Genomic DNA, 144,179 nt, shown 5'->3' on the forward strand with positions numbered 1-144,179 from the left:
TAAAAATAGGTTGATTGGTGGATAGGAAGAAGAGAAATAACTATGTAAAGGGAAAGACCATGAAGGCTTTCAGGAAAGAGAAAGAGGAAATAGTGAGGGGAGAAAATGAGATGTTCCTCCACAAGTCCATGTGGGTCCCCTGCTAGTTGTTTTATAAAGCTGTAATCCTAGTCCTATTCTGGTTTTAATGTTTTATGCTATATGATTGAATTTTTAAAAAAGATTTTGTAATCCATCTTGAGTGTTAGCAAAAAAAGCCAGGTTGTAAACAGGAGGGGAGGGTTTGCAGCAAGTGGCAGTACATCTGCTTTGCATGCAGAAAATTCCTCACATTTCCATTTAATCAGATGATAGGTGACATGAAAGTCCTCCATCTATGACCCTGGATACCTGCTGCCAGCCTGAGTAGACAATACTGATTTTGAGGGACCATTGGTCTTATTTAGTATAATGTATGCATTTGAAATAAAAATTCTTGCTCCTGAAAGTGCACTTGTAGGAATAGCAAGGGGTTTTTTTCTGAGGAGGAATGCACAGGAATGCAGCTCTGGCTGACTTGGTGTCAGGGTGTGTGGCCTAATATGCAAATGAGTTCTACAAACAAAGCCCTGGGAATAGCCCACTGTTTTATTGCAAAGCCATTATAACAACTCAGCATTTAAGTTGTTTTCAGAAGTTTTGCTTTAGTACATTATGAATCCTATTCACAGAATTGTTCACACTGTAAGTCTGTGTATTTCTTTCCTGAATCCTCTGCACAGCCTACAAAAATAACTCAATATATCATTCCTCAGAAGAAATGTGGACCCTAAGCCTTTGGGAAAAGTGAAAGAAAGTGTGCATAATTATGTACAGTATGCTGTTCTGTTCTTAAAGTTTATTCCACATCCCAGTTAGTGTCCTTTTTGTGTGTGGAGTGATATGTATGTAGAATGTATTAAACAAACTTTTATGGGGGTTTTGTGGGGGGCATTTTCTGATTAGACCTGAGATGCATTGTTAGCCTTCCTTGCCCTGATTTTGTTAATATTTTTCATGATTGCGTAAGTCCTTGTACTTACAAAACTTACTTTAAAGTTTACTCCACATCCCAGTAAATTTCCAGTTTTTTATTGTGGAGTGATATAGATGTAGAATGTAACAAATAAACTTTTATTAAAAAGAAAGGTATGTATAATTACGGTATGTGCAATATGGTGTAATGGTTGCACTCACAGATAAAGACAATTGTATCTTTGTAACAAACACTCTGGGGCAGAGTCCACTATTTGCCGTTCTTCATGTAACAAGAAATACCCCAAATGATCCCCAGCATGAAAACCTCAACAGAGGTTGTATATTTCTTCCTTTCTGGCATGTGTTCCAGGGTCTTCAGTTATTTTAGCCATAATCTAGCAAATGTAGCAATTTTGCCACCTAGTGGTAGCTTTTTGTTTGTCGCTCCCTAGCAGTTTCTCTACAGAACATCCTTCATCATGCAAAGCTTACTGATTACCTCTGGTCTTCTTAAGGGCAGCATGCTGGGGAAACTCCAGATACTCATTGTGCCTACCTTGTGGATGCATCTAAGGTTTGTCCAACATTATCAAGGGTGGGAATAAGAATAGAAATATGCATGCATTATTCCAGCCTGGCTCAAAATGGTAAACCCATGTTTGGGCTGTGCTGCTTAGACCAATGAGTGGGTAGCTCATATGATTTAATTTCATTGGCAAGCAGCCATGTTGCACAGCTTGGCGTGTACCTGAGAAATGCTGGCAGATGAAGTCTCATATTCCATTGCCAAAACCAGTGAGGTCTAGAGGTAAGGGAGTGGAGGGAGAGAATAACCTACAGCTCAAACCCCACTGAAAGGAAAAAGCAAACACAGAGAGTAAGGGTGCACTACACAGACCTAAAATGGAGATGACAACAGATTCTGGAGTGAAATGGGATGCAGGCCTGTAGCAGTGCAAAGGGGGAGAATGTATAACAGAGTGTAAAGAAGAGAGCATTCATTATGGTGAAAGATAAGGAAGCTGGACTTAATGGCTTGGATCCTGCCCAGATTTTCACAGGTGCAGGAAGGCAGGTGATTTTCATCAGCATTTTCACTGAGCCTCCCCCTACCCCCCCCCCCCAAAAAAAACCTATTCCAAGATGTCTTCTATCTGCTTGGAGCAGCATTTCAGGCTATCACAAGAGGGAGGAATCAGCAAAAATTGCCCCCCATCCTTGTACCCATAGATAACTATGTGGAAACCAAGCCACTCTGTAAGCTCCCTTCTGATTACTACAAAGACATCAGGTAGAAAAGAAAGGGACTCCAAACTCAGAGGCAAAATTATCTTTATTCCTTGTAGGAGCAGAAACTCTGTGTGATCTCAGAGATAGATGAACCTACCCAACCACTCTGGCCATCTCTGGAGGCTCTGCCTTAGGTGCCCCTGCCATCTGAAGCTACACAGGTGGCAACTCAAGGAAGGACCTTGGGAGTCAAGATGCCAGAACTCCTGGGGATTCATCTGCTTTTCTTTATCATTGCCTTCTGCAGTGGGTGAAGACCAGTCTTGTCTGTGCTCACTCACTTTTATTACCCCTCCACACTGTTCGTGTATGTATGTTTATTTAAAATAAATTAGACTGCTAGGGGCTATGGCAAACGTGAGCCTTGCCTCCCCCCCCCCCCCCCGCCCCCATTAATGCCCAAGCTGGAGTCTCTTTTGGGGAGTGAGCTGTCTGCTGTCCTGGTACTCAAAATAAAGGAATTTAATGATAAATCCTATTTACTTTTGCTTAAGTCCAGGACAGCAGGTAGAAAATAATGTTCCCAGGCAGGAATGACTGGGTGCGGCTGTGGCTGAATAGTAGACCATTTGCTTGGCATGCAAAAGGTCTGGGGTTCAGTCCCCAGCATCTCCAGTTAAAGAATCAGGTAGTAGTAGATGTGAAAGACCCCACCTGAAACCCTGCAGGGCTGCTACTATTCTGAATGGACAGCACTGCCTCTGACAGAACAAAGGCCAGATTCAGTGTAAGGTAGCTTCATGTGTATATTGGGAGAAATTTAGATACCCTTTAAGCACCTTCTCAAAGGTGGCATCTACAGAAGTGAAACAGTCAGTTTTATAATGCCTGATAAACAGAGGAAAATGCTCACATCTATATCCTTTATGGGAGCTTTGGTGCATAAAGCAGCGGAGGAAGCTGAGCCCCTTGGGAAGTACATGGTCATACCTCCTTGCTCTGTCAGTCAGAAGTATGTTCTGCAAGTCACTGACAGAGAGTGAATCTCAAACCATTCAACCCCTTATTTTGCCTGAAACAAAGTGCTTCTGACTGATATGGGTGCAGTTCTAAGATATTATGTCAATATCCTTCTACCTTTCAGTTCCTGCCATCCATACTAAAAAAAAAAAAGGTAAAGGTATTCCCCTGTGCAAGCACCAGTCGTTTTCGACTCTGGGGTGATGTTGTTTTCACAGCAGACTTTTTATGGGGTGGTTTGCCATTGCCTTCCCCAGTCATCTACACTTTCCTCCCAGCAAGCTGGGTACTCGTTTTACTGACCTCGGAAGGATGGAAGGCTGAGTCAACCTGGAGCAGGCTACCTGAACCAGCTTCCGCTGGGATCGAACTCAGGTTGTGAGGAGAGGGCTCCGATTGCAGTACTGCAGCTTTACCACTCTGCACCATGGGGCTCTTCGCCATCCATACTAGGGGTGTGCAAAAGAAAAAAATCCAGAAAAAAATGGATTCAGTGGTATTCAGGGCTAAAAAAATTCAGGGAGCCATATATCACTGAATAGCAGATTCAGTAGCAGAATCTGATTCAGGAGATATTTGCTATTCCTGAATATACAGCCCCATTATACCCTATAGGTCATTGAAGTCCAAATAGGGTATAATGAATGGCAGCTGGGGGGAGGGGGCTTGAGGTAGAGGCTCCAAATTTGCAGGGCAACTGCAGGAGTCTCTACCCCACAGAACACCCACGTTTCAAAAAGATTGGACCAGGGGCTCCAATTCTAGGAGCACCCAAAGTAGGTGCCCTTATTCCCCATGCTTTCCTATGGCAGGGTGGAAATGTGTCAATTTCCCCATGGTGTGAAAATTGACATTGGGGAGGATGGAGTTTGAGGAAGAGGCAGCAAATTTGGAGTGGAGCTGCAGAAGCCTCTGTACCAAGGAACCCCCAAGCTCCAAAAAGACTTGGGAACTCCAAGTGGTTGTCCCCCCTTTCCCATTGTCTCTCATTATGGGAAAAATTTGCACACACAGGCAGCAGTCAGATTCTCCTAGACTAGAGAATCTCTGCAGTGAAAAGTCAACTGTGGTGAGGATGCTTGTTTGCAAGCAGCATAACAGTGCTATGTGCCCAGCAGAACAAGTGCCATTGTGGCAGTGCCAGGGCCATACACAGGACCTTAGTTCAAATCCGAGAATCTCTCTGAATTACAAACCTAGGGAGGTGCTTTCTGCAAGGACTGCAGCGCAGAAACAGTGCATTAAATGCACTGGTGCTAAGCAGCAGAGCCCTGTGCCAACCTAATAGTGACCAGCTCAGTGACACAACCCTACCAACTACTGCCCAGCTGCTGAACCCAGTGCCCTTGTGGCCTGGGTATACCAAAAGATGAAGGGACACAAATCTGAAATCAAGATTCACAAAGCTGAGCAACTTGCTTTACTGCATCATTTCAGAAACAGGCTGGAACAAGGTTAATAGAAGAGAGAAGATTCCAGCTTGTTTCTGAAACTATTTCAGGAACTTTCCTGGGATTTTTGTTACACTGATGAGCTTCAAGCAGACCAGTATTTTACTTCCTCCACTGTGTATCCTGAAGAATCCTTGAGGCTTTTAATTCATGCAGCCATCTTTTAAATCAACATGTACCTCTATGAAACATGATAATTGCTAGGAGCCTCACTGAACAAACCAACCCTTAAGCATATGAGACAGTCTATACCTCCTTGACAGAGGGGATGGTCAACCCAGCCTTGAAACAGGCTGTGGTGAGTTTACTTCTAAAAACCCAGGATATCTCAATAACTATTGGACCAAATGTTCTATTCTTGATCAAGGTGATGATATTGGATTTATATCCTGCCCTATACTCTGAATCTCAGAGTGGTCACGATCTCCTTTACCTTCCCCCCTCCCCCACAGACACCCTGTGAGGTAGGTGGAGCTGAGAGAGCTCTTACAGCAGCTGCCCTTTCAAGGACAACTCCTGTGAGAGCTATGGCTGACCCAAGGCTATTTCAGCAGTTGCAAGTGGAGGAGTGGGGAATCAAACCCAGTTCTTCCAGAAGAGTCCGCACACTTAACCACTACACCAAACTGGCTCTCCTCAAGGTGACTGAATGGGATGGTGGCTAAACAACTTCAGACTTTACTGAATGAACTGAATTGTTTAGATATTTTCAAACCTGGTTTTAAGCCTGGTTGTGGAACTGAAATACCCTTGGTCACCCTAGTGGATGACCTGTGCAAGAAGATGTACAGTGGGAGTGCAACGCTGTTGATTCTCCTGGACCTCTCAAAGGTTTTTGATACCACCAATCATGGTATCATTTTGGATCACCTTTCTGGGCAAGAATTGGGAGGCACCATTTTGCAGTGGTTCCAGTCCCACCTGGAGGATAGGTTTTAGGTGGCATTAGGGGACTGCTGCTCACACCCTTGGCTTGCATGGTCCACAAGGCTCCATCTTGTCTCTTCAACTCTTCAACATCTACATCCAGAGATTTGGGCTGGATCGTCACCAATATATGGATGCCACTCAGCTCTATCTCATGCTTCCAGCTGATCCCAGGGAGGCTGTAAAAATCCCAGATCAATGCCTGAAAGCATTGATGTGAGCCAATAAACTGAAACTTAATCCTGACAAAATGGAAGTGCTTTTGGTGAGTAGAAATTTGCTGACCTGGGATTTAAAGTGTTTCCCATTCTGGATGAGTTTGCATTTCCCTTGAAAGAACAGGTCTGTCGTCTAGGTGTGCTCACTGGGACCCTATCACTCCAGTCTTGGTCCATCTACACTATCTCCCATTCTGTTTCTGGGCACAATTCAAAGTACTGGCGTTGACCTTTAAGGCCCTATTCCATTTGGGAACAACATACCCAAAGGACTGCCTACTTCCTTATGAACCTACTCGACCACTGTTATCTTCTGAAGCCCTGTTTCCAGTGGCCCCAGATTGTAAGATAAGTGAGTGGCAACAAACCTCTGGAAACTCTCCCCAGGGAGACTTGTCTGTCCCATTATGTTGTCATATTCCATCAGAAGACGACGACATTGGATTTATATTCCGCCCTCCACTCAAGAGTCTCAGAGCGGCTCACAATCTCCTTTATCTCCCTCCCTCACAACAGACACCCTGTGAGGTGGGTAGGGCTGAGAGGATTCCCATAGCAGCTGCCCTTTCAAAGACAACCTCTGCCAGAGCTATGGCTGACCCAAGGCCATTCCAGCAGGTGCAAGTGGAGGAGTGGGGAATCAAACCTGGTTCTCCCAGATAAGAGTCCACACTTAACCACTACACCAAACTGGCTCTGGCGTTTGGCATTCTGTCTGTGATCTCTTCTTCCCATCAATGTTTTGTTATTGTTTGTGCATGTGTTTTAGCTTGTTTCAATTGTTTGAATTATTTGCTTATGTTTGATTTGTGTGGTTTAATATGTGATTTTACTGCAGTATGTTTGTAAACTGTTAGCCACCTTCACAGCTCTTACAAGGGCAGAAAGGTTGGTATAAATTTTGTAAAATAAACGGATGGATCCAAAAACATCTTCACCAGTGGGAAGAGTGTGATTTGCACCAATTTTTTCCCATCACAGGCGAACCCCAAGTTGTCTTCTACATTGTTTCCAGAGGTTCACAAACAACTAGGGCATGATTCTGAGCAGCACAGCACATTACAGCAGAAAAGGAGGAGAATATGGGGAATTTCACTTCTGTGAGCATGACTTTGCTTACACTTTAGGACCCATCCCAGTGACAGAAAGCAGGGCTCTTCTCAGGTTTGTGTATGGGAAATTTAACATTTATCCACCTCTCACTGTTCCCCTCATCTCTCACACAGGAGATACATGTAGGAAAGGAGACAACAAATTGGCTTGTGCCGAAATCTGGAATTATATACACTGGAAAGGATAATGTACTGACAACTTTGGAAACCATAAACAAGGGGAACTGTTTTAGACATTAAAAATAAATATGCACCACATATATATTAATCTAGCATATGCCTCTTAACAGTAAAGTATGGGCCAGACCATGAAACTCTATCTCTGTAAAGCTCAGCTTTGTAAAAGCCTAAATAATCCAGCCTTAATTATCACAAATGCAGAGGTACTGTATGACAATTACATTCCAGTAGTCATGCCCTGCCCCCATACAATATACACATTAGTACCAGGTCTGCCATTACCCGATTTATTACTGACCACCCATAACCTCCTTCAGTTCACCATCTGAATTCAGCCTAAATCCTGAGAAAGCAATTCCTTGTCAGAGAGGGATACAGCAAAGCCTAGAGGACAATCAAGTAGGCAGATCATCATTCTAAGTTATACATTCTCTAGGAAATGTGCAACTTTGCATCTGCAACCTTTGTAGAGTTACAGCACAAATGTAGCAAACATGAGACAGGGGCCAGCCAGCTTTTTTGCCCACTCTTGCCCATTCTTCTCCTTACTTGTGCCACATGGCTTTTTATCCATGCAGGTCTCATGATTCCCGCGCATAACCTTATGGGTAGTCAAAGGCATCCCTGTCCTCCCTTTTTAATCGGGGGGGGGGGGGGAAGCTGGTTGGAACCAACCCTTCCTTTGGGGAAGACAATAAAAACTTGACATGAGAAAAAAAAACATCAAGAGACAGCCCTATTTATTGCTTAGGTGAGCTTACAAGCAAAGCTTAAACATGAAAATTAGACTTCAAAGAGATTTGAAACAGATATTGAATTTATTGGTCAGCTATGAGTAGGAAAATACATTGGTAAAGAAAAAGACAACCCTGTATATAAATATAATACTAGCTAGTTAAAATTTGACCAAGGAGAAAGTTCCACTGAAGAGAACAGTAAAAGCCCTTGTTTACCATCAGACTATATTCCATTTCCCATTTATCTTTTTGAAGAGCTGCCTATAGACAAATGCAACATTCTTTGAGCTTAGTGCAGATGATGTGCTGGTTTTTTTTGTGTGTGTTACACATATGGTAAACAAGAGTTAGTCCAGTGCATTACACGTTATACAGAAGTACTGTGAATAAAGACTAGGTATTCTAAATTTTAGACACTACTTAAACATACCAAGATACCTACATTTTAAAAAAGCTTACACAACCAAAAAAGTATAGCAGAAGTTAACATACCCTAAAATACTGTGTCAGGCTGGATGGAGGAAAAAAAAGACTCACTACATAAGCAGTAATTTTGAGAAGCTGCAGCATTTGCAGTGCGATTAATTCCTTTGAAAATGATAGTGCAATTATTTTGTCTGAGTTCTTTGTCCCATGGATAAAGTGAGAACTTTGTGTTTGAATCTGCTATTCTACATTTAAGCCACAGAATTCATATAGTCTTATTCAGAGGCTGCACCAAGAGATGCGAGTCTGCATCATGAATAAAGTTTACAGCTGAGATTTGCTTAGTTTTTTAAACCCGCAGATAAGTGACAAAATAATTACACACATTTCCTAGAGATTTTTCTCTGCTACTATCTTAAAAATTCAGAATCCCTAATGTTTTATACTTAATTTCCCACTTAAATCCCACTGTAATTGAATTTATGCACATGTATATCTATGCATGAGAATTAGCCACTAGAAATATGGCAGACCGTCGTTCCAAGGGTTTTCACCATAGGATCATCCTTAGATACCTAGTTTGATTAAACTGTTAAGAATGGGGAGGGAACCTCATGCCCAGCAATGCTTTTTTTAAAAAAAAAAAAAATATGACATTACATTAATAAGAAACACTGAACATATATTATGGCAACATCCAAAGCCACTTTCAGTAAATAAAGTGATAGGGTTATTAGAATTTAGCATTTTATGAAGATAGTTTATTGCATTTGTTTATGAAATGTTTGAATTGGTTTGAAGTAGGAAATGTTTTTTTTTTAAACCAGTAGACTTTGATATTGATCTATCAGACATGTTTGGTTCAATTTGCATCATTTTGCAAAGATGCAGGAGTATCTTCTCAGAGTGAGTTTCAACTCTTTGCTGTAAAATCTGACAGAAGAACCACAAAAGTTTAAGGAAATCTATCAGCTTTCTGAGCTCTAACATATCAAGAATCTTATCATCCCAAAAGTGAGCTGCCCACAGATTGCAACATGTCCATGCAAGAACAGAGTCCTTGAGCACATGAATGAGCCATAACCTTTTTAATATGCTGCCATAAATCTGTATAGGTGAAAACATGTGTAAAGCTTAAACCTTTAGGATTTACCAAGTGCACTCAAGCTCCAGCTTAAAAATGAAAAAAATTTCTAAGAAATACAAAATGAATAAGTGCTTCCCTTCCATAAAGCTTTCTGGACATACTATTAAATCATCCAGATCATCAGGAAACAAAAATAGGTTGCTGAGTAATGACAAGCTAAATCGGCTCCATTGCCACTGAAAATTGTCATGATGCACATTATCAACACATTGTTAAGGAAACATGAGTAAAACACCTTTTTATTCACACTTTTACAAAATAACCCAAAAAACCCAAAAAACAAGAACAGAAAAAAGCAACACTATGCATTGAATCTACTACATCAATTATTACCAGCATTCCGATGTACTGATTATAAACTGGACATGTTTGGTGTTTGCACAACTAAAAAACAAGTAACAAAAGAAAAATCAGGTCCCAGACAAGGATTCAAGATCTGGACTTTTCCTACTGGAATTTTAAAACACTTTTTGCTTAACATGAACATTTGGAGAATTTATTGTTCTCTTTTTAAAACAAAACGGTAATGCACTTGTAAGTGCTGATAGTTTCTTCTTTTATAAAATTTTCAATCATTATTACTAAGATTCATTTATTTATTTTTTAAAATTTACTATATTCAGAATTTCTCAATTCAAGAGTGAGCTTTTGTTCCTCTGCCTGCAGTTGAAACAAAAGCAGTTTGACCAAGTTCTTTCTCTAAATATGAAATAGGCTTAGTGGAAGTAGTTTGCTAAGGATTACATAGAATCCCCCTTTTAGGACAGATTTTTATATACTTGGCTTTCATACACTAATGGCACTATAAGGGTATGTTATAACCTTAGTTTTTGCTTGACACTTTAGAACAGGACTTGGTCGCTTTAATGATTGATCTGAAGTGTTGTCTAGGGAACCTGTGCTGAAAATGCATCTCTAGTTACACTGCTTTATAAACTGAAGACGGTACACGTTGTCTTTAAGGAATGACGACTGAGGAATGACTGAGGAATACACTTAAACTGAAATAATTCACATGATGGTATTTAGTGGGGAAGGGACACAAACAGCATTGTGCAATGACACTGAAAGAAGCAGTGCACAGGTATCAGAAGCTTAGAATTTGTGTACCCACAATCTGAACATGTTCAAAAAGTGATATTCAATGTTTCACGAAGAAAAAAAATAGATGCCACAGCTTATACAAAAGTATCTTCATAAAATTTTCACAAAATGTTAACATTATTTAAAAAAATAAAAGAGGGTGCACAGGTTCTCTCTGCATGCACAGGCAGTGCTAACTGAGAACAAAATTAAGCAGGCACAGTGGATACAAGGAAAGGATGACAGAACAGAAATTAAGAAGCTGTACACAAGAGTCTGCAGTTCCACTCCTGAGAGAAAAGTGGTGTTAGAATGTACATGAATAACAGCTATCAATCCACAAAAGCCTAATCAGTCACTGCTTAGCTTATCTGTTCTGAGAACAAGTTTATGCTTTTGCTTCAAGTTAAAAAGAATAAAAAGGGGGGAAGTATGCTAACTAACTTGAAGAAATATGCGGTGGTTTTACTAATTTAGGCTTAAAAGCAATGTTCTCAATTTTAAAATAATGAAGTAGTACATAAGGGCTAAACACCCTAACAGTGCAAATCATTAGCAGAGAAAGCCTGATGCAACTTCTTTTACAAGCTGGCCTTTATAACACATGAAACAGATAAAAATTTAGCCTTAGTTTACAATACAATCATTTTCCAAATCTGATTTTTTTAAAGTACAAAATCTCATAAATCAGGTTTTCTGTTGTTCATATACAATCAATAAAGGCTAAATTCAAATTCTATATTTTACAAACAAACAAGTCTGAAAAAGAAGGGAGTGAAGTATGGAAGAATGGTCTTCTGATGTTTACTACTGGCCTCAAAAAAGTAGTGCTACAGATATCTGTGCAAAGAGAATTTATTATAGTAATTCCCTATTTTCAAGGCATGAAATTACATTGGATAGAACGAACAAGATTATTTGTAACAAATCTAAGAAAGGCGCAAATGCACCAATCCCTGTCTAACAGTATACAAAGCGTGTTGGGCTCAGAATTGTGTGTCTGATAGCACCTGGCTTTTACTATTTCTTTATCAAATAACTAGATTTAAAATTAAGATCATTAAGAAAGATCCCTGTTGGCCATACCTCACTCCTTTATATTCAGATTTTACAATTTTACAAATAAGTCTGAGGTTGCCCTCTAAAATGTACTTGACTACCTCCTGCTGGGCAGATGGATTCCATTTACTGGGGACAGGAAAGGCAGCACCAGCTCCAGTTGTGCAAAAAGTGAGAAGTGGTCAGAAGGTATGAGTGGATGCGGACAGCCACTTATATTGTTCTCTATTAACCAATGATGATCCAAAGGTCCCAAGATGCCAAGAATGTTCAGCTGAGGTTTAGAGTAGAAGATGTAGTCAATAATACCCTGGGAAAGAAAGTGGGAAAGGGATATTAAGTGCAACTACATTCAAATATCTTTACAAAAACAAGCTACAGCAGTAGAAATTGACTCCCAGCCCTTCATCAGCTGTGCTACTACAGATATCCGCACATGAGTTCTAAGGGAGACAGTACTGTCTCTTGGAATTTCTGTACAGAGGTCAGACATTTTTCACCACTGTGGCATCTTCAACTATAAGTCATCTGAGTGAGAACCTAGTTCTGTTTTTGTTTTGCACCCTACTGTTAAATATAAACTCAATTTCCTTTCTTCAGAGAGCCAGTAAGACCCATTGCTTGTAAGAACCACTGCAAAGACTGATCCTATGCCATCCTCACAATTCATCTTACAAATTATAAGGTTTGAGAAGGTACTGCACACTACATTGAATGAGTTTTCAGTAGTAACACTAATACTGTTAACACTATTAGCTAAAATGAGTTCCTACTTATAAAAACTCTCACCTTGAAATCAAATGTGTAATTTGTATAAGGCATTAGGCCATTCTCATAGGCACTCTTTAACTTGAAACCATGAGTAATCCTTCCATTGGTGGTTCCATTTTTCCCATTACAACTGAAGTTAGTGAGACTTTCATTGTATCTCAGTTCCTTAAAATCTTTATGGTTTGTTTCCACTCCACCAGTGCTCAAATATTCTACTACACCTGAAGAGAAGGGATAAAAGTGATTATCAGTAAACAGATGCATAGATAATACTGCTGTTAAGAACATAAGAGAAGCCATGTTGGATCAGGTCAATGGCCCATCAAGTCCAATACTCTGTGTCACACAGTGGCCCAAAAAACCAGGTGCCATCAGTGGGGCCAGGACACCAGAAGCCCTCCCACTGTGCCCCCCCTCAAGCACCGAGAATACAGAGCATCACTGCCCCAGATAGAGAGTTTCAACAATACCCTGTGGCTAATAGCCACTGATGGACCTCTGTTCCATATGTTTATCCAATCCCCTCTTGAAGCTGGCCATGCTTGCAGCCGCCACCACCTCCTGTGGCAGTGAATTCCATGTGGTAATCACCCTTTAGATGAATAAGTACCTCCTTTTATCAGTTCAATTTCATTGAATGTCCATGAATTCTCGTATTGTGAGAAAAGGAGAAAAGTACTTCTTTCTCTGCCTTCTCTAGCCCATGCATAATCTTGTAAACCTCTATCATGTCACCCCGCAGTCGACATTTCTCCAAGCTAAAGAGCCCCAAGCATTTTAACCTTTCTTCATAGGGAAAATGTTCCAACCCTTTAATCATTCTAGTTGCCCTTTTCTTCACTTTTTCCAATGCTATGTCTTTTTTGAGGTGCGACCAGAATTGTACACAGTATTCCAAATGAGGCCACACCATCGATTTATACAGGGGCATGATGATACTGGCTGATTTGTTTTCAATTCCCTTCCTAATAATTCCCAGCATAGCGCTGGTCTTTTTTATTGCAGTCGCACATTGTCTCGACATTTTCAGTGAGTTATCTACCACAACCCCAAGATCTCTCTTTTGGTCAGTCTCTGCCAGTTCACACCCCATCAACTTGTATTTACAGTTAGGATTTTTGGCCCCAGCATGCATTACTTTGCACTTGGTAACGTTAAATCTCATTTTCCATGTTGATGCCCACTCGCCCAGCCTCAACAGATCCCTTTGGAGTGCCTCATAATCCTCACTGGTTCTCACCACCCTGAACAATTTAGTGACATTTGCAAACTTAAGCCACTTTGCTGCTTACTCCCACCTCCAAATAATTAAGGAACAAGTTAAAAAGCATCTTGATCTTGACATCATAAGGCAGGACAAGGAAAACATCTCCCAGACGGCCCCCCCACGATACTCGGTCTTTCACCAGTCCCGGACTAGCGGGCGGGGGGGAGGAGTGGCATTGCTCATATGAGAGGCTTACTTCTTTAGGGCTCTCCCGGCCCCGGAGATTCCAAGCATGGAATGTGCCGGCCTGATGTGGGACGTTGGGGAGGGGTTGGCAATCTGGCTGGTGTACCGACCGCCTAACGCACCGGCTAACGCCTTACCATCCCTGATGGAGGCTGCGGCGGGCTGGGCGTTGGAGTACCCTAGGCTACTGGTCTTGGGTGACTTCAACGTTCATGCCGACGACGCGGCTTCCAGTCAGGCGTTGGACCTAGTGTCATCCATGGCGACACTGGGACTCTCCCAGGTTGTTACAACGCCCACTCATCAGGCGGGACACATGTTAGACCTGGTCTTCGTGACGGGAGTTTTAGTGGACGATATTGCTACTATAGCAGTGCCATGGTCGGATCACTATGCCCTCAAGGCTCGTGTGGATGAGTCACCCCAAGCCTGTTTAGGCGGAGAGCGTATTTTAGCTCGCCCGTGGAGCCTGATGGACCCAGAACGGTTCTTAACGGCTCTACAGGATTCCTGGCCCACTGGCGACTCCCTGGATGACCTGGTAGAGTCCTGGAATGATGGACTCTCTAGGGCCATTGAGGAGGTCGCACCTAGGTGTCCTCTACGTCCCCGTTTGAAGCCGACGCCTTGGTTTAACCAGGGGCTGTGGCAACAAAAACGTGGACTCAGACGACTAGAGAGACAATGGCGGCGTACTCGAGACGAAGCGATTCGAACATCCTATAGAGAGAGTTTGAAATCCTATGAGATGGCAATCAAAGCCGCAAAGAAAACATACTTTGTGACTAAGATTGCGTCCGCAACTTCGCGCCCGGCACAATTGTTTGATATAATTCGGAGTCTTACGATGCTGCCGCAAGGCAGACCAAATTCTATTGAATTGGAGATTGGCTGTGAGGCTTTTGCGAAATTTTTTGCGGACAAGATCGCGTCACTCCGCCTCGACCCCCCGGCCATATTTGAGGCAGCTAGTGAAACCAAGGCTCCGGGCCTGTCTTCGGATCGTGTTCTGGATGGCTTCGGTCCTCTCAGCCTGGAGGAAGTTGACAGGATTCTCTTATCTGCATGCCCAACAACCTGTAATTTGGACCCTTGCCCCTCCTGGCTTATTAAATCTTGCCAGAGGGAGCTTAGATATCCTGTACGGGATATCATAAATAGATCCCTGATGGAAGGGCATTTTCCAACACCGCTCAAAGAGGCAGTGGTCCGCCCCCTCTTGAAAAAAACAACCCTAGACCCGGCCCAATTGGCGCATTACTGGCCGGTCTCAAACTTGCCCTTTTTGGGCAAGCTTATCGAGAGGGCAGTGGCGATGCAGTTACAGACTTTCCTGGAGGACGCTTCCGTCCTCGACCCACTCCAGTCTGGCTTTCGCCCGGGCCATGGGACGGAGACGGTGTTGGTCGCCCTGGTAGATGACCTTCAACGGCATCTGGATCAGGGTGGCTCGGCGGTGCTGATGTTGTTGGACCTGTCGGCTGCGTTCGACACGGTCGACCATCGGTTACTGACCTGCCGCCTCGCCGACGCGGGGATTCAGGGGTTAGCTTTACAGTGGCTTTCCTCTTTCCTCAAAGGTCGGGGACAAAGGGTCGCGATTGGGGGTGAGCTATCCCGGAGGCGCACGCTTGATTGCGGAGTGCCTCAGGGGGCAGTTCTCTCCCCGATGTTATTTAAAATCTATATGCGTCCCCTTGCCCAGATTGCCCGAAGGTATGGGCTGGGTTGCCACCAGTATGCTGATGACACCCAGCTCTATCTGCTTATGGACGGCCGACCGGTCTCCGCCCCAGAAAATCTAGACCGGGCGTTACAGGAAGTGGCTGGGTGGCTCAGACTGAGCGGGCTGAGGCTAAATCCAGCGAAGACAGAGGTCCTTTGCTTGGGTCGTCGGGGTCCCGGGAGGGAAATCCCCCTACCAGCTTTTGACGGTGCGCCGCTGATAGCGGCGAACAGGGTCAAAAGCCTGGGGGTACTATTGGAGTCCTCCTTAACGATGGAGGCTCAGATAGCAGCCACTGCCAAGTCCGCGGGCAAGGCAGTTGGCCCCCTTCCTGGAGCGTGACGATCTAGCAACAGTGATCCATGCCACGGTCACCTCGAGGTTGGACTACTGCAATGCTCTCTATATGGGGCTGCCTTTGTGCCGAACTTGAAAGCTGCAGCTAGTGCAGAATGCCGCGGCCCGGCTGCTGCTAGGGCTCCCAAGAAGGGAGCACATCCGGCCGGGGCTCCGGGATGTGCACTGGCTGCCAATAACTTACCGAGTCCGGTACAAGGTGCTGGTTATTACCTTTAAAGCCCTATATGGCCTAGGACCTGCCTACCTGAAGGACTGTCTCTCCCCACATGTTCCCCAGAGAGTACTGAGAGCGGGAACTCAAAACCTCCTTGTTATCCCCGGGCCAAAAGAAGCCCGTTTAAAATCTACCCTGAACTGGGCCTTTTCTGTTATGGCCTCTTCCTGGTGGAACCAGCTGCGGGAAGAGGTGAGGGCCCTGCGGGACCTTGCTCAGTTCCGCAGGGCCTGTAAGACAACCCTCTTCCGGCTGGCCTATAACTAGCTGGCACAAGAAACTAAGTGTGGTTTTACTAGATTTCTGCTGTCCTTAATGTTTTAAATGGTTTAAATGTTTTAAATGTTTTAATTATTTTAACTGTTTATATGCTTAAACCTTATTTATGTGAGATTCTATGTTGTGAGCCGCCCTGAGCCACTTGCTGGGAAGGGCGGGATATAAATCATAAAATAAATAAATAAACATTCCACAGTTTTTGTACAACACACAGTGTGACAGACTGCACTTTTTAAAAGCTTACAAGTACTGTACAAACAGGCAAACGACTGTGCAGGGTTAATCCTTCACAGAGTCACAGAGGTCTGAGTGAAAGGCTGCTCCAAGAGATCTGATTGGTTAGCATCAGCTGAACAAAGCACAATCCTTACAACAAACTTCTAAGGTGACAGTGATCTCTCTCCACATAGTGTAATGAGCATGGGATCAGAAGCTGAGAAAACAGAGACTTGCTAAATAAGCTCATGACAGACATGACATTTGAACCGAGGACTTCAGATTTACCATTTGGTCCTAGCCGCTACACCCATCCTCTTCTATAAGGTCAAGACATTTCATCCATTCCACTTGTCCAATACTACCACAAATCAAGCAGAATTATCATATCCTTCATAACCAATCCTGATTTTCCTTATGCCTACCTGCATCCATAATGTACTTAAAGCATGTCTTTTTTTTCAGCATACCAAAAATTCTTTAAGTCAAACAGCCCTCATTTAGTCACAAACAGTATATGGCAGCACATACCAGAGTCTGGCAGAGAATTCAGGTCAGCACACAGTACAAGTGGAATAGTTGCATGTTCTCCTGAAACACCACTCTTGAGACTGCGAGAGGCTTTGTCAATGATGTTCTTCACTTCAGAAAGGAACATCATGGTCTGAACCAGCTTTACATCAGAATACTCTGGGTCCCAATGCATGTGTGCATTTGCTACAAGGACCAGCTGTTTGTCCATTCCAGGGTGTGGTTTGCCAGCTAGAACAAAAAATAATAATTGTTAAACCTGAGGTGACAGAAATGAATTTTTTCTACATGAACAAAAAAAAAAATGCCTTGAAGTAGTTTAAAAGACATCACAAAGTGAGTCACCAACAATTTGAGTTTAGCAATCCAAGTTTAAAAAATCAGCCAGCCATTTTATGCCTGAAAAAAATGACACTGGGCTCTGTGCTCCCTCTGGTGGATTTATTATATTAATATGATTAACAGAAATCAACTAGAGTCAAGTTACTATATGTAATTTTGTTGTGAATATTTTGACACACGGAATTTTAAATTATCTGCACTATTCGCCAGACACTGCCCCTCATCATAGAACATTAAATGTAAATAAAAATCCTGCAGACTTTACAAACTTGTAGAAAAAGATTTCATTCAACATTTTAAACACAATACTGGAGAGTAAAATAGCGCAAATGACTAGCAGTCTGTCCTGACTAGAGACTGGTACAATACTAGAACAGCAAAACAGAAAAAGAAGAGTAGAAAATCATGGACAACATGGAACTGTAAGCATATAAAAATTAGAGGAGAGAGATCAAGAACCTTCATACATTCCCAACACATGTGTCCCTCAGCCTTTAAAACATTTGTTTAAAATCACATGGACTTGGTTATCAATACTTGGTTTGGTTATTACAATCTACTATGCTAATATATTATTCCAAATAAGAAATAAAATAAGAGGACATATGGCCCTTCTGGGGATTGGGGAGAATACAGATGTAAGGGCTAATAAGGTGAGATAAGAAACAATATCCCTGTTAAGTACTCAGGATTCCATTGTTCTGAGTGTTGTAATAACTTGCAAGTCAGCAATTTCCCTTTCTGGTCTGTTCCTGAAGTTCCTTTCCAATAAAACAGCTACTTTGAGGTCATCCATTGAATGTTCTGAAAGGCTGAAGTGTTCTCCTACAGGTTTCTCAATTTTGTTATTCTTGATGTCAGATTTCTGTCCATTTATCCTTTGACAAAGGTTTGCCTATTTGCCCTATGCAGAGAACTGAAAGGCATAGTTGGCATTAACAGCATATTCAATGTTAGAAAATGAGCATGTAAATAAGCTTGAGATAGTGTAGTTGATGATGTCAGACCCAGTGATACTATTGTCTGGGTGTATGTGGCAGCAAAGTTGGCATCTGTGTTTACTGCAAGCTCTGGTACCAGTGTCCATGTTCAAATTAGATATATTATTGTGGGTGAGGAATTGTTTGAGATTGGGGGGCTGTCTCTGTGCAAGAAAAAGGTTTGCCTTCTAGTACTTGTAAAGAGAACTGTCAGAACTATCCAGCAGAAGTTGTAAGTTGCTGATGATGCATTGAACTGCTTTGAGTTGAGAACTGTATGCAATTACTAGTGATGTTCTGTTATAGTCTCTTTTAGGCCTGTCTTGCCACAGGTTCTCTCTGGGTACTATTCTGGCTTTGTGAATCTGTTTCTTGACTTTATCAGGTGGGTACTTAGTTCCAAAAAGGTTTGTTGTAGATCCCTCAGGTGAGAATCTGACTGTAGGACTGGAGAAGATGCAGCTATAACATAGAGCCTGGTTGTACTCAATGGATCATTTGGTATATGTTTAGGATGGTAGCTGGAGGCATGTAGGTATGTTTTATTGGTCAATAGGTTTCCATTGTAATGTGGTGTTTATGTGCCCACTGTGTATTTTTACAGTAGTGTCCACAAAATATATTTCTTGCATAGACTGGTTCACTGTCAGGTTGATGGTGGGGTGAAAGTCCAGGGCTTCTTTACAACTACTTCAACAATCAAAGGATTTATTTAAAACTCACAACTATATACAGGCATATCAGAAATGAATGGAAGAAACAAAACAATGCAGACAAAAATGCTTCATCTCTCTCCCTACTCTAAACTCATGTACTATCTAGGTGGTATGCAAAGCAGGAATCTTACTTCATTGCTCTGGGGTAAGCTGATCAAACATATCCCCAAAATGGCCACTGTTTTTGGCCCAGGAGTAGGGCTATATCTGCCTCTGTCTGTGGCAAGCTCCAAGTGATGACTGAATGGCTTCCTGCCAAAAAACCCCCTCAATAATATAAACAGCAGCTCCTGCCCAGGAACTGGCTGTTCCTCCTGCAGCATTCTGGAGCAGATCTACTCTGATGGATTTCCCGTCTTCTCTAGGAAGTTGCCCACAGATTACTGGTTGAAGACAGGAGGGGAGTAGGGAATGAGGAGATTAGGTCAAGGCCTACCTGAAGTTTGATAGTCTCCTCCCATCCAACCCACAGAAAGTTAACCACCCCCCCCCCACACACACAAGATGGTGTTTCTCCACAGGGTCCTAGGACAGAGTCCATATATCCAGATACCCTCACCGTGATAGTGCATATGCCTGAGACAATGGGGTGTTGTGGGTTTGTGTATTTTGGGTAGAAGACAAAAGGTACCTGGTCGAGGCTCCTGTGGTATGTCTGAAATTATTTGTTCCTGAATGTTCAGGGATAATTTCTATATAATCTTGTTTAGTTCTTTTTTGCATTACTGTGTGGGGTCTGAGTGCTACTATTTGTAAAAAGCAGTATTTGAGAGTTGTCTTTAAGCCTCCTGGATGTAATCTGAGCTATTCATGATGACAATGGCTCCACCTTTGTCTGCCTCTTTAGTTATAATATCTGGATTGCTCCCAGGATCCAGATACTGGTGGAGCCAAACTTCCAGGTTTTGCCACCTCGCAATTGGTGGCAGTCTGCAGACCTTGTCTTCAGTGGCCCCTCTGAATCGCACAGTAAAAAGGGTGCAATTGTGGTATCCCCAGGGGTACCCAGGCAAGGGCCCCTCGTTAGCAGGGAGCCTGACAGGGGCTCAGGAAATCGGTGGTGGCCGGTTCTTGAGCCCTCTGCCGTGACTATCGCCATTGCTGGCACCAAGAGGTGAATGTCCACTTGCTTTATTATCTCAGCAGCTTTTTAATGAGTTTTCTTTCGACTTCAACTAACAAAACTATACCCCGAAAGTAAGTCTATTTTGGAATGTTGCTGATCAGCTAAAATTTTACTATAAAACCAAATTTGACTGCTCAAAAGGAGGGGGGAGGAGGATAAAGACACCCCCCCCCCCAAGATCTGCTTACAAATGTAAAGGAACAAACTTATAATAACTTATTTCAAGTAACATGAATTAGACTGAGTACATATATTTGAACAGCTCTGGTTTAAAATTAAACAAGCAGTAATTGGACTATTAGCATACTATACTACAATTCGAATAAAGGCTGAATGTGACTTTATATGAGAGAAGCTTATTTGATGATTTATCTATTTTTTAAGTGGAAATTTGGAAGGATTTGTTAACTGGGACTTTGAGGTATTCCCCAGTTTTTGCAACAGACCAGATGCAAAAGTTCCTCAAGAAATGTAATATAGTTGAAAATATACAGGAGCAGATACATCAAGATGTTCACGATCTATTTGATGAGTGGGGAAAAGTGAATAGACAATTGTCTGAAAATGTCCTGTTTGAATTCAAACTGGAGGTGGGCTATGCACTTTTGCAGAAGAAATGGAAACCACAATCTAAGACAAAGAAAGGGGGGAGTGACTCCTACTTGGCTTTAATGCTTCCTGTAGAACTGATAACTGATACAAGAGGAAAGTCTGCAGATTCAACCAAAATCTACAGGTCAATGGCAAGATCTAAGAGAATTAAAACCTGGAAGGTTTTTAAGAGACCTTAAAACTCTATTTTGTATTTGGCTAGCATCAGCATAATACAGTGGAGCTAGTGTAATACTTTGGAATGGAAATTTTGATTTTTAGGGTTTTGTTTGTTATAAACAAAAATTTAAGCTTAAAACAAGGGATTTTTATTATTATGTGGATTGTAAATTTAAAACAAGGGATTTTTATTTTTATGTGGATTGTTATTGCTTAAATTGAATGTCAAATCTGCTTGGGTTTAGAGATTGGTGATTTAAAAGTTCCAGGGAAGGTTTAACAATTGTTCTTAAAAACAATTTGAATAATGTTTTAAATACATATTTTATTTCTATCAACTCATATTAACTCAGAGAATATACGAATTCCATACTTTGGATGATCTGTTTTTTATTTCTAACCTTGAAACTCCCTCCCATCAATTTAGTTGAGGCTGTGTTATAAGAAGTTTTCTTTTCTTTTTGGCAGTAAATAAGCTTATATGGCAGACTAGGATTTCTTGCTCATACTCCCCATTTTTTATATAACATGATATTTGGGTATATTATGTTTCTAATAATTTTTTAAACAATTTGTATAACTTTTTATTTTATTTATTTTTATTTACTTTCTATTTATATCCCGCCCATTCCAAACAGACACAGGGTGGCTAACAATCTAAACACATATCTTATTTCTATTAACATAATAACTTAGAGAATATATGAGCTTTATAATTTATATCTCTAATCTTGAAACTCCCTTCCATCAACTTAGACAAAGCAATTTAGCTGAGGCTGTGTTATAGTGTAGGCTTGTTTTTCTTTCGGTTGTAAATAAGTTTGTATGGCAGACTAAGATCTCCTGTTCATTTCCTTCCTTCATCTTTCTTTTAGGTTTTTCCCCCCTCTCTCTTTGTAGGTAGTAAGGATACATGGATCTAATTTGTAACATGATAGATACTAATTGAGAGCTTATTAGTAGGTATTTTTGCAAAGTAGTAGCATTATATAAAATCATAAAAGGTCAAAATGTTTGTAGAATTTAATTGTAATAAGTAAAATTTGGATGCTTGCAGATATAATGAACTCTGTACTTTCTTATATAGTAGAAACAATTGTAATCTAATATGTTTTTTCTTTTTCTTCTGTATCTTTCCCTCTATTCTCTCCCCTCCCTCATTTAAACTTAATAAAACATGTTAAAACAGGAAATGGAAAGAGGAGCAAAGCACTAGGTATGGACAAGTAGTCTGAACACGTAAGGGCAGTATATGTAAGGGCCTGTAAGGCAGATATGTTCTTCCAAGCCTCTCTTAGGGGAATCCCCCCACCCCTGATGTAATGACTGAATTAATAGCACTTTAAGGACGCCATCGGGGTTTGTAATCTTTTTAATGTAATTGATTTTATATATGCGTATTTATTTTAATGTTGTAAATCACCCAGAGCCTGGCACAAGCCGGGATAGGGTGATTCATCAAGTTAAATAAATAAATAAATATCACAGAAATTAAATCTCAGAATTGTCTGAGCCTGGAAACTGATGCTAAAGCAACTATAAGCGGTTTTTCCCCCCTAGGGAGGTTCAAAGGAAGGGAACAGCAAGCCAGCTGATCAGCAAACATGGTGAAGTGTTGTATTAACAGATGACAAATGAAAGGCACAATTGCTTAACTCCATTTTGCTCAACCTTTCCCACAAGGAAAACTGTGCAAACTTGCAAAAGTGGCATGAATTATGAGATGACAGGATTGCAGTTTGAGAAAGATAATGTGTTGGTCAGGGAATACCTAGCTATTCTAAATGAGTTCGCATGTTCAGGGCCCAATGGATTATGTCCAAGGTACTGAAGAACACCTTGATAATTATTCTCAGAATTTCCATAATCTTTGAAACACAGATAAAGAACTTAATCTGCAACCTTCCTGAAAACAATGCAGTGATTAGTAGAAGCCAGCATGGATTTATCCGGAATAAATCCGTCTAGACTAATCTTGTCTCTTTCTATTGGGTCACCAGCTTAGTGGACTATGGGAATGCTGTGGGTGTTAGCATATCTTGAAAGCGTTTGAAAGGTGCATCCATCTATTTGGAAAGTACCAGGGTGCTCAAGTTTTTTTGATTTCCTGCATCTAACAAGGCCCTTTAGTATTTCTACTAATTACCTGGATAAAGTAGAGAGAATCCTTATTAGATTTTCAGGTGACAGAAACCCAGGAGAGACAGCTAACATGCTAGAAGTAAACATAAAATTCAAAATGATCTTGATAGGTTGAAAAGTTACACAGAAATTAATAAAATGAAATGTCCTGGCCTGGCGGTAATAAATATTAAAAGAACCTTGAGATTGTTGTCATGTTTTCAAGGTTATTAGGAGTAACCATTGTCTTCTATCTGTGCAAAGCCAGATATCATCTGGAGTAAAGTGTCCAGATTTGAACGTTGCACTTCAGGTGTAGGCAAATTGGAATAGATTCAGAGAAGCGCAACAAAGATGGTCTCTGTGAGAATGACAGAACATAAATGAAATGACTAAGGGTCATATCTGGAAAAAAAATCCCTGGTTATTTAGGCCTTGAGAAGAAAGCATGGGGTGGGGGAAACGACAGCATTCGTTAAATGTGCAAAGTGGCACATGGAAGAGGCCACATACTTGCTCTCCATTGGTGTGGAGGGTGAGACTAATTCTAACAGTTTCAAATTGCATGGTAAAGATTTCGAGATGAACATGGGAAAAACTGGAGATAGCAGTTTGACATGAAAGCCAATTTCCCGGGGGAGGGGGGGTGATGGACTCTCCCATGCTGTAGATCAGGGGGTGGCCAAACTTGCTTAATGTAAGAGTCACATAGAATAGATGTCAGAGAACCGAGGGAGGGAGGGAAGGAAGGAAGGGGCCACATACTTGCTCTCCATTGGTGTAGAGGGTGAGACTAATTCTAACAGTGTCAAACAGGTGGCCAAAGTTGCTTAATGTAAGAGCCACATAGAACAGATGTCAGAGAACTGAGGGAGGGAGGGAGGGAGGAAAAGAAAGCAACTTTTAACTTTAAATGCATTTGCCAAGCCACTGGCTTGGAGAAGTTACTTAAAGAGAGAAATGCCTTCTTCAAGTTGGCTGACAGGGAGGTCAGGGCTTTGAGAGTCACACAATATATAAGAAGAAGAAGAAGATATTGGATTTATATCCCGCCCTCCACTCCGAAGAGTCTCAGAGCAGCTCACAATCTCCTTTACCTTCCTCCCCCACAACAGACACCCTGTGAGGTGGGTGGGGCTGGAGAGTGCTATCACAGCAGCTGCCCTTTCAAGGACAACCTCTGCCAGAGCTATGGCTGACCCAAGGCCATGCTAGCAGGTGCAAGTGGAGGAGTGGGGAATCAAACCCGGTTCTCCCAGATAAGAGTCTGCACACTTAAACACTACACCAAACTGGTGTAAAAGAGCCATGTGGCTCCCGAGATGCAGTCTGGCCAACTCTGCTGTAGATCTTCAAACAGAGACTGGATAGCTATGTCTTGGGGATGCTGCAGACAACCTGAACTGAGTGGGGGTTGAACTAGATAGTCTATAAGGTCCATTCCAACTCTCTGGTTCTCTATAGACCTTATACTCAGCATTTCTCACAGCTTCCTTTCAATTTTCATGTAAGGTGCCACTCCTGAAGAGTCAAAGATACATCAGAATATGCATTCAATTGCAGCAGATTCAGCATAAAAACTGGATGATTGCTTACATGACATTTCTATTAACTCCTTACGTAGCTCCAACAACACAGCAACTCCAATGTTGTCTTTTGTCATCACTCTGTTCAGCATTGCTTCAGATCCTTCTGAGTTTGCCATAGCCAACTGATTGAATTCAACAGTATGCTTCTGAACCAAGGTGAACCTTAAAACCATAGTTAAAGTCAGAATTGTATTCAATAATTGGTTTCATTAAAATAGGACAGATATTGTGGTGTCTGCACAACTGGAAGCTTAGAAACACAAAGAAAACAATCACCTACATTTTCCTCAGTGATCACAACCAAGTGATAATGTACCATGAAGTAAATGGAACTGTATAAGTTAAGACAATTTTTTGACCAAGTAAATCAAAAGTGTGCAAAATCCTCTCCCTTAAGTAGGGCATACAGACAACCCGTTAATTACCTCTGCATGATAACATGTCATAAGTGGTATTCTGCAGTCACTCTCAGTCTGTTATATTTGTTAACTGCAGTCCAGTTTTTAGAAATTTTTGAACATCTGCAAAAGGTTTGGTTTCATAGCCATCAAAAGCATGAAATACATGCAACACAAGAGAGCTGACATGCAGGCATTTCTTACACAGAAATAAATGACATGACTACTTTGCAACTGCACCAATCCCCTCAACCATTCTCTTGACAAGAACATGCATTATCCAATACTTATGTATTACCCAATGCTTTTAAACAGAAACACTTTGTAAGATCTAGACTACTACAATCACTTTGCATTTTTATAGCACTCCAGAGTGTTCAAAGCTCTTGATAAACATTAACTCAGTAATCCTTAAAACCCCTCTACAAAGTATGTTGGTATAACCCACATACTGCAGGGCAGGTGTTTGTATATGAGTGGGTGGATACATTACAGACAGATGCTTGCCTAAAGCTATGCAGGGTGTTCATGGCCAAGATGAGACTGAAACACAAGATCACCCAAGGGTGGGGAACAGTGGCTCTCCAGATGTTTTTGTCTACAACTCCCATCAGCCCCAGCCAGCATGGCCAATGGCTGGGGCTGATGGGAGTTGTAGGCAAAAAAACATCTGGAGAGCCACTGTTCCCCACCACTGACCTAGCTCATATACTCAGCCACAATAACTAAAATGTAATAAAAATAGAAATTCTCTTAAAAGTCCTTTAAAAAGGTATCTGAAGAGGTGAGCATACTTATTCTATGTATACTGCATTTCATTTTGCAATTAGAAGATGGTATAGTACTTTTAAAAGAGCAAGAGTCCAGTATCACCTTGAAGACAGACAAAATTTGTAGCAGGGGTTTCGTGAGTCACTGCTCACCTCTTCAGATACCTTTTTAAAGGACTTAAGAGAATTTCTATTTTTATTACATTTTAGTTATTATCAAGAAAGTAGAATATATTGAAGTTTCTACTTGTATCAGAATACAAATATCTCCAGTCATTGCATACTAAAAATTTTAAAACACTCTAAAGATTCCCAGCAATAATGGACATAATTAACAAAAGACAATAGCCCCCTCTTATTTCCCAAGCATTCTCCTTTTCTCATAAAAGGCAGTTTTGTGAGTGGATAATCTTGCCGCTCTAGTCTTGAATAGCTAGATTACTTGATCCTTGTTGCAAGAAGGTATCTGAAGACAAAATTATGTGAATACAGAGAAAATAAAATGTGAATGCAGAAGAAATAAAATAAAATAAAACAAATTACACAATTTCATTCATTGTAGTCAGAGAAAAAGAAGCAAGTTTTAGCTTACTTTTCTGTCTTGAAAAATATTGCACAGCCATCAACATGCTTTCTTTCTTGTTCTGACATTGTCCTAGCTCTAGATTTTGGACTGAAGAAGCCGTTATAACCACGCTCCTTCAGTTCTGCCAGGAAAAAACTGTAGTACTGTTCAGTTTCAACCTCCTGCAATGTAAGACAGAATGTACTGAATTCAGCATATAAACACAGTGCAACTTAAATGGAGTTCAGTCTTTAATGAAGAGACCATTCCTCCAAAGTATGGTTGTGATATATAGGTATTTTATATTGAATATGAATATGTCTAGAAAACATCCATGAAAAGACAAAAAAAAAATTCCCAGCCTGCCCCTTCTAAAAGCCACAATTACTATTATTGCTATAACGGTCTTCCTTTAGAAAGCTTAGGAGAACATATATAAGCCTGCTGGTAGCCTCTAGTCCAGAAAGATCAGTGATGAAACAGGAATAAAAATAATGCAGACCTTCCCTATATATCGTTTGTAGCCAAGGAATAAAACAGCACAGGGAATGCTGCAGGATCACGTGACACCTATCAGCACCTGAACAGAAGATCACTGAGGTCCAGGTTAGATGTTACATTTACCACATGACGGGCACTGGGACTTGCAGTCATATGATAGTTGCAAGTTCCCTATGAGAGAACTCAATTCAGAAGCAGGAAAGGGACACAAGCCATTTTCCCAACTCAAAATGGCCCCAGGAACATTGTTTGCCTTATGGAGGGAGCTGCATCTGCTAGCATTTAGTGCTTGACCCTATGGCCATTTCGGTTCTAAAAAACAGTATGACTGTGTACCCTCCCTGCACAACTGTCCCAATCTAAAATAAGTCCCTGAGGCACTTCAGAATTGAACACACAGCAAGTGAGTGGCAGATATGAAGTCTGGCCCTGAGTCCTTGAAATTCCTCTGAATTTTCTAAGGAAGTTACACCTAAATCTACCAGTAACCACATTAAATTAGTCTGAAATGGCTTGCCTCACATAACCCAGAATGCGTGCAGAGTACAATGCAGCAAAAACTGTTATACTGGAGATGCCTACAGGAGTTCCAGATGACTCAAACAACTGAGACTAGTGACAGAACATGAACTCAGGCCACTAACTGATCCAACAGGGAGTCCCCTCCCACCCCAATCCAAATATGACAAACAAGTGAAGGCAGTAATTTGCACAGTAATAATGACTGACTAAAACAAATTCATCAGCTACCAGTCTGAATTGGGTTTCATCAGTTCTGCTTCCTTTCATTTATACATCATCAACAGAAGCAGAAACCTGACCAACAATACTTAGAAGATAAGTAGATCCAACTGCCTCACTAACCTGGCCCTAAAGACTCCGGCTGTCCTCAACTAGGGCTAGGCCTTCTCAGTTGTAGCCCTGACCTGGTAGAACTCTCTGCCAAATTCCATCAGGGCCCTGAGGGACCTTATGCAGTTCCCCAGGGCCTGCAAGGCAGAGATGTTCCACCAAGCTTTTGGTTGAAGACAGTGACAGTTTCCATCTTGGCTGGCATCCTCCTGTTTTTCATGCTCACTTTGCCTGCTCCTCCCCACTAAGTGGCCAACAGTCCGTAGGTTTGGATAATTAATGCATCAGCAGTCACCATTTGCTTTTATAATGATTATTGTTTTTATCTGGTAAATGTTTTAATGTTATTGTACTTTGTCCAGAGCCCTGCAGTAGCAAGGAGTGGGCAATTCATCATCGTCATCATTTTTATTATTATTTTCCTGGAAAAATTAGCTTAAAATATGTCAAGGTACACTGTCTTCCAACAGAGCTGCTGGTTATTTTGCAACTGTTCTGATCTTTTGTCCTTTCAGCAATCAACATACTATGAAAACAATAGTACAGGAAATGTCAGAAAGTATTGAAATATACTCTATATATTATCAGTACTTTGGCAGTCAAGAACCTCGCAAAGGTCATCAGGATCCAAGGACAATTCTCTAGCAAACACCAGACCAGTTTGACAGGGGAAAAGGTTCCCATAACTAGGCAATATCTAGTAATAAAGTCAGAATGATCGATATTTCAGACATGAATGGAAAAGAGGTAGTGAAAATAACACAGGGAAAGAACTGACACAAAAAGGATACCTGAAAATTGATATTTTTCTTTAAACTGCATTTTAAAAGGGATACTTTAGATAGATAGATAGATAATTTATTTATACACAGTTTTAATCAACTGTTGCTCATCTCTAGCTATCAAGCAGTGACAGGCTGTAATATTACACACAGGAAACAGAATTGCCATGACTATCAAGATGTGTATCGGCTATCATGGTTGACCCCAATTGCAGCTTCCTGCAGCAAGGCCCTTGTAGTCTCTGGCAAAGAAACTTTGTAACTCTTCACTGTATCTTCTGGTCTGGCATAGGATTTAAAGCCATGTAACCCACCCTTCTCACTGACAAGAAAGCAACCGATTTGCCCAAGAGTGATCGATTAAGAAAGGTAAGCACAGAAATCACTACTACTGCTGATAGGACGACAGATTATCCAAATTGGTTTTTTGCTTCTTTATTGGACTATATTAGAAAGCAATACTCAGAGCAGTTGGTGACAACTAGGTTTTGCAAATGCACAGGCATGATGTCTTATACACTGAAAAAAAATTAGATTTAACACATTTTAAAATGCATGTAGAACCAAAAGGGGCAAAATCATTCCTTACCTGAAGGCTTATGATGTCAGCATTGCAGCTTAAGATTTCCTGCATAATAGCCTTTTTTCTGTATTCCCAGTTCAATGCCCATGATGGGCAATAGCCATATAGCTGCCGAGTAGCATATTTATCACAGAGGACGTTGTAACACATGACAGAAAACAGAGCTGCCAAACAAGAGTTTTATTTATACACAGAAGTTGTCCAATGTATAACATACCACACTAACTCTTTCAAACATCCATTAGTTTTAGGCTTTGCATATCTGAACTTGGATATATAGAGAGCTTAATGGCTGATCCAACAAAACAGCATACATTTTTTAAAAATATTCTGCCCTTCCTCCAAGGACCTCAGAGAGGTCACTCAGTAAATTTTGCAGTTGAGTAAGAATTTGAACTCAGATCTCACTACTACAGCATTTTACCCACACCACCATACTGGTTCTCATTATGCTTTCTACAAAAAATGTCCACTCAATATGCTTGGACATCCAGCATTCAAAGAGTCAGAAATTGATGGTAAAATCTGTTAAGTAATGAGGTGCCAAGGAAGTCACAACTGCGATATGTAAATCTTGGTCTTGAAAAGTCAACAGCGAATGCAACAACTAACAAAAACTAGCGCATGCTAAGAACTTCCCTAGCCCCTCCAGTCCCAAAGATGAAAGTAATCCTTAAACGTCTTAAGAGATCTTAGTGAATTTCAAGTGGTATAATTACCTGAGAGTAAGTTAAACTGAAATCAGTGGAACTTATTTCCAAGGAAACTCTTACAGAATCAGATTACTGAGTGATGATCTGATGGTGCATGATATGAAGTCCCATTTCGGATCTAATATAACTATCCCCAAAGATAGATTTGGGTTGTGTTGATCTGAAGCAGCAGAACAAAGTTGGAGTCCAGTGGCACCTTTAAGACCAACGAAACTTTATTCAAAGTATAAGCTTTCATGTGCAAGCACACATCTTCAGATACAGTGTATCTGAAGTCTGTATCTGAAGAAGTGTGCTTGTACACAAAAGCTTATACCATGAATAAAATTTGCTGGATTTGGTGTCACTGGACTCGAACTTTATCCCCAAAGATTCAAGCATTTTCAGCCAAGCTACCTACATACAAGTATAATACTGTAGTGTATTTGAATTAAAAAATGAAACTTTAAATTTCAATTGCTTTCAGGGCAATCCAATGAGTATGTAAACTGGAATGACCTTCTTTTAAAAATGGTATTCTCTCACTGCAAAAGGAAACAATTTCCTGAAAGAACCTGGTTTGAGAAGATAAACCTTAAATGCTACCTGTTGGTCTTGTTCGATCTGGTTCTTGCAACATAATCCAAGATCTGGGAGGTGGTTGTTCTGTCGAAACTATTGAGGAAGACAAAAATCAATATAAGATGGTAATATTTATTCTAAATGTTGCAAATAAGTGTTTAATAAGTCTTCACTTACTTCTTTTTGCAGTACCTGCCAAGTTATCAAGCAAATAATTCAGTAGCCTTCTTGTCCCATCGGGTTCCTGATAGAGATTCAAAATATCCTGTGTAAGTGGGTTTCCTGTAAAAAGTGCATAGAAGATAGAGAAAAAAGAAATAAAACCTCAGGAACAGATTTAGGCTTATTGTAAAAGCTAGCATATGGGAAGCTTAATTTAGAACATGGGAACCAGAACTAAAACTATTACTGAAAAGCTAAGACTTCATTAAATTATCAAAAATTCATTTGGGCTGGGGGAAACGGAAAGAAATTCAAGTCAATAACAGATGAGAAATGAATTTAGTTCAGCTTCCTGAGAAGAAAATTAAGTTAAGAAAACATTTTCTATGACATGGATGCTATGGACTATGTGCATAAGGATGAGCATGATGCAGCCCTTTCCCAGCACCCCCCTTGTTTTCCTCAGCAGTCCTTGGAGATCTCTACAACGGTGCTGGAGAAGTTGCAGAATTTGCATGGAGTAAAGTCACATGTCAGAGGTGGGCTACAATGAGGTGAAAGCAAGTGAAATCACCCTTCCCTTTTATCAGTAGCACCTCAACTGAAGCAGAAAATGTCACTAGTACAGAAGTAATGGCAGCCTGCTTCCAGAGCCTCACGGTACTGATTTGGTATGCTGTTGTCTAATTTTATAATCCAGTTCTATTACACTGTTGGTTTCAGGCATTACTGTTTTGGCTGCATTATTTTCAATTTGTGTAACCTGCTTTGAGTCTTCACAAGGAAAGGCAGACTATAAATGAAATAAAGTATATACTCCACTTCCACAAACTTCAGCAGCATTCAGAATTCTCGAGGTTTAGTGGAAGAAGGGAGTAAGAGAACTGCATCTGCACACATCCTTACAAGTTGCTCCACAGGATCCAAGTCAAGATGCAGCCTAGGTTGTAAAGTGATTATTGTTGAATAATGAGATCAAATAAAGACATATACGAAAGGCAAAGAAAAAAAATAAATGCATACCTTTCAAACCCAATGTCTGTAACTGAAACAGTTTTCCCAGCTCAAATGGCAGAACTCGTAACAGGTTGTTATTTAAATGGAGTTCCCTATTAGCAAAAGTTATGAAGACAAAAGTAGTAAAATAGTTCATTATTTAAAACTAAAACTGTTTAACTACAAAGGAGACATTCTACTAAAACATATTTTAAAAGAGTGGAAGACTGGCTAGCAAGGATTATTAAATTTGAAGTGAGGATTGCAGAATTTGAAGGTATTAGTTTTTATGCATTAATACACACTAAATAGCAAGTTTTCTAAACATATTCTTGTTAAAGTGTTAAGTAAAATGAAACAAAAACCCAGCCATAAAGTGACAACATTATGAATCTTACAGGAATTAAGACAATTTTTAATATAAATGGCAATAAAATATATAAAATACATAAAAACGCAAATTTAAAATTGATAATTTAAAAGCCAGTAGGCAGAAAAACCAAAATTCATATTGATATAAGCAAGACGACCGGCCTATCTGCCACTTCTGGTCTTCTCTGCTCATAAGTACGATGTATAAAAAACTATCCTCATATTTCAACTTTTTCTGAAACATCATTATTTGCACAACCAACAAAATTATAAGAACTACTGGAAGTGTTAAGAAGCTATTTACTGAGGCAAAAAAAGTTCAAATTAACTTAGTTCTGGTCTATTAATTATTATAGATTATGCATTTTATTGAATATCTATTACCCCAAAAATGCTGAGCCAGTTAATGCTCAACTCCATAGGAATATTGTCTTCTTTCCTTTTTGTATTAGTTTCTACATCCAGAACTTTTTCATTGCCATAATCAGGCAGAACTTTTGTACTCCTTATACACATGGGAGAATCTCGCATCTATTCCCAGGTAACAGGGGTCCATGATCCAAGGATTAGGCTGTTAATTTTTGAGAACCCAATGGACTATATATCAGTCATCACAAATCTCTAATTAAATGGTCACCTTTAAATATTAGCACCATTTCAGATATAATTCCTGACTGGATCCTGATGTTAGGCTGTGCCTCTATAGATGCATCTCACATAGTGCTTTTTCTAAACCTAACTATACTTCAAGGTATTTTTCCCTTGAATATGAAAAGGTGATGAGAAGGTAAAGTGTCATTCCAGGCATAAGTGAACAAAAGACTTGTAACTTTTAATGCCTCAAACAGCTGAGAGCCTTGAGTGACAGGCTGCTCCTAGAGACCTGATTGGCTAGCATCAGTTGAGCAGAGAAAGACCTGAGAGTTGAATGCTGAAGTGAGGCAGTCTGAATTCAACCCTGACTGAGAAGAGTGTAGCACTGATGAGTCTGAGTCTAGCCCTGGCAGATAAGGGTTTAATGTTTGTGTTTAGCCCTGACTGAGAACAGTTTAACACAGATGGAATACTGGGAAGGTTGACAGGAGGAGTGGGTACTTAGGTGAAGATTTCCATTTGGGCCAGAAAAGGGGATAGATCTTCCAGCGAGAGAATTTTCCGATCCAGTTGAAACAGGGAGATAACTCTGAAGACTGGAGAGAACCATGGTCTGGTGTGTTTAGAAACTGTCTTTTAAATCCTGAGGACTCGGTTAAAATTCAAGAGTACTGGGGTGTTAAATGAAGGCATCTGGGTACTGAACGAAGCATCCCTGGCCTTCTGGAAACAAAAAAAGCCAAATATGCTCAAGAAAGTATACCAGAGTGTTTGGGAAATACTGAGACAAAACCCTCTTACCTTAAAGATTCTAAGCCACTGTGAGAAGCTTAAGAAACTCTCAACTCCTTGAAACATATGAACTGTGGTTTGTGCCTGTACTGATTTACCTCAGAGTTCTATATCGACTTACCTTAGAAATTTAACTCCTGATTTCACCTGACCTTTCCCCTTCTCACCAAATAAAATATTTTTGTTATTTTCAAACTTTAAAAAAAAGTTGAGTGCCATTTCAGTGGTTTAAGTTAAAGGGGGATCTCAATCCTTGCCTCAGATTCCAGGGCTGAGCTAGCAGCAAAATATACCGTGACAGAATGTGATAGCCATAGTTCTTCAGAGAAGAAAAGAAAAAAGTCAGAAAGGAAAGGGAAACCTTGCCTCTGAGAAAGTGAAGTGAGCGAGAACTCTATATGCTGAGCTTCAGGCACTAGGTAAAAGTAACTTCATCTGCCTATGTTGTTTATAGGTGATTTTCTACTGGTACTGCCAATTCAGTCATTTTTTTTTAAAATGGCAATTTAAAAATTATAACGTTCCTACTTCACTGTGTAATTAACTCCCTTGGACATTTCTTTAAACTGAAAAATAGAGTATAAACAAAATAAATTGCACAATTTTATTAAAAGACACCAGTGGATGATAGCAGCAAATGACTGTTCACCCCGAAAGACAAAAGAAATATTTTAGAGTAAGTTTCACCCAAACTCTGAACAGTACCAGTCAACCAGAAACAGAATGTTGTCACAAAACTGACTCCTAATCCAAGGGGGCATGAAACAAGTTCAGTGTTTTAGGCACAAGACTCCCTCTTTCCAAACAGTAATCTGTCATCCCAGGCAAATCTGGACAAGGACGCATCTGAAACTTGCAACAAATTCAAACAGGTTCCTACTCATTGCACCCTTATACGAGCACCTTTTTTAATAAAGGAAACCTCTGTGATTTGGTGTGCAGAGTATTAGCAAATCAGAATTCCCAAGGCACTAGAAGTTAGGATTATACTACAAAGTAGAAACAAATCAAACATTAATTCAAAATTAGTAGAAGCTGACAGGATCTAGCTTTCTGTAGGCATATAAAGCCTACAATTTCACTGTTCACATTAGACACTCAGGTGAGATGTTCATATTTCATACCTGAGTGACACCATGTTTCCGAGCTCTGCTGGTAAACTGCGGATTTTATTAGAGGACAGGTCCAAATACACTAGATTGTGAAGCTTGGCAATGTCTGAAGGAATACGGGATAAGGAGTTGTCACTGAGATGCAATGCTGTCAAGTGGGTCAGTGACCACAAGGATGAACTTAGGCTTCTTACTTTCCCTGGAAAACAAATAGGAATACAGATAATTTTGGAATATTCTGTTGGAATTCCAACAGAATACAGCATGGAGGATATGGAGATCGTAAGGCAGCAAAACTAACCCTGTGTGCCACTCTCCACTGTGTAAGGTTTTGGACACATACCCACACTAGATCCATGAGGGCAGGTGAAGTAAAATCAAGTTTTAAGGCCAACTGACAAACTATTAACCAGTCCTCAGGTCCAAATGGCATGTATCCAAGAGTTCTTAAGAAACTTATATACGAAGACATGGATTTTCTATCAAAAATACACAGCTTGTCACTAAAACTGGCCTCTTTATCAGATGACTGGAAGCTAAATATTATACTAACACATTTTTTTAAAAAAGATACAGAAAATGAGCAAGGAAGTTAAAGAGCAATGCTTGTTCTAGGTATATCCAGGGAATGTACCATTAACATTAAGAGCATTAAACACAAAACCTGTGGCCATGTTATCCACATTTTGCTCTGCTTAGAAACAGAGGAGCCCTTGTGGAATTAAATAAAGTACAGATCTTTAAAATATCTATACCCCACCTTATTTACTTCAGCTCAAGGCAGCTGCAACAAAAAAGCAACACTAGTTGTGAGGACACCAAAACAACACAACAATCCACAGATGAGATAAAATACATAGCTAAAATTCAAAATTGGCACATTCTGTACGTTTGCCACCAAGCAAGAACACTTACTTCAAGATTAAAAATATTCCAGATGTAAGCATAAGAGTTATTGTGCTTACATCTGGAATATTTTGACCTATCTTAATAACAACGAGTTGTCCCTCAATTTTGGTCTTCTCTAGATCTTGGAAGCAACATTTATGGTCAGTCCAGGGAAACCCTATTGAACAGGTTAAAACTACCAAATATCTGGGGATTAATTTTTCCTACAATGGGAGCTGGGCAACCCATCGCAAGTGCGCTCTAACAGTGGCAAGAACTAGTGCCTTGGCTATTGTCCGTTTTTTTTATCTGAAAGGGAACCGATATGTCCCCATGGCCCTAAGAGCTTTCAATGCGAAATCTAGCCCCCAACTCTTATATGGTGCTCCCATATGGATCAGCGCCTTCGATCACACCACCAAAGGCCTACAATCCCTTTTTTTGAGGAAAATACTGGGATTACCAAACTGTGTTCCTTATGCTGCAATTTGCATGGAAACTGGACTGTTGTTGCTGGAAACTCGCGCCTGGCTTTTGACCTTTAAATTTTGGCTGCGCCTTTTATTTAACTCTGATCAGAACTCTTTCACCTTTTTGATGCTGATGGACCATCATGCATCCAAATGGTTGACCCTGATCCAAAAGAAAATTACATCCATAGGAATTTCCTTGGATGCATTTTATCTATCCTCTGCTCCTGCGGTATTCCAATCCATCAAACACAGATTACTAGATATCCAGTTGCAACATCTAACTGAGGCAGCTCAGAAAACCTGCTCCCCAAGCTATTTGGGTTTATCCCTGACTCCTGGGTTTTTAGCTCCCTAATTCCTCTTTTTAACGGATCCTCACCAAAGAAGAGCTTTCATGCTGGCCAGATTTAATGCACTACCATTGGCCATCCTCTCCAGAAGATACCACAGAATCCCCCGCAATCTTAGACGATGCCCTTGTAGCCAAGGAGTCATCGAAACGGTCTCTCATGTTCTTTTGGACTGCCCTTTCTATAGCAGTCCACGAGCAAGATACTTAGATGCTCTGCTCTTTGACCATCAAGGCCTCTCTGTCAATGCTAAAGTTCGCTTTTTACTCTACGGGAAACACAACTTTGTCACCACTCACGTGGCTTGCTTTTTACAGGTTGCGATCCAAATCAGAGAGGCTTTTACTCATGTATAGCCCACAGCTATTTTATGTCATTTAACTTTTGCTGGTTTTTCTAAGGTTTTACTATATTTTATAGTGTTACTGTCGGTTTTAAAGTATACTGTACTCTTATATCAATGCCAATAAAGGTCTACTACTACTACTACTACATAAGAGTTATTAGGAGGGTTTCCCCATGAGATGAAAAGTGAATATCCGTGACTTTTGTTTTGATGCCCTATATATGTCATAATTCTGTATGTCATAGCTCCATCTAGCCCTACCTCCTGTGCAGGTTACTTTGTGTACACACATTCCAGCAGAGAAGCCGCAGGAAGCTTAAATGGATACACTGGAAGAGCACCCACACTGCAAGTGGACCCTAACAGACTCTAAACAAGGGTGTCAAACATGCAGCCCCGGGGGCCGAATCAGGCCCTCTGAGGGCTCCTATCAGGCTCCCGAGCAACTGGCTGCCATCTGCTTCCTTCTCTCTCTCTCGCTTCATTCTGCGTAACAGCTTGCTTTTCAAGGCTTGCTCAGAGCAATGTCTATGTTTTCTCCATTGGCTGAGGCTTCTCCCTTGCGAAGGGGGGGAGGCAAAGCTTGCTTTGCCAGGCTCTCTCAATCATACAGCAGCACTACTGAGCCAAGACTCTCTTCCTTCTGTTGGCTGAGGCTCCTCTGCTTCCTGGCCCCCTAGGATAGGAAGGAAATACTGGACAATTCCTTTGTCCAGTTCCCTGGATCCCATGGGAGAGATACAAAGAAAGCACCTTTAAGACCGAGTGCTAATGTTTTAAACATATTTTATTTTAAGGTTTTTTTAAAAAAAATCTTTAATTGTGTTTGTCTGTGTCCTTTATAAAGTTTATATCCTTGTTACCTAATCTTAAAGAGGTATACACACAGACCGGCCTGACATGGCTCGGCCCAACAAGGTCTCATTTATGTCAGATCTGGCCCTCATAATAAATGAGTTTGACACCCCTGCTCTAGAACCACCTAAACAAACGTAAGGAACATTACTACAGGGCTCTACTGGGAATTCTCTATCTGCAGGCAATGCACTCACAGTGAATTAGATCATACACACACCTTACACAACACAAAACTATTGCTGCATAGTTCACCTCAAAAGTCAGATCCCATCCCCACCCCCAATCTCAGGTTGATTGCTCCACATTACAGAGTCTGAAATTTATGTGAAAATGCAAGATCTGTTCTTCAACCATGATGCTTTTCCAGGACATTTGATATGTCCTTGGTCACAAAATAAGTATTAAGCAAGTCTGCTGAAACGAAGTACCTATAGCTCCAGTCAGTGTCTGGACAGAAGGCCTCCAGGGAATCTTGACCCCCACAAAGGAAGAAAAGTGAAAATAGCTGCAATAAATAAATCTCGTATTTTAAGCAAAAATCAAATTTAAAAATCTTTTTTAAAAATCCATTGTATCCTATAGAACATGTTTTCCTCCACGTACCAGTTATTTCCAACTCTGCCCAGTGTGATTTTTTCCCATTGGCTGCTTCTTCTGAGGACATAATTGTGTACATCCTCCGTGGATCAGGTGGATCGTACTTTTCTTTGGGCATTCCTGTCAGCAATAAAGAAAAAAAATGTTACCAAAGCAAATATAACTTCTGTTATAAAGACAAAAAACCAACCCCCCTTCTCACAGGTTGGAAGTAACGTACCAAGTCATATTCTGCTAAGGCAATTGTTATTGCTATTTCCACCTCAATGAAACATCATTTTCATCTTACTATTTGTTTCAGCATCCACAAAACCTCTTACAAATGAATACTTATAACACCAAAACATGTAATAAGTTAAAAAAATAAAGATCACCTAATGCTAAAAACACAGAAATACTGTGAGTGGCCCTAACACAAGTAATCCCAAAATCTTTGTGACACACACACAAAAATCATAATCAGGTATAAATATGATTCTAGGTTTTGCATAGCACTTAACCTGCTACTGGCACTAAATAAGCGATTATCAGTATTATCCTGATGTGTAAAAACAAGGTAATTTAGAAATAAACAGTTTATTAAACTGTTTCTTAGAATGCCTACACAAGTATTTTTACTTCATATTGTATCTTCAGAGTTAAGGCTACCATGCTGGCCACAATGCACAGAAATGTCTACATTTATTGCTTACAAAGATGTACAGCTGCTTGAGTTCTCTATCTTAGTTTTGGTATTAATTATAATCCTGCACGATTTGTGACCCATGAAGGCAAACATAGCCTATTAGCTGATTATTGTGCCATTAGGGTTTCAAAAACTAGCTGGTTTTGAAACTTGGGCTAGGTTGTCACCAATATGTAGATGACACTGACTTAGCTTCAACCTGCACTTCCAGCTGATCCCAGGGAGGTGGTAGAAATTGAAGCAGAGCTTAGAGGCAGTTTTGGAGAAGATGCAGGCTAATACACCAAGACTTAACCGCCACAAGACACAATTGCTGCTGGAGAGCAGAAGTACTGATTCAGGATGTAAGGTATTGTTTATAGGAGAAGCCATATTGGATCAGGCCAATGGCCTGTCCAGTCCAACACACTGTGCCACACAGTGGCCAAAACACAGGTGCCGTCAGGAGGCTACCAGCAAGACCAGAAGTCCTCCCCACTGTTATGCCCCAAGCACCAAGAATACACCACTGCCCCAGACATGGTATTCCATTATTATGTTGTGGCTGATAAACATGGAGCAGAGGTCCATCAGTGGCTATCTAATCCCCTCATGAAGCTGCCTATAAGCTATTCTGGGTAGGTTGCACAAGCTTGGAAGGAACAGGTGCTCCTGGATAAGCAGGTGGCAGCCATGGCCAGGAGTGACTTCTACCAGCTTTGACTGGTTAGCCAATTGCAGCCTTTCCTAAGCATAAAAGATCTGGTCGCTGTGTTGCATGCCCTGGTTACATATAAAGTAGACTACTGCAATGTCCTGTGTATGGGGCTAGCCTTTAAAAGTGTTTGGAAACTTCAATTGGTGCAGAATGCTGCAGCCACGATGTTGACTAGAGTGGATCACAAGGACTATATCAGTCCAGTTTTGGTCATCTACACTAGCTCCCAACCTGTTTCCAGGTAGGGATGTGCATTCGGCTCGGCCGTGCCAAAAATACAGCCGAATCAACGCTGATTCGGCTGTATTCGGCATTGCCTGCAGCCGAAAGCCATTGCCGCCCATTATGCGGCTCCCGAACGCAGCCGCCGTATTCTTCCGAACCTCTATTCGGAAGAATACGGTACGGCTGTCAAAAGGCAGCTTGTACTGTACTTCAATAGAAAAGAAAGGCGGGAAGTGGCTTTTGCAGCCTCAATGGAGCTGCTTGCTTAGCTTCCCGCCTCTCCTATAGCCTCCCTGGGAACAGGGAGGGGGGGGAGGGGGAAGAGGAGCCCCAGCAGCTGTTGTTGTGTGCTGTGTAGCTGATGGCCCAGCCATCAGCTACATTGTTATTTTGATCTTTTGCTTACTTGGGTACCCAAGTAAGCAATGTTATCTGGCCAATCTGAGAGAGCAGTGCTATTTTTTGAAATTGCTCTCTGTAGGGCCAGAGAACCTTTTTAAGGAGTCTTCCTGCTGGACTCCTCCTCATTGCTGTGTTGGTGTATGTGGTGTGGGTTGGTGTGAGAGAGATTGTGCTGCTGGTGGTGGCTGGCCCTTCCTTGGCTTAAAGCTCCTGCCTGCTGCTCTCTCACTGCCTTACCAAGCTCCCTGGACTCAGAGAAGACAAGGTAAGACAGTTTTGGGGTTCTTGTTTTAGTTTTTGTTGGTAAAAGGACTAGAGTCCCTTTACTTGTTCAGATTTGGGTGGGTGAGTGCTGGGTGGGTAGGGTAGCCTATTTGGGGTTGAGGTTAGGTTCTGCAGCTGGGGGGGGCCTGGGGTGGGGTGGTTTTGCTAATTTGCCCATATCTTAATTTAGTGAGAGGACTTTTTAAAGTGCAGTGTCCTTTTACTTCTCCTGATTTGGGTGGCTTGGATTTCTTGGGGTTAGGGTGAAGGGGGTTTTTTTTGGGGGGGGAGTTCCGGTATTATTAAAAGTTGAGTTTTTTACTGTTTCATTGTTTGATTTGTTGCTGTTGTGTTGTGTTGCTGCTGTGTTACTTTTATCTTCAGGTTATTGGGGGGGGGGTGCTGTTTGGCCTAATTTTCATTGTTTTGTCCCTCTTTTCTGGTTCTGGTTTTAGGGGTGGGGGTGTTGTTGTTGACTGATTTGGCCTGAGTTTTCTTATTGGTGAAAGGCCACTTTTTAAAATCTTGAGTTGGTTTGCTTGGCCTCTTGTGATTCTTTGGTTTTGTTTTGGTTTTTTAAAATTACCTCTGGTTGGTGTGGGGGTTGGCGAGGGTGTGTGTGGGCTGGGTCACTTTGGGGCAGTGTTGTTTGGGGCAGGGCTGGAGAGCTGGCACCTGTAGATTGTGTTGTTTGGGGCAGGGAAGCTGGCACCTGGGTGAGAGACCCAGAGGCAGCAGGCTTTTTGTGGTTTGCCAGCTCTCCCCGTGTTGTTTGGGGCAGGGCTGGAGAGCTGGCATCTGGGTTTGCTGCAGCCAGGTCTGCAGAGCAGACCTTGAGCAGATTGTGTTTTGTACTGCCACGACGTTGGTGGCAACTGGGTTTTTATTGGTGCCAGGCCTGCAGGGTTCATAGATTAGATAGAGGGATGTAGTGCATTTGGGGCCTATAGAGATTCTCTGGTGTGAAGTTAGGTTTGGCTTTGGGTGCCCCAGGAATTGGACCCCCTGGTCCAATTTTTTTTTGGCCTTGTGGGTTTTGTGTGGGACAGTCCCCTGAAGCTGCACAGCAGTTTGGGGGGCTCTCCTTAAAACCTCCTGCTCCCCAGAGCCACTTTTCCCACGACAATTGCAGTGAGGAAGTGGCTCTAATTGGTTTTTTCTCACCATTGGGAGCAGTGTTCCTTTTGGGGTGCCCACAGATGGGTGCTGTCTTTTGGGGCCAGGGGGGTTGCATGCTGGGGAGTCCCCTGAAGCTGCCCTGCAAATTTGGGGGCTCTCCCTCAAACCCCCTCCCCTCCAGGCGGCTTCAATTATACCCTATTTGCCATTGATTTCAATGGCCCATAGGGTATAATGATGGAATAGGGGCACCCTCTTTGGGTGCCCCTGGAATGGGACCCCCTGGCCCAATCTTTTTGGGACTTGGGGGGTTTGGAGGGGAGAGTCCCCTGCAGGTCCCCTGCAAATTTGGGGGCTCTCCCTCAAACCCTCCGCCCTCCAGGCGGCTTCAAATATACCCTATTTGCCATTGATTTCAATGGCCCATAGGGTATAATAGGGCCGTATATTCGGAAATAGCCGCGCATTACCGTATATGCGGCTATTCCGAATACGGCATTCAGAAGTACAGGGGGAATCCGAATTTTTTTTCCCCGTGTACTTCCGAATCCGTGTATTTCCGATTTTTTTTTCTTTGCACATCCCTATTTCCAGGCACAACTGAAGGTGCTGGTGATGACCTTTAAAGCCCTAAAGAAAGTTACTCTCCATTGACTGAATTCCTCTGTCTATGAAAATGCTCCACTGGATTCAAGCCAGTACCTGAAGTCTAAGTGATCCTCAGAGTTAGCCCCTATAGCATGTTGCAAAAGCATAATATCTTATGTACACAGTAATTCAAACACATGAAGATATGGATTTTTTGTAAAAAAGACAACTCCAGAAGCTATATGAATTTTCATTTTCTTCATTTCATTAAGGGATGAAACCTCAAATGCCTAGCTAAATCAGCCATTTTCTTATATATTCCACAGCAAAGAAAATATTATCATTTGTATAATCAAATCACCTCTTTTTATCTATTATAAAAACTGATCTTGAGAGTCTTCATGTAGCAATATATCCTTTTTTCCAGATATTACAAAATGGTGTGTATCATCAAAATACCAATTGAAAGATAAAGCAGCTAATTTCCAACTGCTCCTGACAATTAGTTCTGTGTCCTGCTACCAAAATTAGTTTATTTTCTTTTTTTAAATTATACTGTAAACCAGTATTGAGATAACTTACTGCAACTTCCATATAGGGTATTTTTTCTTGTAAAATACAGTAATAAGCCCCCAAGAGCAGCTCTTATTTATTGAAAAGGCAGGTTTTCCTCAAAGTTTTACTATCAATACAAATGGTTCTCTTTTTAAAAAAAGGAATATTTGCTGTGCAATATCAGGTTGGGAACACATAACAGCCTCATCTACAACGCTTCAGAACGTAACAACAGCAGAGCTACAGATAATGCAAAAAAGTGTACATGCTAGTTTCTAGAATTTGTATTTAATGCCTGTTACTCCCCAATATATTTATATTAGTTTGGCTTCAGCCAGTTGTAGTTTTTTGCAGTCTTGCCAAATTTTACTCTTTACTGCTGCTCTCATCCCACATGGCTTCTCTCCACGTAAGAGATCCCGTGATCCCCAGCCTAGCCTCTTTCAGTGATTAAAATGAATCCCTTCTCACTTTTTCACCAGCAATAAAGCTGGTGGAACCTAACACATTGCAACAAGTCTTCAATATTGCATTTCAATGGGAAATGTCTAAAATTGACCACTATTTCTTCTTGTAGATTAGAAAAAGCCCAACCCTGTGGAATCAAATGCACCTTTCAGTTTTGCAAGTATTCCTAGCTTCTAATTTATAATTTTAATACTTTCTGTCCAGAATATATCAACAGCCTTCTCCACAACTATTCTAAAGCATTGTCTTTGTAATACTAAATGCCACTGAGGAAGGTCTAGCTTGGCATCACCATTTATTTGACAGAATTTATTTGAGAAAAGAGGCATTATGTAAAAACTAGGAATAAAGTCTGTTGTGGGGAAAAAAACACAATGGGCTCTAGAAAGAAGTTCTGGACGAGTGCCCCCCATGCTTACTTTCTTACCACCCCACCCCAACTTTCCACCCCCACCTCCATCCTAATACCACCCACCCCCCAACCACCTCTTGCTCTCAACAACCCCCACACCCTTGGCATTCTCTCACTCCACCTTGTGTGTGTCCCCATGTCTGTGGTGGCTGAAAACTCTGAAAAAGGCCCAGAATAGAGATAAGGAAGAATAATTACAGGGGGTGGGAATGATGACAGTCACACAGACGCTGAAGCTCAGCATTCCTTTTGTTTGCGGTGCATTTCTGCTGCCTTTTTCTGTCATATTCAGCCTTGTGGTGTTTTGCATCAGCATGAGCTTGTGGCATAATCCGGGGCATTTTGCCTAGCTTGGTTGTGTTATAGTATACCATAGACTATGTGCCTCGAGGTGGCTGTTTTCTGTAGGGGAACTTATCTGATTCAGTTTTCCATCTCCTCCCTGCCCCCCACAGCCTCTACCTAGGAAAAGGACAGTCCTTCTCCATAGTGGAGACTAAAAGCAGGAAGGAAGCAACCTCAGCTGGGTATAATGACACAGAGTCCACCCTGCAAAGCAGCCATTTTCTCCAGAGGAGGTGACCTCTGCCATCTGGAGAGCTGTTGTAATTCTGAGTGATCTTCAGTCCTCACCTGCAGATTGGCAGCAATGGTTCCCCAGGAGGAAATTGTCAGTTTGGAGATTATGGCATCGTACTTGTCTCAAAGTTCCACCTCTCCTCAAACCCCACCCTCTCCAGGCTTCACCCTTCAAATATCCATGAATTTCCCAACCTGGAGTTGGCAACCCTATCTCCTCCTCAGCCAACCATCCTGGCGTGAGGCTGAGGAGAAGAGGGAGAGAGGGAGTAACAGAAAAGACAGTAAATGTGGGACAGCCATGCCCTCTGAGGAAATGCTCCCAGCGGTGCTAGACCTTGCTGCCTAGTCACATTATGGTGGTGGTTCCCAGGCTATTTTGGTGGCCTTCGGAGGCTGCATGTGCCGGGAGGCCGTTGATGGGGCAGCACAGGTCTGTTGCCAGCAGTGGACATGATGTCTTTTGTCAGACTGCAGTAGGCCTTTCTGAGGCCAGTTGACAGCGAAGACACAGAGAACCATTGGAGATGTGTCTGTCTATGAGGTAAGACTGTTCTGGCAGTTTGTTCAACATTCCCAGGCCTGCAGTAGGTGGGGGCAGTGGAGTCAGCCAATAGGAGGCTAGAGACAGTGACAGACTGTTCATGAGCCTATAGTTCATGTAGGAAAATTCCAACCTATGAGGGGGTGCTCAATTTTGCTACCACCACAAGAGAATTATGTATAAAGGATTGCAGGAACAAACTTAAAAAATACTTGTCTGGCCTTTACCTAAAAAGACAATTGTAGCTACATAGGATTCTACAGTCATGCTTCCATAACAATAAGTTGCATGAAGCACCCTGCAATACAGTCTGTTAAAAAGTCACTAATAACTGATGTACTTGTCTCAAAATAATTAACTTACTTTCATACTACTTGGGAAATATGAATGTTCACATGTAATCTACAATACCCTAATATAAGAAGCCCCAAACCAGAACAGTCAGGACACAGGATATAAGCTAATTCTTCAGCACCATGGAAGTAAATACATGAGACAACACAGAAACACCACTGTCCCATCACATACAGCAGGGGTGGTCAATGGTAGCTCTCCAGATGTTTTTTGCCTACAACTCCCATTAGCTCCAGCCACTGGCCATGCTGGCTGGGGCTGATGGGAGTTGTAGGCAAAAAACATCTGGAGAGCTACCGCTGGCCACCCCTGACATACAGGATGGGATAATTTTCAGCTGGCAAACTATGTGACTCAAGATATCCATTTCAGCGCATGGTATTTGTTTTACGTTGTTTAATATTTAATATTCATGCATAAGTTTACTTCACAAAAAACCTGCAGAATTCAACAATTTCACATTTCAGAGAGCTCTGAGAGAGAGCAGAGGAGAAGTGCTACAAGGGTGAGGTTTGGCTTTCTAAGCAGCTGGGGAAGTTGCTGAGAATTTCTGAGTTTGTGTGACTGCTGAAAATTCTGACTTTGTGGTTGCTGGAGAACTGTGGTATGTTTGGTTTGAGTGGGCAGAAGGTGATTGTTGCTGATTGATTAGGAGTGGCTGTGTTCCCCACCCTCTTTGCATTATTAAGCTGTGCCTTGCCAGAGAGCTAAAGGGCTCTTGGCCTGTGGCTTTTAGCCTGGGGGCTCTGTAAGGACCAGGAACCCAGATCCCTATTTCCTTGTGTTCCCAATAAGGTAAGTAGACCCTCCAGAAGGAGAGCCACATAAACAAACAGGATTCAAAAGAGGACTGTATATTTTTGAAAAAAGCTATCATGAAGGTAGAATGCTAGCCGGGGCGGGGTGGGGGGTGGCATTTCCAGTGTTTTGCACTGAGTGTCACATGTAGACTATCTGCCCACACGACAAAAGTCTTGGGTGTGTGCTCGATACAAGGAGCTCCTGGTACTCAGGGGACGAGTTCGTATCCTTGAGGCCGAGGTGACTGACCTGGAGAAGCAGAGACAGTCAGTTAGGCACTCGGATAAGACTCTCGGGGACGTATTAGATGAGTCCCACTCTGAACGTGGCAGCCCCATTGCTGCCAGAGAGCATGAGGGTCGAGAAGGAACAGGGCACTGGGCTGAGGATAAGGGAAATGCACCCTCAGTAGGGACCTCTTCTTCAGTTGGTGAGCAGGTATACTTTCGTGCCAAGGAACCATCCCTGGGCAGGGAGAGAGGGGGGGTCTTGGTAGTAGGTGATTCGATCCTTAGGCAAGTAGACAGCTGGGTGGCAAAACCACATACTGACCGTATGCTGACTTGCCTGCCTGGTGTGAAGCTAGTGGACATTACGTGTGCTGCAGATAGGCTGATAGACAGTGCTGGGGAGGAGCCAGTGGTCGTGGTCCATATTGGCACCAACGATGTGGGGAAATGCACTTGTGAGGTCCTGGAGGAAAAATTTAGGCTGCTAGGCAGGAGACTTAAGGCCAGGACCTCCAAGGTAGCCTTCTCAGAAGTGCTACCTGTTCCACATGCAGGGCTGGAGAGACACGCACAAATTAGAAGTCTCAATGTGTGGATGAGATGATGGTGTAGGGAGGAAGGGTTTAAGTTTGTTAGGCACTGGGATGCTTTCTGGAACAAGCGGGAGCTGTACAAAAGAGACGGTCTCCACTTGTCCCCAGATAGAACCAAGCTGCTGGCGCTTAAAATCAAAAAGGGGGCAGAGCAGTTTTTAAACTACATCTTGGGGGAAAGCCGACAGGAGATGAAATGTCTCTGGTTCGGGAGGATTCATCTCAAAGAGATGAAGGGTTAGCTGTTACTTTTCTACCAGGTAATGGGTCAGAGTGGTCCACTGAGATGGTGACAAACAGTATGGGCTGCCTGCCAAAGTCTTGAAGCAGCAGGAGGAAGGCTGCGGGCCTAACTTGTCTGGGAAATTATAGATGTTTGTATACAAAGTAAAATTGGTGAGTTGGAATGTTTAGTGTTGGGGGAAAACAAACATTGTGGGAATTTCAGAAACTTGGTGGAATGAGGAGAATCAGCGGGACACGGTGATTCCTGGATATAAGTTATACCGGAAGGATAGGGAGGGAAGGGTTGGAGGTGGGGTGGCTCTGTATGTCAGAGAGGGTATACAGTGCAGTAGACTGAGGTCAAAGAATTAGATTCCCTTCTAGAAATGCTTTGGGTTGAAATAGAGAGCCCAAAAGGAAATTTAACTATGGGAATTTGTTATCGCCCACCAAATCAAAAGATAGAGGACAATTATAATACGATGGAAGGATTAAAGATAAAGGCTAAACGTAAAAACTGTCGTAATAGGTGATTTTAATTACCCGCAGATTCATTAGGTCAATATGTGTTCAGGTCGAGAGAAAGAGATTGAGTTTCTAGATGTTCTCAATGACTGTGCTATGGAGCAGATGGTCACAGAACCTACCAGGGGTGGAGCGATACTGGATTTGGTCCTAAGTAATGCCCAAGACTTGATGAGAGATGCAAAAGTGATCGCACCGCTTGGAAGCAGTGACCATAACGTTATTGATTTCACCATTTGTATAAATAGGGAGTTGCTCCAAAAGACCAACACAACCACGTTTAACTTTAAAAGGGGTAAATTCTTTGAGATGAGGAAGCATGTGAACAGGAAACTGAAAGGAAAGGTAAATACACTCAAAACCCTTGGGGAAGCTTGGAGGCTATTTAAAACTACAATCCTAGAAGCTCAGATAAAATATGTACCACAAGTTAGGAAAGGCACAAACAGGTATAAGAGAAGGCCTGCATGGTTAACAAACAAAGTAATGGAAACTGTAAAAGGTAAAAAGGACTCCTTTAAGGGTGGAAAGCTAGTCCAAGTGAGATTAATAAAAGGGAACACAGGCTGTGGCAAGTCAAATGCAAGACTGTGATCAGGCAGGCAAAAAGGGATTATGAGGAGCATATTGCAAAAAACATAAAGACCAACAATAAAAATTTCTTCAAATATATTAGAAGCAGGAAACCAGCCAGGGAGGCAGTGGAGCCCTTGGATGGCCAAGGGGTAAAAGGATTACTGAAGGAGGATAGGGAAATGGCTGAGAAGCTGAATGCATTTTTTGCCTCAGTCTTCACTGTGGAAGACGAGAAGTGTTTGCCCGCTCCAGAACCACTAATTTCAGAAGGGGTGTTGAAAGACCTGAGTCAGATTGAGGTGACAAGAAAAAGTCCTACAACTGATTGACGAATTAAAAACTAATAAATCACCAGGTCCGGATGGCATACATCCACAGAGTTCTGAAAGAACTCAAAGTTGAACTTGTGGATCTCCTGACAAAAATACGTAATCTTTCATGGAAATCTGCCTCCGTTCCTGAGGACTGGAAGGTAGCAAATGTCACCCCCATCTTTAGAAAGGGTTCCAGAGGAGATCCGGGAAATTACAGGCCAGTCAGTCTGACTTCAATACTGGGAAAGTTGGCAGAAACCTTTATCAAGTACAGAATGAGTAGGCACACTGATGAACACAAGTTACTGAGGAAGACTCAGCATGAGTTCTGTAAGGGAAGGTCTTGCCTCACTTACCTGTTACAGTTCTGAGGGGATGAACAAGCATGTGGACAAAGGAGACCCAATAGATGCTGTTTACCTTGACTTCCAGAAAGCTTTTGATAAAGTTCCTCATCAAAGGCAACTTAGTAAGCTCAAGAGTCATGGAGTAAAAGGATAGGTCCTCTTGTGGATCAAAACTAGCTAATTAATAGGAAGCAGAGAGTGAGTATAAATAATGAAGGTTCTTTTTTTCACATGTGGTGGACTTGTGAAAAAGCGAAAGAATTTTGGATGATGATACAACAAGAAATCTCCAAAATTTTGGGTTATGACTTTAAAAAAACTGCAGAGATTTTCTTGCTTGGATTACAATTAGAAAAATTTCCAAAGGAAGACAGGACATTAATTTGGTACTTGCTCTCAGCTGCTAGGACATTGTATGCTCAGCTGTGGAAACAAGAAAAAATACCAGAGAAATGGGACTGGATTATGAAAGTTTTATCGTGGAGTGAGATGGACAAACTAACTAGAACTCTAAGAGACTATGATCTAGATACATTCAAAAAGGAGTGGAAGACATTTAAAGGATATATGGAGAAAGAGTGGAATGTAAAAAGACATTAGACAATTTTTTAGTATTGATGAGGGGGAAAAAAATATTGAACTTTAATCAGTTAGTGGTACCTTTAGTATTGAACTTAAATATATAACTTCGGGGAAGTCAAACAAGGGAGGGAGGGGGGATTGAAATATCATATGGGTTAGTACAGGAAATTTATAATTAAGTTTTGTAACCATATGTTATCAATAAATTGTTAAAACACAGAGAGTGAGTATAAATAGGCAGTCTTCGCAGTGGAAGACGGTAAGCAGTCGGGTGCCACAGGGCTCAGTACTGGGTCCCATGCTCTTTAACTTGTTCATTAATGATCTGAAGTTGGGAGTAAGCAGTGAAGTGGCCAAGTTTGCAGATGACACTAAATTGTTCAGGGTGGTGAGAACCAGAGAGGATTGTGAGGCACTCCAAAGGGATCTGTTGAGGCTGGGTGAGTGGGCGTCAACATGGCAGATGAAGTTCAATGTGGTCAAGTGCAAAGTAATGCACATTGGGGCCAAGAAACCCAGCTACAAATACAATTTGATGGGTTGTGAACTGGCAGAGACTGACCTAGAGAGACATCTTGAGGTCATGGTACATAACTCACAGAAAATGTCAACCCAGTGTGCGATTGCAATAAAAAAGGCGAACGCTATGCTAGGAATTATTAGGAAGGGAACTGAAAACAAATCAGCCACTATCATAATGCCCATGTATAAATCGATGGTGTGGTCTCATTTGGAGTACTGTGTGCAATTCTGGTCACCGCACCTCAAAAAGGATATTATAGCATTGGAAAAAGTGCAGAAAACGGCAACTAGAATGATTAAAGGTTTGGAACATTTTCCCTATGAAGAAAGGTTAAAATGCTTGGGGCTCTTTAGCTTGGAGAAACGTCGACTGTGGGGTGACATGATAGAGGTTTACAAGATTATGCATGGGATAGAGAAAGTAGAGAAAGAAGTACTTTTCTCCCTTTCTCACAATACAAGAACTCGTGGGCATTCAATGAAATTGCTGAGCAGTCAGGTTAGAACGGATAAAAGGAAGTACTTCTTCACCCAAAGAGTGATTAACATGTGGAATTCACTGCCACAGGAGGAGGCGGCGGCTACAAGCATAGCCAGCTTCAAGAGGGGACTGGATAAAAATATGGAGCAGAGGTACATTAGTGGCTGATGTGTGTGTGTTTATATATATATATATATATATATATATATATATATATATATATATATATATATATATATATATATATATATATATATATATATATATATATATATATTTGGCCACTGTGTGACACAGAGTGTTGGACTGGATGGGCCATTGGCCTGATCCAACTTGGCTTCTCTTATGTTCTTAATTTCAAAGCCAAGAACAATACTTAAATTTCAACCCACAATAGAGATCCCACCTATATAAATCTTTGGGCACAGCTAGATATGACAGTAGTATAACCCAACATAATTCAAATTGAACTATTGCACATGTGGGGTGGGTGGATCCATGGCTAGAGGAGAAATAGCCACAACACAAGGAAGCTGAATTCTTTCTTTACCTACAGTTTTCTTCTTAGAATTTTTTCCCCCAGGCAGGAGGTGCCGCTAGTCATGAAGCCTCTTTGCTGACCTCTTAAAACAAAGGAAACAAGAAAGTGTGCGGAGACACAGAACTGTCCTTGGACTGCATTAGACTTTTTCTATTGTTTCTTGAAGTAAGGCAGAATCAAGTTATGTGCTAAAGAATTTTATTACTCAGTTTTCACTCGATATCGCTCTCAGGCCACATTGCTTAATCTTTACATGTCAATGAAATATTTTGGGACTAAAAATGCAATAAGATCATAAAAATCTGAATCAAAATCACTGTGCATAAAAATTTTCATACGTTCTGAATTACCTTGGCTGCAACTTCACATGATTAACTTCCACAGATGGGCTGTGTGCCATTAATATCAAACTCCACTGCAGTGAAAAGAATCAGAATAATCTGTGTGCACATTTCTGGACTTTTTAAATGCTTTATTCAAAAATAATCTGGACAATAGTAATATATACTATATTTATTATTGCCAATATTGTTGCAATTCTATGCCTTCCAAAACCAAACAAACCAATGAACCACAAATTGTTCAGGAAATTGGGGGGGGGGGGGGGACCACATAAAACATACCGAACCACCAATTCAGGCAACCCAGCGAACCACGAACCAAACCACCATTTTCACGTTCTAGTGCCTAGTGCCCAGCTTTGAGCAAACTGGTATTCAGCTGTTGTCTAAGAGCATAATCTGCAATGATGACCTCAACTTACTGCTTTTCAGCCAGTTATAAGATGTGCCTTGATAGGTGTACTCCAGTTCTACTATGCAATCATTCACACATGCATCTTCAGTTATGGTTCATAGTATAAGTTACCAGATTCTCACAGATCAAATGCTAAAGACAAAACTTTCATATCACCAGATGTTACTTCAAACAATTTTTTCTATAGCTGCTTTCACAGAAACTACTTCTTACATGACAAGCTTCTTCATATGCCCCAAAGATCAACCACAGTTTCATATAATTCTAAACACTATATTTTTCAGTCAGTTCACATATTCTGCCATTTTATCAAGTACTGAGTCAGTAACTGATGTTAAATATGCAAGCATAGTTTAAGTAGTGTTAAAACTCTGTGCTGACTGGCAGCCTCTCCAAATACTTTTACTCCAAGGTACATTTTTCAGTGTCAGGCTTTGTGTTTGTTGATGTATAACAAAATTACAGATCCATCGTAAGTATTCCCATATTCTGACTGTCTAGTCCCACGTTCAGTCTGCTACAGCGGGCAACTCCATGCTCCTGAGAAGCTCTCAAGCTGGCCATGAAGGCAACTCTGTATGCTTCCACACCACACACAATACATTTTGTTTATAACTGCAAAATAATGTGAAACAATGTTCTGCAGTAAAAACTGGAAAACATTCTGCTCAACAGCCACTGGCATTTTTTTAAAAAAGAGCACCATACATTTCATGAGGCAGAGACCTCTATCAGATGTATGAAGTAGTCACCAAAGAGAGAGATTTTACATACACACACCCCCAGACCCTCACTACAAAAGGGGAAATCATTTTTCTTCATTTAAATTTGCAATGCTGCCTTTGTTCTGGACTCAGTTACTGAAAACTGTTCTAGACTCAATTACTGAAAACTGCAACTGCTTATGATTTTGTTAACAGTGCAGTATTAAAATACCTAAAATTAAAAAGTCCATCAGTCAAAAAACAAAATTCTAGCTACAGCATCAGTTACACATCAAACAGCAGCACACTTTGAACAGAAAAGTTATGTTTCAATACATGGAAGGGACTTGGGCTGAGCACCTAAAGGTGACAAAGAAAGCTGAATTAACTAGGGAAACCAAGGCTCAACTTTGCATCGAGCAGACGGTCTATTTCAATGGGTGGACTGGGGATCCCAGATATTTTTAGATACCATGATGCTATTATTCTTTCTAACTTGGTGAAATATTATAGGTCCTCTTATGTGGCGGACTGGAAGTTGATCGAAAATTCTTATCTTAAGGCCCCTTCTTTTCAAGAAGAGCTCTGGAATGTTCCCAAACGAGTTAAATCTTCTCTTTCTCCAAATCCTTTTTTAGCTTCCTTATTGCAGGTTTGGCGTAAACATCATATTAAGATAGCTCCTCCAACCTCTCCCTTAACCACGTTTGTTGGTCAGCACTGGTTTGCTCCGGGACTGCGTAAAAACTCATTTGTGAAATGGAGACGATTGGGGCTGACTCTCTTTGTCGATGTCCTTCTTAATGGGGTAGTAAAAGACAAAGGGACTCTGGAGGCTGACTCCGACCTTCGGCTCCCCTGGTTTGAGTATCTTCAACTTCGGCATTTACTTGACTCGCATCTCTTTACCCCTCCTTTACGCATTCACCTTACTGATTTTGAAAAGATTTTTTGTGACTCAATCCTGATCAAAGGATTGATATCAAAGATTTATAAAATACTACTCCGCCCCCTTAACACAGTGCCACACTCTTACCAAGGTGCCTGGGTCCGAGACCTGCACATGGAGCTGACTGAGGAGCAGTGGCAGGCTATTTGGTGTTCTTCCATATACAAAACAAAGGCAATGAACGTTCAACTTCAAGCCTTAAAAGTCCTTACGCGATGGTACAGGACTCCAGTGCAGTTAGCACACTCATCCTCTATCTCGCCTCTCTGTTTTAAGAATTGTGGCCAGAAGGGCACATTTTTTTCACTCTTGGTGGCTATGCCCAGTCATAAATAGCTTTTGGAGGCAAATCTACCAAGAAGTACTAGCTCTCACTTCACACTCTCCACCATTTACGCCTGAATATGCTCTTTTGAATCTTATAGGCACCTCAAACACTTCCGAACCTGTAGAGGAATTGATCTCACATGTTTGTGGCTGCTAAATTTGCAATAGCCCTAGTCTGGAAGCAGCAATCTCCTCCCTCACGACGGACTTGGTGGTTGAAATTGTGGGATTATTTTGTTTTGGATAAGCTTACTTATGATTTAGACCCCCATCGTTCTCAACAAATTGGTCCCTGAGTTTTATAGAAAAATGGCGTCCCTTTATAGACAAAGTGTTAGCTGATAACAATATTCCTAGTAACTCATACCATGCTATACTGATGTCATGTCAATTGTTGTTGTAATTTTGCTCTAAGATGGCCTATGGTGTATGCACCTACTTCCCTGTTCTGTATTGGTACTTGGTGCACACTTACTGATTTGTTGATGTATTTGTACCATGTTTCTCAATTCAATAAAGCATTTTAAAAATTTTAAAAAAACAACAACTAGGGTTAAAACAATTTTATTGGTAACATATGGTAATAAATCTATTTCTTACATCTTTAAAAACTTTTTATCTACCCCATATATTACTTTCTACCCACCCCTCCCCCCGTTACTTGACGCCCGCTGGTGTTATTTACTTAAAATGCAAATATTTAAAGGTACCCTTAACTATTAAAACAAAAATTTATATATATATTTTTAAAAAACTTAATCATTATCAAAAAATGTCCAATGTACTTTTATTTTCTACTCTTTTTCTACATATCGTCTAAACTTTTTCCACTCCATCTTAAAAACTTCTAAATCATAGTCTCTTAATATTCTTGTTAATTTGTCCATTTCACTCCATGTCATAACTTTTATAATCCAATCCAATTTCTCTGGTATTTTTTCTTGCTTCCTGAACTGCGCATATAATGTCCTAGCAGCTGAAAGCAAGTACCAAATTACAGTTCTCTCTTCTTTTGGAAATTTTTTCATTTGTAATCCCAACAGAAAAGTCTCTGCAACTTTCTTGAATTCATATCCCAAGACCTTAGAAATTTCTTGCTGAATCATCTGCCAATACTTTTTTGCTCTTTCACAAGTCCACCACATATGGTAGAAAGAACCTTCATGTTTTTTACATTTCCAGCATCTGTCTGGCATCTTATTGTTCATCTTTGCCAATTTTTTAGGAGTCATATACCATCTATACATCATTTTAAACAGTTCTCTTTAATACTATGACACATCGAAAGCTTCATAGAATTCTTCCACAAGTATTCCCAAGTTTCCATCTGTATTTCTTTATTTACATTAATTGCCCATTTAATCATTTGAGATTTCACTACTTCATCCTCCGTAGACCATTTTAAAAGTAATTTATATATTTTTTGAGATTAATTTTTCATTGTCTCCAAGCAGAACTTTTTCCATTTCTGTTTGCTCTTTTCTTTTTTCTTCAGTTTTAATTTCATTTTCCACCAAGCTCTTTATTTGTTGCATTTGGAACCAATCATATTTATTATTCAGCTCTTCAGCAGTTTTCAATTCTATTTTGCCACTTTGTATTTTTAATAATTGATTATATGACAACCACTTTTCTTCACCTATCTCAGCCGTTATTTTTATTACTTCAGCTGGCACTATCCATAGCGGTCTTCTCTCATCTCCATATTTCTTATATTTCATCCATGTATTTAGCAAATTATTTCTTATACAATGGTGAGAGAAAAAACTGTCCAGCTTTTTTCCATAATACAAATACGCGTGCCAGCCAAATTTATTTCCATGACTTTCCAGCACTAAGAGTTTTTTGTTTAACAGCGTTATCCATTCTTTTATCCACACTAAACAAACTGCTTCCTGATATAATTTTAAAAAAAGCTGAATTAACAATCCCCAAAAGGGAGATCTATAAATTGGGTGCAACACAAAGAAGCCTATTTCCAGTAGGCTTCCACCAACCTAACTTCCAAGGAGAAGGTGACAGTCTCATCCAGAGTCCTTCCAATACCTGGGTCCCAGATTGTTTAAGTTTTAAAAGTTTAAAACCAGCAGTTTCAGTTGTGCCCCAAACAAACAAATATTCTACTTAACCACCAATGCACTGTATTCTAAAACAGCAAAAATTTCTGAATATTTTTCAAAGGCCACCCCATATATAAAGGCCTGCCTGAATTCTACCGAAGCATGGGTATAGCAAAAGAATCTATTTCCCAGAGGTGTCACACTTGGTAGATCAGCTAATATTTTTAAACATACCCCAACCTACAGACATCACTTACAAGTTCCTCAAGCAATACAAGATTTAAGATAAACTCCAAATTTGAGGAGGTACACAACTTCATTCGGCAGTGACGGTACAGCATCTCCCTGTTCAATTAAATTACTTGCCATCACCTCACCCTCTTCGATTCATTAATCCCCATCCCATTAACTCCAAGTTCGTAGTCAGGACATTCACTAACTCCCCATGATAAGAAAAGCTGGTTATTCATATATAGATCTAATGACTTTCCTAGTGTCAAAGAGAGCTGAGGAGAGGTGGCAAAGAAGAGCCTCATGTAACTTCATAGATTAAATTGCACAAAGCAATAGCTCCATACAACTACCCCTTCTGGACTTGATGTGTTGAGCTGGAGTGAAAACACTGCAGCAAAGTGCCTCCATCTCTGAACTCTGCTGGCACTCAGGAAAGATAACCATGATTGACAGTACTGAAAATAGTCCCTTGGGTGGGGGGGGGGGGGGGAGAATCAACTTTTCCTTTATCTACCACAGGTTATCTTTAAGAATACCAGGATGACTCGAGTTATAAAACTGAGTCAGAAGTCAATATGAAATGGATTGTAATAATCCACATCAAAAAGAAGCAAATGGAACTGATGTACCCATTACTTATGGAGCATCTTGCCCAAGGAATGTTACCAATGTTTTTCAAAGCAGCTTGTTTTGAAAAACAACCAACAAAATTCTCAAGGAAGCTTCTTATTTACAACATTATTTTTAAAAATATAAAATATCAAATCCAATTAAACAAAAATCACCAATAAAACAGCCACTCAGAGTTACAGTAAAAAGAGCAGCTAAAAAAATTACATTCAAAATTCAGTGACATAATCAATGGTTTAAACAGAATCAGTTTCAAGCCTGGAAATATCATTAGGGTCCAGGAAAGTTTTTAAAGGAGCAATATAGGAAGCTAGAACCATTTATTCTCTTACTTCCTAGATTCAACTGGTAGCTCTCCCTTATTTAAACATAATTTGCCAAAATGGGCAAGGTGGAATGACATACCTCTTCAAGAATTCTTTCAGCATCCTCAGGTTCTAACAGTTTAAAATTATCCAACCCCCAAAGAATAAGATGGCCCTAAAGCAGTGGTATTCACTCCATGGGCTTGCAGGAAGCCACATTCACCATCACCATTTATCAAGAACCAGATGACTACTGTATGCTCTGTGTGTTGACTCAAAGACATACATACAATAAAGTAAGATATAACTATTAATAATAAATAACTACAATCTTTTAATTACTAGAGTACCTCTGCATGTGTACTTTCCCAACAACAACTGTGCTATAGCAAGCCTTTGTGTATCTGGAGTGCTTTCCTTCCCTTCCTCTCCTCAGCATGAGGGCCCAGCAGCTCAGGAAAGAGTGAGATTGCCAAAGCGGCTGGAAGTGAGCCCTGGAAAATGGCCAGCCTCCTTTATTCCTGGATGGCTGCCATGGTGATGGTGGATCCAGCCTGTCTTCTCCCAGCAGCCACCTGGGTGGTGGGATGAGAGTGTAAAGGCTGCACAGAAGAGGGTGGTGGCAGAGAAAACAGGTAGTTTACTTCCATCCTTGGCATGAGGCCTGTAACTCAGGGAGACTCACAATTACCCACTCCCATTGGCAGCTGTTTCAAGGTGTGAACCGCCACTCCTACTGGGTGATGGCCTTGCCCACTTTGGGGAGATGCTAAATGGGTAATGATTTGAGCATCATTCGCCATTTAGCATTTTCTCCATGTCCCAAGAAAGTGATCAAGGACATTGCCCAGTAGGAGTGGTGATTCACACCTTGAAAAAGCTGCCTCTGGAGGGGCTGGAGAATCACTCAGTGCCACTGTTCTATGCTTTTAGAAGAAGAATTGCAGATTTATACCCCGCCCTTCTCTCTGAATCAGACTCAGAGCGGCTTACAATCTCCTTTATCTTCCTCCCCCACAACAGACACCCTGTGAGGTGGGTGGGGCTAAGAGAGCTCTCACAGAAGCTGCCCTTTCAAGGACATCTCTGTGATAGCTATGGCTGACCCAAGGTCATTCCAGCAGCTGCAAGTGCAGGAGTGGGGAATCAAACCCGGTTCTCCCAGATAAGAGTCCACACACTTAACCACTACACAAAATATTAACTGAACCCTAAAGTGCATGCTACATAAACTCTAGGAACAAGTATGTTAGCAAATATAAAATGGCTCTAAAATATTCATCTGTTATGGGAGCTATCATATCTAAGATAGGGATGTTTCAACAAAAATTACCTTTTAGTTTAGAGTCCAAATCTCAGGGATCGTTCAAATTGTTTTGACTCAGATATGATTTTTTGTGAGAAGTTATTTTGTGCAGTTATTAAGGACAGTTATTCTGGGCAAAAGATAGTTCATTCAAAATAATTCCAGCCTTTATCATCCAACTTGAAAAATAAATGTCACTAAAATACCCAGCATCCATTGACTTTTAATTGATTTCAGTACCAATGTGCCATTTTAAAATTATCCTATATATTTGTTTCTTTGACAAACAGGGCCACATAAAAATACTATCTTTAACTTAGTTCTATGTAAACCCAAAATTGCATGTGGTAAAATGACACTGTAATCCTGGAAAATCTACACTTTCAAATACCGAATGAATGTGAGAGAAATCTCTAGGTATATGCATATTCCTCAGGTTTATCATTTTTCAAACCACAATTATCAGTGGTAATTGTACACTTACCAAATATAGTAAAGTGCACTACTTCAAACTAGATTTTTCTTCTTCAAGCCTAATTCCCTATCAGTTGGCTAAAAGGCTTCCAAATTCACACAATATTTACCGGTAAAAGTGTGCCAGGAAAATAACGAAATTTCACGCAGCTGTGGATTTTGCACCCCCTGCCATCAGATTTGCAGTGCTCCCAGTCAAATCCACATTGGAAGCCACATATGGCTGACCACTAGGAGAGCTGCAAAACAGATTAAGAAAAAGAAGAGAAAATCCAGTTAGACTAGCATTCCTATTCTGAGTAAAAGGAGAAGTAGCAAATAAGCTAAAAACTAGATGACTTAAATGCTTATTTGCATTGTTAACATTTAACAAGAGAAAATCTGAACCTTTTATTTCTAAAATCTTTTACTTCTAAAACACTTGCAATACTTTGTTAACATAGTGAAGAAAAGTATGCATACTGGCAGACACTTAAGCAGCTGGAAGGTGTGCTAGATTCACTGATCTTAGACTGAAGAATGGTCATCTTCAACTTGTTCTTCTCCCTCCCGTAAAATCCTTTTTGAAACGAACAAACAAAAAACCCCCTCATTTCCACAGCTGCAGGTCTACAACATTTTTTTTAAAAAGCATGCATTGAGGTATGCACAGAGGGAGTGAAAGAGGCAAATTCATCATTTCCTCCGTCTCCTGTCAGCTTATCTGTAAGGATGGAAACAGTAGGAAGGGAGATTTCATTTGCTCCCCCTGTTCAGTTCAGTCCAACCTGTGCAGGTCCCTAAAAAGCCAGTAGTTCCAAATATAAGCTTTCCTGTTATTGGAAAAAGACTGCTAGGTGGAGGGGAACAAGAGAGATCACCAATACTCACAGACCTCTCCATTCAACCCAAGGTCACCAGTTCTCAGGCTTTAAGGAACTAAAGATTCTATCCTTAAGCTAGTTTCAACGATAAAGAAAGTTACTAAGGCAAGCCTACTGATGCAGTTCATGCAATATTCAATTACTTATCTTATTTTCAGTTCTCAATCAGAGTTCAAGTACAGCTTAATGTTCTGAACCCCATACTTCAACCTTTTACTACACACTAAAATCATAGCTGCAGGTAGATGGTTCCATTAGTCTAGAGATAACTGATTACCTCAGAATAGAAGTGCAACTTATCAGGGACAATTACAACACAGGACAATAGCCAGGGTTAGACTGGGAAGCCCAGTGAAAGTGGGAGTCCTCCCAGATTTTTTCCTCAGTTTTTCCAAAAGCAAAAGATAGAAATGTGAAGCAACACGGGGGGGGGGGGGTGCTTTATGAAATACTTTCTGAGAGAAAAGCTTTAAGACAAACTTCTATTCCCTGAAGGTGCAACGAAAAGTTTTTTTACTATAAGGTGATAAAGTTTAACTTGATATTCAAATACAGTGCTAGTCCTGTTATGACTGTATACATTAATTTCTGTCTAAAATATTCATTTTTACAAAAATTACAGTTTGATGAGATACTACTACATTTCAATACAAAAATTCTAGAAATTTAACATTTCTAGCTGGGATGCAGGGAGCTGAAGAGGAAAGGGGAAGTTAAAGATGGCTGACATACTGCGTGAGGAGAGGGAGTAACAATTGTATGTGACACAGTGACAAGCTGAGTAGGAAATGTAATGTTCAGCTGCTTCAGCACTTGTTGGGATCCTGAGAGCATGAAAGCTGGTCATTTATTTGGTTGTTTATTCTAGCCAACCCTCCGCTGCACAGCAGGGCTCAGGGAGGGTAACAATAGTTAAAACAATAAATACAATATCAATTAAAATCCATTCAAAAAATTGGGAGGCAACAATCAGACAGGAAAAAGGTTGTGGGTGAATAGATTTTAGAGTTACGATCAAAGTAGGAGCTGAAGCAAAAAAAAAATCAAAATTTCAATTGAAAAAAGTATTTGGATAACACGACATATTGTCTTGCTTACACCTCTCTCATGAAAACATGTTGTAGTAAACAATTTTAACTCCTCAGTATTGGTTACTTAAATATGCCCAAATCCTTTTTAAGTTCATTTAGTAAAACATTCTGTGTTAATACTCAAGCAGATCTTTTCATACTCACTCTCTCAATTTGAAAATAGATTAAAAAACAAACAGTGATTATTAATTCTACCCTATTCCTACTGAAATGCACTTAATACCTGAAAGGATAGAGAGCAGCAGACTCACTTAGAAATGTAACCAACTTTTGTGTCTTCGAAAAACCCTACATATCTAGTTTCCCCAGCTGCTCACCTCTCCCAATTGGAGATTTTCAGTCACAGGAAAGCATTTTTCCTTGCTAGATATAAAGCACTTCCTTCTACAGTTATGGACAATTTAAAAAGGTTCCAAAGGCAGACAGGTTGAAACCTGTGGTTTAGGAAACACTGAAACTATGGTACATGTTCTACTTTACTGACCTTTATATCAAGAGATTTGTTCTAAGTTTATCTTTCCCTTGCTTGGTAGGTATCCCAATTGATCAGATTCGGTATATGCTCAAGAGCTACTTATAGATGGAAAACCACACTGGTTTCAGCACATATGGCAAAGTTTTGTGCAGCAGTTTGTAAAATTCATCAGACACTGATGGCTTAATTTAAATAATTTTATCTATCATTCAATTTAATTTGTACTTCCCCTAAATTATAAGCTAATTTATATGCAGGTCTTCATTCTAATTGTTCCTTTTACCCTTTCACTTGTTGCGGTGGTCAGGAATTTTGCTCAGATTTCTGTTAGTCTATGACCGTATTAATAAAGACTGATTTTAACCTAAAATTCAAACATTTGGAGGTAAATTAAACCATTAGAACATACCATAAGCAGAGGTGCAACTTAACCACAAAAATATAATGCATAAAAAGCTAAGCAATGACACAATAGTGTACAGCTGTGTCACTGCACAACATGGGCATGGATCAGTCAGTTCACCATAGGAGTCTTCACTGAAACTTTCTTCAGCATCAGTTTCTCCATAAGCAGCTTATGCGATACATGGTATGTAAATAGAAGAACAAACACCTTTTACATGTGAAGGCACTGAACAGTTAACTGTATGCATGCATGAATCATACACTCTACAGAAATAAGAAATGCCTAAGTAGAAATATGACCTCTTTTTTGCCATTAAGTCACAGCTGACTTATGGCAACCTTGGAGGGTTTCCAAAGCAAGAGGTTTGCCATTGCCTGCCTCTGCGTCATGACCCTGGTAGTCCACAGAGGTCTCCCATCCAAATACTAGCCAGGGCCAACCATGCTCAGCTTCTGACAGATGAGATCAGGGCAGCCTGGGCTATATGATCATTTAGCTTGACTGTTTCCCTCTAAATACACTCCATATTAATGAAGACCACCATCACTGGCATTCCAATCTAATTTTAGATCCTCTTTAGCAGGGGTCCTCAAACTTTTTAAATAGGGGGCCAGTTCACTGTCCCTCAGACTGTTGGAGGGCCGGACTGCCGTTACTGTACAAGGCCGCGGGCCGTCAGTTCTCCGTCTTCTGAATCTCTCTCCCTTCCCCACACCACACACCCCGGCCTGAGAACTCACCTCACCTCGGTATCACCTCACACTCTGTCTCCGCCGCCTCAGCCTAGTGCCGGAAGTGTGCATTGCTAACGCGAGTTTAGGTCGAACGTCACTTCCGGTCTGATTTTGCCATAACCCGACGGGCCGCATAAACGTCCTCAGCGGGCCGCATCTGGCCCACGGGCCGTAGTTTGAGGACCCCTGCTCTTTAGCTTTGGGTTTCTAGTATTTGGAGCCATCCATTCTGTTAACACAATGTGATTAGCTTCTGAGATCTGACAAGACTGGGCTAGCCTGTGCTATCTAGGCCAGGGTACATATGAGGCATCCCTCTTCATACAAGGCATGTAACTTCTCCATTTTAAAAAGTCATTCACATTGCACACAGCACCCCAATACAGTGCACAGAGCTTAGATTTACAACTTCCAATAGTTTAGGAATGTAGTGACTGTGCATGGCAAACAGTTGAATGGCTGACAGATGACTGCATATTCTTTCTGCTTCAGTCATTGGCAGCTATCATAGTGCTGTTATTGTATGTCACCCTCTGGGGAAATAACACAACATGCAATGGCTGGTGCTTCCACAGGCACTTGGCCCTTCATGTCCCAGGTAGTGAAAGCAAGCAGGAACTCAGACTGGCAGTTTGTACAGTGTTGGGATCTTGTAGGCCTAGCTGTTCTGTATGCAGTAGCTTTTAAGTCAAAAGTTAAAAATAAACATTTTCAACACCTGACCACTTTACAGCTCTTTACAGCACACAGAAATGTCTTCTTATACTAACTCCAGTATGCTATTTATCTTCACCAACAGATACAGAAGGCAGCACCTTAAAGTTGAGAACGTCTGTCCTGAATGCTACTTACTTTCCTCACTGGAGGCAACATAGAGAAGCCTGCTCAAACTTAATATAAATGCAAAGCTTTCTAGTTATTGGTTTGGCTAAGCTTTTCTCTTATTTTTTCCCCCTAAGGTTCTGGTTTGACTCAGTTTCTTCAAAATAACGGTTTGAGCTGTTTTGTGTTTTTACCTTACTAACAAATTTTGATCCAGTTTTGTGGCTTGAACATGACTTCACATTTAGCTGGGGAAGCAACAATTCCTTCTCTGCATGTAGCTCGCGAGAGCAAATGCACAAGTCAATCCAGCTACTGTTAGGCATGCAAATGACCTTACTCTTTGCTCATCCTACACACTTTATCACCCATCAATAGAAAGGAAAACATTCACTCAGTGGGGACACAACTTTGCTTTCAATGCAACTGAGATCATATCCAAAAAGACCATTATCTACCAGGCTGACATGTTTCTTGTTTTTGCCCCCCCCCCCTTTATTTTCTTACTTTCAGGGGGGGACTACTTAAAAACCTTGACAATAAATACATACTACAATATTGGTAGTGGTCATGCTCTTTCAAAACACAGGTTCTGTTCAATCAGATCGAGAGCATTCCATACCATTCACTTTCTGGTAGTCTCTCTAAATCACTAATCTGTGGTAAACTACTTACACAACAGTTCTTGCAAGGAAGACATTGAAGTTCTTGAGTACCAAGTAAGATTTTTAAAATTATCTAGACTTCAGAGAATAATCAATGCTACTTAATGCATTACTTTAAGCCACCTGTATACTGACAATAGATGTTTCCAAGATGTTACACATTAGTTCCCAGTTTTAAAGCAGCTGCAAATGCTGTGGAAATGGCATGAGTTTATAAGAATTGGTGTTTCATGTGAAGTGAGACTTTAAACCCTAATTAAAATGTGAGAAATCATAAAAGCAGTACCTTTCCTCTATGCTAATAATGATCTTTTGTAATATTTGTCTAGCACCCCACCTCTACCCTGAAGCAAGCAAATTGGGTGCATAAGGCACAATGCTATACAGAAAGAAACCAGCTGCTAGTGAAATCAATGTACTCTGAATTTAGGACCATGAAAAGTTTTAGTCTATATGGTACCGTAAATGTTTCACTGTTAAACACTCACACATAATTCTGGGGTATATTGTTCAGCTAGAAATGTAGAAACCCAAAATGGTAGCATGAACGGCTTTGTGGGAAAAGGAACTGGAATTTTAATATCTCCGGTACTTTTCACTTATCTAGCACAGATGACTGTGCCATCTTCAGGACATGTTGCAACAGAACATATAAGCATAAAATGCAGGTCATACAGACACGAAGCATAGGCCACAAAATCAAGGGGTACGCAACAAAACGATGGTGTTGCAAATGAACGTAGGTCACTTTGCATATTTTATATCCAGAAATGTACGTTTTGCAGGCTGACACAACACTGATTCCTCATTGTATCTTTAATGTGAATGACAGTGTATTGTAATGAGATATTTAGTCTAAATCCAATTACCGGTATTAAATATTCAAATGAAGATTAGTATTTTACTACTTTCACAAAAACAAGGGATTCAGGGAGTGCCTCCCCCAGCCCCTATTTTCAATCACTTTTTCACCAAAAGATCAAAAGCTGGTTCCTCAGTCAAAATGGCATACAAGAAACTTGATATTCACATGTCTACCAGTAGGGCAGCTGAACAGGTCCACCCAGACAAGACACGTGTTTTCACATACAGGAGGGACACTCCATGTCTGATATCAAAGTTCAAAAATGAGTCGGAGCATGCTCAATGCTGAGGACAGCTGACCGTCAACTGACTCAGAGGAAGAGGAAATTGGCCCAAGAACATACAGGTATGCTGGAAGAAGGCAAGAATAATAAATGCTTTTCTCCAAACCAACCTAAATAGAATGTTATAAGATTGCAAGGGCTCTAATTACTCTGTAATGGTTAAATTAGGGTTGGAATGATGTCTTTACTTTCTTCTCCTTTCCCCTCATCAAGCTCTGGAGTTCAGCATTCTCATGTACTTGTATGATGCGAGGGGGGGGGATCTCTGTTACCAACCTGCCCCCCAACTTCCACAATTCAGGATCTGTTAAGTACAAATTTTAAAAACTAGTTAAACCTGCAAACTATTATTTACTTGATAAAACACCACCAAATAAATCCAGGATAACTAAGAAAAAATAACATCTTAAGATTAAAAAAATACCAAAAATCATTACCTACCCATGCAGTATTATACTTTCATTTATTTTTATATTTCAGTTCTTCCTCAATGATTCCAACATACCAAACAGCCTGAACATATCAAGAATTCACAGCAAAGTGATGAACAGCAGTCTCCTTTATAAAAATGAACTGATCCAAGCGATTCAGGTGAAATATGAATAAAGCAATAATCCATAAGCGAATGGCTCCATTTCAGCAATAGTGAGAATAAACCCCCAGAGAAGGCTTCATTCCTAGCAGGGCACTCCAGAGTCCAGACGAGCCAGCAGGGAGAACACAGGCGGATAATTTTGTAAAATTACCCCAGTGGAAATGTTGATAAATCCCCAATTAGGAGACCTGCTCTAGGATGAAAAGAAATGCAAGATACAATACAATTACCAGTTAACACCTGCAAACCTTCACATTCATACTGAACAATTACCACAAGCATTCCTCAATCCTTCTGGATTCTAAATGTTACTAATCTACCAAATCCAGATGAAAAAATAGCCCTAAAACATAGAACACAGCTGAAATCCAGAATTGCTTAAACCATAAATGAAGAATGCCTATGTGGGGAACCTGTTCAACATGCACATGCAATCACAAGCTATTAACCTATGTCAGAAAAGCAAGAGAACAACAACCTTGTCATTAACTATCTTAGAAAAAAAAATAAAACTGTTAAGCCCTGAAACACCACAAGTTTTATTCAAAATTCATACCATTCTGTTAAATTATGACAAGCAATTTCTAATGTCTACCTTGTACCATAAAGAGCTGTAACACCTACTAGAATAAAAAACCTCAAAAAAATTACATGCTTTCTCCCAAAGACAAAAGGGGGAGAAATAATTTTCCCCCAAGCTCAAGTGTTTTCTACCACATAGAATTTCCCTTTAGCTCCCAATTACCAGAAAGTGCTTGCTGAAGTTTAGCTTGCTTAGCAGCCTAGTACTGTCCTATATTAGATACACACATCTATGCCTAAACATACAGAACAGACTTGCTTTTGTATCCGACCCCAAGAGATTTGCATTCTAATCCTCCTGTTTACCCCTACATGTGTGTTCTACAGTCTCAGTGGCCCAGCCACCTACCTGCATACGAACACAATTCCTGCCCATAACTTGTTACATTGGACAGCATAGCTGTCAATCATTCTAGTTAAAGCTCTTTTCTTTCTATTTCAGACACAGGTTGAGTATTGTGGCCTCCTTATTGCCTGCTAGGCCTTTCAGCTACAACAGTAGCAGAAGCAACTTTAGCATGAAGTCAGACTGTGATCCCAAGAACCAGGTTTGTCTATAGTGTAGCTTCTGTTTAAAAAAAGAAAGGTACACCTCTCAGCCTAAAATAATTTGCCTTTCAGGAAGTGACAGAGGGAGGAGAGAACAAAAAAGACAGCCGTTTTGTGCAAGGGTTCCTTTCTTAGGGCTCATCTCAAACTAGATCATACTAGTAGTATTGCAGGCCTTCATTTTAGCTTATGCTACTGTCTGCGCCTGTCACTTTCAACTTGTTTTTTGTGCAAAGAGAAACAAAGGATTTTAATCTTAATGTACCATCCCCTTGGCAAAGGGAGCAAGTTTTCAGAATCTTGATGCATTTAGGCAGACCAAAGAGCTCCCCACCAACCTTCGTCATCCCCCACCATTAAAGCTCTTGTCAACAAGCACCAGAACGTCACTTCCTCCAAAACCTTCCCATAGCTTCCAGGAAGGCTCACCCACCCCATCAAAAAAAAGAAAAAAAAACCCATAAAACAATTTTTTCTCACTTTTTCAGATCAAACTTTTTTTTCTCTCACCAAGGTATAAGACCACATCATTCCAGCTATCACACACAAGTTGTCTTTGGAAAAGTAATACTCGTCTCTAGATCAATACTGCTAGCTCTGAACCCCCAAGTCAACAATACACACTCAAGAACCAATAAAATCCCTCATCCACAGCAAACAGGGCCCTCTCTCAAGCTGCTGTACACACGCACTGTTCTCTCAGTTTATGAGCCACCCCTGCCCTCTTAATGCCTCTCCCTACATACACACACTCCTTTCAAAAAATTTCACCCAGCACCCCATTAACACATCTCACGCCCCCTAGAAACACCAGCCCCCACACTGCCCACGACTCTTCTCCCTCACCGCATATTTACACACACCACTAACTCCCATCTCTCCTCACTCCCCTCCTGAAGGAAAATCTCTTTAGAGGACTAACGTCCCCTTTTCCCTTATTTACTATAAAAATAGTAACACTGGCTCCCCCACCCCCACCCCGCGGACGCGAATACATTTCTAGCCACCCCCTCTCCTTACCCTCTCTCCTAATTTGGCCATCAACACCTTACCAGCTTCTGCCCACCCTCAATACCCTCGCCCCCCCCCAAACATCCTATCCCATGTTTCCCAGGACGCCCCGAGCCGTAACATATTCTTCCCACCCCCAATGAGGGGGGGGGGGGAGAATCTCTTACCCGCCCCCCTCCATCACCCGACCTCGAAGCCAGCTCCGACAAAAATAATCCCCCGCTCCTACTCCATCACAAGTGCTCCGGAATACCCTTCACCCCCTCCCCAGCCCCCTCCGCCCCCCTTCTGTCGCCCACCTCCGCCCCCTCCAGTCAGAAACCTGCTTCCCCCAGGCCGCGACCACCGACACCCCCGCCCAGTGCATCCGCGCAGGGAGGGGGCGACGGGGGCACCCCCTCCCTCCACCCCCTCCCCTCCGTACCTGTAGCTGCAGCATCCCCGTCTCTCCGCTGCCTGCCTGGCTCTTTGTTTCCTGCCGCGGGCCGGACGGGAGAACTGGCTCCCCCCGCCTCCTCCTTCTCCTCCTCCTTCTTTTCCTCCTCCGCCTCCTTCTCACACTCATTGAAAGCAAACAAGCATCATGGCGGCGGCGGCGGCTACGAAAGAGGTAGCGGCTAAGCCCGGCCCACATCGCTTGGCTCGGGCTCGGCGTGCACAGGCCGCCCACCGCTGGCCGCCATTGGATGGCGCCGTAGGGGCGGGCCCTGCTTGTTTTCGCTACGGCTCCTCTGATTGGGTAAACGGGCGAGAAGGACAGGGGAGGGGTGTAGCTTTGCTTGAGCCGGGCAAGCTGGCCCCGGTTTCTTCTCGCAGTGGCCGCTACAGGCTGGAGAGAGAAGCTTGGTAACCGCAGACTTGTGCGGACTTGCATGGGAATAAGGCGACCTTGGATGTGAGATGATGGAGCCCTAGTCAGAGCGAGAAGGGGAGAGCATTGTGGCCTGGACTTATGCAAAGTTGGTTCGATATTGGTGGGCTGAAGCGCCTAACTCCCAATACTATAAGGCTAATGGGTTGCGATAGACATACATTTTCTGATGACTTCAGTATGACTTGTGTGTAGGACAAAGTTTGAGTCCCGTGGCACTGTTATTAGACCAACAAAGTTTAATTCTTGGCATAAGCTTTCATGTCCAAGCACACTTCATCAGATACCAGCTATCTGATGAAGTCTACATGCACACGAAAGCTTATACCCAGAATTAAGCTTTGTTGATGTAAAAGTGCCTCTAAACTCAAAGTTTGTTCTGTTGCTTCAGACCAGCACTTGTGTGTAAACATGGATACTATCCAACTGTGTAAGGCTGCAGTCTCGTGGGAGCAAGCACCATTGAAATCAGTTGGACTAATAAGTAAATATGTATTGTGTGTAAGTGAAGGGGGCAGTTTAAAGATGTGTGGGGGAACTGGGGATGTGTGTAGTTATTTTATTTATTTACTTTATAGATGACTTTTCTCACTGAATTCTGGTGAAGAAATAGCGATCTAGGCCTGTTTTGCTTTTTTATAAGAACTTAAAATGTCCAAGTAGCATTTATATTGCTTAACCTATCATTTCTTGACTAGAAATGCCTCCTCTGCTGAATTTCTTCTGGTTGTTTTTAAAGCATGGGTGAGGCTTCTTACAAATGAGGCAGTCCAATATGTTGGTGTAATAGAAAGCTGAGTTCTTGTAATACTGTGACTCTTGGATGATGTCCTTGTACTGTATGTACAAGTGTGTAGCTGCACTTTTACTGCTTTTTAACCACTATCTGAAAAATAGCTGTTCAGAGTAAAACAACAAAGAGTTGCATCTTAGAGACCAACTGTTCTTGTGGCAGTTTGCAGAGAGATAGCTCTGCTGATCTGTTGCTCCCAAGGCAACAGTCTTGGGCCACATTAAAGGCTAACCAATTGATTTTAATAGAAGCTTTTGTGAATCAGAACAGACTTCATTAGCTAGTTATAGAATCTATTTATACTCTTGTCTTTTACCACAACAGAGACTGATAGCACTTTCCATCATTCTTGTCTCTCCTTCATTTTCTCCTCTTATATCTCTGTTGAATAGGTTAGGCTGAGTGTGTGTGAGTAGCCCAAGGTCACCCAGCAAACTTCTATGGCAGGGCTCCTGAGTTCCTCCATCTCTCAAATTCTAGTCCATGAAGAAGATACATATGTGGATTGGGGGGGGGGAGTTAATTACAAGCCAGGCGGCCATAACTCAGTGACAGATCACACACTTTGCTTGCTGACAGTCCAAGCTCCACTTTCTAGCTTTAACAATTATAGGGTCAGGTGAGGTAAAAGACTGCTGCCTAACATGTCAGAAAGCCGCTGACAATCAGAGCTGACAATACTGAGTTCCATAGGCCTGACTTGGTATGAGGCAGCTTCATGTGGTCATGAAATTCAACCAAGATACTGCCTATAACAGTTAAAAAGCTCAAGTGTCATATCTTCAACCATGGTGACATTATCATTTATTGGTGTTGTAAATGGTCATTGTGATTAGCTCATACCAGGGCTTTTTTTGGTAGAAAAAACCCAGCAGGAACTCATTTGCATTTTAGGCCACACTCTCAGATGTCATTGTTTTGCACAGGGCTTTTTGTGTAGAAAAAGCTCAGAAGAGATTCATTTCATAATAGGTCACACCCTCTGACACCAAGCCAGCTGGAACTGCATTCCTGTGCGTTCCTGCTCAAAGTTCTGGCTCTTACGATTTTGAGCTTTATGTATAAACAACATGGATTTTATTCTTTGCATTTTACAGCCATTTGACCCCATTGTTTTTCTTCTCTGCACCCAAGTATCTGCCAGCAGAGGATAACCATGCAAATGTCTATGAAAGCAGCTGCTACTATAATTCTGTTAAATGTTGCAAGACTTGTTATTACTGCAACAGATTAAAATGGCTAGCTCTCTGGAATCTGTATTCCATGTTAAGTGGAAGTCCTAAACACTAAGGAATGGTGAACTCAATGGAATTTATTTCTGAACAAACATTTCATCAAGTTGTAAGTTGAGTAACTGAATGGGAAGCTTGGTAAGTAGTATTTAGTGTAAATGATTTTAAACGGAGTGAACATGCAAATGTAGCTTGCAAGTGATAGGCAGACAATGGTCTGTTTTTCTCCAGTGATGTGTGTACGTAATATATGGTTGGCCTTCTTGATTATAGATACCAAGCATAAACGCCTCACATAACAATTTACTGCCACCAACTGACAGCCTTGCTTTCAGAGCTGGAGCTTTGCCTTTCATTTTATAAGCTTCTCCATTGAAAATCAAGGTGAAATGCTGAAATTAGGAAAATATTGGCTAATCTGGTGCTTTATTTGTACAGTGAAGGGCTGGGGAATTCAGCCTTTTTAGTGGTACCTTTTTCAACTTATTACAGAACTGTAATAGATAAACTCATCCATAGCCATTGTCAGGGCTTTTAGGAATGTTTTGCCTAATTAATATTTCTTGTATGCTAGAAATATTTACAAACACAGAGGACAGGATGCAATGATTCTGTGCAGCCATACAGTTCTCAAACTACTTAGATGTAGAGGTAGTAAACTTAATTCAGAGTTTTGAAAGTGGTTGAACCAGTTACTTTAATAAAGCGCTGCAGTTTTTAAAACAAATGCATTTTATTTTTCAAAAGAATAGTCTTTCTCACTAATTTTGCTTGGTGCCAATATTCACATATCCACACCCTTTCAGAAGAATAAGTTTTCTGATTCAGGCCAGTGGTCTTAAAAGTTTAAAATGTTTAACTTTTTATACAGATTTTCTTTCATGGTTTGAGATTTTGTTCTCTTCATTTTGCTTTTGAATAAAGATTCTTAGGTTGTGCTGCACATATTAGAGAACATGGAAATCTAAAACTACTAACTGTATTTATTTAAATTACTGGTATCCTAAAGTGTTCTAAAGTATGACAAATGTCATAAATCCTACAATAACATTTTCTTATAGTAAACACAGAATACAAAAAAATGAACAATCTAAACAATATCCACTATTAACTCTAGTCCACCTCTTTTCTGGTAAAACAACCTTTGAGTAAATCCTTATACTGAAGTACAGATAAAGAATAAGGTCACAGTTTTTTCAGGACATTTTCACACCCCAGTTTTGTTTTGTTTTGTTTTGTTTTTTGCAAATGCAGTGAAAAGTGGCTCTGTAACTTTTTATGATGTCACCTAAACTGTGTCTCCAAAATACAACCAGTTTCCACTTACAGTTTGCTTTCTGTAAACAGAAAAGCAACCTGGGTAAAAAAAAAAAAAATCTGTATAATTTGCCTTTGGGATAGTTTCTTCACACCAGCACATGTAGCCTATAGGGGTAAAAAAAAAAAAGAACAACAAAACCCCCCTGAGTTTTTCATAACAAACTGTACCATGCCTTTGAAGAGCTAATGTTTGCCTTGATTGCCTGACCTGATGATAATGTTTCAGAGCTGAATCCTTGCATGGAGTGTTAAGAGTTAATGGTCCTCCTGAAGAGCACAAACAAGGTCCAGTTGAATCCAGATTTTGTTAGGGAGAGGCCAACTATGAACTAGTTTTGACTTTGCAGTCTCTCATTTAGCTGCTAAAATTCTTCTGGAAGCACAAGAGATCTCACAAGAGAAAATGGTGTAACCCTTCATCAAGAAGTTTTTTTATTTATGGTAGCTAAATATTTCCCCATAGTATGCTCTCTGCTCTTCGACTTCTTTGAGAAATCTGCAAGGCACTTTCTGGAGGTTGTTCAGCCGCATGCTTCATGGCAAATCCCTCTCACAGAGTCACAGCCACACCCTGCTTGTGTGTAGGTGCTGTGTGTGTGTGCACAGCTTTTGTGCTTGGTCACATATTTTCAAATGGGCGATTGTTTTGAGATGGGTGGTGGTGGGACAAGTGGGAATTGAGTAACACTAAGTATTCCAGTCTATAGCTGTATTATATTTGCATTGCATGGTAGATGTACCACCATACATGTACATTTGAGTCATAAGAGGTTCTCAGAATTATCTTGAACAGTGACTCTGAAAGTGAAAACACTACACCTGAAAATGAAGTGTATGTAGCACAAACAGAAAGCTGTTCAGAACCAGAAGACTGTGCTCCTTTAGTGCATTCCTCAAGCTCAAGTATACCCATAGACGAGATGCAGCCACTAGAAAGGCTGCCAGAGCCATGGGAAAAAGCAGGTCTTGAGCTCATGGTCATCCAAGAGTTAGAACAAGATGGGAGGATGACAACTGTAGAGCCAGCTGATCCTTTCCAAAGTGTACTTATGCCATGAGAGGCAAGGAAGGAGCTGGTTCAATTCACTGTACAACAGCCAGAGATGTTGTAAATCAGTGTTCAGGACCAAAGTGTTCAAGACCCATTCCAGTCCAGTTTCCGGCCTGGCCATGGGGTGGAGACAGTATTGGTCGCTCTCACAGATGACCTCCGGAGATATCTGGGTAGAGGCGGATCAGCGTTACTGTTATTGTTAGATCTGACAGCAGCATTCAATACAGTCGATTATGATCTTTTGACTTACCGCCTCACCAATATAGGAGTGAAAGGGACTGCCTTACAGTGGTTTTCCTCCTCCCTCTGGGGTCGGGGATGGAGGGTGGCAATTGGTGACACAGTCTCCCAGCAGTACACATTAAAATGTGGAGTGCCACAGGGAACAATCCTGTTGGCAGTGTTGATTAACATCTATATGCACCCTCTTGCCCAGTCAGTATGGAGGTATGGGTCGGTTTGCCATAAATATGCCAATGACAGCCAACTCTATCTCTTGATGGACAGCCAGCCAGACTCTGCCCCGGAAAATCTTGGCTATGCACTTGAGACAATGATAGGTTGCAACAGAGCTGACTGAAACTGAATCCATCTAAGATGGAGGTCCTGTGTCTGGCCCGGGGCGGAATAGGTATGGGAATAAGGCTCCCAACCATTGGTGGGGCACTTCTGTTGCTGGCATTGAGGGTCCGGAGCCTTGGGGTGATCCTGGATGCCTCATTGTCTGTGGAGGCCCAGGTCACCACAGTAGCCAGGCCTGCCTTCTATCTATGACAGGCAAAACATCTGGCCACAGTGATCCATGCAATGGTCACTTCCAGACTAGATTACTGCAATTCGCTTTATGCGGGCTTGCCCTTGAGTCTGATCTGGAAACTTCCAACTGGTGCAGACCGCTGCGGCATGCCTGTTTGCTGCAGTGCCTATACAGACGCATATGCAACTGTTGCTCTGCCAGCTGCACTGGTTACCAGTTGAGTACCGAATCCAGTTCAAGGTTTTGGATCTGATTTTCAATGCCCTGAACGGCCTGGGACCAGCATATCTGCAAGACTGCCTCTTCCCGTATACCCTCTGGAGACCCTTACACTCCATGGATCAACATTTGCTGGTAATCCCTGGCCCAAAAGAAGTCTACTTAGCTTCAACCTGGACCAGGGCATTCTCCGTCCTGGCCGCTACCCAGTGGAACAAGCTCCCATTGGAGATTAGGGCCCTGCAGGGACTGTTGCAGTTCTGCAGGGCCTGTAAGTCAATGCTGTTCCACCAGGCATTCAACTGAGTTGGTGGGCATTTTGTTATTCTGTGGCCTCCCTGCTGCAGGGGCCCTGATGAAATAACTCTGTCAACCCATTTATCTTATAGTAGCTGGGGGATGTATGGAAGGAGTGGAGGCAACTGATACCACAAACTACAGATTTGGAGTTTGTTTTAGACTGTTATATTGTTTCTAGAGTGTCTATTTTATTATATGTATCTGATTTTAACCTTGTATTATTGACTGTTGTTACCTGCTCAGAGCCCATTTGGGAAAGGATGGGCTATAAATGGATGGATGGATGGATGGATGGATGGATGGATGGATGGATGGATGGATGGATGGATGGATGGAGGCAGTAGGACTACCTAAAAGGGGCACTAACAGGCACAGGGGCACTTCATTGATCTGACAGAACTGGTAAATGGTGCTCCAATTTTCTCCCTCTTCATAGTGCTGAAACCTGGTGGAAGCTATTGGATTTTTTTTTTAAGAAACTGTCATCACTACAGGTGTTTTTGTCTTTAATTTTTAACATTTTTTTGATCCAGCCAATTATTGCCCAGTTTTGAATTTATTGTTCCTGAGTAATTGAAAACAGCTCCAAAGTTTCCTGGATGAGACATTGGCATGGGATCCATTCCAGTCTGGCTTCCGCCTTGGTTACGGAATGGAGATGGTATTGGTTGCCTTGGCAGATGAACTCCTTAGGCAGCTAGCTGCTGCTGTTACCAGATCTTACAGCAGCATTCAACAACATTGAGTATTATATTTTGACCCACTGCCTCACTGATATGGTTCATGGGGTGGCCCTTCAATGGCTTCCCTCATTTCTCCATGGTCAGGGACAGAGGGTAAACAAAAGTATGAGGAGGAGTAACGGCTTGTACAATTAACCCAAGAATATAAAGAACTGTCACTAGCAACAGAATTAATTCAAACAAAGATCAATATAATAGCTGTCAAGGACCTTCTTATTCCATGCAGATGTTCTTAAAGGTCCACGAAGTCCATATGAAGATCCTAAATTACTTTATTCTTCATTTCAATTAAAAAATCTTCTACAGTGGTGTATTCTTCGATTGTTCAGTGAGGATGCAGAAAGGAGGAATGTTGCAGTCTGCTACTATACCAACTAATCTTCCTTTCATGTTATTTTCTGATTCTTTTTTGGAACCTTTAAGAACATCTTCATGGAGTAAGAGTGTCCTCCTTGCCAGCTATTATATTGATCTTTGAATTAATTTTGTTGCTAGTGATGGTTCTTTATGTACTTGGGTTAACAGGGACAGAGGGTGGCATGGGAGAGAATGTGTCCTCTAGACACCCTCTAATGTGTGGTATTTCTGTTTAACATCTACATGCACCCCCTTGCCCAGCGTCTTGAGCTTGGGTGCCACCAGCATGCTGATGACACCCAGCTGTATCTGCTTTTGGATGGCCACCCAGATGCCACCCCACAAAATCTGGCTGTGGGTCTGGAAGCCATGGTGGGAGGGTTAAAAAAAGAGCAGGTTGAAACTGAATCTAACAAAGACGGAGGTTCTGTGGCTGTTGTGGGGGTCTCAGGTTCAGATTACCTGCTCTTGATGGGGCACCATTGGTACTGCTGGCACAATCTGTCAAGAGCTTGGGTGTGACTCTGAATGCCTCTCTGAATACGGAGACCCAGGTCACACATACAGCCAGCCTGGTGTTTTTCCTCCTACCCCAAGCCCAGAGTTTCCTCCTTTCCTGTCATGCCCCGATTTAGCCACAGTAATCCATACAATGGTCACTTCCGTAACTTGCTTTATGCTGGCCTGTCCTTGAGACTGACTTAGAAGCTCCAACTGATCCAGAATGCACAAGTCCTGATGGGAAAACCAAGGACTGCACACATTCTGTCTGTGTTGCACTAGCTGCACTGGCTTCCAGTGGTGCACCGAATCAAGTTCAAGGTTTTGTTTTTGACTTTTAAGGCCTTAAGCAATCTGGAACCAATGTATCTGTGGGACCACCTCCTTCCGTGCAACCCTGGGAGAGTGCTATGCTCCTCAGATAACAACTTGCTGGTGATTCACAGCCCCAAAAATATCCAGCTGTCCTTGGCCAGGACCTTTTCAGCCCTGGCTTCAACCTCTCTTGTAAATAGCATCAGGGCCCTTCGGGATCTTATGCAATTCTACAGGGCCTGTAAGACAGAGATGTTCTGCCAGGCATTCAGTTGAGGGCAGTGATGGTTGACAACATGGTTGGCATCCGCCTCTGTTCTCTGTCCCTTGACTGATTTAATTCCTCGCCTCATATCTACAAGGCACCCACAGGCCAGAAATGGGAGGGCACTGTAAATTTCACCTCTTGTTCTTAAATTAATGTATTACAAGTTTTGATATTGTTTTTATTGTTTTTGCAATTCTGTACATCGCCTGTAGCCCCACAATAGTGGAGATTGGGTAATTCAAAAATGCTGCTATTACTACTATTGAGTGTGGTATTTCTTTTGCTATGTTCTCAGTTACTGAACCTGTTGATTATAAAGTGCACCTTAAGTGTTATTTTGTTGCAGCCTGCCCAGTATTAACATTCCTAGGATCTTCTTCGTGGTCTCTGTGCATCACACTTGTGGGATTAGGCGCCTGCGCCGATCTCGATCGGTAAACTTCAAAGCTGTGGATTTCCGCGGGCCGACCCAGCGCGCATGCCCAGGCGCCCCACCGCGCATGCCCACAGGGACGGCCGCGGACATCCCGCCAGTTCTCTTCTGACCGCCGCGCTGATCGGTTGATCTCTCCGCCACGGTCGGTGAACTTTCTCCTTTTCGGATTTGCATAGTTAGCTGTATATAGTTAGTTTCGTAGTTAGATAGTTTAGATAGTGTAGGTTTGTTTCCTTATTTTTGTCGAGAGAGCGGGCTTCCTTTTGCTTCCCGCCCTTCGGGGTTGGGACGCCCCCCCTCTCTCTCTTCGTTTCCCGCTTTCCTCCCTCGTATGGAAAGGAGGTGGGGATTTTTTTCGTCGCTGCTCCGAGTGTGGGAGCAAGATTGCCCCACCAGACGGCCATTCGCTCTGTTTACTGTGCTTGGGGGAGCGACACAAGCCTGATTCCTGCCCCCATTGTGCAAAATTCTCGAAGCAGACGCGCAGGAACAGAGCGGCCCGTCTTGCAGCTGCCCTGATGGAGCGAGCGCTCTCCCCGCGAGCGGACCAGACTGAATCCGGGCCCGACCAACCCCGGAAGCGATCCGGTTCGGTAGCCGCTTCAGAGTCCTCGGTGCCGATAAAAAGGCCCAAGGAGGACAAAGGGATGCCCTCGGAGAAAAAGAAGCTTAAGAAGTTAAAGCGATCGGACTCTCAGTCCTCTCCAGCATCCCCGGTCGATCCGACCGCGCCGATTGTTCCGCCGCTGAAGCTCTTCGCGTCACCGGTCAAGCGCCCGGGCTCTCAGCTGGCGTCGATGTCGACTCAACTTATCATCTCCGATTCGGAGTCGGAGATCGAATCGGCACAACGCATCGGTACCCGGCACAGTCCAGCCGAAGGATCGGTCTCTCAGCCTCGGGGTTCTCCTGCTCGACAGCGATCTCCCCGTCGGGACGGCTCCCCGGTTCGACACCGATCTCCCCGTCGGGATCGCTCTCCCGCTCGGCACCGATCTCCTCATCGGGACCGATCGTCCAGCAGCCGATCTCCGCGTCGCAGAGATGACGACCCTTCACCACATCGTCTACTCACCAAGGTCCCCTGGGACCAGAGACAGTGGCAGTACCTGTATGGGGCTTACTCCATGCAGCACCCATTTCCGTGGCTTCAACAACCACAGAGAGACTGGGACCAAGCCTCTGAGACTTCATATCGCTCTAGGATGTCTCATAGAACGCAACGTAATGAGCCGTCGGCATCAGCGTCGAAGCCCCCCGAACTCGACAGGCCAGTCCAGAAGGAACCCAAGCGTTCTCCACCAGCCAAGGAGTCGACACCGATACCTCAGGAGCTCCCTTCCCGGCATCGTTCCGAACCCTCCGACTCCCCCGAGCCATCTTCCAGGTCAGTGGATGACTCATCGGGGACCTCTGATGGTGAAGCCTCACCGCCTCCGAAGACTTCGGAGGAACAGCCGATATCTCCGTCTGAGGACCTCAAATCCTACGGAGATCTTATAAGGAGAATGGCCCAGACCCTCTCCCTCACCACCGTTCAGCCTCAACCTACAGTGACTGACACGGTTTTCGATATAGTGCAGCAGGACACTTCGACGGCGATTGCCTTACCGCTCACAAACGTCATGTTGCAGACGGCCAAGGCCTCTTGGGACAAACCCTCCTCTACACCTGTCTCCTCTCGCAGGCTGGATCATATGTACAGGATCCAGGAAGCGTCAGCGGAATTCCTCTATGTCCACCCTAGACCCAACTCGGTGGTAGTATCGTCGTCCTCCAAGGCGCGAAAGACCCACTCCACCCCGCCAGATAAAGAAGGCAGGAAACTGGACGCTATGGGGAGAAGATTGTACTCCGCCGGTTCCCTAGGGGTTAAAATAGCAAACTACGCTGCATGCTATGGCCGTTACCAATATGCCCTCTGGGACCAAGTCTCCACCATAATGGGCTCCCTTCCTGAGCAGAGCCGCAATGCATTGCGAAAGTTACAGAAAGAGGGTATGGCGCTGGCAAAGCAACAGCTAAACTCTGCCAGACACTCAGGGGACACGTGCGCAAAAGCCCTCACATCGGCTATCACCCTGCGCAGACATGCGTGGCTGAGATCCACGGCTCTTCAACCCGATACACAGGCATACGTCGAGGATCTCCCCTTCGATGGAGCAGGTCTGTTTAGCTCCACGACGGACTCGGTCCTCCAGGAGCTGGATAAAAGTATCAAAACATCCAGAAACCTGGGGGTGTCCGGGCAGCGCCCTCCGTCCAAGCGTCAGTGGCCTAAAACTTGGCAAAAGAAGCCGTATTCCAAGTCACCCGACAGACAGTGGCGTTCAAAATCAGCCCCTTTCACTCGGCCTTCTTTCCAGTCGAAACATAAGTACTCCCCATCCTCCGCCCAACCTGCCCGCCAGAAGGCCGCCAAGCAAGGCAAGCAGGGCCTTTGACTTTCCTCCAGTTGTGGCCGGCCCACAGGACCTGGACTCTATCCGCCTTGCCAATTTCTTCCCTGCCTGGTCCCGTGTCACCTCGGACCGGTGGGTATTGTCAATAATCAAACGGGGGTACTGTATAGAATTTTGCCACCGCCCTTATACCCCGAGGTTTGTCTCTACAGCTCCTTCTCTGACCCTCTGCGAGGAAGTCAAGTCGCTCTGTCAAAAGCATGCCATCCAGAAGGTTCCCAAGGGCCAGAAAGGTCAGGGGTTCTACTCCCGATACTTTGCGATCCCCAAGCGGGATGGGGGCCTCCGACCGATCATGGACTTGCGGGCCCTGAATGCCTTCATAAGGTGCGACAAGTTCCGAATGACATCCCTGCCTTATATCCTCCCCCTCCTGAGCGAAGGAGACTGGATGGCGACTCTCGATCTGAAGGACGCTTACTTCCACATCTCCATTCACCCTCGGCATCGGAAGTATCTGCGCTTCACGGTCGGAGACGACCATTTCCAGTACAGAGCCCTACCTTTCGGCCTTTGTACAGCCCCAAGGGTTTTCACCAAGACCATGGTGGTCATTGCCGCTCATCTTCGGCTTCAAGGCGTGACACTTTTTCCATACATCGACGACTGGCTCCTGGTGGCGGTGTCGAGGGAGCAGTTGCTGTGTCACATTTCCATCACCTTGACCCTGGTGAACGAGTTGGGGCTCCAAATAAATCTAAAGAAGTCTCATCTGACGCCTTCTCGGGAAGTACAATTCATCGGGGCGATCCTGGACACACGAGTATGCAGGGCGTTCCTCCCCTCAGACAGGGCGGACGCCATAGTCAAGCTGGTGTCCTCCCTCCGACTGAATCCGACCGTTCCGGCCCGGATACTCCAACGGCTTTTGGGACTTATGGCGGCGACGACCTCTGTCCTCACATTTGCGAGGCTTCGGATGAGGCCCCTACAGCTCTGGTTTCTGCGGAGCTTCAGGTGCAACGTGGACCACCCTTCCATGTTGCTCACGGTTCCAGCGGAGATCCTGTCGTCCCTGTCCTGGTGGGGCTCGAAGAGTCACCTGTTGGAAGGGGCTCCCTTTCACAAGCCAGAGCCGACTCATACGCTCACCACGGATGCCTCCCTGTGGGGTTGGGGTGCCCACATGGGGGGGATGTGTGTGGGGGACCGATGGCCACGCCATCACGCCAGTCAACACATAAACTTCCTCGAGTTGCTAGCCATATTTCATGCCCTTCGCTCCTTCCTGCCGCTCCTGGAGGGCAGGGCAGTAGCAGTGATGACGGACAATACCACTGCCATGGCTTACATCAATCGGCAGGGGGGCACAGTGTCCAAGAGGCTTTGTCAGCTGGCTCTCCAGGTCTGGGAGCTGTGCATCTCTCGGGGAGTGTTTCTACGGGCAACCCACCTCCCGGGAGATATGAACTCACAGGCGGACTTTCTGAGTCGGGGCGGGGCTCTACTGCACGAGTGGGAGCTCAATTGGGAGTTCCTACGCCCTGTCTTCCGCCGTTGGGGGACTCCGGAGCTGGACGTTTTTGCTACCAGGCAAAATGCAAAATGCGACCTGTTCTGCTGCAGGGGGGGCGCGGACCCCTTAGCGCTGGGGGACGGGCTCCTAGTGCCATGGAGGCATCATGTAATCTACTTGTTTCCGCCTATACCGCTCCTCACCAAGGTCGTTCAGAAGATCCTGAAGGAACGCCCGAGGGGGATTCTGGTGACTCCGTGGTGGCCCCGGCAGTCCTGGTTCCCGGTGGTTCTCCGTCTGTCGGGGGGGATGTACCATCGTTTCCCTCAAGTGCGGGATCTCCTGCTCTCTCACCGAGGGCAGGTCCTGCATCACGATATTCCTCATCTGCGCCTAACGGCTTGGCGCCTGGACCCAGATTCTCAGACAGGGCCCAGTTCGTCATCATGAACTGCAGAAAGTCTTCCACAAGACGGTCTTATGCAGCCAAATGGGCTAGGTTTGTCAACTTTGCTGCAGACCGTTCTGCGGTGCCTGATAGGGCAGACCTATCAGTGATTCTGGACTTTCTAGTCTCGTTGTTGGACGGTGGCCTGGCACCCTCCTCGGTAAGGGTCTACCTAGCCGCGATCTCTGCAGAGCATGGGCCGATAGACGGCCATTCACCCTTTGCACACCCGGACACTAAACGTTTTCTGAAAGGCATGGCAAGACTGTACCCCACGGTTAGGGCCCCTGCGCCTGCCTGGGACCTTCCCCTGGTTCTCAAGACTCTGACAGGGAAACCCTTCGAGCCAATGGCGACGTGTTCGTCCCACCTCCTGGCGTGGAAGACGGCTTTCCTCGTGGCAATCACTTCGGCGAGGCGGGTTGGGGAACTGGCAGCACTCAGGTGCGACTCCCCCTACCTGGTGTTCTCTGCTGAAGGAGCCACGTTGCGTCCAGATGTCACCTTCCTCCCAAAGGTGGTGTCCGCATTCCATCTCAATTCCGAGATTCATCTACCAGTTTACTTTCCCTCTCCAGCAAACGACTATGAGCGGGCGTTGCACGCCCTTGATGTTAAGAGGGCACTTTCCTTTTACCTGCATCGTACGGGCCCTTCCAGGAAAGATGTTAGGTTGTTCGTGTCATATGCGGAGCCCTCTCTGGGGCAACGCATTTCCTCCCAGCGTCTGTCCAAGTGGATTACAGGGACAATTCGCTTGTGTTACCTTCTCCGGAAGCAGCCTCTTCCAGGTCCGCTCCGTGCCCACTCGACTAGAGCGGTTGCTACCTCTGAGGCCTTCATGAAGGGAGTTCCCCTGCAGGATATCTGTAGGGCAGCCACGTGGTCCTCGGCGCACACCTTCGTGACACACTACGCCCTGGACCTGCAACGCAGACAAGCTTCCTCGGTGGGCCGTGCAGTGTTGCAGTCTGTTTCAGAGTGACGGACCGGCTGCCCCTCCACCAGGTAGGCTTGAGCTTGCTAATCTCCCACAAGTGTGATGCACAGAGACCACGAAGAAGATAAACAGGTTTCCTACCTGTAACTGATGATCTTCGAGTGGTCATCTGTGCAGTCACACTACCCGCCCACCTTCCCCGCTGCAGCCGGTCCCGCCATGGGGCTGACGCGGCGGCCAGAAGGAACTGGCGGGATGTCCGCGGCCGTCCCTGTGGGCATGCGCGGTGGGGCGCCTGGGCATGCGCGCTGGGTCGGCCCGCGGAAATCCACAGCTTTGAAGTTTACCGATCGAGATCGGCGCAGGCGCCTAATCCCACAAGTGTGACTGCACAGATGACCACTCGAAGATCATCAGTTACAGGTAGGAAACCTGTTTTTATATAAAGATTTACAATTTCTCAGTAACTTTTCAAAAAGGGGGGGAAAACTTTTAAAAGGAAAGATTTAGAGCACAGAAGGAAAAAAACAGGTAATTGACGGGAAAATTAAGATATATATATATTTAAGGTATAAATAATAAAATTCTAATAATTGAGAAAATTATGAAAAGTAAATATAAATATTGGGAAATTTGACATATTCTCAGCAAAAATGAACGTTTTAATAAAAAATTAAAATACAACACATTCAGAGTTCCATTGATAAAATAAAAACACAATAAAAGAAAGAAGGTGGCTCAGTTGCAGTAGAAGAAGGTGCTTGGATCTAGAACAGAGCTGCTGGTAAGGTGAGTGAGACTTGATTTGCTTTTCTAAAACTGCTGAGGAGCATTACCTAGGGTTAATGAGGGAGGGAACTGTGTGAGTGCTTGGTGCTTGCTGGAGAGGGGTTTCTGATTGCATTTGTGTGTCTTTTGTGTAGCTGCTGCTGAGTGAGGAGAGTTTGTTTGCCTAGGGGTAATTGCTGGCCCCACCCTCTGCTGTTGCTCTGGCTGTTGAGTCAGAGGTGGGTGGGGGTTTGAGCCTTTAATTTGCAAGGCTCATCCTTGCCAGAGGCGCAAGCCAAAGGGTAAGAGCCAAAGGGCTCTTGACCTGGGGGTTCTGTAGAAAGGTGGGTAGTTATCCACAAGTAGTTTCAAGTGGCAGTTGGTAGCGGGATTTAAAGAGAAGTGAAGATAAAGAAAATTTTGAAATGGATTGCAGCAGTATGGCTGGTGAGGGAGCAGAGGCAATGACGTGTAAAGACTGTGGGATGTTTGTATTTCTACCTGAGAGTAGCACGAATTACACTTGCAGCAAGTGTAAGTTAGTGGCCCTGCTGGAGAAGATACAGGGACTGGAGGCACGATTGTCCACACTGCAGTGTATAAAGGAAGGTGAGGATTTTCTTGACAAAACACGAGGCACTCTTGAAAGGACAAGAGGAACAGGAGGAGAGTTCCTGGAAAAATGTAACCCGAAGAAGAAAGAAAATCAGGAGATGTTCTGAGCCCCTGCTGCTCAGCAATAGGTTCCAGGATCTCCCCACAATAACTGATTCTGAACCATTGGCACTAGGGCTACTTCCCCAGCCTCCACGAAGCTTGAACAAAGTTTCTCAGGATCCTGTGGATAAGAAGCCTGGAGCTTCTGCTCCCCAGTATAGGAAGAGGAAGGTGGTGGTGATTGGAGACTCCTTGCTCAGAGGGGTGGAGCCCAAAGTGTGTTGACCGGACTTGTCATCCCGAGAGATCTGCTGTCTGTTGGGTGCACACATTCAGCATGTGACAGAAAGGATTGGAAGATTTATCAAGCCCACAGATTACTATCCTTTCTTGCTGATCCACATGGGAACGCATGATACTGCCCGTCATAGCCTTGAACGTATTAGAAAAGACTATGTGGCTCTGGGTCAGAAGGTGAAGGAGCTGGGCACACAGGTTGTGTTCTCGTCAGTGCTTCCTGTTGAAGGCCGTGGCTTAGGATGAAAAAGAAGAATACTTCAAATAAACGACTGACTACATCGATGGTGTCATCAGGAAAGATTCGGATTTCTATACCATGGCTTACGCTTTCAGGATGGTGGTCTTCTATCGGGAGATGGTTAGCACCTTATGGCGGTAGGGAAAAGGGTGTTTGGTAACAGCCTTGCTAACCTAATAAGGAGGGCTTTAAACTAAATTGTATGGGGGAGTGAGACAATAATTCAAAGCCTCGTATGATGCCAGAAACTGGGGATAAGAACATTAAAGATTTGCAAAGAGTGGCGCATATGCTAGGTAATGTAAACTTGCAGGCTTGTACAGAAACAACCCTCGGGATGCATAAAACGTGGATTCCGATGTGTCTACACTAATGCACAGAGAATGGGAAACAAACAGGAGGAACTGGAAGTCCTAATACAGGAAGGAGACTATGACATAATAGGCTTTACTGAAATTTGGTGGGATGACACTCACAACTGGAATATTAGGATTCAGGGGTACAACTTATTTAAAAGGGACAGGCAAATGAGAAAGGGCGGAGGCGTAGCAGCATATGTGAAGGAGGTACTGTATATACTTGTGAAGAAATATGTGAATCTGAACATGGCAGCTCAGTTGAGAGTCTCTGGGTAAAAATAAAAGGAGTATGAAATAACAGTGATATTATTGTGGGGGTCTGCTATAGACCACCAAGTCAGGCAGAGGACTTGGATGAGATACTTCTACATCCAAGCCAGTTGGTGTAGAGAGCCAGTTTGGTGTAGTGGTTAAGTGTGCGGACTCTTATCTGGGAGAACCGGGTTTGATTCCCCACTCCTCCACTTGCACCTGCTGGAATGGCCTTGGGTCAGCCATAGCTCTGGCAGAGGTTGTCCTTGAAAGGGCAGCTGCTGTGAGAGCCCTCTCCAGCCCCACCCACCTCACAGGGTGTCTGTTGTGGGGGAGGAAGGTAAAGGAGATTGTAAGCCGCTCTGAGACTCTTCGGAGTGGAGGGCGGGATATAAATCCAATATCTTCTTCTTCTTCTTCTACAGCAGATTGCAAAGTTCTCCAAGAGAAGGGATACAGTGATCATGGGAGATTTCAATTACCCGGACATCTGTTGGAAGTCCAACTCTGCTAAAAATGAAAAATCAAATAGATTCCTGACTTGTCTTGTTGACAACTTCCTTTCCCAGAAAGTGAAGAAGAAAATAAGGGGATCTGCTGTCTTGGATTTGATTCTCACCAACAGGGAAGAATTGATTGAAGAAGTGGAAATAGTAGGCACCCTGGGCAGTAGTGACCATGTGATTCTGGAATTTATAGTCTTGGGGAAGGGAAGAGCTATAAGTAGTCAGACTTATAGGTTGGACTTTCGAAAGGCAAACTTTGATAAACTTAGAACTATGCTGGGTAAAATCCCATGGTCAGAAATACTTAGGAAGAAGGGGGTTCAGGAGGAGTGGGAGTTTCTTAAAAGCGAAATACTGAAAGCGCAATCACAGACGATTCCTATGAGAAGAAAAAATGGAAAAAGCCGAGTTGGCTCCATAAACAGCTCTCTAAAGACTTGCGAAATAAAAAAGACTCCTTTAGGAATTGGAAGGAGGGCCTTATAACCAAGGATAAATATAAACAAATCACCAGTGCTTTGTAGAGAAAAAGGAAAGCTAAAGCTCAGTATTAGGCTGGCCAAAGATGCTAAAAACAAAAAAAAAGGTTCTTTTCTTAAGTTCAGAGTAAGATAAAGAGCAAGAACATGGTAGGCCCATTGTGAGGGCAAGAAAGTGAAATTGTAACAGGTAATGAAGAGAGGGCAGAACTGCTCAATTCTTACTTTTCCTCAGTCTTCTCTTATGTGGGAAACTGTGCTCAACATGGCAAAAACAGAACACATAAGGAGGGTATAAAGTTCCAACCTAGGATCAGCATAGGAGTAGTACATAAACACCTAGTTTCTTTAAATGAAATTAAGTCCTCAGGGTCAGATGAATTGCATCCAAGGGTTCTAAAAGAGCTTGTGGATGTAATATCTGAGCCTCTGGCTGTTATTTTTGAGAATTCTTGGAGAATAGGAGAGGTGCCAGAAGATTGGAGGCGGGTGAGTATTGTCCCTATCTTCAAGAAGGGGGAAAAGGAGGATCCAGGTAACTACCGACCCATCAGCTTGACGTCTATACCTGAAAAAGTTTTAGAACAAATCGTCAGTCAGTCCTGGAACATTTAGAAAGAATGGATGTGATTGCTGAGAACCAGCATGGTTTTCTCAAGAACAAGTCATGTCAGACTAACCTCATCTCTTTTTTTTTTGAGAAAGTGACTACCTTCCTGGATCAGGGGAATGCTGTAGACATCATTTATCTTGATTTCAGTTAGGCTTTTGATAAGGTTCCACATACTATCCTTGTTGACAAGTTGGTATAATGTGGTTTGTATCCTGTTAGCATTAGGTGGATCTATAACTAATTGACAGATCGCACCCAAAGAGGGCTTGTGAATGATTCCTCATCCTCTTGGAGAGGAGTGACAAGTGGAGTGCCTCTAGGATCTGTCCTGGGACCTGTTTTTTTCAACATCTTTATCAATGATTTGGATGAAGGAATAGAGGGAATGCTTATTAAAGTTGCAGATGATATGAAATTGGGAGGGGTTGCAAACACAGTAGAAGACAGAAACAGGATGACAGGCTGGAAAACTGGGCTAAAATCAATAAAATGAATTTTAACAGGGATGAATGTAAAGTTCTGCATTTATGTAGGAAAAATCCAATGCATGGTTATAGGATGGGGGAGACTTGTCTTAGCAGTAGTATGTGCGAAAAGGATCTAGGGTTCTTATTGGATCATATGCTGAACATGAGTCAACAGTGTGATGCGGTGGCTAAAAAGGCAAATGTAATTTTGGGCTGTATCAACAGAAGTATAGTGTCCAGATCACGTGATGTGATGGTATCACTTTACTCAGCTCTGGTAAGACCTCACCTGGAGTATTGTGTTCAGTTTTGGGCACCACATTTTAAGAAGGATATAGACAATCTGCAATGGGTCCAGAGGAGGGCGACAAAGATGGTGAGGGGTCTGTAGACCAAGTCCTATGAGGAAAGGTTGAAGAAGATGAGGATGTTTAACCTGGAGAGGAGGCAGCTGAGAGGTGATATGATCACCATCTTCAAGGACTTGAAGGGCTGTCATATAGAAGATGGTGTGGAATTGTTTTCTGTGGCCCTGGAAGATAGGACCATAACCAGTGGGTTGTAATTAAATCAAGAGAGTTTCCGGCTCAACATTAGGAAGAACTTCCTGACCTTTAGAGTGATTCCTCAGTGGAACAGGCTTCCTTGGGAGGTGGTTGGGCTCTCCTTCCTTGGAGGTTTTTAAACAGAGGCTAGATGGGCATCTGACAGCAATGAAGATTCTGTGAATTTAGGGGGAGGTGTTTGTGAGTTTCCTGCATTGTGCAGGGGGTTGGACTAGATGACCCTAGAAGTCCCTTCCAACTATATGATTCCATGATTCTAAGGCAATACATTAAAATCATCTTCTGTATTCCTTTAAGTTGAAGCCTTTTTTAAAAATTTTCCTTCCAGGACCTTTTGTGTATACTATTTAATTCCGTCAAACATTTTAACATATCCATTGATAGCTTTATGGATTTTCAGACTTGAAAACATATATTTCCAGACAAGTATTACTCTATGGGTGAATTAATTTTATAGAACTTTTAAATATGTAGCTATTTTGTACATTTTTTTTGAAAATGTGCCCAAATTTCCTCGCAATATTTATATGTAATTTGTCATCTGATTAAAAACCTGCAATTTTTTTACAATAAAAAAACCTTTCAAAAATGATTTGAGAATCAATATAATGTGTAAACACATGTTCTTTTGGTAGAATTTCCAGATTGGGTGATAACTCCATTTTCACATACTGAAGAAGCTGGGATAGTTGAAGAACTAATTTAGCTACAAAATGGCACTGAGCTGAGGCCAAAATTTAAGAAATTGTACAAAGTGTTTTGGCTACAGAAGGAAAATTCTGATCACTATCCTGCACCATAGTCAGGAGTTAAGAAGTTACTTGTTGCATTTCCAAATACATACCTGGTGGAACATGGTTTTGGTGTGGTCATCCAGTTTTTCTCCCAAGCAAAGAAAATGACTAAACATGTTGATTTAAGACTCCTACTAAGTGACTAAATCCGACATTCTAAGATTTCTTGCCAGATGTTTATCAGACTTTGAAAAGCAGCTATCATTGGATCAAGTTTATAACTTTTGTTGAATAAATTAAACTAAAACATTTTAATTGAATTTTGAATAAATGTGCAATTAATTCATACTCTTGTGAATTTTATTGCTATTATCTTCTGTAGTGGGTTGAGCAAACAGCTATTCTTAATAATGCTTTTTATAGTGTAGAGTAAAGGCACTGGGGATGAGTTTATGGAACCAAGGGGTCAGTGGTCTGAAAAGGCTTGGGAACCACTAGTTGACAGAAAACATTCTTTACTTCATCATCCATGAAATGAACAGAAAGGTGCAGGTGTATTCAGACACTGGAATGAAAGCAGCTCCAACAATGTGAAAGTGTAGAAAGCCCTTGACATTGTGGAGTTGAAGGCATACTTTAAACTACTGTTTCTGGCAGGGGTGTACTATGGGTATCATGCATACCTGTAGGAGATATGGGATGCATCATCAAAGCATCCCCTTCTTCAGAGTAGCAATGAACCTGGGGTGATTTCATGCTATTGCAATGTTCATGTGATTTGACAACTAACTGCAAGAGAGGAACATAGAGCTGTAGATAAACTAGCTGCCCTGTGTAACATCTGGAAGGCTGTTTATTGAACTGCTTCCAAAGAGGTACACCCCAGGAATGGTGAGCAGCTTTTCAGCGTCAGAGGCCAATAGCACTCATTAATTAATTTACCTTTATAGGCAATGTACATGCTGCACAGTAGCTTATTAGGAGTGTTAAAGCAACACAGAATGAGCTGCAGTAATGATTAACTGAATATTTTAGAAATCAGTGGAAGGATTATGATGTTACTAAGTTTGTATTAGTAGCTATTTTCATGGTTTCAAAAATAGCTTGCAGCCTGATCTTCAAATTGTGTTAACAGGCCTTCATCCCATTGAAGTTAGTAGTGAACGTGTTTTTAAGAATCAGGCTCTTAAACTGGTATGCCTCTGGGAGATCATTTCGCTCTGCTGAAAACTTCCTGGCAGTGTTGCCTCTAAACTGAATTAGTGTGAGCTACCTCACAGGTGTTTTTTTTAATTTTATATAATTTTTATTGGTTTTAAGTATAAAAGAAAAAGCATAAGCACAGATACAAAAAAAAGGGGAGGGGGGAGGGCATATACAGAATGGGAAAGGCGGGGGGGGGAGGAAAAATACAAATATATCAATTTATCAATATATCAATTTTAAGTCTACCTCCAAATAAAATATCCAATTCTGCCTGCAAGTATAAAATTCTCCATATATTTTGCCATCTTTATCTTCCATTATAAAACATTTTTACCAAACTATTTTTACCAAACTATTTTTACCAAACAGTTCTTCTTCAACACACATAAATCTGAATAAGTCAGAGCAGTCTCAGCACAAAACTTACTACTTTGGCTTACTACTTTGTTAAAAAAAAACACAAACTAATTTTTCGGTTTATCACTCTCCTCATTAACAGAGACACGAAAAATTCATATCTTTATCCTTAAAAAAACTAAAAGAAATACAACCTGGTATTATGTCTATTTCAATATAAACAGTTTCTCCTGTGGGACATTATTAAAAAAAACCCAAATCTAGCAGTTTACATAACATTTGTATTGTCTACCTTTTTAACAATTAATCCACCGTTTGTATCCCTATTGGGCTAGGAAAAACAACTTTTTATGACCCAAAAATGAAGATCTCAAACCTGTTCTTATTGAGCATTACCTACCCAACTATCCAAAATAAAAACATTTCAGGAAACCCTTCTTACTAGAAAGAAATTTATCTTGAGTTATAGATTAACTTGTAAAATTACCCATATCTATAACAAACATAGAAACTAATATTATCTATTGAACACAAGTTCAGCAATTTGTCAAGAAATTACATTATCTGCCTTAAGAATTAATCTAAAAAAACTATTATTACATAAAATTATTTTCAAAAACTTTTTAGCCCTTTAACTTTTAAATCCATATTGTTTTAAGCAAGACAGCTTATTATAGCCCAAAAACAAACAAAAACAAAAGGAAAAAAAGTTTCACTTAACCTTCTAATTTCACATATCAGAATTTCTTACAAAGTCCATATCCAGCTATCCACTGAGAAAAGTCTAATTCAGGAGAGTCTTCTTTCTGAAAGATTTCCACATCATGATTTTCTGGTTGAAATACATCTTCTCACTTCTTAAAGCAGTCATCCTTCTCAAAGGAGATAAGAAAAATTCCACAGCCTTTGTTCCTCTCAACCTAGCTTGAGTCAGTCTCCATTTCCGGTCCTCTTTTTTAAATGTGCCACAAGATTCCATTTTAATTTTCTTTTGTTGATTTCCCAACAGTCAACAGCTCAGTCTCCCATTTCGATTCCACAGACATCACCATGTTCTCTTTAGCACTCTGCTCATGTAGATTTGAAGTTTTGCTAGCTTTCAGCAAAAAAACTCCCATTAACCAAGTTAGCCAATAAACCAAGATCTTGCCTCAGAGATTTTAAACTGCTCAAAATGTTTTTTTTATAAGAAATTCCACTTAGCAAAGCCATTTTTCTCTGTCAGCAAACTAAGTCCATTAATCCTGATTAAAAAGTAGCTCAGAGTCCCCGACAGCCCATCCTTCTCAGTCTCCTCCAACTGAAATTTTAGATGTTAACGTATGAATTTCAGATCAGACAAGAAGGAAAAATCCCTCTAACAGGTATCTCATTTTGTTCAGATGGTATTGCAGCCAAATAATAGTCTCTTTAACAAATATCCAGTTATGATCTGGGTCGATTTAAATGTTCATATTCCAATTAATTCAAATTGTTTTCAGTATTTAAAGATGTTCTTTGACTTTCCACGGCCTCATTCACAGGGAAATTAGAGATATCGATCTCTTTCCCTTCCTTTGAGCTACTAAGTTATTAGAATATAAAAAAGACCCATTAGCCTTTGGCAATTGAAAGCAAACTTACTTGCATTGCAGATTTGTCGTGCTTGAGATAGAGGGGTGAAAGATCAAAAACTTGTTAGAGAAAAGAAAGGCAAGCAGTCGAGTGTTCATCTCTTGTTGCTGTATTAGCGGTCACGACGGGAAGTGCTTCAGAGCACACAGAAGGAACAGGAGCAACAGGGGCTCTTTGGGGGTGTCAGATCCATGACACCCCTCTCCCTGCCCTATCAGGGGGAGTCACAAGCAGGATCGCTCGTGAATCCACCTGCTAGCAAGATGATGTAACCTGGAAGTCTAGCTCACAGTTTTTTTAACCTCCGGCTCACACATTGTTGTCTGAGTTCAAGAAGGATGGCCCCAGAGCAAACTAATTTCTGCAGTAGCTCACAACTTTAATGCCAGTAGTTCACAAAGTAGAATTTTTACTCACAAGACTCCACAGCTTAGAGGGAGCATTGCTTGCTGGTGATTCCCAGCCCCAAGGATGTCCAGATGTCCTCAACCCGGGCCAGGGCCAGGGCCTTTTCAATCCTGGCCCTGACCTGGTGGAACTCTCTGCCAAATTCCATCAGGGCCCTGCATGATCAAATGCATTTTTAGCAGGACCTGCAAGGCAGAAATGTTCCACCAGGCTTTGGTTGGGGACAGCAACAGGTTCTGTTGTGGTTGGTACCCTTCCTGTTCCCTTTGGTGTTCCTCCTTCTCTCCCCCCCCCCCAACAAGGTGATGGTACAGTCCAGAATGGGAAACTGAAAATTGAATTAAACCATCTGGAGTCCTTTAGATCTTTTTAGGTATGTTTTAAATCTGTGGTTATTGTATTTTAATTATGTATTTATATTATTTTTGTTATACATCGCCCAGAGACCTGTTTAGATGGGGATTGGACAATTCACAAATCTAATTTAATAAATAATAAAATAAACTGCTAGTAGAGGATTTCAAGTGGCAGCATAAAGGAGTGGATGTATCTCACTTGCCAGGGCATATCTTCAAGATGGGGGGGAGGAGTCAGTACTAATGAAAGAGATGTTAGAATCCACAGCAATATCTGTATTGTAATCCTGCCATGTTTACTCTGCTGTATCTGTTGTGCTACAGGTTCTTTTTTTATCCATTGGGTCTCAGATAAAACTAATGGTGCTTTTCAGGAAGTAGAGCTGTTAAAATTTCTTCAGTTAACCAAACATGCACTGCTGCATTTAACAGTCATTTAAACTGGCAGTTTCAATGCAGCAGTGCAGAACTGTAAAAATATTCACTACAAGCAGGCTTTCGCAAAAGTCCTAAAGTTCTTCAGAGAAGTGAAGATAGCTGTAATATATATATATATATATATATATATATATATATATATATATATATATATATATATATATATATATATATATATATATATATATATATATATATATATATATAAACTGGGGTGCTTCTTGTTAGGGAAGGAGGTGCTAGACAAATAGTACTTTAAAAATGAAAATAGTCATAAATTCAGCTCCTTGCTACAAACTGGGATGCAACACTTTTCTTTTTCCCCACCATAACTAGGCCAAGTACCTGTATTAGTTCTACTACTTATTGCATCCATTTGCCTGTCGGGAGTAGAGATGAGCATGAACCAGCTCATGAGCCAAAATCTGGGCTGAACTTAGGCCAGTTGGGGCTTGTGAAGTGATGTTCAGGGAACACACACTCCCTGAACATTTACTGAACTTCAGCCTGCTCAGTTTGGCTCTTTGGGGTTGTTCTGTCTCCTTCCGTGAGCTTAGCAGACTTGGGCTCTCTCATGCTGCCCTTTAAACAGGCTGGGAGGGAGCCTGAGACAGCTGGACTAGCAGAAAGGAGAGGGTGAAATGCCCCCAGGAGGCACCTAACTACCATATATAAACCCTCTGGTTTTGTCCCCTCCCCTTCAAAATGATTGGGAGCAAAATGATGGGGAGTTTAATGGCTGGCAGCCTTTTATACCTAACAGCTGAACAGTGGGATCAGTTTGTATGGTGTCACCTTACTGCCTATATAGAAAAGTCCTCATATCGGAATGGGCACAGACCAAAAAAACGTAGTTCACTTTGGGATACATGATGACTCATGGACCAAACCCTAGCTGAACTGGCCTCACACAAACCACACTGGCCTAGCAAGTTCGGGGTGTGGCAGAATTGGGGGGGGGCCTCCTGGAAAAGGACTTCCCTTCCCCCTTTTTCCTGGCCATGGCTAACCTCAGCTACAATAAAGGGGGATTGCCCAGGAAGATGCTTCCCTTCTTCCTTTCCTCTGGCCATGGCAAGCTGCACCTGGGAAGGGGCTTCATTTAATCCACTGGTTTTGTCCCCCCCCCCCCCTTCAAATAGTCAGGGGAAATCAAACCAGGAAAAGAAGAGGGATCACCGGATCTGACACTGGGTGAGGCGTCGAGCAGTCTGCAGATGCTCCAGGTTCCGGTGGTCAGTTAGGACCTGGATGGGGTGGTGGGCCCCTTCAAGGTAATGCCTCCAAACCTCAAAAGTGGTCTTGATGACCAGAAGTTCCCACTCCCGGATGGTGTAGTTGCACTCTGCGGGTGTCAGCTGCCGCGAGTAGTATGCGTAGGGTTGGAGCGGTTGGGAGGGGTCCTCCTGATGGGATAGCACTGTGCCGAGGGCCATGCTGGAGGCGTCGGTCTCTGCCGTGAACGGCAGCTGTGGGTCTGGGTAACGCAGGAGTGGCTCGATGGTGAAGCAAGTTTTCAGGGTGGTGAAGGCATGGTCTGCCTCTGGAGTCCAGTGACATCCTGACCCTGGTTGAAGCCATCGACAGGCGCCTCCTCCGCTCTGGTGACCCAGGAGGCCCACCCGGTCATGCTCCAGATCCAACACGAGAAAGTACAATTAGATGTTGCTCGCATGCCCTGCTTTCCCCTCATTCTGGGACTCTCCTGGCTTGTAAAGCATAACCCCCTTATGGACTGAGCAGAGGGAAAGCTGAGTTTCAAGGACCCTTGTCCTCACCAGGCCCAGTCAGCCACCCTGGCCGCTGCCCCGGCTGCTGCTCTACTTCCCCTGGCCTACACAGACTTTGCTGATGTCTTTGAGGAAAAGGGGGCCGACCAGCTTCCTCCGCACTGGCCTTATGACTGCACCATCAATTTGGTACCAGGGGCACCCCTGTATATGGGGCGGCTCTACCCCATGTCCGAACCGGAGCTAGCAGCCCTGCGGGACTTCCTCGCCAAAAACCTGGAATGGGGTTTCATCCGGTCATCCATGTCCCCGCTGTCCACCCCTGTTCTCTTTGTCAAGAAGAAAGGCGGCGAGCTCCGGCCCTGCAATGACTACTAAGCCCTGAACAAAATCACTGTCCGAGACCGCTACCCTTTGCTACTGATCCCTGAACTACTGGATTGCCTTAAAAGGATCCAGGTCTATACCAAGCTGGACCTCCGGGGTGCATACAACTTGGTGCGGATTTTTTGCATAGCCAATAAAAATAAAAGTTTAACATTGGGTGTGTTTAGTGTATCGTAAGAAAAGAGAAGGGAAATCCTAACTAAAACTTTAGGAGCAATAGACATAAATCATAAATTTCTTGCATGGGTATCTACATTTAAATTATTTTCTAAATACATCATTGACAAGGCCTTTCAAAGAATTTATTTCAATGGACTTGGATATTAATTTGCTGTTTTTTTAAAAAAAAAATCAAATATATTTAAAATGTACCATTTCAAAGAGTTTTAAAAGACACTAAAGAAAACTTCTTAATTTCCCCAGCCATCCTTGAATTCAGATGCTTCCCCTTTAGATACAAGGAGGATTGTGTACTTAAACTATTATTATCTTAATGCACACATGTCTGATGGGGGGTCATCTGTGCCCTAACCCTGAGATAGGGGGGTCATCTGTGTCCTAACACTGAGCTTTTTTGAGCATAATTGCCTGCTTATTTAGCACTAAATCTTCTTCTGCTTGCACTCTGCTTACGGAGCTCTTTTGTGCTTTGCTTATTCCTGCAGCATCCTTCTTACATTGCTGAAAATGAACAGAAGTTTTGACAATGCTTTATTAGCATTTCAGGCATTGCAGAGCACTCTACCTATTGCTGTGTCTGTGTTTACACTTGGACAGCTGTTGTTTACACTTGGGCAGCAGTTCCTAGTATACAAAAATAAATCTTTTCCAGAGTGTGCAATTTATGCCAACCTCCACAAAAAAAACACCCTTCCTTGTCATATTAAGCTTTTACCCCTCCTGTCTGTGGGTTTTTTTCATATTCCATGTCTCTAAGGATATGTACAGACGTTTTATTTGCATTTGATTTCAATTCATATTGTTCAAAGTCTTTAATACAGCATAGAATTGGATTAGTTCAGTATGATCCTCACAATTTGTAGCATAATTGTCAGATTTCAAGCCAATGATTATGAACATAGCAACAATAGGCCTTGCAATCCTAAACACACTTGCTAGGGATTAAGATCCACTAAACTCAGTGGAGTTTACTTCTTATTTCAGAGTCTTAGGATTGCACTGTTAATCGCCAAAGTTAAAAACTCATGCCTCTTTTGACTTATATGAAGGACTGTTTTGGGTAAAGGAATCCTAAACAGGCCACAGTGGGTCAGCAGCAGCAGATACATTGTCATTAAAAGTTCTTTTCAGTCATCATATTTTGAGCTCTCCCACTTCATGTACTGAGAGAGAAGTTCTACACACTATCTGATACATGCAGTCAGCATGTTGTGGGTGCAGAATACTGGTGCATATTTTCAAGCTTCAGTATACACAAATCTATACCCATAACAAACTTGGATTTATAATTGTGCATACAGAAACTGGAAAATATCTGTGCCACACTTATTCACACAATATGACAACTGTGCATATTGGAAGGTTCTTGTGTAATTTGGTTTCCTGGTATGTTATGCAAGGTACAAGTACTCAAAATGTAAGAACTGAAAAAAAGATCAAATTAGTAGAGGTGCTTGGAGATGTGGAGTGATGGAAGGAACGTTATGTTTTTTTATTTATTCGGGATTTATTCGGGATGTTCTCCCCATTCTTGCAAATTCCGACCTTTGTGCTTTTTCAGGCATGTTGTGTTGGTTTAGAACCAATGAACAGTACTGCAGCAGCTTAAAGGGTAATGCTATATTTATCGGCATACAGTTCCATAGGCTAGAGGCTATTGGCTGCATGTTTTATGGCATATTTCCAACCAGTGCTAATGAAACAGTTTTGTGTCTGATCTAAAAGAACTGCTTCTAACCAAGAAGGTCTTCTATGGCTGGCGTTCTGATGTGGTTTTAACTGAGCAATAGCAGCTGAGGAATTAATTCGCTCAGCACAGTGCCACCTGTTGGTTATCCCAAGCCCAATGAGAGCATCTTCCACAACAGACCCACTCATGGATTTTCTCTGTAGCTGCTCCAGCCCTTTGGAACAACCTGCCAGAAGAAATTAGGAAGGATCGACTCTTTTGCAGCTTCACAAGGGCTTCAGTTTCAGGAGGGACTTTGAAGAGAGATTTTGGAGTCTCTTGGTGGTTTCTGTAGTCTGTTGGTTCTAAGGGGCTGAGTGTTTCCTTATTCATAAGGGTGTGCTGTCTGTGCTGTTTGACTAGCTTGATGATTTAAACTTGTTATTTATATAATATTTAATACGTTGTCCTTTCTGGGTCCCAGTTGCCTGGGAGAAAAGCAGACTTATAAATATTTAAAATAGGATTGCTGGCTCTGAGTTGGGGGTTGGGGAGATTTTGGGGATGGGAATTTTAGGAGTGGAACCTGAGGAGGGCAGGGCTTGGGGAGGGGGGGACTTAAGTGGGGTATAATGCCATAGAATCAACTTTCCAAAGTAGCCATTTTATCCAAATGAACTGATCTCTGTCTCCTCCAGGATCTGATCTCCAGGTTGTAATCCCAGGAAATCTCCAGCCACCACCTGAAGGTTAGCAACCCTAGTTTTAAAATAAGTAGGGTTCAGGCTATGGTGTGGGGAGGAGAGGAGAGGAATTTCACCTACCTACCTTTTCATCAGACTCATACATACACACTCAAAACTTGGCACATGACAAGTAGCTGTTCTTGAAGGCAAGAGAACGGTGAGGCTAAAAAAAAGTTGTCAGCCACTCTTACCCACTCACATTGCAACTCTGCAGCAAATCAGAGGGCCCTATGGCCCCTATTTAGTGATCAAAAACAAAGTATAGTTCTGATAACAGATTTTCCAGAGTACTAGTCTAGTGGGTTGGGCAGATTCATGGAGGAGCAGCCCATCAATAATTACTAGTGGGAGCCTCCATTTAGAGAAGCAGCAACCCTCTGAAAACCAGTGAACACATGAACATATGAAACTGCCTTATACTGAATCAGACTCTCAGTCCATCAAAGTCAGTATTGTCTACTCAGACTGGCAGCAGCTCTCCAGGGTCTCAAGCTGAGCTTTTTCACACCTACTTGCCTGGACCTTTTTTAGTTGGAGATGCCGGGGATTGAACCTGGGACTTCTGCTTACCAAGCAGATGCTCTGCCACTGAGCCACCATTCCTCCCCTAATTTAGTGCTGGGAGAAAACAGCAACAGGGGAGGGCCTTGGCCTCTATGCCTCATTGGATATTTGGTTTGGCCCTCCAGGGCAACTGGTTGGCTGGTGTATGGACCACTGGTCTGATCCAACAGGCTTTATGTTCTTAAGTATTTTAATCCTCGCCTTCCTTCAAGGAAGCTGGCAAAGATCTCCCTTTCCCATTTTAATCCTCACAATTGCCATGTACAGTTTGTTAGGCCAGGGGGCCTTGGACCAGTACCAGTCCATAGCCCGCCACCAACCGGGCCATGCAGCCTTGCTGCCCCGCCCCCTCTGCGGCATCGCGCACCCTCCCCCCCCCCCCACAGCACCTCCTCCTCCCTTTGTTTTTACAATGTTAAGGCTGGGGAAAGCACCTTCCGAGCTCTTTAAACACACACACACCGCTGATCAGCTGATCGGTGGGGGAAACTGCAGTAACAGTGGCCAGCAACCTGCTGAAAAAGCCATGCTGCCCTTGCCTCCTTTCCACTTGGGGAGGAGGCAAGGGCAGTGTGGCTGGTTCAGCGTGTCGTTGGCCACTGCTGCCACAGTTTCCCCCGCCCATCAGCTGATCAGTGGGGGGGGGTGAGCCTTTAAAGAGCCTGGAAGGTGCTTTCCCTGCCTTCTTTGTAAAAATGGAGGGAGGAGGAGGCACCATGGGGGGGCAAGGCTGCGTGGCGCCGACGGGGCCAAATTTGGGGGCCCCACCCTGCTGGCCCTGGGGCTGTGGTGGGTGGGCCAGCCCTGGGGTTGGTCTCTGGTGCCAAAAAGGTTGGGGACCACTGTGTTAGGCAGAGAGAAAGTTACTTACCCAAGGTCACCCAGAAAGCTCTGTGTCACATCTGAACCCAGGTGTCCTGGTTCCTGGTTTTCTGCTGTTTGCTACACCTCACTGGTGTCATATAGTTTAAGAAGATTTAGAACAAATAAACTCACTACATAATTTTGTCCCTGTTTTTCACTTCTCAAAATGAAGTTGGCGTACTCCTCCAAAGCTGGTTATAAGTGCACAACTACACAGAACTGTCCTAATGTATTATTAAAATATTCTTTAACACGTAAAATGTCTGTTAAACATATTGTTTACATATCAACTAATCACTGCCACACTTGTACAAAATGCATAATGCTTTGTTTTCTACAAACACTCCAATGAGAATTGTTCATTGACGATCTTACCTTTCAGTGTTTGAAAATAACGGTCACTTCATTACCACCTCATCAGTGAGCCCTGAGTTGACTATCTGATGTTGTTTCAGTCTTAACGGCATGTAGAAATTTGCAACATTGTACTTCATTGATGTTTCACATTTGAAGAATGTTTTGACAATGCTGGGACTTAAAATAAACTGGCTCTGGGCCATTTCCTACCCTAACTCCTAAAGAGTTTCAAAAGGTTTATTTCCCTGAAATACTTTATTCTTAAACAACTCAACAAGTACCAGTTTTTAGGCAACAGGCACAGAATGTCACTTTGGCACACTGACTGCCACTAAATGTGAGGAAATGAGAGCAGCAAGCCATCAGAGTACACTACACAGCTGTTGTCATTAGTGTGCAAGTTCTGCTGGTAACTGTGGGAAGCACCCTGCAGTGACAAATTGCCATTCGGGAAATCTTTTGGCACTGATTTGCATATGGCATTTCTACTCTCTGCTTATTTCAATGTCAGGCTGTGGCCCTTTTTTATTTGTCAAGTTAAAGATCAGGTAGTGCCACTAAAACCTTCAAATCGTTCCTAAAAATTAACATAACCTTTTACAGACTCCAGAGCAGTTTGATAAAACCACCTCACTATAATTAGCAGAACTGCATTTCTGCACAAAAAGATCCCTTTTGTGTTCCCTTCAGCAGACGTCTTTGAACCACCTGGTTTCCCCTTATTAAGTGTTACATAAAGGGTTGTTAATTCACTTTTACAGAATTCATTTGTAGTTCACAGTGAGTTCCAGTCTACATTGAAATAAACTGTAACTACTAAACATGTGTCTTATACAGAATTCTCTGGCATGATGTGGTTCCATCTCTACTGTGCTTGTGCGCTATGGATGTTCATAATCTGTACATTCCATTACAGACTAACTAAAGAGGACAGAATCAAATCCCCACTCAGCCATGAATCTCATGGGGTGACTTTGGCCCAGTCAGTCTTTCTCTGTGTAAGTTACCTCAAGGGTTACTGCAAGGATAACATAGAGGAGATAGCAGTGTATACCACCTTGAGCTTCTTGGAAGAAGGACAGTATAAAATATGATGGACAGATGGCTGAAGCTTAAATTACTCTATAATACTCTTTCTATTTAAATCACTCTTCAAATTACTCTTTATAATGCACCAGAACATCGTAAAGCTAGAGATATACATTGTGTGCGTATATAGAATGACATCAAGTTGCAGCCCACTTATGACAACCCTATATAGGGCCTTCAAGGCAAGAGATATTCAGAAGTAGTTTGCCATTGCTTTCCTTTGCATAGCAACCCCAAATTTCCTTGTGGTTTCCCGTGGCAACTACTGACCAGAGCTGATCTTGCTTAGCTTTTGAGATGTGATGCGATCAGGCTAGCTTGGGCTACCCAGGTCAGGACAGAGATATAAATTACATTTCTCACATTTGGCTTCTGTATCATGGAAGAGCCACTCACTCTGAGATCTTTAATACCCCAGCCTGAGTGGATTTGTCAATTATTATTTCATCCTGAAAATTAGAGAGCAATCCTAAACAGATCTACTCTAGTCTGAATACTACTTAAGGCTATCCAATTGAACTTACTCCCAGGAAAATTTTCACAGGATTTCACTATTAGATTGGGCCGCTGATCTCTTCTTTGCATTTCATTTACATTAGAGTCAGGGTTTTCCGGGTGATCTTTAATATGAGGAGCTCTGAGAAACCCCACTTGTTGAACCCATACATTCTTGGACGTGTAATTTGGATTCAAAAGAGGCTCTTCAGGAGGTTGGAATTAAAGATACTATATACACAGAAGCTACTCCGATTCCTATGTAAAATGGCAAAGTTCTATAAAGAATTCATGTCTGCAACTGAATGTAACTATGGAACCTTTTAAGGATTTCAACTTCTTTCTGGCTGATAATGAACAGTATCTTATGTCAACTCTGGTCTCTGTGGCAACCGTAGAGGTGAACAGCTCTGTAGCAAATGAGATAGGAAGTTAATTACTAATAATCAGTATAAATGTACTTTGTATAATCTGTTGACCCAATGCCAAATGGAGTATCTAGCAAAATATCAAAGGCCATTAGACACCACAACCCTCGAAAATTAGCTATATCTCCTTTCTTTATTTTTGTATTTGTTTACATTCCTGCCAACAATTTTATTTCTCTGCTTTCCACTGTTTTGTATGTGCTGCTGATCTTTATATTTATGTTCATATGGCATTTACAGGCATGACACGTGTCATTTAAAATGTGTGCTTATTGTATAACGCTGTTTTATTGATGTGCATACAAATATGTACATTTGATGGGACAGACTTCAGTGTGAGGACCAGAGGATGATGCAAAAATCAAGGGGTTTGGATTTTATGAGCAGAACAGAAAAGGAAAATCAAAACAGAGCTTTGAGGATCCAAACAGCAAGCATGAGAAATTTGAAACCACCCCTTGCCATTCAAGGCTCATATGTCCTGGCCTCCTCATCACTTTCAACGTTGACATATTTTAATATTGCACCTCAAAGGGTTTTCATCCTCTTCTAGAAGTGTACAGTTCCAGGAGTCTTGTAATGCGCTCTGTAGGTCTGCCTTCAAAGTCAGCTCAGACTCCGTTTGGTGCAGAACGCCGTAACTTGGTTATTATCAGAAGTTCAATGAAGCCTGCATTTTATTTATTTATTTATTATGTCGATTTATAGCCCGCCCTATCCCGTGATGGGCAGGTTCCAGCACAATAAAACAGTCAAGCCAACAATAAAACAGAATCAAACAATTAAAAACAGATTAAAATTTAAACAAGTTAAGCCATTTGACTCAATGTTGATTTCAATGCGGCATGGGATGGTGTGGACACATCAGTTAAATACAGCTTTGGTATCAAGGATATCACTGTATTGGCCCGACTTAAGTAACACTGCAGGAAGGCCAGTTTGATGGTATAATAAGGCAAGGACATCCACCTGCCTCAGCCATAGGCCTGGAGGAACAGCTCCATCTTATAGGCCCTCTGGAATAGCAACAGACCCAGCAGGGCCCGAATGTCTAAAGGGAGCTGGTTCCAACTGGCTGGGGCCAGGGCCAAGAAAGCCCTGGCCCTGGTTGAGGCAAGCCAGACGTCCCTTGGGTCAGTGATGGTCAAAAGATGTTGATTTGCTGATCTTAATGACCTTTGGGGCTCGTATGGGGAGAGACAGTCCCATAGATATGTCGGTCCCAGGCCACGTAAGGCTTTAAACATCAGTACTAAAACCTTGAAGCGGGTCCGGTACTTGATTGGTAGCCAGTGCAAACTGCGCAGCATCAACTGACTGCTCACCCGTACAGGCGATTCAGTCAACAATCGTGCTGCCGCATTCTGCACCAACTGGAGTTTCCAGGTCAGCCTCAAGGGCAAGCCTGCGCAGAGCGAGTAACAGTAATCCAAGCTGGAAGTGACTGTTGCATGGATCACTGTAGCTAAGTCCCGAGGGGTCACATAGGGCGCTAATTGCTTGGCCTGCCGAAGATGCTAAAAGGCAGATCGTGCAACAGCTGTGATCTGGGCCTCCATAGAGAGGGAGGCATCCAGTATCACACCCAGACTCCTCACCTTCTGAACTGGCACAAGAGATGCGCCATCCAGGGTGGGGAGCTGGATGCCCGATCTTAGCCCCCCCCCCCCCGGCTCATGTACAGGACCTCCATCTTGGCTGGATTGAGCTTCAGCCGGATCAGTTGCAACCAACCAGCCACTGCTTCCAACACCCTGGTTAGATGGTCTGAGGTGGAGTCTGGGTGGCCGTCCATCAACAGATAGAGCTGGCTGTCATCTGCATATTGGTGACAACCCAGCCCAAAACCTCTGGTAATCTGGCAAGGGGGCACATATCGATGTTAAACATCATTGGCGAGAGAATAGCTCCCTGCAGCACACCACACTCTAGTGGATGACACAGGGAGGACTGCTTGCCAATCGCCACCCTTTGTCCCCGACCACGGAGAAAGGAGGAAAACCACTGTAAGGCCTCCCCCTGAACTTCAGCGTCGGCAAGGCGATGGGTCATTAGATCGTAATCGACTGTGTCAAATGCTGCTGAAAGGTCTAAAAGCAATAGCAGCGCTGACCCACCTTGGTCCAGGTGCCTTCTGAGGTCATCTGTGAGGGCAACCAGAGCAGTCTCTGTCCCAAGACCAGGGCGGAAGCCGGACTGGAAGGGATCAAAGGCAGATGTATCTTCCAGGAAAACTTGAAACTGCTCTGTCACCACTTTCTCAATTATCTTACCCAGAAACGGTAAATTTGAGGCTGGGCGATAATTGACTAGGACTAATGGGTCCAAAGATGGCTTCTTCAAAAGCGGGCAAACCACTGCCTCTTTAAGCTTGACTGGAAATACCCCTAATGAAAGGGATAAGTTAACAATCTCAGCCAAGAGCCCCTGAATATCATCCCCACCTGCTTTAACAAGCCAGGATGGGCACGGGTCCAAGGGACAAGTGGAGGGCTTCACTGCAGCCAAGATTCTGTCCACATCCTCCCGAGAGAGATGGCTGAAGTGGTCCAGCATGGGACCTGAAGACAGACAACAGGCTTCCAGTTCCTGTACTATGTCAATTGTAGCTGGGAGATTATGGCAGAGAGTCGAGATTTTGTCTGCGGAATAAGTCGCAAAAGCCTCACAACCAGTGTCCAATTCCCTAGACTTTTGATTGCCTGTCAGCACTGTAGTCAATGATTGAATCATTCTAAACAACTGAGCTGGGCGCGATTTTGCAGATGCAGTGGAGGCCGCATAGAAATCTCTCTTTGCGAACTTCACTTCCTTCTCATAGACCTTCATAAACATTCTATAAGAAGTTCTAGACTCATCATAAGATCTCCGCCACACTCATTCTAGCTGTCTAAGCTGCCGCTTCATCCTCTGCAGCTCCAAGGTATACCAAGGAGCCACTTTGGTGCAGCAGTGAAAAGGCTATTACTCCCATTCTTTGCGGTGGACACTTATGGAATAAGAACATAAGAGAAGCCATGTTGGATCAGGTCAGTGACCCACCCAGTCCAACACTCTGTGTCACACACTGGCCAAAAAACCCAAGTGCCCACAAGAGGTTCACCAGTGGGGCTAGAAGCCACTGTGCCCCCCGCCCCCCAAGCACAAGAATACAGAACATCACTGCCCCAGACAGAGTTCCAACATTAAGCTGTGGCTAAAAGCCACTGATGGACCTTTGCTCCATATGCTTATTCATTCCCCACCTGAAGCTGTCTATGCTTGTGGTCGCTGCCGCCTCCTGTGGCAGTGAATTCCACGTGTTAATCACCCTTTGGGTGAAGAAGTACTTCCTTTTATCAGTTCTAACCCGACTGCTCAGCAATTTCTTTGAATGCCCATGAGTTCTTGTATTGTGCGAAAGGGAGAAAAGTACTTCGTTCTCTACCTTATCTATCCCATACATAATCTCTGTCATGTTACCCTGCAGTCGACGTTTCTCCAAGCTAAAGAGCACCAAGCGTTTTAACCTTTCTTCATAGGGAAAGTGTTCCAACCCTTTAATCATTCTAGTTGCCCTTTTCTGCACTTTTTCCAGTGCTATAATATCTTTTTTGAGGTGTGGTGTCCAGAATTGTACACAGTACACAGAATGGCCTGCCTGATGAATTTAAGAAGGCTTCCATTCTCCTGGCTTTCCACAAACTATGCTAAACTGAATTAGTCAAGAGGGCTCTTAAGACAGAGTTGTTCTGTAACAAAATAGTTCGGAAGGATGCTTTGGTAAAGGAATAGGGGCTGTGGACTGTACTGTTTGTTGCTGTAAGTATGCTTCTATTGTATAATTTCTACATCATTTAACAATGTCATGTTTAAACACATGCTTTTTCCAGGTCTGTTTTAGATTTCTGCTTGTTTTCAGAGTTCTGTAATCCAAACCCTAGTGCATAGTTTATTGGATGTCCCATCCTGTTGATTGCAATGACTTACACTCTGTAACCCACCTTGAGGCTCAGAGGGAAAAGGGGACTATAGATAATGTAAATAAATAAAAACTGCATGCCTCACTTGGATTATATTCATTAACTATTTATTTGTGATGCGCTAGAATCTGGTCCACGGAAATCAGCATCCCCAGTGCAAAATGCAATGTACCGCTTGGTTGCATAAATACCTTTTATGGCATCAACATGATCTCTGGATTCCCTGTTTTGTTTTTATGAGTACTACATTCCCCATTTGCATCTGGGATTCTATCACAGCACCATTCTTCTAGGTAGCACCATTCTTCAGAGAAGCCTCCCAAGAAACCTCCCTGCCATTACTGCTGCCAGGCAGGTAAGTAGGAAGATTGGAGGCAGGCAGGGAGAGAGAGGAGGAGTTCTTTTTCCGGCTCAGATTACTCTCTGTGCTGGAAAAGAAGAACCATTGAGTCCATAATGCTAACCTCTGATTGAAGGTAAACAGCATGGGTCACCGTAGTTCATGTTACAAGCCAAGAAATTACAAACGTCATTGATCATGCTAATTTAGTTGCTTAAATTGCCCAGTTTAAGAATCCATTTCAAGCTGTCTCCAGTTTCCATAGATTTACAAAATTAGGACAGATGTGAACTTTTGTTTCAGCCCATGTTACAGCTGTCTCTTCTGCAAGTTCTCATGTAATAAAGGCAAACCTGTACAGAGTTTATCTGGTCTAAGCCCACTGAAGTCACCTCTCTTGGACTGCAGTAACCCTGCACAGAATTGCTGTGTAAGAAACGTTGCTTCTGTGAATGATGTCTTGGTAATTCTTGGAGTATTGTAATATGTTTTTGTGTGGTCAGTTGTCGAGACTGTTTCAAAACTATAGCTAATCCCAAATGCAGTGGCCAAGCAAATATTTGGGGCTAGTCATAGGGACCATATTACCAGTGACCTGCTTGAAGAGTTGCTCTAGTTACTGACCGCTTTACTGGGCATAATTCAAGGACCAAGTTCTAATCTTAGGAGTCTAAGTGGTCCCGGCCTCAGGTATCTCAGGGAACACTTCCTCTCATGTATTCATCCCTCAGCACAAGATCTTCTAAGTGCAATGGATTGTCATAAGGTACAGAGCAGTCCACTTTTTGAAATTATCCCACCGGGTAACTTCACTTATTCACATAAAGCTCTACCTTTTAAAAGTCTGATTGAAAATGTTATATGTTTGATATTTAACATTCTGGAATGTTACACTATATGCTATATTTTTTGTAGAGTGAGCTTTTACTAGATTGTTTCTACCAGACTGCTGTTAAATTTTGTATAGTTTGGTTGTTTAATGTTGCTTTTTATGTTGGTTGAATAAATGAATGAGTACACTCAATTAAGCATTTTTCCTCTCCTCCACTGTGAAGCCTCTGTGCCATGATCCTCTACATCCTTTTCTGAGAGGGCAGACTCCCGCTTGTGTGGTCCCACAAGAAACAATAGTGTCACATGTTGCTTTATGTGCATGTAAAGATGCCAATTGCCTGGAGAAAAATGTCCTGTCCCTTTAACAAAGGCATAGTGGAATATTGTTTACCAGATGACGCTATTTATCTTCATGGGATGAAAAGCTTCAGCTGCCCATTTCCACACATTAAACCTCTATTAAAGGGAAAGGACATTCACCAGGCCTATTGGCAACCTCACACAGAGTGATACATAGCTTTCTGGTATTTTCAATTTCTGTTTTTGATACAATAGTTTTACAGTTCAAGCATACATGAGAGGTGCACTTAAATTCTTAATATTTTTTTAAATTACTACATTTATTAAAAGAACATCTGGAAGACATTGTTGTGGTGTTCGTCACACCAGGCATAATCACATTGTGTTCAGCACTACCTACTGTAATTGAAGTCACAGAACACATTTTCAATTTACAGTTTTGCAGTCTGAGTGCTGGGATTTTCCCACATCGTAATGCTGGCTTGAGGAATGGCAGGACCCCATGTGCAGTTGCTAGCAGAATCATCATCTGTAAAGTCCCTCCATTGCATCAGTTAAGTGCCGAATCACCAGTGCTATAGAAATACTTAAGATAGTTTGTTCTTAAAAAAAAAAAACCTGTTCTGTTACTCTTGGCTTTGCAATATTGCTTGATGCGTCATTGGGTGTGTTGGTTTGATTTGCTTATGTTACTCATATTACATTAGTTGACTCCAAGTTATTGCCAAATGTTTTGGCTTGTACATTTGAGAACACAGGGGAAGAATTATGGAGAAGTGCCTCTGTGGGTGTGGGTGCATACGTGTATCTTTCTCCCTGTGTGTATATGATGCAGTGGATGGTCTTGGGTGAGAAATACTCTACTAAGAAAATGTTGGCTTGTATGCAATGACCTTACTAACAAGCCAGTTCACAGCTTGTTTCTTTTAAGACAGTTACACTTGGGTTCCTGTTGAGTCCAATTCAGAGGGAAGCATTTGTAGATGGATAGCTTTTGTGACCTGACGAGGAGGAGAAAGGAACACCTAGTATCAATGGTATCCAGCATCCCATGATTACCAGAGCTGCAACTATAGGCTAGATTTGTTGCTTTGTCTGGATATTCAAGCCAAAGTAGCGTGAAAGCTTGCTGAACATCAGAAAGAAATGACAGGGAAGAAGGGTTCAGAGGGTAGGTGTGCTGGTCTTCAGTTTAAGAGCTAAATTGAAGTCCAGTAGCTCCTTAGACACTAACAAGATTTTGGGGGGTATAAGCTTTCAAGAGTAAAAACTCCGTTCATCAGGAAAGATAGGAACACTCATAATAGGGCAAGCATGCAGAGGACATGTAAGAAGATAAGATGCTCAGCATCCCAATTGAGCTGGACACTGAGAATATGAATAGATAAAAGACAGGAAGCTTTGAAGGCATGGGACATAAAAGCTTCGCAGCAGATGCAGATAGGCTTCAGGCACAGCAAGTTTCTTTTCCCACAGAAATGCAGAATGCACCTATTTTCCAGAAACATTCCTGGTTTTCTGGTACCTTTGTCTGATAGTTATTTAATTATCCCGGTTTTGCCTTTGGAGGGTATGCACCATCTTAAAATTTTGAAATTATATTAAATTGTTAAGAGATACTTCTTTCTCTCTTTCTCTAGAAGTTAAATTTTGGAGACAGGGAGGATACAGTTGCATCTTGTCTTCACTTATGCAAAGCACTTTTTTTTTTAGCAGGAACACAGTTCTGACTGGCTTGGTGTCAGTTCTTCTGACTGGCTAATGTGCAAATGAGTTCCTGCTGGGCTTCTACAAAAAAAGCCCTGCTTACACATGCACAAAACTGCATGTGCATGACATCAATTTGTTGTGGGGCGCAGCACAAGTTATTTCATCTCCAGAAGCATGTGAATGATCAATAACATATAGAACTAGCTGATAGCATAATAAACTCTTGGAACTGTTGATAACATACAGAGAAAGGCAACTCCCAGCACATGTGCCAAATGGTGGCCCAGGTGCAAGTGAAGCAACTCCCTTGCTTCTGCTCATTTTCAGGTGTGCTTGAGCAAGGATAGGACAGAGCACTTTTCTTGAACCTGGAACAGTGATTTCATGAACAGAATCTCCTTCAAGCTTCACCTATAGTGTTAGTAGCCCTATCCCAATAATGGGTGCTGTAATGTACAAGACCAAAACCCAGTGAAATCAGACTGTAAGGCAAGCTCAGCAGGTTGTCAGCTGCATGCACAGTGACACCACCTCTCTCTGAAGCATGCAGGCCACAGTTGCCATTGCCCTCACTTAGATTAAGCTGTTTCTAGGCCAGCACAACCCTAGCACCTTAGTTTGCCAGCATACTAACACCTTCACAGATAGGCATTAAATTTCTTTCAGCACTTGGGCCCAAAAGGTTGTTTTTACCTATCTTGCAACAATTTTATAGTGTCTCTTTAACCAGAAAACACTTTGCTTATAAACCCCTGCAGATTGTTGATGATTGAAAAGAATGCAAGACATTCCAGGCAGAAACAAGCCTACAGCAGCACATAATTGTGTGTGTATTTTAATGGAGGAGGGAATCAAACTGGTGAAAGGAAAGGGTTAATACAAGTGCACAAGAATGTCCCAGTGTTCATTTACTGGATGTTGCTGTCCCTTGTTTTGTTTCCTATCTGTCTTCCAGTCTGATTAGTTGCTTGATCTTTGTTCTAGAACCTATCTGCAGCTTTCTGGCTTTTTCTCTGAGCTAGTCTGCAAGAAACCCTAAGTCAGTGACTAAAACAAATTCTTCTCTCTACTAGAATTGCCAGTACTGGGTTGGAAAATATCTGGGTTGAGCCTGAGGATGGTAGAGTTTGGGGAGGGGAGGGATCCCTGCAGAGTATAATGAGTAAAGGGGTCCACCCTCCAAAGCAACCATTTCTGTTTGCAGAAGCATGGTGGTTGTAGGGTTGCCAGATCCCTCCTAGCCGCTGGTGGGGCATGGGAGGGTAGAGTTGCCAGATCCAAGGTGGGAAACTCCTGGAGATTTGGGGATGGAGCCTGAGGAAGACAGGGACCTCAGTGAGGCCACCACAGAGTCCACCTTGCAAAGCATCCATTTACTCCAGGGGAACTGACCCGTAGTCTGGAGATGAGGTGTAATTCTGGGGCATTCAAGTCCCACCTGGAGGCTGGCATCCCTAGGTGGTTGGGATTTATGCCCCCACTTTTCCACCTATACTATTCCTGACAGTTTTCTGAGTCCCAGGAACAAATTTCTGTGAACCTCTGTGAGCTGTAGCTCTCAGGGGAAGGGGAGAATTCTCACTCTGTGACATGTGGATGGTTCTTCCTGTGTTGCACTCAAGTACTCCTTTCTAGTGACTGTCATGCACCTTCTCAAAACATGGAAGCACTAATCCATGTGGATTAAGGCAAACTAGGCTACATCTTCATGGGGGCTGCTGTATGCTCCTGCCATGAAGCTTCCCCTTTGAGATGAAGAAAATGAGGTTTTCATTTTCTCAGCCTCAAGGGGAGTGCGATATGAGCCAGATAAGTTGTGTGCAGATGGAGCATGACATATATGACAGACAATCCCCTTGTGGAAGGGCCCTTAGAGGAGGGGAAATGCTAAATTTTCTTAATCTATACCAGAAAATAGGTAACACAGAATAATCATTATGCAATAACCTCTGGTCACCACTAGAGGCCATTATATTCCTTTTAACAACTCAAAAGGTCTTTTTGGTCATTTTGTCATGTACCATATATACTGCCCTCAGAGAACATGAAGGAATGTTAGTTCCATTTAAAGAAAGAACTGAAGATGAGGATTTTTAAAATTTAAATTAAGAATTGATGTTTATGTCTAATTTCAGACTGTGGGAGAATTATTTGCTTTCTATCCAGGTGATTATTTCCTGCGTGAAATGCACTTACGAGTTCTGTTCTCAAGAAAAATAAATGAGCAAGGTCTGAGCTCAAACTCTTTTATTTTCATATTATTTTCTTCGGGTGCCATCTCATCTTCAAATGTTGTCCAGTTTTGAATATCTAATAAAGAAACTTACCCAGTGACTTTCTATATTTGTGTGCTAAAGAAGTACTAATGGAAATATATTTTAGCAAAACCTTTTTGTCATAAACTTAGAGCATGACTTAAAGTATTTAAGAATCCATGTCTATTGAACTTGAAAAGCATCCACTCTCGGGGGTTTGTGTACATGGGTGGGAGCATGTGAAACAGGAAAAACGTGTTAAAAGTTTTTAAATAAAAGCTTTAGATGAAAACGAAAGACTTGTGACCTTTTATCCCATTGATGTACTTTATGAGAGGTGTTCAAACAAATGAGTTTCAGTTTACCTAGTGGTGTTCTTTTTAAAAATTTCTTCTATTTGAAACAGGTTACCTTCAGAAGCCTTTTCAGAAAGGGGTCATAAGAAAGGGGTCATTTTTTTTCAGAAAGGGGTCATTTTTGTGCGCACAAACCTCCCAGGTTTCTATTCTAGAGTGTGAACTTGGTGAGCCACAATGACTACATAAATTAGGATTGCCAGACTCCAGGTGGTGTCTGGAGATCTTCCACTTCTACAATTGATCTCCAGCTGGCAGAGATCACGCCCCTGGAGAAAATGGCTGCTTTGAAAGGTGGGCTCTATAGAATTTTGCCATGCTGAGGCCCCTCCCCTCCCCAAACCCCGCCCTCTCCCAGATCCACCTCCAAATTCCCCAGGTATTTTCCAACACAGACCTGGCAACCCTACTACATATTTGTTAGACCAGTGTTTCCCATTTGCAGGGTCATGACCTAGTACCGGGCCACGGAAGCCTCACTACCGGGTCACAGGAAAAGCCAAAGCTAGCCTCACCCCCAGCAAAGCTAGCCCCGCCCACAGCAAAGCATGACCTCTGCTCTGCTTCCTTCCTTCCCCCATGTCTCTGTGGTGCAGAGAAAAGCTATCCTTGAAGACTGACACAGACTGCAAAGCCTGCGCTCCATTTGGCTTCCTTCCTTCCCCCGTCTCTCTGTTGTGCCCATAAAAGCTAGCCTTGAAGACTGACACAGGCTGCAAAGCCTGTGCTCCGTTTGGCTTCCTTCTCCCGTCTCTCTGTTGTGCAGATAAAAGCTAGCCTTGAAGACTGACGCAGGCTGCAAAGTCTGAGCTCTGTTTGGCTTCCTTCCTTCCCCCGTCTCTGTGTTGTGCAGAGAGGAGTTGGGCTGCCTCTCCTTCCTTCTCCCCCCCTCCCAGTGTTTGAGAGAAAAGCTGGTGTCTACTGGCATTTTAGACCCATGAAGTGTTCTTCAAGGTATGAGCTTTCCTGTGCCTTGCAGTATGTTCTTTTGGGGAGATTTCCCTGGGAGGCCTGGGCAGCAAAGAAGGGTGAGTGTGTTTTTTTCAGCCGGAAGGGGTGGGGAGTGGGCATTCCAGTAGCTTTTTTTTTTTTTTACCAAATGACCCCTGGGCAGAATTGTTGCTGGCTGAGGTCATCTGATGGTGAGGAAGGTGCTTTTTTTTCCTTTGCCCCCCCCCTTCTTTCTTTCCCTGCAAGTGATGCTCTGTCTGTATTCTTGGTGCTGGGAGGGGGGAAAGCAACAGTGGGAGGGCTTCTAGTGCCCTGGCCCCAGTGGTGGACATTCTGGAAGTGATATCACAGGGAAAGGTGGAGTTTTGGTTCAGTGTGCCCCAGAAGTGACATCACTTGGCCCTTGACACCACAGGAAATGACATAATTCCTGTCTCCCAGCTCCACCCTCAAAGTCTCCTGACCACCCCCAAATTTTAGTGGGTCACAAAGGAGAAGTGTAAAAATAACCGGGCCACAGGAAAGAAAAGTTTGGGAAACCCTGTGTTAGACAATTTGAAGTTTTATTTTTCTCAGTATGAGAATGTTATAGGGGGATTGTAGGTAAACCTAATGGACTCTGAGCCGCTCCTTTTTTCAGCCACTGTCCTGTCCCTGTATCAGTTTCAATAGCTTCACCTATATCAGTTTCAATTATTTTGATCCACATAAGGCAAATGGAGGATTCAGATGAGACAGAGAAGATAATTTTGAATGTCTGACAAATGGACAAACAAGGGGGGAGGGAAGTATCAAATAGGGATCTCCAGGTTGCCCTTCCAGCTTTGTTTTGCAGGGGCTATAGAAGCTTATCTAAGCAGACAGCTAAAGCCCATTTGGCTTTTTGAAGTTCAGCTCAGCTGAAGCAGAGCAGATCTGAGAAGGGGAGCATAATATTTGGCATTTATTCAGTTCTGTTGTTACTGTATTTGCTTGAAGATGGTCAAACATCATATGGGATAAGCATAGCTTAAGCCTTTACACTGATAAGAATGAACCAAAAACCAAGTTGAAATTTATCCACCCATTAATTTTATTTACTCAAATAAGCTCATCTAGGACCAATGAAGGCCAGAGGTCAAAACTGGATGACATTTGATTTACCCTTGGAAAGATTTAAGCAGCAGTTTGCATAATTCTGAACAATAGCAATGTCAGTGTTCTTAATTAGACAGATATGTTGTTCCGTGTTTCCATGGTAACAGGGTATGTGATAAATTAAACAGATGTTAGAAGGAGTTGCAAAGTTCAAGGTTCTCAAAAAAAAATTCACCCATCAGGCAGGCTAATGGTAGTGACAAATACATATCTGGATGGGAGATGTTTAAAATTGGATAGATGTTCATTATATGCTTAAAGGACATAAGGATCTTAATGAAATAGCCATCTGGTCCAATGTGTTTTCCTTTCGTTTCACTTACATTTATTTTGCCTAGAACTTCCATTTTCTGCAAATCTCTTTGACTTCCTGGAACTTGGTCTTGGGACCCATACATTAGCTAGAACTGATGTTAGAGCTTACTCTGTAACAATGGCAATGTTGAAGAAAGTAAACTTCTTCGCCTTCATTGCATCTGCACATAGAGGATAAAAATGAATCTCTAAGAGAACTGGGTTTCCAGCCAGAGGAAGGAGGCTATGGTGAGGTCACTGCTTATGAAGCTATCCCTTGATTAATCTCTTCTGGATCATTTTCTTTCAAAAAACAGTTCATTATATTTTCTACCAAAGTATATACCAGGGGTGGCCAAACTTGCTTAACATAAGAACCACATTGAATAAGTGTCAGATATTTGAGAGGTGCGAGATATGAATATCAGATGTTTGAGGGCAGGCAGGCATAGGGTGGCCAGACCGTCCCGGTCTCCCGGGACATTCCCGGTTCTGGCCACCCAATCCCGGCTCCCGGGCTGCCTATACCGGGACCATTAAAGGTCCCGGTTTAGGCAGCCCCGGAGCCGGTGAGCCGCGGGCGCCGGCGGGGAAGGCGGCGAGGGAGGGAGGGAGCGTCCCTGCCCCTGCGCAGGGCCCCTGCGCAGGCGCAGGGACGCTCCCTCCCTCCCTCGCCGCCTTCCCCGCCCGCGCGCGGGGCCCGGCGGCAGTGGTGGAGGCCTCTCCGTGGCCTCCGCTGGTCGCTGGAAGCCCTCCAGAGTCTCTGGAGGGCCTCCAGGGACCAGCGGAGGCCGCGGGGAGGCCGCGGGGCACCCGGCGCTGGTCCCGGAAGGCCTTCCAGAGCCTCTGGAAGGCCTTCGGGGACCAGCGCCGGCCAGCGAAGGCTTCCCCGCGGCCTCCGCTGGTCCCTGGAGGCCCTCCAGAGTCTCTGGAGGGCCTCCAGGGACCAGCGGAGGCCGCGGGGAGGCCGCGGGGCACCCGGCGCTGGTCCCGGAAGGCCTTCCAGAGCCTCTGGAAGGCCTTCCGGGACCAGCGCCGGCCAGCGAAGGCTTCCCCGCGGCCTCCGCTGGTCCCTGGAGGCCCTCCAGAGTCTCTGGAGGGCCTCCAGGGACCAGCGGAGGCCGCGGGGAGGCCGCGGGGCACCCGGCGCTGGTCCCGGAAGGCCTTCCAGAGCCTCTGGAAGGCCTTCGGGGACCAGCGCCGGCCAGCGAAGGCTTCCCCGCGGCCTCCGCTGGTCCCTGGAGGCCCTCCAGAGACTCTGGAGGGCCTCCAGGGACCAGCGGAGGCCGCGGGGAGGCCGCGGGGCACCCGGCTCTGGTCCCGGAAGGCCTTCCAGAGCCTCTGGAAGGCCTTCGGGGACCAGCGCCGGCCAGCAAAGGCTTCCCCGCGGCCTCCGCTGGTCCCTGGAGGCCCTCCAGAGTCTCTGGAGGGCCTCCAGGGACCAGCGGAGGCCGCGGGGAGGCCGCGGGGCACCCGGCGCTGGTCCCGGAAGGCCTTCCAGAGCCTCTGGAAGGCCTTCCGGGACCAGCGCCGGCCAGCGAAGGCTTCCCCGCGGCCTCCGCTGGTCCCTGGAGGCCCTCCAGAGTCTCTGGAGGGCCTCCAGGGACCAGCGGAGGCCGCGGGGAAGCCGCGGAGCAGCCGGCGCTGGTCCCTGGAGGCCTCCAGAGGCCAGCGCTGGCAGCTCCCTCCCTCCCTCGCCGCGAGGCCGCCGCCAGAGGACTCCCCGCCGCCGCCGCCGCTGGACGCCGCCACCCTGGAATCAGGTAAGGGGGCCGAAAGCGGGGGGGCGGGGGCGGCCTTCCTTTCTTCCCTCCCTCCTCCCTTCCTTCCTTCCTTCCTTCCTTCCTTCCTTCCTTCCTTCCTTCCTTCCTTCCTTCCTTCCTTCCTTCCCTCACTCCCTTCCCTTCCTTCCTTCCCTCCCTCCTCCCTTCCTTCCTTTCTTCCTTCCCTCCCTTCCTTCCCTCACTCCCTTCCCTTCCTTCCTTCCCTCCCTCCTCCCTTCCTTCCTTTCTTCCTTCCTTCCTTCCCTCCCCCCTTCCTTCCTTCCTTCCCTCCCTCCCTCCCCCTTCCTTCCTTCCCTCCCTCCCTCCCCCTTCCTTCCTTCCTTCCTTCCTTCCTTCCTTCCTTCCTTCCTTCCTTCCTTCCTTCCTTCCTTCCTTCCTTCCTTCCTTCCTTCCTTCCTCCCTTCCTCCCTTCCCTTCCCTTCCCTTCCCTTCCCTTCCCTCCTTATGTTCTTATGTGACACAGAGTGTTGGACTGGAGGGGCCACTGGCCTGATGCAACAGGGCTTCTCTTATATTTTTATGTGACACAGAGTGTTGGACTGGAGGGGCCACTGGCCTGATCCAACAGGGCTTCTCTTATGTTCTTATGTGACACAGAGTGTTGGACTGGAGGGGCCGCTGGCCTGATCTAACAGGGCTTCTCTTATGTTCTTATGTGACCAGAGTGGTGGAGTGGATGAGCCATTGGTGTGATGCAACAGGGCTTCTCTTATATTTTTATGTGGCACAGAGTGTTGGACTGGAGGGGCCACTGGCCTGATCCAACAGGGCTTCTCTTATGTTCTTATGTGACACAGAGTGTTGGACTGGAGGGGCCACTGGCCTGATCTAACAGGGCTTCTCTTATGTTCTTATGTGACCAGAGTGGTGGAGTGGATGAGCCATTGGTCTGATGCAACAGGGCTTCTCTTATATTTTTATGTGGCACAGAGTGTTGGACTGGAGGGGCCACTGGCCTGATCCAACAGGGCTTCTCTTATGTTCTTATGTGACACAGAGTGTTGGACTGGAGGGGCCACTGGCCTGATGCAACAGGGCTTCTCTTATATTCTTATGTCACACAGAGTGTAGGACTGGAGGGGCCACTGGCCTGATGCAACAGGGCTTCTCTTATGTTCTTATGTAACGCAGAGTGTTGGACTGGATGGGCCACTGGCCTGATCCAACAGGGCTTCTCTTATGTTCTTATGTGACAATACTGACTTTGGTGGACCCAAGCACTGATTCAGTGTAAGGGAGCTTTGTGTTTGTGACTGGAGTAGATAATACTGACTTTGGTGGACCCAAGCACTGATTCAGTGTAAGGGAGCTTTGTGTTTGTGTCTTCTGGTGCAATTTTGTTCTCAGATCCTGTATTTACTTCATCAGTATATGGGATAAGGCACTTTCTCAACTGTGCTGCATAATGCAGCCTATTTATTTTGTCCTGATGGCTCTGTTGGCTCTGTCTGCGCCACCTTCATCACTTTCGGGGTGTGGATCCCCCAGTGGGGTGGTCTCGTGACTCCCTCCGCCGGCTGTTTCTGATAGCCCTGCGCCCCCTCTTTCATTTGATATGTGTCCCGTGCGGGTGCCACCCTCCCGCCGGGAGATGCCGCAAAATGAGCCCCCTTGAGGCTTATGGCGGCAGGGCTCGGGGGAAGCGAGCTAGACTGCTGTTCTTTTGAGGGGTTATAGAGTGTTTCGAGCCCGTCCCTGTGGCATCGGTCCCATCATTGTGGGGCCCAGGGGACCGATGCCACAGGGACGGGCTCGAAACACTCTATAACCCCTCAAAAGAACAGCAGTCTAGCTCGCTTCCCCCGAGCCCTGCCGCCATAAGCCTCAAGGGGGCTCATTTTGCGGCATCTCCCGGTGGGAGGGTGGCACCCGCACGGGACACATATCAAATGAAAGAGGGGGCGCAGGGCTATCAGAAACAGCCGGCAGAGGGAGTCACGAGACCACCCCACTGGGGGATCCACACCCCGAAAGTGATGAAGGTGGCGCAGATAGAGCCAACAGAGCAAACAGGACAAAATAAATAGGCTGCATTATGCAGCACAGTTGAGAAAGTGCCTTATCCCATATACTGATGAAGTATATACAGGATTTCAGAACAAAATTGTTTCCGGCGGTGATATTTGGGGGATTTTTGGGGATGTCACAGGAAGTGCTGTGAAGTCACTTCCTGTTTCCGGCCGTGGCATTTGGGGGAAATGATGTCATTTGGGGGAAATGATGTCACAGGAAGTGATGTCACTTCCCATTTCCGGCAGGTGACGCGGGGAAATGATGTCACAGGAAGTGATGTCACTTCCTGTTTCCTGTGGTGGCATGACGTCACCGGAAGTGCCGTCACTTCCTGTTTCCGGTGGCGCGGGCGCGCTTCGCGCGCGCGCACCCCTACCTCCCCCCCCCCACGTGTCCCTGGCTGGCCTTCAGACATTATGGTCACCCTACAGGCAGGAAAGCAAATAGATGGGGGGAGGTCAAAAGAAAGCAACTTTAACTATAAATAAATTATTTAAACTGCTGGCTGGCTTGGCTTGGAGAAGTGATTTAAAGAGGGAAATGCCTTCTCCAAGTCAGCAACAGAGTGTTAGAGGCTTTGAGAGCCACACGAAATGTGTGAAAGAGCCACATATCTTCTGGATCATTTGGATTCAATTTTCAGTATTCCATTCTTATTCAAGGTGCCCAAATACATGGTGACAATGGTGGATAATGCTGATTATTTTAATCCATTACAGTCTGATTTTCATCCAGGTTTTGGAACAAAACCTGCCTTGATTGTCCTGGTGAATAACCTATGTCAAAAGACGGATTATTATATCAATGGCAGTTGTGAATTTGTTGATGTTCCCTTATTGTATAGTATAGTTATTTTAACATGATCCCTTAAGGAAAGAAGCCTTTGCTTTAGTTTCACTTTTCACTTGTGTTGTTGGCTGGTGGTTGTGGCTGGTTATGGATGTTAGCTATGAGTATTTCCACAGCTGCTATCGTGAATTTCTGAAATCTTCATGGCTTTCAAGGACATTGCATATCGTGGCTGCTTATGTCAATGATTTTGTATCCTGGAAAGCTTCCTGAAAATTCTTTGTAATCATACTATGTGCAGTAAGTTCCAAGGCAAAAGGCTCTGAGCTAGTCAGTTCAACAGAACTATACCAGCTTAAATCAAGATACTCTGTTTTCATTGGTTTGTGGACTAAATTGTCAGTGAGCCTGAAGGCTGCTTTACATGTGATGCTTTCCTATGTGTGTAAAATTTATATGTGTAGAAAGCCATCTGTGGATCACATGTACAGCACCACATTCAATGAGAGTATACGTATCTAAGAATCTGCAATTATAGTTTTTCTATGCAGAAATAATACCTTTTTAAAATTTAGAAGGAATCCTAAATTTATTTCTCAGATTTCCCTAATACTTTTATTTAACTGAAAAGTTATAAAATTAACCTCACATTCCCCACACTTTTTTTTCTGAAATAGAAAGTATTTTACATATAGTCATGTTACTTTTTCTTGTTACCTCTGCTTTTCTCCTCAGTAGGGACACAAAGTATGTTCTGTCATTCTTTTCACACCCTGAGGTAGGTTAGATTCAGAGTGTTCCCAGGTTCCCCTGGATATTTCCCAGGTTCCCCTCTTACAAGCAGTCCTTCTTGACCTTGGGAAAGTTTCTTTCTGTGGCGGAATAGCCATATAAGTCAAGAGGTGGCAGTGGGAAGGGGGAATGGGAAAATTGCCCTTACTGTTTTTCCATGAACAAGACTCCATTAAGAAGAAAGCAGGCTACCTCTGTTCATTTCTTGCCTTGAAAACCTTACAGCATCTCCATAAATTGGCTGCAACTTGATGGCACTTTCCAGCATCAAAAGAGAAAGAAGAGAGAGAGATTCCATAGCTTTCTAATGCGATGTCACTCTCTTCTCCTAACCCACTGTTGCTGCCTATTTTGCATTGTTGCCAGACCCCATGGATCCCATGATCCCAGGAATAAACTCAAAAGATTCTTGAGCCTGCAGATTAGTTCTCAATCTTGTAATTTCACCATGGCTTTTTGTTAAATAGTGAGTTCAACCAGGAACATGCTTTATTAACAAACTAAACACTAAGGCAAAATGGCAGGGCTGAGACCCCACATAAACATGCAAACAAAACACCCCCCAGAGTCCCATACCAAATCACGGCAGTCAGGTTTTGCACCAAGACCACTCACTGGCTTCTGTTCAGAGTTAAAATCTATCAAGTGTGTGAAGGAACGGCCCCGGTCTGCCTACCAGACCCTGTTCCCCGAGCTCCCCCCTTTTTGGAGGGAGGTATTTCTCCTCCGGCCACTTGGGCTTGCTGCCGCCACCTGCTCAGCCCAGGGGTTCGGATTGAGAGGAACAGGACTCCCAATCCCCCTCTCCAGCTCTGAGGCCAGGTCTCAAGGTTCTCTGCCACCCTGTACTTGGGTATCACAGAGGCCACAGCACTTCTTCGGGGAACCCCTGGAGGATTGGCACCTTATCCAACTACATGCCTTCCCCCCTTCCCCGGGGCCCCTCCAATAAGCAGCGTGGTCTGAAGCGGTTGGAGATCTAGGTGGTACAAAGTTTGACTGCCAGCATTCAAAACAGTAAAAATGTTTAATTAGAAGAGAAAAAAAAAAAACACAAGCAGTTGCATGTAAAAGTTTAGCATAGCACCTGAACAGCAACCAGAAGGACAAATAAAAGGTGGATTTAAACGCATCCTCCCGTCCCTGGTCTAAACTTGCCCTGCCTTCTGAATAACTTCCTCGGTCTGACTGCCTGGAGTCCACTCCTCCTCTCCCCCAGGAGAAGGCCTCTCCCACAGTCAGGAGCCCACAGACTGACAACCTCTCTCCTGGAGTGCCAGCCAAGAACTGCCTTCCCCCCCCCCCTAACTCCAATAAAAAAAAGAAGAACCTCCTGCCCCTCTAGGAGGCTTTCCCCCTAGAGGTGATGGTTTAACTCCGGAAGGGAGGAGGGAATGAAGGGAAGACTAGGCCACAAAGCCTGCCTTAGCAGTTTAAGGTGCCCTCCCAACCAAGCACCACCATTAACTAAGATGGCGTTTCTCCACACGTCCCCCTCCTTAAATTCTGAGCCGGAGGGGTTGCCTCCTACAGAGGTAACCCCATAGCCGAATCCTGAAACTTATTAGTGTGTACCTAGTAGCCTTCTGAAAATTCTTTGAGTTACGGAAGGTACACTGAGATATACATAAGTAATCCCACTACAGTCGCTAGTGCTAAATAGTGAGTTTGATGCAGTGGAGTTCAACCAGGAACATGCTTTATTAATGAACTACACACTAAGGCAAAATGGTGGGGCCAAGGCCCTCCTTATAAACATGCAAATGAAACACTCACTGGAGTCCCATACCAAATCATGGCAGTCAAGTTTCGCACCAAGACCGCTCACTGGCTTCTGTTCAGAGATCAAATCTATCAAGTGTTTTAGGCAATCCTGCAGTTACCCGGATGTGTGCGAAAGCTGCTGCAAAACATTACATTCAGTACACAACACTTTCAAAAGACCGCTTCACCATATCTGAACTTCAAAATGCACTGTGTGTTTTACTCACTAGTTTTGAAAATGGAGTTGATCAGACAGCCCTAATCTTAAAAAAAAAAAAGGGGGGGGGACTATTAATAGATTTTGAGATATTCTGCATTCTCATTTTCATCACTTGTGTGTCCATATCACTTTTTTTCTTTCTTTTCTGGATGTGTTTTGCTTCTTCTAGTGATTGATTTGACATTACATCACTGTATGTCCAGCATAAAAACCTGCATTATGAACCCAAACCCACCATTGGGGAACTGCTGTGTAAACAATACATTTATCAAATCAACACAGATGTAGTCATTCTCTAATCCAGAACTAGGCTGAATTTTTCATTTACAAGGTAAAGGTTTTTTTAAAAAAACACTTATTGTTCTTTGCTTGGTTTGCAACTAATTGTAACCTGATTCGATCACATTAATTTGTTATCCCTTCTGGCTCTCTTGCTAATTCACAGCCAGAAATATCAATGTTCTTACTCCTGGCCCATGGAGCTAATTTAAAAATCATTAAGAAAACCAAACATTTTTCCTTAGCAACCCGATGCAATGTTAGTTTGATTTAATTTCTCACTCCAAGTAATTACTTAAACTTCATATTCTGCATTCATTAAAGAAGCATGGAAAAACATTTGACAAGGTAGCAATGAATTAATATGTTATATTTCACAACAATGTATTTCATTTAAGAGTGGGTTTTTTGGTAAGGTTGCAAAATTAAATTAAATTGTAATTCTATTTTTATGTTGTTTCTGGCTTTCTGTTGTAACTGGAATTATTATTATAGGGGTCTTTGGGGGATGGGTTTATTGGGGTGCTTCCCTACTTAGGGTGCTTCTACAAAGACCTTTTCCCCATCTCAGCTTCCAGTCTTTCTGGAGCTTCCACAAGACACCAGCTCCAATCATGTAGTTTCCAGAGTGCCTCCATCCTCAGTACACTCTTCCCCAAACTTGGTTGGTTTGCTTATTTATTCTGTTCATTTCTCCCCTAAAGCAGCTTATGTAGTTCTTTTCGTCTATTTCATTCTGACAAAGCATGTTGCATGCCATCTGGAAGGAATGCAGTACATTTTCCAGTCCAGCAAAGGTAGGGCTGCCAACTTCTCAGGTGAGACATGGAGACCTCCCAGAATTACAGCTGATATCCAGATGTCAAAGTTTAGTTCCCTGGAGAAAATGGCTGTTTGGAAGCTGAAATCTATGTCATTATACTCCACTGATGTCCCTCCCCCAAGCCCCACCCTTGGAAAGCTTCACCCCCAGAATTTTCTATTCCAGAGTTGGAAACCCTGTGAAAAGGTTCTGTGCACGTTGGCACCATTTTCCACACTGTTAGTCCATTGCAGGCACATTATTCCAACTTTTGTTCCTGCTACATCTTCAGAACGCCCTCTGCTGTTTTTTTTAAAAAAAATGTTATAGTGCTATAGCACAGTAAGAATTGTTACAGTTACAGCCTGTTACAGTTCTATAGCTATAACACTGATATGAAAAAAATAACAAGAAGGGAGTGACAAGTCATTATGGTGCCTTCATGTTGGATCCTAAACATAGATCTCTATTTCCTGGGCTATCCTGAATAAAAGAACAGGGTAGTGGAAGCTCTGCATTGCACTCTGCATTGCACTCACATGCCTGCAGCCTGAAGTGTCACAGCCCAGAACAAGCTGTAGACAGAAGATCTATTTCAAGGAAAAAATGCTTTTAAGTCATTCACTAGGGGAATAAACATGTATAAACTCTTTTTAAAAGTGCAGGTTGCCTGAGAAATTGGCAGTCCAACTTACTGAACAATACTGCCTTATACCAACAATGGAAGAATTTCATTGCACGTGCCCTCATTTAAATTGTATGAGTGCAATAATGTGTGTGATGTTAGCATGCCCATACAATGCCCAGCTAGGCTTTGGCACTATCTGTTACAAAGATTGAGGGCAGTGGAAGATTTCATGGCTTGTGTTTTATGAATGTCTATGTATTCCATGCACATGTCCCCTGACAAGAAAAAATCCCCATCATGGCATAGGCACACCCTTATAAAATGTTTCTTTCATTCGACCTGCCTTCTTGTTTGGTACTTCAACAAATTTAATCTCTTCCCTTATATACTTTTTCTAGACCAGTCCATAGTCCTTCTGTTATAAAAACCTAAGTTATGACCACATACACTGGGGGAAAAAAGATCTTATTCTGCCTCTTTCCTGCAGAGGTAGTCTTACAGAGATGGGGGCAGGGAGTGGAAGAGAGGAAAGGAAAAGCCTGAATAGTTTCTTTCACATGTCCAGATGATGCTCAAAATCAGGAAACAGCTGCTGGCTAAGAGGTGAAAAGAAACTTACAAACCTGAAGCTTCTTCTTCTCTTAGCACAAAGTAAAGAGTGTCTAATTTTCTCACAATAAACACCATGGCTTGTTTGTAGGCTGTCTGCTGCTTAAAGGACAACCTCTCACTCTGATTCGCTATTTACCATCTTTTAATGTATTCTCTTATTATTCTTACTGTAAAAGTGATATTTTGAAGTTATTTTACATCTCTCTCTCTCGTCATTTTGTCCCTTTATACAATCTACTTGTTACTCTTCAGAAAAGCATAGTTATTTTAAAACTATAGTGTATTCATTAGTAATTAGGTTGCCAACAGCTTCCTGATTTCTGGAGACCGGGGGATGAAGCTACGAACCCAGAAGTCTCCCGCCAAAGCGGGGGGGGGGGGGGGGGGGTTGGGAAGCCTAAGCACACAAGATCACCTGGTAAATAACATCTCATTAAAGGGCCTGGGCATTTTTCTCCATCCTGTTGTCAATACCAGTTCTATTAATGTATTTTATATACATTATTTAAAGTCTGCCTTTCTTGCTAGGACTCAAGGGAGAATAGGTTGATAGAATCAACAGAGTGGGACATCCAGTAGACATCCGTTTTTGGGAAGGGTGGAATAGAAATCTCAAATAATAAATAAAGCCAGAGATTGAAGCAATGGTGAACCAAAGCATACATGACACTTTAAGCAAAGCAAAAATTGCATAGTAGGAACCTACTTATAGAACCATATAGTACAAACTATGTACAGTAGTATAGTCTACAGTCTCTAACCCTTTACCCCAAGCTACTTTCTGAATCTTTTTTATTACAGCATAGCCCTATTTTTCCATGTTAAAAGCCCTCTTAAATAAATAAGTTTGTTACAGTTTGTAGAAAGCCAGGATGGTAGGAGCATTCCTATCAAGATCTGTGCCTGTGATGGTAGCATAACATCTCTATAATATCAGTTTTGCGATTGTTTCGGTTGTTTCACATCAGGCTAAGTGATAAAAGGTCCTTTTCCTCCAGGTTTAGCACCACACTCTTGGGACAACTAAAGGCAGGCAAAAGTTGCTGGTAGACTTGCTGATCTGTTCCATGTCAGGCTTTCCAGAAAGCATAGCAACTTCATTGTCTCTCCGCCACCCTTTTTGTTTTGGTCGATATTCTGCCTGACAAAGAATTGTAAAAGAAAGCCTGCTTATGACCTTTGCAGTGTAGCTTTTGTAACACTTCAGTATAATAGATCCCAGTAGGCAGCCGTGTTGATCTGAAGCAATAGAACAAAGCAGTAGACAAGGGCACCTTTAAGACCAACTACGTTTTATTCAGAATGTAAGCTTTCGTATGCTCTTAAGCAGACTTCATCAGACAATTAAGAGCATACAAAAGTCTACTACTTCAGTATAATGCTAAGCAAGTCTACTCAGAATTCAACCCCAGTCTACTCAATGGGGCTTTCCCTCAAGAAAAGTGTTCTAAGGTATGCACTGCTAATTGGCCTTAATAGAGATAATCCTACTGAAGTTTTTTGCTTTCTTAGGTTTCTCAATAAAGTTTGCAAAAAACTAATTTTCTTTCTGTCTGTCTGTCTGTCTCCTATATATATATATACATATATAAGCCTAACTGTATCGGGGACGGCTCACCTACCCTCTCTTTGGCTGAGCCACATGTTGTTCAAACAGCAATTCCACCCTATAGTCCCAAGACAGATGAGGATTGGACCACTGGGGAAGCTGCTAGGCAGTGGCTGTTGCTAGGCAACCAAGCTTGGTTCTGTCAGTAAAGGGAAGGGGGAGGAGGCCCTTTCCAGACTTCGCCTTTGAGGAAGAACTCATTGGGGCCAGTCTTGACTAGGATTGCCAACTCCAGTTTGGGAAATTCCTAGAGATTTTGTGATGGAGTCTACAGAAGCCAGAGGGGGGAGGCCTCAACGGAATATAATGTCATAGAGTCTACCCTCCAGAGCAGTTATTTTCTCGGAGGGGAGGGAGATCTATTGTCTGGAGTTCAGTTGTGATACCAAGAAGTCTTCAGGCTCCACTTGGAGGTTGGCTACCCTAGGCCTGGCAGCACCCTCTGAATGACTTGATGCCACCTGACTGACTGGCATGACTTAACTAAGCCTGGGTGCTTGCTCTTGTGATGTAGCAGTTAGAGCTTCAGAGCAGGGTCTGCCAAACCCAGGTTCTTGTGTGGAAGCTGACTGCGTAATTTCAGACCAGTCATGGACTTTCAGCCTAACCTACCTGACAGGGTTGTTGTGCAGATCAAAAGGTGGATAGGAGAAAGTTTTGGTGCTCACTGTGGAGAAAGACTGTCCTTTTCCTAGGTAGAGGTTTCAGGGAGGGGGGGGAAAGATGGAAACCTGAAGTCAGAGGCGCAGATAAAGATAGGTTGATGGTTGGCTGGAAAGGAGATAGGGCTGCCAACTCCAGGTTGGGAAATTCCTAAAGATTGGAGGGTTGGAGCCTGGAGAGGGTGGGATTTAAGCAGGGGTGGGACCTCAGATACCATAGACTCCACCCTTCAAACCACCCATTTCCTCCTAGGGAACTATTGTTGCCAATATACAGGTGAGAACTGGAGATCACTCAGAATTACAACTGCTCTCCAGATGGCAGAGATCAATTCCCCTGGAGAAAATGGCTGCTTTGCAGGATGGACTCTGTGTCATTATATCCTGCTGAGGCTGCTTCCCTCCTGCTTTGGTGCACACTGTGGAGAAATAGTATACTTTTCCTCAGTAGAGGTTGCAGGGAGCAGGGAAGAGATGGAAAGCTGAAGTCAGATCAATTCCTCTACAGAAAATGGCTGCCTTGAGGCACATACTCTATGGTATACCATAACACAGTCATGCCAAGCCAAAAGACCAGATCACGCCAGAAGCACACACTGATGCCAAATGACACAAGGTCGAATATGACAAAGGTGACAACAATGCTCTGCAGACAAAATGAATCCTGAGCTTCAGTGTCTAAAGAATTGTTATGCTTAGCAAATTGTTATGCTTAGCAAATTGATGCTAAGTGCCCAAGACTGGGGCACTTGCCCAGAGCCTCTTTCTAGAGCCCTTTGTATTCATTTTCACAATGGGCCTTATTCCGTGTTTGTGTGTGTGTGTGTGTGTGTGTGTGTGTGTGTGTGTAAGAGCAAAGCAGGAAATGGAGAAAGCAGCTTTCAAACAAGTCTGGGATACATTTAGTTGCAAGAGAAAGATAATTAAAATTTGAAGAATAGTGACAGTGAAAACAGAATCTTGATTGCAAAATGCATTCTACAATTGATGCCAAGCATGTTTCTCCTTGGTCACATTTTGAGAAGCAATTGGGTTTTTTTATTATTTTGAAAAGAACAAATTCAATCATTACAAATTGCTGGCTGTCAAAAAGGACATCTGCCTCATATTATTGAGTGTGCTTTCCCTACTTGCTGCCCACAAATGATTCTGTGTTCTGCTGTGCTTACAGAACAATGCACAGGATGGGGTGCCAAGGCTGACCTGATACAGGTCCTAACACCCAACCTTGAACAAACATCCTCACAGATGGATCTATCAGGCCTATTGTCCTGGCTGCTGGCCACTTCCTGCTACACAATTCCAGATGTGTGCAATTGGCATAGCAATAGCCAGTGTGGCAGTTCTTGTGCAACACCCACAGTGTGAACTGTGAGCCAGGAAGTCATTTCAGCCCCAAACTCATGAAAGGACCATGAGGAACTAATGAGTGACTGTCCACCACAAACCCTGCAAAACAGGAGAGAAGACTATTGTCAACAACCTAAGATAAAGAGGAGAGAAGACTATTGTCAACAACCTAAGGTGGTTGTATAGATCACTGAAAATGTATGTCCACAATAGCATTGCCAGCTCCATTTAAATTAATTCCTGGAGATTTTGGAGCAGTGACAAAGATTGGGGAGAGAAGGGACCTCAGTGGGAATATACTGTCATAGAGTCCATCCTGTTAAGTAGCCACTTCCTCCAGGAAAACGCATCTGTGGAGAAACGCCATTTTAGTCAGTGGTGGTGCTTCATTTGGCAGGGGTCAGTAAATCCCTCAGCAAGCTTTGTAGCCTTCCCCTCACTCCCCCCCTCCCTTCCAGAGCCAAACCAACAACGCTAGGGGGAAAATCTCCTAGAGAGGCAGGAAGTGCTGTGGTTCCTGGCATGTGTTAGGCAGGAAGAGAAGGGAGATTTGAACTGGGGCTCGAGCGAGCATGTGGTGAGCAATGGAGGCTCCTGCCTGGGAGGCCCCCAGGCAGGCTGACTAAGTAAGTAATTCACAAGACAGGGCAAGTTTAGATCAGGGCCAGCAGGACGCGTTTATAACACATTTTGTTTGTCAGGCTGTTTGCTGTGCGTGTGCTGTGCTGTGCTAACTTTTTAAATGCAACTGTTTTTGTTTTGTTTTTCTTTTCCTATCATTTTTACTGTTTAAATAAATGTTTTTTCTGTTTTAAATACTGGCAGTCAATCTCTGTACCACATAGATCCCCAGACCGCTTTAGACCACGCTGTGTTATAACGGGGGCCCCGGGGAAGGGGGAAGGCATGCAGTTGGATAAGGTGCCAATCCTCCAGGGGTGCCCCAAAGAAGTGCTGAGGTCTCTGTGAAACCCAAGTGCAGGGTGGCAGAGGACCTGGAGGCCTAGCCTCACAGCTGGAGAGGGGGATTGGGAGTCCTGTTCCTCTCAATCTGAACCCCGGGACTGAGCAGGTGGTGGCAGCGAGCCCAAGGGGCAGGAGGAGAAATAGCTCCCTCCAGGAGTTGGCGACTCCATAGGGAGCTGACGGGACCGGGTCTGAAGGCAGAATCGGGCCGGTTCCGTCACAGCATCTTTAGGAAAGGGCAGGTTGGTTTGCAAACCAATTTGGTTCATATCAGTTCACGAGCCATTTAAAGATTAAACCCCTGCTTTCTGCTCCCTGCTGCTTCCCACAGAGACGAGAAGGCTCCCCATTTAAAATCCATTTATATGGCTCTCATTTAAATCCTAGCCATTTAAACCTCTGCTTTCAGCTTTTTTGCGGGGGGTGGGGGAGAGAAAGCAGAAGTTGAAATGGCTCCCAGCCATTTAAATCAAATAGCTGTTTTTCATGAAGAGCAGAAAGCAGGGGCTTAAATCCCCATTTTCTGCTCTCCACGAACTGCATAAAAATTCATGAACGTTCATAACAGTTCATCAGTTCATGAACATTGCTTTGCAAACCATGAACCAGCCAAAATTCATCAGCCAGTTTATGCCAACTCTGCTAATTTTTATAGTCTGGAGGTCAGCTGTAATTCTGGGAGAACTCCAGGCCCCACTTGGATGTTGGTAACCATAGCCTGTAAGATAGATCCAGGTGGGCAGCCGTGTCTGTCTGAAGCAATAGAACAAAGTAGGAGTCAAGTACTACCTTTAAGACCAACAAAGTTTTATTCAGAATGTAAGCTTTCGTATGCATGCATACTTCTTCAGACAAAGGAATGAGGTACAGTGAGCAGAACTACATATAGCTGGTGGGCAGTGGTTAAGAATGATATAAAGTTAGGATCCAATGTCAAAAGACTGAAATTAACAAACTTGAAAGAACATTTGGTCTGGATAGCATTTGTGTGGGAAACCAATAAAAGGTAAAAAAAGCTGTCTGTTAATTGGTCTATTGCTACAAGTGTAGGTTAAACAAAAGGACATGTTTTTCCTAGTGATGTTCCTGCCCACCTAACTTACTTTTTAACATGTAACATGCATTATAAACATCATTCTAGTTTGCCATTAGACAAAAAAAGAATACATTAAAATATAATGAAAATGGGTTAAGTATATGTCATGAGATAAACAGCCAATATCCCTTATTTGAGTATGTCCATACAAAAAACATTATTCTGATATACTATACTAAAAGAGAAATACATTGGAATACTGTGGCTGTATAGCTATACTCAGTGAGAATGAGTTTAGCATATGTAATGAGATTTTAAAAACTAGTATCCCTGTTCAGTCCTGGGGAGGTGTTTGTTCCAAGTTTCATAATTTGTAATTCAGCAATTTTTCGCCATTCTGTTCTTGAAGTTCCTTTGCAGTAAAACAGCTACTTTGAGGTCACCCATTGAATGTTCTGGAAGGTTAAAGTGTTCTCCCACAGGTTTTTCAGTTTTGTAATTCCTGATGTCAGATTTTTGTCCATTTATCCTTTGGCATAGGGTTTGTCCTGTTTGCTTTATGTAGAGGACATTGTTGGCATTTAACGACATATATAATGTCGGAAAATGAACAAGTGAGTGAACCTGAGATGGTGTAGTCTCAAACAACTCCTCACCCACAACAATACAACATCTCATTTTAGTACCAGAGCTTGCAATAAATCCAAGTGCCAACTTTACTGCCACATACACCCAGACAACACAATCACTGGACTTAACAGCATTAATTACACCATCTCGGGCTCATTCACATGCTCATCTTCCAGCATTATATATGCCATTAAATTTATTTATTTATTTTATTTAACTTATATTCCGTCCTCCCAACCAAAGGAAGGCTCAGGGCGGCTCACAGGTTGGGGTCAAACTGACCAAACAAGATAAAACAGCAATAAAACATAAAACAACATAAAACATAAAAATGCAAACAATACCCTTCAGTTCTCTACATATGGGATACTTCAGCTCCCCAAGAGCCTCTAATTATTTACCATGGCACACAGTTTTAAAAGCATGGAAATGTTGTGAGAAAAGGTCCCTGAAATAATACTATTGCTTAGTTTTCTAGGTTCAATATATTGCTTAAGTTTCTAGTGTTTCTGTCTCCTCTTGTGTGTGTTTTTTAATAGTGAGGTAGGTGTTTGCTAACATATGGAAACTTGTTTGTATCATTAGGATGCTTTCCCTAATGTTAAATTCTCCTGAAGCTTAAAGTTAATGTCATTTGCAGTATCTGCAGCAGGAAAAAAAATGCCTGCTTACTTTTGTAGTTCTCCTATGAACCCTCCCAACTGTCAATGTCTATCTTAAATGGTAATGTCTCAAAGTAAACATAAGTCTTACTCATGAGGATGGTACTTTTACTTTCCGTGTCTCAGAAATGTTGCTCCTGTTCACTCAAGTTAAAGTGGCATTTTATTTCATAAAAAAACAAGGCTGGATAATTGTTTACCTCAGGAGTCTTAAATTGTGATGAACCTGTGAAAGAGCTGAAAGGCTAGGTGACAATGCAAACCAAGTGGCAAAGTAAACAATGCAAACCAAGAAAATGACTGCCATGTGGGGCACATCAGTATCATTGTTTCTCAGATCTACCATTAAAATATATCTGAGCTTATATTTAATGTTTTCAAAGTCTTCCACCTCTATACATATTTTAAAATAAAGTTTCAATCAGATGAAATATTCAGCATCAAAAAAATTTTTGAAAAAAGAAAAAGAAACTTTCCCAGTAGTTGCCAAAACTTGCTAATATTTATTCAATTTTTTTAAAAAAATTGTGGTAGATGGTCTTAGTTACCATCCACAAGTGGTTTTGCGACTGGGGAATTAGTTGAAGCCAGTATTGTATAAGCTTGTCTATATTAGATTTCATTTGGTGTCTGTGAAGATACTCTGCATGTGACAATGCTAGGAGGCTGCTGCAGGTTCTCCTAGCTGGCGGTAGAAAATTTCCAAAGAAAGCATGCTGCCGCTTGATTTCCATTTTCCTTTGAGAAGGTATAGATATAGTATATCCATAGTACTGCTCATAAAAATAGAAGTGAAAATTGTTATGGATCACAGAGACTTCTGCCATATGGATCTCTGCCATAAAACCCCTATGCTGTGTTCAGAGAAATAAACCTACACTTTTATGGTGACAAACTGGGGGGGGGGGGGGCAGGGGTGAGAAAGAAGCCATTTGGCTATCCTGTCAGGAAGGGGGAAGGTGGATTGCTTTTAATAGGCCAGCCAGAAGCCCTAAAAGCCAGTAGCACATGACATGGTATGCTTGGTCAAAAGCAGTTTAGTTGGAGGGGGGGGGGACAATGCAGCCCTCCAGCACAGGATTGGTCGCACAGAATCTCTACCCATGAGGGGGGGAAAAGAGTTAAAGGTTCAGCTCGCTCAGTGTAAGTGGCCCAAGCACGGGGGGGGGGGGGGGGAGGGGTGAATTGAGAAGAAATGGAGTGGAATTCTCCATTCATCTTTTGTTTAAGGTCCTGACTGTCAGGGGTCCTTTTCTCATAGAAAAACATACCAACATAATTCAGTAACTAATACAATTTAGCTGCTGCTGCTCCTCCTATTATTATTACTGTTTATTTCCCAGTCCTATATTTTGTTCAGATATAGAGTCCCAATCTTTTGGGCTTTTATTTTGTATAGAATATTTAGTAGTTAATAAACATCTATTTCTCCAGTAAAAGATCTCAAGCTTCAGTTCAGCTCTCGGCGGCTGGCCACACCTAGCTGAGTTGGAGGGTTTAGCTGGGGTTGAGAGGCTAATTACTCCATAGGCTTGTGCAGAGACACAGCCCCCACTTTCAGTGAGTCACACCACTGACGGAGTTTATGGGAAGCACAACTGTCTGACTGGTGACAGCTCTGGATTGGGAAATAGTTTAAGATTTTTGGGGTGAAGCCTGGGGAGGGACATCAGCAGGTTATAATGACATAGAGTCTACCCTCCAAAATAGCCATTTCTCAAGGTGAGCTGATCTTGACCATCTGAAGATCAATTGTAATAGTGAGAAGTCGCCTCCTCAGGTGACACCTGGAGATTGGCAACCCTAGGTGACAGCCTATTGGAAGGATAGAAAGGAGGGTATCTGGAGTTCAGGACAAATGGGTTCAAGCCACCCCTACATGCACACTGACACACCAGCCTCTTTGTCACTTAAAGGCTGTAAGCCAGGGAGGGGAACAGGTGAGGATTCTGGGATCAGGACAAAACCATCCATGAATATCCACTGCAGTTAATGATTTATTTATTACACTTGTAACTAACACATCCTCATGGAGCCTCATGAGAAACCTGGAAGGCACAAACATAAGTAAATAATGCAAACCCAAGAAGGAATTTTTATCTCAGATAAGGAAGTGCTGAATTCTTTTTTTAAGGTTGCCAGCCCCCTGGTTCTGCTGTGGGTTCCCCTGGTTTTCAGGGCTTCACCCTGCTGCTGACCAGCTGGCTGGTGGTGGAAACCCGCTCCCAAATAGTGATGTCCCCAATACGATGACATCACCCAGAGACATCTCCATATTGTCCAAACACAATATGAACAGAACATTGAAACATTAACACCACACCAAATGATATCAAATAGATGAAAAGAAATACACTTATTTAAATCCAGGTTATACTGTTGCTTAGAAAGCCAGTGTGCTGTAGTGGTTAAGAGTGTTGGATGATTATCTGGGAGACTGAGATTCAAATCCTTGCTTGTGCCATGGAAGCTTGCTGAGTGACCTTGGGCCAGTCATACTCTCTCTCACCCTAACCTACCTCGCAGGGCTGTTGTGAAGATAAAATTGACTGGGAGAGAATGATATAAGGTGCTGTGTGTCACCATTGGAGAGAAATGTGGGGAATAAATGAACTTAATTAATTAATTAATTAAAGCTGCATGGGGAATCAAGAGATTGAGAATGCAGAATGTAAATGCCTATCTTTTTTTTTCTGCTGCAGCTAAAAGATACCAATGTAATCAGTATTATTTATACACACACACAACCTGGCTTGCCAACCTTCACGTGGGACCTGGAAATCTCTGAGAATTACAGTTGATCTCCAGAGTACAGAGAAAATTGCTGCTTTTGTGGCATTATACCTGGCTGAGGTCCCTCCCCTTCCCAGACACCACCATCTCTAGGCTCCACCCTGCACCCCTAAAATTCAGAAATTTTCCATGCCAGAGCTGCCAACCCTATTACAACCTCTGAAAGAAGAAGCTGGCCTGGTATCAATAAGCCTGGGTTCATAGCACTTGTACAGGGAATGCTTCCACTTTGCAGTAGTTTAAATTTGTATAGGCCTGTATTGTGTCTGCATGTGCTCCGCATTCCAAATAAATAGATTTCCCAAACTTCCTTGCTTGATTTTACTTAGGCTGTTCCCTGACATAGAGTTCAGTTGTGTGAAAGAATATTGCTACTTAAAACATGCAGCTGTTCCAAAAGGTATGAAAGTCATAGTGTTGACCTTCATAGGAGGGGTGGGTGGCTTCGGCCAAGTGCTAGCAACTAACATCTGAAAAACAGGAGCTCTTCACGGCTGAGTAATTCTTTGTGTGTCTAAAATGTTGCTAGCAATATGAGACACTGGAGCCGCAGGCCAGATCAATGAGTATCTTTCCTCCCCTCCCCCAGAAAATGGGATTAGTTAAAAAAAAGAGTTTCATTCACAGATGGAATTTATCAGTTTATGCAGAGTGTTTGGAGAGTCTGATCCATAGGCTGCTAGAGTTCATTGGAATCTGCTGTTTTCAATCTTGGTGGGGCATGGTTCAGACTCTAAATACAGAATTTCCCGTTTCTTCATTGACGTAGTGTAGATTCAGTTCTTGGCATAGAACTTACTACCTTGAATGTTTCTTAGCTTAGTCTGACAGACTGGACAAGTGTGTGTACAAAATACAAGTGAGAGCTACTGACACCACTCTCTAGAGAATTAATATTTCTTGCTTTCACCCCACCCACCCTCAGCATACTTCTGCTCTCTGAAGTTCATCATTTCATTTGTAATAAAAGCAGAAAGCAGAACTGCAGCCCAAGTTACCATCCGGGATGGTGATGCAGATTGCAATGCTGTCGAAGACTGCACATTCTTAAATCCTACCAAAATCAACCACAATAGACAGCCTATAGAGCTCTGCGCTCTTAAGACACTATGAAGCAATCATTTTGAGTGAAAGCTATTTCTACAGTTGCTTCATTGCATCAAACGTCATTAGAAGCAATTAATAGCCATTTCTTCTTTTAGAGCTGGCAGAACCCACAGAAACCAGGAGATAGATAACTGCTTTGGAGTGCACCGAAATGGTGGAAGTTAACTATTATGTGAATATGAATTGTCCAACTCTGTCATTTAAATTATAATTAAGTTTGTCATCTTCCAGGTGCAGCCTAGAGACCTGCTGCTATTACCATTGATCTCCAGATGACAGAGATCAGTTCCTCTGGAGAAAATGGCTCTACTCTGGCATCAGGACCTTCTGAGGCCCCTGTCCTCCCCAGGATTCACCCTGCAAATCTCTAGGTTGTTTCCCCACCCAGAGCTGGCAACCCTAATTATAATAATTATATCCCATTCTGAACTGGGTATGGGTGTGGGTTAACAAATACAATGGGAAAAGGGACAGGCTGGGGGTATTCTACAAATCTGGAAGAAGTCCCATATTTGCAGAAAAATATGAACCATACATTGGGAATTTAAAAAGACAAAGCCCATGGAAGCAATGTTTGCTTAAAAAAAAAAGTGTACTAGTGAGGTCTCACACGACTATGTTTTTTTTTTTAAATTTTAAATTTTTATTAGAATAATAACATATATAACATTTAACAAACATCAACTATAACACTAACAAACATAAAGTCTATCCATGAGCCATCACATTACAGAACATGCCAAGCAGAGTGTTGTTCTAATATAAAGCAAAATTTAAGTACTTTTCCGGTAATTTACACAGTGTATTTTGTTCAGATTGTACATAATCAAAAAAATTGAACCATTTTTCCACAAACAAGTTTTTTACCTGGCTAGTATCGGATGTTTCAGAAATTCTTATGGTAGTAGCTAATTTGTCCATTACTACTAGGTCCCAAATTTTTAAAAACCAAACACGTTTAGTAGGTAAGATAGAGGCCTTCCAGTGTTGGGCTATTACTAATTTTGCTGCTAAGATAAGTAATGCAACCAAATCACTCTTGTGTCTAGGCACTTCCACGTTTTTCCAAAGGTTGAGCAATATGGAGTCTGGAGTAATGACTATGACATGACTATGTTATGAGATCTTGAGAGGCGTTTGGAGCGTTATTAGGCAACCTGCAACCAATCACCAAATATTGGTGAGGAGTCCAAGCTTAAGTTAGTGTTAGTAGAGCAGAAGAAGGAAGGAAGAGACAGGGTAAAAAGGTAAAAGAGGGTAAAATTGGAGGAGAGGAGCTGAATAAAAGAAGGTTAAAACTGTGGTTCTCTCAGGATTGCAACTGATTGCCAGACTACAGAGATCAGTTCCCTTAGAGAAAATGGCTGCTTTGGATGGTGAACTTTATGACATTACACCACTGTGATGTCCTTCCTTTCCCCAAACTCCACCTTCAAAATCTGCAGTTATTTTCCGACTTGAAATTGAGAGCCCCCCAAAATGAAAAACTGAAGATGGAGAGGGGCAGGGAACGGTGGGGTTGGCCACAGGCTCCCAAGGGGAGAACCAACAAAAGAAAGGCAGGTAAGAGAGTGGGAAAGAAAGAAATGGCTGCAGGTACTACGGGGGGGGGGGGGGGGGCAAAGAGGAAAAGCAAGGAGAGTGAGAATGAGGAAATTAGACACTCTGGTGAGTTCTTGTGGTTTCTCGACTTGTTTAATTGTATTTTAGCCCAAGCATCCTCCAAAGCCTATACCTAGCCTACATTTACCTAGGATAACAACTTGAGGAAACTGGCCAGCCATCTGTTTACAGGAAACTGAATTACTCTGTTTTAATGTTTTAACTGTTTAACTATTTAACTGTTTTATATTTGAAATTGTTTAATTTTAAGTTTGTTTAATTGTTGGAAGCCGCCCTGAGCCATTCGTGGGAAGGGCGGGATATAAATCCCAAATAAAGAAATAAAGAACTTGGAAAGCATACATGGGTCCTTCCCAGTTCATCCTCACAACAGCCTTGAAAAGTACATTTGGCTGAAAAGGCAGGAGAGACTGATCATCCTGTTGGTATATTGTAATTGTGGGCAGGGATTTATACTCAGCTTTCTTTAATCTATTAAGGTTCTAGCAGCTATGCTGCATTGGTTTCCAGGTGGGCAGCTGTGTTGGTCTGAAGCAGCAGAACAAAGTTGAGTCCTGTGGTACCTTTAAGACTAAAGGTGTTTTACTTTGTTTTATTTTATTCAAGGTATAAGCTTTTGTGTGCACACCAGGCCCGTAGCTATGAGGGGGCCTGTGGGGGCACAGCCCCCTAACTGCTAGGCAGGGCCCCCTGACTTGGGGCCCCTAACCAGCCTCCAGTGCCTCAGCTGTATCCTTCTCCATTCTGCTGTCATCATACACCATTGCTTCTGCTTGCTTAGGGGATGTGATCATACACAGTTGCTTCTGCTTGCTTAGGGGCTGGAAGAATTCTCTGATCCCTCAGCAAGCAGAAACAACAGGGCACTTTCAACGCCCAGGACTGAAAGTTAAGCTCTGTGTTGCTTCTGCTTCCTTAGGGGCTGGAAGAAATCTCTGACCCCTCAGCAAGCAGAAAAAATGGGGCACTTTCAGCACCAAGGACTGAAAGTTAAGCTCCCTGTTGCTTCTGCTTCCTTAGGGGCTGGAAGAAATCTCTGACCCCTCAGCAAGCAGAAACAATGGGGCACTTTCAGCGTCCAGGACTGAAAGTTAAGCTCTGTGTTGCTTCTGCTTCCTTAGGGGCTGGAAGAAATCTCTGACCCCTCAGCAAGCAGAAAAAATGGGGCACTTTCAGCGCCCAGGACTGAAAATTAAGCTCCGCCATGGGCTGAAGTTGGGCTAGAGGGTGCCTGCAAGAAGAGGCCATTCTGGCCTCCAAGTGGTGTGGCGGGGGTAGGGAGCGGATGGCTCCATTGCAGGCTTTCTCTGCCAAACAGGGCAGGGGAAGGTAGGCTGGTGCACACAAGTGGAGGTCCCAGCTGCAGTCCGGGGCTGGGGATCAGTGGAGAGGTGATGTTTGCCTGCAGGGATTTTCTGGCCTGGTCTTGCTGGCCACCCGAGCGAGGGTGGGAGCTGCACTTGGCAGCCTTGGCTCGCCCTCCGTCAGGAAGAAATCCGAATTGGAGGTCTTGTAGCCCCAGAAGTCAGTTGCGACTTGGTAGCGCCTTCCACCACCACCCCTTGTCCCGCCGGGCTTTCCTAGCTGGATCATGCTACAGGTAAGGGCAGGAGACTGTGCGGCACGTATCTAAACCTCTGAGTGGCTCCCCACCAGAGCTGCTGGAAGAGGGGTGGAAAGGGATCACCTTGGGGCAACTGTGGGGAGGGGGGAGGCTGTATGGCAGCGAGCTGGCAGCTTTCCTCCTCAGCGATGGAGGAGAGAAGGCCATGGAGTTTGGGGCCACTATGTGCCCCCTGAAAAAAATCAGGGCCCCCCAATTCTTCAAATCCTGGCTACAGGGCTGGTACACACACACTTCTTCAGATATAGTGAAACTGAAGTTACTATTCCATGCATTATAGGTAGAGGGTGGGCAGCAAATTAGTGTAGAACTTAATGAAACTGTTTAACAGTTGCAAGGACCTAACAAGAGGAACAAGCTTAGTTTATATGGTTACCATTTGTTTGGGTTTAATTCTGGGGGGTAAACATAGTAAAGGAAATAAATATATCAACAGTGAAGGTTGATGGGCAGATGTACCTGTGGTGTATGTTTCTTTCAGAGGATTGTTATATAAATTATAACTGGGAGTGATTTAGGGTTTCCAAGTCCAATTAAAGAAAAATCTGGAGACTTTGGGGGCAGAGCCAGGAGACTTTGGGGGTGGAGCCAGAAGACATTGGGGTGGAGCCAGAAACAAGGGTGTGACAAGCATAATTGAACTCCAAGGGAGTTCTGGCCATCACATTTAAAGGGACAGCACACCTTTTTAAATGCCTTTCTTCCATAGGAAATAATTAAGGATAGGGGCACCATCTTTTGGGGCTCATAGAATTGGACCCTCTGGTCCAATCGTTTTGAAACTTGGGGGGTATTTTGGGGAGAGGCACTAAATGCTATACTAAAAATTTGGTGCCTCTACCTCAAAAAAGCCCCCCCAGAGCCCCCAATACCCACAGATCAATTCCCTATTATTCCCTATGGAATCGTTCTCCATAGGGAATAATAGAGTGCCCAGTAGACATTTCCTTCCCCCCACGCTTTCTAAAGCAGGGGGGGAGGGCCTCCAAACCAGGGAATCCCCTGCCCCCTCCCTCTCTCACACACACAAATACTTACTAGATCTTCTTCCTGCAGAACTTTCCTTGCTGTGAAAATGAAAGCAAAAGAAAGGGAGGGGCTGTTCTCCATGGAAACTATTACTGACCCTTTCCAATGAAGCCCTTCCTGTTTCCTGTGCAGCCTTAAAGGCACACATTTTCCAAACAGATCAGTTTGCAGGTTTCTAAACCTGCAGGAGCTCTACAACTACATGATGTCTACACGCATGTCCCCCCCCCCCCGCTTCCGGATTTTTGGAGAGCAGGGGAGGAGGCCACAAATTCGGGGGTGCCCCACCAGGGCGGGGGGTGTTGGGAAGCCTAGAGTGATTGCAGCTGTAAGGTGAATTTTATACTTATGTAACTGAGCATAATAAAGACTGCTTTGAAGAGTAATGTGGAGGTATTACTTGTAAGCAGTGCTGGATTAAACACTGTGGAGGCCCCTAGGCAGTCAAAATCTCGGGGGTCCCCTTGCAAATTATCTCAGAGTTGGAGCGCCCACCCCGCCACCCATGGCCCCCACTGCAGCCTGCAGGCACCTTCTCAAAAGCCCCTTTGACAAAGTTGCAGAAGAGAGGCAGAGGGAGGCAAACTTGGTGACGACGCCAGCAGCAGTCGCAACAGGCAAGTTGGACAAAGAGAGGCTCAGTTGCTGGCTGCTGGGAGAGTTGCAAGCTGGGAGGGCTGCAAGCAGGGGAGAAACTAGGGGAAAGCCAGCCCAGGGCCCCTAACAGCAAGGGGGCCCATAGGCCAGTGCCTACTTGGCCTAATTGTTAATCTGGTTTGTAAGGCATAACAGTACCCTTCTTAATTGTGGAATGCTAAGAATAATTAACAGAGGCCCTCCATCTATTTCCTCTCAAGCATGACCTTACAGTGCCCTTTCCTTTGAGGTGGGGCAATTGGCCATGCAGTGTTATGTCTTCTCTGGCCCCAGACCAGAGAAATACATTCCAAATTACATTACATTCTATTATTCATTACATTACATTCCAATGTACTATTCCAAATAAGAAATAAAATAAAGCAAAGAGGATGTATAGTCCTTCTGGGTGATTGATGAGAATACAGATGTAAAAACTAAATGAGGTTTATATAAGTAGTGAGATAAGAAACCAGTATCCCTGTTAAGTCCTGGTGTTTCCAATGTTCTGACTGTTGTAACAATTTGAAACTCAACTTTCCTCTGTAGTCTGTTCTGAACTTCTTTTGCAATAAAACAGGTGATTTGAGGTCACCCATGGAATGCTCAGAAGGCTGAAGTGTTCTCCTACAGGTTTCTTAGTCTTATGATTCTTGAAGTTAGATTTGTGTCTATTTGTCCTCTGGCATAGAGGATGACTTGTTTGCCCTATATAGAGAACTGAAGGACATTGTTAGCATTGGAAAGCCAGTTTGGTGTAGTGGTTAAGTGTGCGGACTCTTATCTGGGAGAACCGGGTTTGATTCCCCACTCATCCACTTGCACCTGCTAGCATGGCCTTGGGTCAGCCATAGCCCTGGCAGAGGTTGTCCTTGAAAGGGCAGCTGCTGGGAGAGCCCTCTCCAGCCCCACTCACCTCACAGGGTGTCTGTTGTGGGGGGGGGGAGGTAAAGGAGATTGTGAGCCGCTCTGAGACTCTTCGGAGTGGAGGGCGGGATATAAATCCAATATCATCTTCTTCTTCTTAATGGTATATACAATGTTAGAAGATGAGAAAGTGAAGGATCCTGAGATAGTGTATTTGGTTGTGTTGTCTGGGTATATGTGGCAGCAAAATTGGCATATGGGCTTATTGCAAGTTCTGGTCCAAGTGTCCACGTTAGGGTTGCCAATCCCCAGGTGGGTAAGGTAAAAATAGGAAAACACTGTGTAATTAGAAAAGCAAGAATAAATGCAACCACTCTTATTATGCTTTCAGTTCATTGGAACATCACAAGCACAATTTTCAACCAAAATATAGTGGCTCTTCACTGAGCTCAACATACATAGTCGTTCCAGATCAACATTTTGCAATGCTACACAGGTACAATATCTTGCTGTCTAAAAATGTCCTGTTTCTTGGTAGACACAAATGTACCATTTATTCAAGCGCAGTGAGGATAGCAGTCCACAATCCCACAGGTACGGCAACACAGGGCCAAGGTTTCTTCCATGTTTCATATGCCACTTCCACTGGCCATCTGTATTTTTTCCAGAACCTGTGCTTAGGCAACAGCTCTCACATAGCTTACATGTCTCATCTGCAGTGGTTGCATTTATTCTTGCTCTGTAAATTACACAGTGTTTTCCTATTTTTGCCTTACCAATCATTACACTGTGGTTTCCTGTTTGCCTAAATCCCCAGGTGAGGGGCAGGGGATCCCCCAGTTTGGAGGCCCTCCCCCCGCTTCAGGGTCATCAGAAAGGGGAGGGGGAGGGGGATGTCTGCTGGGCATTCCATTATTCCCTATGGAGACCAATTCCCTTAGGGTATAATGGAGAATTGATCTGTCGGTATCGGGGGCTATGGGGGGGCCTGTTTTTTGAGATAGAGGCACCATGTTTTCAGCATAGAATCCTGTGGTTCTCCTCAAAACACCCTCCAAGTTTCAAAAGGATTGGACCAGGGGGTCTAAGTCTATGAGCCCCAAAAAAGGTGTCCCTATCCTTCATTATTTCCTATGGTGGGAAGGCATTTAAAAGGTGTGCAGTCCCTTTAAATGTGATGGCCAGAATTCCCATTGGAGTTCAATTTTGCTTGTCACAGCCTTGCTCCTGGCTCCACCCCAATGTCTCCTGGCTCCACCCCCAAAGTCCCCAGATATTTCTTGCATTGGATTTGGCAATCCTAGTCTGTGTTCAAGTTAGTTGTATTAATGTGGATGAGAAGTTGTTTAAGATTGTAGGACTGTCTATGCACAAGAAAAGGTCTGATCTCCAGTGTTTGTGAAAGACATACGTGTGCTTCCCCTGTTCCAAAAGTAAGGTGCATTGCTGAGGGACCTCCCTTCACCCCCCACCCTTACATCAGAACAGTGAGGATGGTATGCTATCTTCACTAAGCTCTGTGTACAATTACAATTCATGAGAAAATGGAGGGAGGGACTTCTCTCATACTCTTGTAAAAGCAATCAGCTCTCTCACAGCTTCACTTATACTCTTGGATTATTTTGGCTTCCCCTCTTAGGGTGTCGCCTGCTGGTGACCTCATCAGTTTTAGCTTGCCTCTCTCGGGTCCAATGGTCCTCATGCTCTCATGCAGGATGCCAAGAGAACTAGAGTCATCCCAGAAAATGCCCCTCCCTGCGATTTCAGGGTAGGGGAGGGAGTACTGTTTTGTCACAATATACAATCCCGCCCCCCCCCCTCCGGTTCTAGGAAAATACGTGTTCTGGGCTTAATAGTTCCACATTTCTTGGAAATGTGATATGTCACCAGACCTCAATAGTGGCTCACACATCATCACCGCATTGGTATATGCAAGTTCATACTTGGGAGGGGAGCTGTGGCTTGTGGTAGGGAATCTGCTTACATGCAGAAGATGCCAAGTTCAGTCCCTGAAATTTCCAGTTAAAGGACCAGGTAGTAGGTGATGTGAAAGACTTCTGCCCCTTTCACGGATGAACATAAACTGAGAAAATGGTAGTTCATGGTGGTTTGTGGTAAATGAGAAACCTGAACCATGGTTCACAAACCTCTATGAACTTTTCAGTTTGTTGAACCAGTCTGTAGTTTGTTAGGTTCATGGCTGAGTATCCAAACGATGCTTCTGGACACCCTTTCCAATATCCAGGGGTCTGCTTCCCAATCTCACTTTGCTGCTGCCACGAGCAAGCCCCCCCTTTTCTGCAAAAGCATCTTCTTGGGCTGCTGGAGACCCAGTTCTTTCACTGATCACACTTCCTGGCCTTCCTCTACCACCTCCAAGCATTGGCCTGCCAGCACAACCCTTGCAACCACCATCAAATCCACCATACCCCTTTTCCTTGTTGACAGCTTCCTTCCCCTGTGTCAAACCCGTCTTTCTTGGGGTGTTGGGTTCCAGACTGAGTATCTAAAAGATGCTCCTGGGCACCTTCTCCAACATCCAAGTATCCGCTATCCAACCCCCCCCCTTCGCTGCCACCACAAGCAAGCCCCCCTTTGCCTTCTCCCCTCTGCAATAGCACCTTCCTGGGGTACTGGAGACCCTGTTCTTTCACTCCTTACACCTCCTGGCCTTCCTCTACCACCTCCAAGGGTCAGCAAGAGAGCATGACCCCCGCAACCATCGTCAAATCTGCCCTACCCCTTTTCCTTGTTGACAGCTACCTTTCCCTGCATCAAACCCGTGTCCCTCCCTATGGAAGCCACCGTGGCTCCTGACAGTGAACTTAGAAGGCATGCCTTCTGAGCTCACTAGACAGTAACACTACTGTGATGGCATGGCCACCATTGCCCTGGGCACCAGCATGCCTAGTCTACAAACCTGAACTGAATGAAACAAAAATCAGGCTGGTTCATGGGCAGTTCATGAACAATGCAGTCAGGGCCGGCGCGTGGGAGTCGGCGAACTAGGCGATGGCCTAGGGTGCCGGCTCCCACAGGGGCGCCTCCGTCCCTCCCAGCAGGATCGGTGGCTGCCCCTCTAATCCCGCCTCCCCCCCACACCCGGTGCGATCGGCTGTGCCTTGGCTCTTCCTCTGCCGCCTGCCTCCCTCCTGGTGCAATTGGGTGCCCCTGTGATCCCACCTCCCCCCCCCCAGTGTGATTGGCTGCACCTCGGCCCTTCCACTCCCACCCCCATCCGATGAGGTCACAGCACGCCATGCCCCCCGGGCAGCGCAGGCGCTCTAAGTACGCTTGCTGCCTTCGGGACTTTGCGAAGGCTTCCCAAGCCTCGGGTAGCTTTCACAAAGTCGGGCGGGGGGGGGAGTGCTTTGCGGAGGCTGCCCGAGGCTCAAACAGCCTTTGCAAAGGCGGAGGGGAGGGAGCACTTTGCGAAGGCTCCCCAAGGCTTGGGCAGCCTTCGCAAAGTTGGTGTGTGTGGCAGCAACATCATAATGATGTCATCAATTACGTGAGTGCGGAGGAGCAACATCTAGCCTGGATTACTGGAAACTCCAGCACTGGACCTGAATGCAGTTGTCCAAAGCACAGCTCGTGATCCATTGAACTAACATGGTTCATCACAAAATTTTGTTCATAATCCAGTTCATGCCCATCCCTAGCCACTTTAAGATAAATTTAACATCTACCCCATGTAGTTTTGTTTCTGTGTGTCATACCTATCAGTGTTTGTAGCCACGCACAAACAGGTACTGTAAATTGATACAGTTTGCAGTAAACATTGTAGAGTTACATTTAGGTACTAGATAAAGTACATACCCCACTACTAATGCAAGGTGGAATTTGTTTAATGTGCATATCTAGGTTTCAAAACAAGTGTTTTGCTGCCTGCCATTCATAATACCCCTGTTATAGTAGTTCTTCAATGGTGGACCAAGTAGCATGATGACATAGTCCACAGTCAAAGATTTTAACCAGCCACTCCCATTCATTCATGCACCACAATGTCCTGGTCCAGCACATTGACAAGTAAATGCCTTGCTATAAGGCATAATATTTTCATTGGCACAGTTGAAGGAAAACAGGTTTTTTAAAAACAATTTACTTACTAGTCTTGCTGACTTAAGCCAACAGAAACCAATATGGGAGAAATCTGAACATGATGTTATCATAAAAGATGCTTCATTTGAAGCAGTATAGATTTTCTCCCAGTGCCTTGAAACTTTCACTTGTAAGATGCTACAATCAATCAGGAATATGATGAGAATCTTCTTAAGTAACAAAGAAAAGAACACAAGGCCTACCAGAGTCATTAAGAGCAGTTTGCTTAAACCAGTTTATTCAGAGCCCTCAGTAAAATCTGGAACTGCTTCTTATTTTGGTACCTTGGAACATGAAATGGACCTCTGAATATCACATTCCACAGAGCTCACTTATGCATTAAGATACTGATATATATCTCTAGTAAAAGATAAAAGCTGAATTACAAAATCTACAAGACTATGTTAAGAACATAAGAACATAAGAGAAGCCATGTTGGATCAGGCCAACAGCCCATCCAGTCCAACACTCTGTGTCACACAGTGGCAAAAAAAATTATATATACACACACACTGTGGCTAATAGCCACTGATGGACCTGTGCTCCATATTTTTATCTAAACCCCTCTTGAAGGTGGCTATGTCTGTGGCCGCCACCACCTCCTGTTGCTGTGAATTCCACATGTTAATCACCCTTTGGGTGAAGAAGTACTTCCTTTTATCCGTTCTAACCCGACTGCTCAGCAATTTCATTGAATGCCCATGAGTTCTTGTATTGTGAGAAAGGGAGAAAAGTGCTTCTTTCTCTACTTCCTTCATCCCATGCATTATCTTGTAAACCTCTATCATGTCACCCCGCAGTCAACGTTTCTCCAAGCTAAAGAGTCCCAAGCAATCTTCATTTTTATTAGGATCATCACAATCAACTTAAATGCGTTACATAATTAAAGTTGCCAACCTCCAGGTGTGACTGGATATCTCCTGGGATTACAGGTGACAGAGATCAGTTTGCCCAGAGAAAATGGCCACTTTGGAAGGTGGACTCTATGGCATTTCATCTCAC

At 43.2% G+C, this 144,179-nt stretch overlaps 1 protein-coding gene across 6 annotated transcripts; it reads right to left on the reverse strand.

The window, feature by feature from the left end:
- Window positions 1–7,929: 7,929 nt before the first annotated feature.
- Window positions 7,930–67,984, reverse strand: CNOT6 (CCR4-NOT transcription complex subunit 6). 6 transcript variants are annotated; one of them, XM_060240373.1, is made up of 14 exons: window positions 67,786–67,972; window positions 65,066–65,412; window positions 58,531–58,659; window positions 38,053–38,166; window positions 34,547–34,733; window positions 31,692–31,777; window positions 30,684–30,788; window positions 30,531–30,599; window positions 29,239–29,396; window positions 26,542–26,696; window positions 24,789–24,943; window positions 17,137–17,367; window positions 12,376–12,578; window positions 7,930–11,896 (listed from the first exon to the last, which is right to left on the reverse strand). In XM_060240373.1, the coding sequence occupies exons 4-14, from the start codon at window positions 38,162–38,164 to the stop codon at window positions 11,684–11,686; spliced, it is 1,674 nt and encodes a 557-aa protein (XP_060096356.1). In that variant the 5' UTR covers window positions 38,165–38,166; window positions 58,531–58,659; window positions 65,066–65,412; window positions 67,786–67,972; the 3' UTR covers window positions 7,930–11,683. The 6 variants fall into 6 exon arrangements, with proteins under 6 accessions (XP_060096356.1, XP_060096357.1, XP_060096354.1 ...); XM_060240374.1 differs by lacking the exon at window positions 65,066–65,412; XM_060240371.1 differs by lacking the exon at window positions 58,531–58,659 and having other exon boundaries at window positions 65,066–65,407.
- Between the last annotated feature and the right edge of the window lie 76,195 nt (window positions 67,985–144,179).

The sequence above is a fragment of the Heteronotia binoei genome, chromosome 5 (genome assembly GCF_032191835.1).
Source record: "Heteronotia binoei isolate CCM8104 ecotype False Entrance Well chromosome 5, APGP_CSIRO_Hbin_v1, whole genome shotgun sequence".
Classification (NCBI taxonomy): Eukaryota; Metazoa; Chordata; class Lepidosauria; order Squamata; family Gekkonidae; genus Heteronotia; species Heteronotia binoei.

What these genes read in the sequence shown, in the direction of transcription:
- CNOT6 (XM_060240371.1), bottom strand. An exon ending in GGCAGAGTTGGAAATAACTG is followed by an intron (nt 34,734 to 38,052) that starts GTACGTGGAGGA and finishes TTTGTTTTCCAG; the next exon opens with GGAAAGTAAGAAGCCTAAGT. An exon ending in AGATCGAACAAGACCAACAG is followed by an intron (nt 29,397 to 30,530) that starts GTAGCATTTAAG and finishes CTTGTTTGGCAG; the next exon opens with CTCTGTTTTCTGTCATGTGT.